Source organism: Alosa alosa, chromosome 1, assembly GCF_017589495.1.
Source record: "Alosa alosa isolate M-15738 ecotype Scorff River chromosome 1, AALO_Geno_1.1, whole genome shotgun sequence".
NCBI lineage: Eukaryota > Metazoa > Chordata > Actinopteri > Clupeiformes > Clupeidae > Alosa > Alosa alosa.
Window position 1 is genome coordinate 50,720,077 of NC_063189.1, and position 137,832 is coordinate 50,857,908.

The 137,832-nt window shown below is 41.1% G+C and overlaps 2 protein-coding genes across 4 annotated transcripts; both read right to left on the reverse strand.

The window, feature by feature from the left end:
- Nucleotides 1-3,002: 3,002 nt before the first annotated feature.
- Nucleotides 3,003-72,481, reverse strand: chd7 (chromodomain helicase DNA binding protein 7). Of its 3 annotated transcripts, none has more exons than XM_048246174.1 (38): nucleotides 72,232-72,481; nucleotides 54,883-56,887; nucleotides 48,160-48,524; nucleotides 40,117-40,255; nucleotides 37,815-37,940; nucleotides 37,615-37,680; nucleotides 36,617-36,669; nucleotides 35,485-35,599; nucleotides 35,014-35,097; nucleotides 34,685-34,822; nucleotides 34,407-34,528; nucleotides 34,027-34,270; nucleotides 32,849-33,025; nucleotides 32,586-32,729; nucleotides 31,301-31,589; nucleotides 30,893-31,103; nucleotides 29,925-30,120; nucleotides 29,543-29,710; nucleotides 28,701-28,880; nucleotides 28,499-28,609; nucleotides 25,113-25,318; nucleotides 20,447-20,646; nucleotides 20,111-20,270; nucleotides 17,725-17,814; nucleotides 17,172-17,275; nucleotides 14,676-14,805; nucleotides 13,193-13,250; nucleotides 13,045-13,102; nucleotides 12,598-12,931; nucleotides 12,129-12,337; nucleotides 11,230-12,027; nucleotides 9,723-9,883; nucleotides 9,399-9,626; nucleotides 8,688-9,095; nucleotides 6,601-6,798; nucleotides 5,423-5,563; nucleotides 5,233-5,337; nucleotides 3,003-5,135 (listed from the first exon to the last, which is right to left on the reverse strand). In XM_048246174.1, the coding sequence occupies exons 2-38, from the start codon at nucleotides 56,695-56,697 to the stop codon at nucleotides 4,047-4,049; spliced, it is 9,420 nt and encodes a 3,139-aa protein (XP_048102131.1). In that variant the 5' UTR covers nucleotides 56,698-56,887; nucleotides 72,232-72,481; the 3' UTR covers nucleotides 3,003-4,046. The 3 variants fall into 3 exon arrangements, with proteins under 3 accessions (XP_048102131.1, XP_048102142.1, XP_048102151.1); XM_048246185.1 differs by lacking the exon at nucleotides 72,232-72,481 and adding an exon at nucleotides 70,654-71,235; XM_048246194.1 differs by lacking the exon at nucleotides 72,232-72,481 and adding an exon at nucleotides 69,650-69,733.
- An 8,978-nt stretch (nucleotides 72,482-81,459) lies between these two features.
- rab2a (RAB2A, member RAS oncogene family) lies at nucleotides 81,460-106,729 on the reverse strand. Its single transcript, XM_048246361.1, has 8 exons — nucleotides 106,509-106,729; nucleotides 101,120-101,191; nucleotides 100,818-100,885; nucleotides 95,126-95,208; nucleotides 93,295-93,387; nucleotides 91,533-91,644; nucleotides 86,806-86,874; nucleotides 81,460-82,986 (listed from the first exon to the last, which is right to left on the reverse strand). Exons 1-8 carry the CDS (start codon nucleotides 106,552-106,554, stop codon nucleotides 82,891-82,893), a joined length of 639 nt encoding a protein of 212 aa, XP_048102318.1. The 5' UTR covers nucleotides 106,555-106,729; the 3' UTR covers nucleotides 81,460-82,890.
- Nucleotides 106,730-137,832: the final 31,103 nt, after the last annotated feature.

Here is a 137,832-nt window from a genome sequence, read left to right on the forward strand (position 1 = left end):
TTTTAGGTCTAAAATGCTTCGTGAATTACTTTTAGTGAAAAAAATTAGGAGTCCTAAAGTTAGGAGTGACACGCCCATTATTTTTTGGAGTTGCTCCTAAATTCACCAGTTAGGAGCTACTTTTAGCCTTAAAATTCTTTGTGAATACGGCCCCTGACACTTTTCTCCTTTACCTTGCCCTTCTTCCTCTCTACTCTTCCTCCGCCATAGTGTCTCTCGCAATGCATTTGTCCAAAACTGAGTGAACTGACCCAGGGCCCATTTATTTATCTATTAATATTTATTCTGATTGGTGTGTGAACAGTTATGACTCCACATGTTTCCATTTGTGTAATTATGTGCTAACTGGGTTCTTGGGGACTTCATTCCTCCTTGACTTGGGGTCCCTGATTCCTTTCTCTTCCCCTTTGCTGCAACTCTGCTGGTAACTAACTGACTATTCAAACTTCACAACTCAATTTGACCACATATTTTTTATTATATTACTACATTCATTCATTGTTTGCGAGTTGATTAGCCGATTAAGTTTATTTAGGATTTGGACAATGCAACAGGACAAGTTTTAAATAGGAAAACTACCGGAAATCTTAGTCACTTTTAAGCGTGATGCTATAGCGGGCGAGATGCTAATGGTCTAATCCGATTCAATGATCTATGCTAGGCTGGAGCTAAAAGAGGTAGGCCTACCGCCAGACTCAGAGAACGGCTGGATGAACTGGAGAAAGGTAAAATTTAATTGTTTAACTCAAGGGGAGGTGGAAAATGAGCATTTCAGAAAGGTCCCAAATGGTGGCGTATCCATTTAAGGTACACTTAACTGGACTAATTTAATCACATTTCCTAAAGTGCCAATTTACTTGCTCTTCAAAATGACCGCCAATAGTTAATCAATTTTCAGTTGTCAATATATGCAACTGTAAATGGCCGATCCTTATGAAACTTCATAGGTTCCTTCATAATGACAGAAGTGATGTTTGATACAAAACAAATTGGCCTCAAGGGGGCGCTATAATATGTACATTTAGGCTCATATTTCAGAAACGGTAGAGATTGCACAAAAAATATTTTTCCGCTTAATTTCCTATTAACTTCTGAATCACACACCAATCGTTTTTCCATTTCCAACCCAACATTTTCCTGCTATCTAAAAAAAAAATACCCTCAAAAGTGAAACTAATATCTCCAAGGTTGTTGATCATCTGAATCAATGTGGTGGCATCAGTTAATCTTAAGTGTCCCGCCGGCGGGACGGTTACCCCCCTCCTCCCCCAACATTCTAAATCAATTGTATTGCTATGTAGCATAGTAATGTTATACACCATTTCAAAGTTTTGACTCTTGGGAATCCAAAAATGACAACTTTTTCATGTACAATCTGTATAGTGCTTTACATTCTCAGATTAATCTTATGTCTCAATTAAATTTGATCCAAAATGCCCTTCTCCCTCTCCTCCACTTTTGGTGATACCAGAGAGGGTTAAAGCGGAGCTAGTAATCAAGGATCTTTGGTGATACCCTGACTTCTGGCTGCAGTGTAGCTGCAGCACAATAAGTAGATGCAACAAATTGGGTACTGGAATATTCACAAGAATCCATAGAAATTGAATCTTTATGTTGTATCATCCAATATTAGCTGTACAGATGTATAGTCTCTTATACACACTCATTTAACCAACAAAGTAAATGCAAAAATGGATACTTTTTTGTAATTATTACATATTTTGTGTAGTCAGTCTATATCAGAACACCTGACATACAATCTAAATAGTCCACAAGAAACCTCAGTGTTACCTTTCATTTGAGACCAGGATTATGCTTCTACACAAAAGGGTTCATGTGCAGTATGCATTTTGGATAACAAAAAGTCCTGTGGGGAGTTTCCATAGGGATTTTACAAAACGCATGGGCATACCTTGGCAAATAATGGTCTAAATCACTCATATTTTCATTCTATATTGATCTACTTTTGCACACAGCTTCACAAGACCTGGTGCTAGGGCTCAGTTGTGTTTCTAAGTGATATCAAGTGACCTAGAGGGCTGAAATGTGGTCAGTTCAGAGATGCTTGTAATCCGGCAGAAAGGAAAAACTATATTCTAGCCTCTGTAACTGTCAGTACATCTGTTATTTTGACTGTTTCCTACGAAAACTACAGGTTCTGAGCTTTCTATTAGAGGTCCATTATTTGATGGTTGGCCCCGAAAGAGGTGGGAACAATGCCCTTGTAAATAGGCACAGTCCAATTTCAGGCAAAAACTTGAAATTTGTTTGGAATGCATGTGGTTAAAGCCCCCAAAAGAATATAGATAGAATTTGATTATGCCAGAGCAATCTTGCCTCCAGAAGGGAAATTCATGACATGCCAATTCGCATCCGCAATTTGCAACTTGCCAAAGAGCAGTCAGGTAACTGCTGTTCAGTATAGAAAGGTAGTAGTGAGAACAGGCGCGCTCAACTTCCAGGCAAGGAAAAATTTCAAGTGAGAGTTATAAAGAAAGTGTCAAATTAAAGTGATAAAACTGGACTGTCAAGCTTTATCTCATTGCTTATTTTTTAAGACCATGTCCACACAGATGCCCTTCAGCCTAAGCAGTCATCAGTGTGTTTGGGCAGGGTCTAATAATAAGCAAATAAGCAACGAGAAAACGCTTGAGTGCAGTTTTATCACTTTAATTTGTCAGTATAGAAAAGTACCTGCTGGTCAGCATAGAAAGGTAACTGCTGATCAGTATATGAAAACGTCCTGCATATGGATCACATAAGACGACAGATATGGAGACCCTCTAGTTTGTATGTTATGTGAGTGCACACACACACAGAACTCAATAAAAATACCTTCCGCCTCCCGATTGGGTGTAAGGGCAACAAGGCACACCTCAGTGTTCATTATGAACTGATCATATTCATTTAGTAGAGCGGGATAAGGAACAAGAGTCATACTGTTAACACAAGAAGGCCTAGAATGCATGTCATTGTGAATCCACAAACACCACACACTCATGTTGGTTTCCTAGGCGAATATTGAGTCACTTTTATTAAAAGCATCATTACTACAGTTGGCAGCCATTTACAGATCATCAAACATGATGGTTTGAAAACAAAACAAAAAGGGAAAAAAACACAAAAGGAAAGGAAAATTACATTTACAACATTTATGTCTGTAAACTTCAAGGCTAGTTAGAATTGAGGTAATGCTGTTCAGCTTTGTGGCTAAAGTAACAAAAGTCCATTCAATAGATAAAGGTACCTGATTTCATTTCTGTTTAACACCAGTGCATCAACATGGACATAATGAGACAATTTGACTGCAGTAAAATTTTTGTTGATGTATTTCTCCACATCCCAATGATTTGAGTAAAATTGAACATTCAAAAGCTGCCTTCGTTATTGCTGTCTCCACAGGTTGAGAGGTCTCCTCACCCCCTGTTGGGATTGTCAGTGTGAGAGACTCAGAACAGTCAGAGTGTAGGCTATGATATGTGAGAACTTCATCCCGCTCCTCACAGCTCAACAGTACATCGAAAAAAAAGTTCCTTTTTTCCAGCAGCAGAGGTTGTTTAATGCCGTTTTTAATTGTATGCCACCGAATTTTCACAAGATACTACATATTGTTTCAATGTCAACAGTAGAGAAAAAAAAAACATAACATAAACAATGAAAAGAAAAAGCAGCATAGCACTATTTGAAAAATTACTTCCTATAATATTTCAGAGGAAATTTCTCTCATCTAGAAAGCACCACTGTGCTTAAAAACAGATAAACAAAAATAAACTAAAACAAAAACAGTCACCCTTTTGACATCCGCACAGCTCTACTTGTTTGCCTTTTCCCCTCGCTATGCTAATGGTTACAGAGACAGCTTATCCATTGTTAGCACCCCCCACCCCCCCACACCATTTCAGCACGCCATTCAACAGGAAAAAAAATGACCAAATTTGATAATTGTTTGGAGTTGGCATGTAAACAACTGGACTAAACAATTCATCAAAAAGAACTCTAGCACTGAATGGTCAATAAGCCCAGGGGTAACATCAGAAGGCCAGTTTCTAATCACTTTTATCCCCATCCTCTTCAGGAACATCATCGTCGTCGTCATCATCATCATCATCATCGTCATCATCATCGTCATCATCATCGTCATCCTCTTCTCCTCCTTCTAAGGAGTCCAGTTCCTCAGCTGGTCCAGCTATATCCTCATCTAGTGCTGATGACTCCGCAGTCTTGTTCTGACTCTCCTCTGAGTCACTGTTCTCAATGGTTGTGTCTGCAGTGGTTGCAGCAGCTGGCTTGTCTTGGTCTGGTTCGGGCCGCTTCGTGGATTCCCTGTTTTCACTTGTAGCTCCCAGTGCTCCATTCATAGCATTCTGCAAATCAGCCAGTGAGGTGGGGGAGAAGCCAGGCAGGCCCAGCCCTCCCAGGCCTGTTGGGAGGAACATGGAGGGATAAAAGAGGCCAGGGGCCATGGTGGAAAGCAGGAAGGGATTAAAAGCTAGTGCGTTGGTGGACATGCCCGCAGTAGCGGCAGCAGCTGCTGCAGCCAATGCTGCCTCTCCGTTAGGTTCAGTGGATTCCACCTCACTGGAAGCATTAGTCTTGTCTTTGTCCTTTTCTTCAGCCTCACCCTCTTTCTCTTCTACCTCTTCATTGGCATCATTCTTGGGCAGGGTTTTTGCATCCGTGTCTCCCTGTTCATTGGTGTTCACAGTGGAGTTGTTTCCATTAGAAGGAGATGCTGTGGCAGCAGCGGCAGCTCCGAACAGACTGCTCAGGCCAAACATATTAGGGAGGCCCCCCATACCAGGCAGCATGAGGGGCAGCATGGGTGAGGGTGAATGCTTGCCATCTCCAACCCCACTCAGTGCTGGAGGAAAGCCCATTAACCCTGCAGCCAGTTGAAGGCTCTGAAGGTTCTGCAGGCCCTGTAAGCTGGTGAGGTCCATACCCCCAAAGAGGCCATTCATCAGTAGAGGGTTCACACCGGTAGTGGAAGCTGCTGCTGCTGCTGCCTGAGCTGCTGCAGCTGCTGTTGCCTTGGCAATCTCTGATTTGGGTCTCCTGCCTCGACGGCGAACACCTTCTTCTCGAACGACAGGACCAGTCAGGAGGCGGTCAAACATGGACTCGGGGAGGAAGCCCTAAAAGGCGAGAGCAGAAAGATGAGCATATCTATGAGCAGACACAGAAAATCACAAGTGGAAGCAAAGAAACGAAAATGTTCTGTAAATTACTTACGGACTGCTTGACAATTTCAGTCCAGTCAGGAGCCACAGCAAACTCAGGGTTTTCCATGAGCCATCTGGGCAAGTCCTTCATAGGAGGTGCCATGGCTCCTCCCATCTTTAAAGACAAAAATAATTATTACAGGGATCTCACACAAACAATGTACACAAATACAAAGAAATAGAACAACATGCCAGCGTACCTTGCGTCCGTTTCGCTTGTTCACTACTGGTACCCTCTCTTCACCGGTTAGTGTATTTATGTCTATCTTGTTGGGGTTGCGGCAGCGATGCCTCTTTTGCTTAGGTTTAGGAAACTGTGACAGAAGCAGTTCTTCACTCTTCTTCATGGTACAAACAAGTGAAAATCAGAGAGAGAGAGAGAGAGAGAGAGAGAGAGAGAGAGAGAGAGAGAGAGAGAGAGAGAGAGAGAGAGAGAGAGAGAGAGAGAGAGAGAGAGAGCACGAGTGTCATTTTATAAAATAACATTAATAATTTGGAACACTAGAGGATTAGAATATTTGAAAACCTGTACAAACTGGACTGATTTGAACACTATATACATATACACATATAAATAGTATAATGATATTGATAAACAAAAATACTGGATTCCTGATATTCATGACGGCACACATTATGCAGATTAAAGTCTAGGTATACTATTTCTATTACAGCTCTACCTATTTCTTGCTGCTTCAGCTGTCAGCAGCTCTGGTTGAAGCCTGGAAATATTCTAAACATAGTAGGCCTAGCCTAGTTGGCTAACTTATCATAGTCTACTGGTTGGACTGTTCAGTTTCCCCACGTGTGTTTAAGTTTCAAGGTAATACTTTCTCCTTGGGACAGGCCCTTTTGAGTCTTAGAAAACATTGGTATTGAGATGATCAGTCAACTTGAATGCAAGAGGTTTGAGAGAGACAAATTTGCGTAGTGTGCTAATGATGCTAAGCAGATTTAATAACAATTTAGCAAACTTAGTTGTCTTCAATGTGTCCTTGCTTTCACGATTGTTTCACAAACATTTTATTACGGGGTACGGAGTACGGGGCAAGGAGAGGGGGTTTAGGGTACTTCTATAGGCCAGTGTTTGGTAAAGTTGCACGCATAGCTCTACAATGAAATCTACGAGAGCTATGAAATTATGATTTATTTATTTATTTTTGGACAACGCACTGTGTGATGCTTAGGCGGCCACCTAAGCTGCAAAGTGCTATGGGAAACACTGGAAGGGGTGTGTCGCGATTCTGCCTTCTCACACCACGACACAGGTTTGTGAATATGAGTGTCGCGATTTCGGTTTCGATATGCATATCGTTACAGCCCTACACAAGAAACATTAAGTCTTATTTCACAAGTGATGAGAGTAACTGCTGCTTACTGGTACATATCCAGGCATATCCATGGTGTAGGTGGGGTGTTGTCGTAGCCATTCCCTCAGGTCCTTGGTGCTGGGTCCGTCCTCTCCCTCCTCCCGCCCCCTTCCAGGGCCCTTGTTGCCAGCAGAAGGAATGTGTTTGGGGGCCCGTGCTGGAAAGCCACCACCCTCCTCCAATGCTTTGGTCCGCTCAGTATCATCCTGCGACAAAGACATCATAAATCAGTCCCTCCATTTTTCTTACCTTGATTCCCATTGTGGAATTTAACAAAAGTATACCTCATTTTTTCACAATTGTCTTTACTGCACATAAAATAAGCCTAGATTCTGAGTGGTGATTTCCTTCCACTTTCACTGGCCCCCTGAACATGGTTTAAGGTTATGCAGTTGGTCAGTCTCACTGCCACTGCTTCATGTACAATTCATTTGGTCAGGTAGATAGACTGCAGTGAAGGCTATTTACTTGACAATGACATTCATCCATCTCTAGGCAATGCATTCTCTTATTCTGGCTTTTATTTAATTGTGTAATTGCAAACAGTGTTCAAACATGACATTAAACTTAAGGCAGTGTGCTAGTGTTTATTCTACTGCTGTTCATCGTTAGGGCTCTCAATTTCATGAAAAAACCTGTTCAATATTCAAAACTGTAGACTAGTTTAAACACAATCGGTTTTTCATGACCATTTTTTTTGCTTATATATAGGCAACTAACTAAGTAATTGGAATACATCTGAAGAGGGCGTCAGAGACGTATGAGACAGCAATCTAAGAGGATTTAGGTTACTGGTGTTTTCATAAGTTTCATGCACATTGACAAGCAGGACTGCTACATTTATACAAAACAATTAGCAAAGAGAGGTGCTATGAAATGGGAACTCATGTTTGCACAGTTCTCATACCACTTTGTCCTTCTCAATGGTTTTATTTACAGCCCAAAAACTGAAGTGCTTCCTAACTAAACTCTTCAAGTTCTGGTGGTGTTGGTTACAGAGGTTACGCTAGACTTGTTTTTGGCCGGACAAAATGTTGGGTAATATTCCAGAATACCAGACATACAGAAAATCTGCTGGGCATATGATTTAAATAGCCATAATTGCCTACATATTTAAACATCACTAAATCAAAAAATATATATTTCCACTATGCAGTTTATTAAGCTTCGTCAGCACCAGTAGTTTAGAATTAGCTTTGCACAAGCAGTAGAGGAGGTCAGCCTACTTCCAGTATAAGTCACGCAAACTGTAGGCAGGGAGGTAGAGAAGTGGACATGTAACAGGTTTGATATAGAGATTGACTGCCTAAATTGAGATTATGGATACATATTTGACAAACATGAGTTAGTTACATTAAATTAGCCCAGGGCAGCCTAATCACAATTGTGTGCAGTAAACTCATAGGATTTGTCAGGAAAACAATTGAAAGCTGACTGGTGTAGTAGTGTGTTTAGTAGCCCTAAGGACAACTGGAAATGGAATATTATCCAAGATCGTTATGACTCGTCTTAACACTGCAAGTGGCCTAGCAGCCATCCAATGTAAATGCTATGAAATTAGGCTAGGCTACTAGCAGTGTATCCTTGTGGAATTATCATAACATACATACAGGTAAACAGAAAAAAGGGGGAAAAAAACCCAATTCGTTCAATTTTGGTTGTCAATCATAGAATTGTACACAGTTCAATAAAGAATCAAGAACAATATCTTTTATGTATATTATTTATGTTCAGGGTGTGGTTGATATTGAAAAGGTTTTTTTTTTTTTTTTTTTTTAAATACAGCTCAGCCCAGTGCCCACCCAAATATATAGGTTGCCCTGGGATTAGTCCCAATAAAATAGTTGAAGCCAAGTTTAACAAATTAGCAAACGCAACTGCAACTCCTGCTTACTTGCAGCATGATTTCATAGAATAAAAGCCTATTGCGCTGCTTGTGTAAACTTGGGGAGCCAACATAGTTCAAAAGGTAATTTTAAACAATAACTAAAATTCAAATAAGAGACAGATGACTAGACAGTTATGTTTAGCAGGACTTAAGCCTACAGCCTAAACATAAAGCCATATGCAAGATTGTATACATGGTTACACTTACAGCACTTTCTGCAGCCCTCTTGTTCCCCATGAATAGGAGCTCCAAGCCCTCCACATTTTTCCTGCGGCCCCTTCTGCGACGTGTGGGCAGTTCTATATCCAGTAGGGAGCCATTGGCCCGTGGCCGCCCCAGTGTGCCTGCCTGCAGCAGCTCCATCTGGGCCTTCAGGGCAGCAGAAGAGGAGGCGGCCAGGCCAGCAGAAAAGGTTGAGGAAGAGGAAGGGGCTGGTAGACCATGCAGAGCTTTAGTCAGGTCCATGGCATGGGCCTGGTCATCAGAGGCATGAGACTCCCGCAGCTGCGCCACCATCTCCATGAGATTACGCCGTTTGGCAGCACGCTCGGCCTCAATCTCCACCTTCCTGCGTCGCCGCCTCCGACGCGGGACTGATAGACTCAGGGCCTCGTCCTGCACAGAGGGAGTAGGCGCTTTAGAACCATCCTTCTGAAAGCCCCAAACAACTACATTATGAATACTTATTATGCAGGAATAAAAGTACCTAACAAGCAAAATATTTTGAACAATTTATTACAAAACTATGAAGTGGTTTATAAAAACACTGTAGTGTGATTTTTGTGTTAGTCTATCTCTGGTCTATGTAGAGGTCACACACACAGACAGTTTTAAAATATTAAGGCTAATGCATCAGAGAGATTGTGATGTGCAAAAGAATAGAATAAATATGATGAAGTGGAGATGATCAGTGACTACCTTGCTGACCGTTGGGGACTTGGTGAGGTCATCACTACCGTTGAAGCTTGTCTGCCCACTCATGGACAGATCTCCCAGGCTCCTCCTCTGTAGAGGGCTGTCCACCATCATAGAGCTGTAACCAGGTAACAGGCCTGGGAAATCAAAGAACTGCCTTCTGTTGGTGGGCCATTTACCCTTAATGACCGCTTCACAGATGTTGTCCATACGGTTGATCATAATCCGGTCCTACACAAGTGAAAATGCACACACAATGTTAAATGAATGACTGCAGGTTCCTGCACATTATGTTGAACACGTATGTGGCTGAAGCTGTTGGCTAACCTTAGGCCAGAAAGCAAAGGTAAGCGGGCGGTCAGAGAGCGTCTGAGCTGTTGACCCTTCCATATCATCAGCACAGAAGTCGTCTCGCGTCTCATCCCGAGCTGTGCTCAGGGATGCATTGCTTTCCTCATCAAAGTTCTTCCTGTCAGAAGTCACTCCAACTGAGTGACAAAAAGAAGATTCTCAAAATATTACACAGTTTATAGAACAACAAAATGAGTGAGCCCTTTCCATCCCTCAAATGAATGTGTTTCTTTGAGAGTAGGGCTGGGTGATATGGCTGAAAACCATCACCATAAAAGTGTTTCATATCAGTTGATATTTATAATTATTGATATTTTTTGACCTATTTGAAATAAGGCCTAACCTAACTTGCAAATCCTATCTTATCTGTTTGGTAACCATGGTAACTATGTTAAGAAAGTCATTACAGAACCTAAGTCAGTGTTATCCTAACTTCAGATAGGAAAGGTGTATTACAGACATGTCTCAAGTCAACAAAATCCTAATTTGAGGATGACCCATAACATGCCAGTCATCTCGATAGAACTCTGCTATCTGAATGTATCGCAATGGACACAATGCAGACAAAGATGGCGGCACCTGTGTTGGCGAGAGGAATAAGGTGAATAAAGTTTGCTAAAATGAAAAATAGTCCTTTTCAAGACCTACGTTACAGTTTGAACAAAGTTTCTACATTAAACGGTTAAAGCTGAATTAGACAGAAGAAGCAGAAGTGCATTTTCATGCACTGTAATAGGAAGTCCAGTGATAACAGTACAGTGCATTTTCATAATAATGCTAATGTTTGTATACTGTAATTTCCCCAACTATTAGCCAAGGTTTATTTTTAGCTATGAGGTTAATACACGGGGCAGTTAATATGGTTTTGTTTTTTTTAACTTGCATAAAACACTGTCCTGCAGTTTATACACAACGTGTAAATTACTGTATATAGTTGATCAAGATGAAATTACATTACTTTAATCATATTGCTTAGGTTGTGCTGAAGAAAAGGATAGAAGATAGTCAGTATTGCACATTCCTGAGACCTCTGTAAAGTCATTAAAAGATAATAATGCAAAAACTGCAAAAAAGGCTTAATCCATGTATGGGAAACTGGCCCTGTATGTCTAAAATATATTGATGCATTTCAAGCAGCAGTAAAGAATTGTGATCTACGTGAGGCAACTGTCTAAAAGGTAGTAAAAACCAGGCCAACACCAATAAGAGTACTGTCCACATTGATAATAAAAGTTTGTGTTGAATCGTCCTTCGCATAACAATACATCAAAATATATTTGGTGAGGACATAAAAATTAGCTGTCAATTAAAACAGTATTCAGAAAAACTGTTTTCAGAATCAGTATTATAATCATTTGTATGATTAGATTTCCATTTTGAAGTGGCTGCCAAAACAATCAGAAATACCTAGAAAGAGACCTCAAGTTTGAATTTACATGTGGATCTTCTATCTCTACACAGACATTCATTCACTGTAACGTACCTTCTGCCTGAGATGATTTCTCTGATTTGTCGTCATCAATTTTCTCCTCTTCCTCCTCCTCCGAGAGCTTTTCTGAGCCTTTCTCGGATGTGACCTCGCCCTCAGTCAGAGGTTCCTTTTCTGCAGCTGGGCTTTGCTCCTCTTTGGACTCAAGCAATTCTTCCACAGGCTGCTTGACAAGGGTCTTCTCCTCACCGTCCTTTTCAGGGGCACTCTTTTCATCCTCCTGTGCCTTCTCAACTGCCATTTCTTCAATTTCTTCCTCCTTCAGCTCCTTTATTTCTTCCTCCTCATTTTCTTCCTTCACTACTTCTTTAGGTGAGGCTGCACCTGATTTCACCTCCTCCTTAACTTCTTCTCGCTCAGAGTCACTCTTCTCTGCTTTACAGGAGGTTGCAATAGCCTCCGGCTGCTCCTTGTCCTTGACTGCTTCTACCTGCTCATCTTTAGGCAAGCTGGAGGGGGTATTCTGGATTGGTGGATTGAGAGAGGTTCCCGGTGGCTGGGAGAAACGTCGGTGAGCCTCCAAAAAGCTCAACTCCGGGTCATTCAGAATGTGGTAGTCTGTGCGGCTGACACCATGCTTGGAAGCTCCACGTAGCAGGTCCTTGTCATGGCGGCCAGGCTCCCACCAGGCAGGCAGCTCTGGGCTGGGCTGGCATAGGAGCAGTCTCTCCTCCAGCATGGAATGAGGTAGGACCTGCTCACGGATCCGTCGCAAAAGTTCAATGCGATAAAGTGTACGTGACGCACGCTCTTCAGTGATTGGGTCAATGATTAGGGTGGGATCAGCCAGGTCTGTGGGTAAAAAAGCCAAGAGGACACACAAGGAGTCATTTAAGCGTTCAAGACACATTAAGACATTTACAGCTGACAGATACACTTTACTTTTTGTCTACCTGTGTCAGTTTTGGCCTGCATGCGACATACACGCTTGCACATGGCCACAAAGGAGAAGTAGTATTTCTCCAGACTCTCATCAGTCTTCTTATCAAGGCGAGCAAAGGCACGGAACTGACTCCAGTCAAAGCACTGCTGAGCAACATCGTAGACTACACCAAACGTGGACACCACTCGGTAGAAGTCAGCTTCCTCACGACGAGTCCATCTACACAGTAGACAAAGAGAAGTTACAAAAAATAGGACAAATAATGGAAGGAGACAAAAGGGAATGATACAAATGCAACTAGGTTAGATGAGGGAAAACACAAGTATACAGAGATGTAAAGGTGTTTAATATTATCCCCGGACCACCCTTCAATGAATTGGCAAGTAAATAAATACAAATTAAAAACAACCACCAACATGATCAACAACAGGCAAAACAACAGAAATCAATGTGTATCATTACAATGCCAGGAGCCCTACCTCTGCCTTCTTTCCTTGAAGAACGCTCCAGCGTCACCCGTGAGGGCTGCCCCCTCTGGGATGAAGGGCGAGCCTTTAGTCATGAACGGCCCACCTTCTGCCAGAAAACTGCCCACCTCTGGCGCTGCATAGGCGCCGACCTCACTAGCCACAGCCAGAAGGTCCTCACGAAAACGGCGGCGGCGGCGGTCAGGCTTGGCAAGGGCTTCTTGTCGAAGCTGTTCCCTCTTGTGTGTGCGCTGGTATGCCGTGATGAGTCGGCGAAGACGAGCAGTCAGAGCTGAGGCTAGGGGCCAATACAGGTTCCCCGCCTTATAGCTGTCCCCTGCTTTAACTAAGGACAAAACACATACCCAGAATGAAAAGGGACATGTTGTTAATTACATCTACACATGGCATTTACAATAGCCTTTCCTATATTTAAAGGAGCAACATAGGATTTCACACCTTCACTTTCCACATCCATTGTCTCCTCTTTATCATCAAGAGGAGAGTTGGTAAAATCCTGAAAACAGAGAATAAGATCACAGAATGTAAATAACTTAATTTAAGGGAATTCTACAAATGTCTTTAAACAGAAGGCTTAAAAGCTTACATCCATATCATCTTTGAATGGCATTCTCACTGGCTTGTACTCAGGGTCTTCATCCTCCCTAATAAAATGGAGCAATCACCAACACAAAAAAAAAAAAAAAACACACAAACCAAACCAACATCAAACCAAGCGAAGGTTTCCACAGTAAGGCTGTGTATTGGCAAGAATCTGGCAATACAATACATATCACAATATATGGGTTATGATTCAATATATGGGGAGTGCCATGACTAAATTAGTCCTATGTCGCTAAAATGAAAAATAGATTTATTTCATATTCGAAAAATAGTTTCTATTCTTTCAAACAAGTGCTCATTTGTTTAGTTTCGTTCAGCCAATCTAGAGAAACAAGGGAAAGAAAAGAGCAAGCGGCGACAAGTGAAAAATGACCTTCTGAGAAAATCAGCTGTTTACACATTAACGCGTGGTAAAGTAGCCTACTGCATTCACCTCGCCTCTCCTGTCTGCAAAAACAATCTTATTATCCTCACATTTGGAGTGAATATCCACGACTAGGCCTAGTTCTTGAAGAGGTTATAGCTATAGCCTACTAGAAATGAGTCAAACCAAGGAAGATGGTAGCTTTGATTAGGAAATTAAAATGAGTGCCGTGGTTTGGTCCTACGTAGCCTACAGACAGACTTTGTGACAAAAGTTTCATCTAAGCATTTATTTTTTTGCATTAGAGGTTAAGGTATGTATTTGTGGTCAAAATAGAAAAATTATATTTTATGATTTTTTTGACCCTCTCTCCTTTCAAATTGTTCTCATGTTAGCGACACAGGACTCATTTAGTCATGGCACGCCCCATATTGCGATGCGATTTTCTTTTTTGCCTAATATTAGAAAAACTGATTGCCATTGAAGACACCATCATATGTATAAAATGTAAGTAAAAAGTCTGCTTTAGCCAAACAAGTACACTGTACAGTATGTTCTGCCCATGTCAATAACAAAATAAAGTGCTTGCATGTAAACTATTAATACAAATAAATAAATAAATAAATAAATAAATCTTATGTTTTTGAAAATCAATACAGTATTGTCAAATAAAATATTGCAGTATTCGTTTTTATCGATATTTTCTTACACCCCTATTCCACAGTGGTTAGAACACGTTTGTAATAGACACTGTTTTACAAATATGAACTGAACATATTGATAGCAATGGCATCAATTTGTATTAGCAGTGTACAGAAAGTCTGGATCAGCATTTACAAATCTGATTTAATAATAATAAAAAATAAAAAGAAATAAAAAAAAAAATCACTCAACTCAATATCCTATCTGTGCAGTCATGGATGAATATCAAATATCAAATGATGGTTGCAATTTACACACAAATCGCAACCATTTTATCCATCGTACAATTAATATAAATCCAAAGGGTGTAAGTAAGGGGTGTAATGTGATTAATTGGCTAAACACACTACCCTTAAAATGAGTCGCATTTCTATTGAGGTTTTGTGGGTTAAAAACGTACCCTTCTACTCCATCTGCCATCATGTCCGCTCCCCTCTGCTCAGCAGCAATAGCTTTGGCGTCAGGCATGCCAACATGCTCTAGAAAGCACAGACTGGGGTCGGCTCGCATCGAGTTATACTTCTCATAGCCTGGCAGAGACAATGCACAGCAACGGGAGTGAGAGCAGCAGAACAAGCACATTTCACAGGACTGTCTACCAGTGTTAAGATTGTTCATCAGGGTATCTGCATTTTTGATGTATAAATTTAATGATAGGCAGGTAAAGTGAAACAACCGCCAAACCTGAAGAAATGCTTGGAGTACACTTTATGTTGAAAATGTTTTGAAAAACGGACATAAATTATATTTTCATATTATTTGACTCCTTAATGTCAGAAATGTAAATTCAAATTAAGAGCGTACCTGAAAAAAATTGCCATTTACAGTAGGCCTTCATTAGCCTAACTCTGAAAATCTCAGCTTGAAAAATCCTGATCTTTGAAAAATCTTGTTGATATCAAGGACTGACACAGACCTCTCCCTCATAACATCAAATTAACACTTCAATGTTTCTTTCAAAGTACCCTATTGCCGTGATTTTGTTCATTTTAATTCACTTAACACCATATCAATACATAAAGATTGCTCTGAAAATGCAAATTACATAGGGTATGTTTAAGCAGGCTATATCAGCACTGCAGACTGTACACAATGTATGGTGGGGAAGTCTTGTGGAGGCATGGCCATCTCTAACATTCTAGGAATTTCTGTGACACATGCACTTGTTTTTCCTTCACCTCTCATTATGATTAGGCTATGGACTTAGTTGAAATAAAAACTTTTTGGCGCAGTTTGTTTGTTACAGTTTTATGGAAAACACTTAAGAGTAACATCGGGAGATACTGGCATTTGCAAAAGTATGCACTCTCTCAGCAGCCTACCCTTTAGTTGAGGTTATAAACAAGGAGACTACTATGAAAAGTTAAGTTAACTACCAGCATTAGTTTACATGGACAATGTAACTTCCTTTGGCAGCTTATAAACAACCAAACTAGCTTGCAAATACACACATAACGTTAACTTAATTCTTAATCGTTTTCCACATCCCTCCCTGTCGGTTAACCTTTGCAAAGGAGCCAGAGATACAGAATGAAGAGGGGGAACAAGAGGTAAACAGGGCTGGTGCGGACTTGTGACATTAGGCTACATTCTATCATTCGTGCTTGTATGTTTTTGTCAATGGATGAAACCAAGGGAAATTAATCCTGGGTTGTGATTGGTCGGAAACTTGACAGACTCAAAGCTCATCGGCCACCCAACTGTGCACCAGGTCAAAAGAGGGGAATAACGTACTAGCATAGGCCTACTTTCTATGTCAAAAAATGCAGCTAATATGCAAAATGCATACAGGTTGGCAAGTCGGAATATAAGCTACACAACAATCATTCTGCTCCAGATCAAATTTAATGCCTGCCCTTGTACAATTCCAGACAGTTTCAGGTCTTAAATATCAGAAATAAAAATATTAAGACTTTTTAAGGATCCACGGGAACCCTGTTCAAAAAGAAATCATGGAAAAATGAATTTCCAAATAATTGAAAATAAGTATGACTGTAAAAGAGAGCTTAATTGAACAAACACACATTTCAATCCAACATACAATGGTTCAAATATAATTATTAGCTTGTGTAGGGAAAAAAAACTGAAAGGGGGAATTTGGGGCAGGATACAGTGAGACTGGTAGACAGGGAAAGAGAAACGCCCGTTGAAACTATCCAAGCAGAACAGATTTGAGCCTGAGGATCCTGAGAGTGCACGGCGGGGGGAGAGGTTGAGCGGCAGCCTGGACCCACTTCTGTGATCAGAGCAGACCTCTACAACCTACCCTACCGTACCCGAAGTGTTCCTAAGTGTGATCTACCACCTTTTTCCTTCTCTACAGAGTTCAGCACTGAATTGGGATTATGAGAAAGATCCACACCACTGAATTTCATGTGATAGTCTGGGAATGCTTTGATTAAGTTTGCAGAAGCATGAAATTTAGTATTTTTTTCAAGTGTTAAGATCACTAGCATTGGAATGCATGTTGGCTTCAGGCTGTGAGTTCTGCCATCTTGACACAGCTGGTTACATGTGAAATCCTGCACAACTACTTGCCACCTTCCCCAGACTCAATGACTTGTATAGGCTTGACAACAATATTTTATAACCATGAGCATCCACAACATCTGTGCCTGAAACTACAAAGAATGTTTAACATATCTGTCAGTCTAGGAATTTACAATTCTTTCTCTGAGCTTTCTACTATGCCGTTGTGCAGGATTATGAATGCTTATGTGTGTGTTTATTTTCATTTAACAACACATTATAATAGTGCAATCTGTGCACCAGCATCTACACCTTAAAACAGCTCCACACCAACAATGTTGCCATCCTGGTCATTACCAGATGACCATCTTTGACAGCATGTGAACATAAGTCAGTGTGAAGAGGTGGGACTGAGTAGAACACTCACCATGCTTGAAGACACCAATAAGGAGGGATTTATCTGCCTCACTGTTCCACCAATCAGCGGGGACTTCAGCGTGGAAGGGCTGTGGGATCCAAATGTCCAGCTCACTGGAGGGCACAGAAATAATGATGAGAAACAACAGGAAAGAAGTCATTTCAAAAGGGCCTTCAGATGACTACAGGGCTGCTCATCAGATTAGGCTAGCAAGTTAATGTCTATCAGCAGACATCTGGGACGGAACTGCTGTCATTAGCACCAGGCAGCTCATCTTGTTTGTGCATGGCCGATCTTATTACAGGCTGTGAATGTGTGCGTACTGCCCGTTTACCCCCCAGATCCAACCCCACTACCAACACACACACACAGCCAACTTCTGTGAAGTCCTCCTTTGCATCAATATGGTGAGCACGTTTACATTATACATGCATGCACATCTGGGTGACCGGGGTGGGCGAGAACAAGATGGGGGATAACGCTGCATGGCGATGGTGCACACAACTGCATGTGAGGGGATGAGGTAGAGGAGACAGAAACAACACAAATGAGAAAAGCCAACCTGGAATCTGCTCCATCCAGGATGCGGTCCGCTTGGTCTCCAATGACTTCCTGTCGTAGATAGTACAGCATGCGCACCCGTAGCAGGACTCTGAAAAAGACAGGGAGATTTTTTTTTTGTAAAGAATAAAACATCCATAACAGAACAGAAAGAGGAGGCTGAAACAAAGGAACAGTGCAAAGGGAGGAGGAAGAGTTAAAAAAAGGAAAAACAAAAGAGTGAGTTAGTTGCATGGTGTGTGCCAGCAGCGGTAGCAGCAGCTCTTTGGCATGTGCCACAGCTCATCCATCATGCTGCCAGGTCTGATTAGCCACGCTGCGTTGCCACTCCCCCTCCCCCACCCCCAGCTCTTTCGCTCTCTCTCCCCCTCATGCCTGACAGATGGCGGCCCATAATCACCTCAGTGTGTGCCGCCTTTCACCCTCTTCCAACAGGTCTGCCTGGCACCTGGCCTGGCACATCGCCGCAGCCATTGCCTCGCTCAGGGAAGCTGCCCATAAAGTGTGCATGCGCATACACACACAAATCTTCAACAGCTACCTCTGACAACCTTTCCAGTTTCATTTCCTGTCTAAAGCATTTCTTCTACATGGATGTTGGACTCTGGTTAACAGGATGAGCCTACATAACACTTTCTCTCAGTCTCTCTCTCACAGGAGGAGCAACTTTGAGAAGTGGGTAAAACAGATGGTTGGCGAGATGAAAAAGAAACTTCATACTCATCAGCCTGTAATTTTTTTTTGCCATCACTCCATCAACCGCCCCCCTGGAAGAACATTAGAAACGGAGGAGGCAAGGGAAAGAGGCAGCTAGAAGGCTTCTTTCCTTTCCTAAAGCGGCTTCAGCCAATATGTCAACAACAATACTGGTAGCCAGAGCCACAGAAATTATTTATGACCTGAAACTCAAGAGGCCTCAGCAAAACAAAAGAGGCAAGAGTTGATCAGGCAACAGGCCAATAATGGCATACAGGTTTATCCCTCTTTTGAAAGACAGAACTATGAAGTCTTAAATAACCATTCAGTCTAGAATATTTTGGAGGACATAGCACAAAGCTGATTTGTTGAAGTTGAAACACTGTTGAAGTAGCCACAAAAAAAAAGAAAGTTACTTAAGCTTCATGAGCAAGTAAGTGTCCCAAGAACCCAATATAACAAATAATGGGGCTGGTTTGAATGCTTCATAGATTTTTATAAAAGCGTACACTTAACAGTGTTTCCCCCAGAATTGAATTCTATTTGTGGCGGTAGGTTTGCAGAATTAACTTGAATGCAACAGTTTTTAACAAATTAGCGCAGCGTGGTTATGATGCTAACCAGCTTTAAGCACAATTCAGTACAACCTGAAAAATCATTGTGTGGTGGTCAATGTTGATATTGTGGTGGGCCGCCACAAATAAGTCAATGTATGGGAAACACTGCTTAATATGTAACTAATTACATAACATACACATCAGTCAATGTTCTAAAATCCACAGAAATTAAGTAAAGGGCATTGAGGGCATCTAAAAAATATTATGTGTTGAACAGTGATTGTGATTTAGTTTTGCTAACAGAACAAAAACAAAAGCTGCCTATAAAGAACACTAATGGCAATATTAAAAATATCAACAAGCTATAAAACTACCAATTCTGAATTAACAAATGAGGATATTGTTTCTACTGTCACTCAACTATTTAAACTATACTTGTGAAAATATTTACTCTGTACAGCAAGCCTATATTTGGCAATATAACTGACAACCATAAATGAATCCCGTAGGCTACCTTCAACCAAATGTTGACTTTCTTAGGCTACAAACTGAATGTTTGGCCTCTAACAAAAATGATGAGTCATTTAAAAGGTCAAAAGTGCTGACAATGCACCACGATGTTCACCAAATATTAGCTCCACTATTTTTACATCGGATCTCAACCAGACGACCCACACTGCTCTACTTCTATTTGGCAAGTAACATTAGGCTAGTTAGAATGAGAGCTGTGTTCCTCTCATATCATAGGTGAAATCTACAACAATGTATTTTTCTTCCCCCCAATCACATTCATGCGCTGCACATCAGAGATCCGGCACTGTGCTGAATACTTAAAGCCCTGTGAACTGCCATTTCAAATGCTAACAATCCCATGCACCAGTGTAACAACTAAGGATGCTCAAAGAGACCAAACTGATATTCATGACAAAAACAACTAGTTGTCCAATGTCCTCAAATAAGTCAACAGATACTATTCACAACTTTCCGGCTGAACATTAGCAGATCCATTTTAAGTTACCAAGACCTTTCAAATCAGTGAGGATAACATTCAACATCTGCATTAAACATACGTATATGGAGAAGTAATTTATGTGTTGTGAACTAACCAATTCCTCCCATATGGCATGAGCTTACTTGTTGCAGTGGTGTTTGAGATGTCTCTTGTAGCTATCCTCCTGCAGCAGAACATCAGGGTTGCAGTCAGCTAGCCAATCTGCCTGAGGTGTGTGAGTCTGGGGGGCCTGACACTTGCCCTTTTTTCCTTTACGTCCTCGAGGCACAGGAGCAGACAGGCCTGAAAAGAGGAGCAGAATTATTCTACACCACCACCAGAAAACATACCTCTCAGCCAGAACATGTCTAAGACAATGCATGCATCATGTCAAAACATCCATGAATCTGTGTCCATAAATATGTTACGTCAAGCAGCTGGGTTACACAGAAGTCGGGTGCAGTAATAGGGAGTCTCACCAGAGTGATTTGAGAGTGTGCGGCTCTGGCCATCTTCAGTGGGTGTGATGAGGTCCCAGATGAAGCTCTTGATGTTCTCATCACCACGGTAGTGCAGCAGGCAATAGGCCAGCAGAGCACGGCAGATGGTTTCCACATCCCGCTCCCGCAGAGGACGCTTGAAGCGACCATGAGAGAGAATATCTCTCCAGCGGCCCCAGCTAATCAGCAAAGGTGAGAAGGTGAGGTGTGGAAAAAAAAGAGATGAAAGGATTAGAAAACATGGAGGGTGAAACACATCAGACAAGATATAAGGAGAGTAGAGAATGTAGTGTCATCTGCATTATTCAGCATTGAAAGTTGACTGAGTTTACTGCAGTTACTGTAAACTGAAGTTTTAGCTGGTTCTTCATTTGGCTAAACAAGTGGCAATTTAAGATAACAATTGCTGATTCTATAGTGAATCATCAATTCCAGAATGATATATATATATATATATATAAACAATATATTTTTATATATATATATATATATATATATATATATATATATATATATATATATATATATATATATATATATATATATATATAAAAAATATGATTGTTTGAAACTTAATTTAAATTTCAACTTTTAATTTAAGTTAAAATCATAACGTCAACCACCACTAACCAACTGTCCGACATCAATCGAAGTTAGCAGCAGCCTCCCAGACACAGGCACAGCTTGTACGCTTTTTCGTCAAGCGAAAAAGGCAGGCAGTGACCGCCTTCTCAAGGCACTCGCTAATATGAACTCATATGTTACCCCTGTAGCAAACAGGAATTTGTGCAGATTTGTTTTACCCTACTGGAAATATATTGTGTACCATGGACCACAGACAGCAGGAGAACTACAGATAGACTGGATATTTAGTTTACTTGGGAAAATGTGGTGTGAAAATGTAGTTGACTTGTGACCCGATTTATTGCTGGCTTAAAGGGGAACTTGGCAACTATTTCAACATAATAAACCCATTTAGAAATCATTTGGATGGTTAAATGACCTGTTCCGGTGGAACTGGTGACTTTTCCCGCTGCCCCTAGCGTCCCCAGGCGGAAAACCAACCTTCCAACATTGAGACTACCGTCCCGGAAAGAGAAGTGAGAAACAAGAAACTCGTTTTAAATAGTGTTTCTTACCTTGTAACATCCACATTGTTCTGCCGAATTTATGCTAACCGTTTCGCTAGCTTGTAAACAAATCTATGTGCTTTATTGTTACCTTTTTCCACAGTTTGAAGTAGCATAATGCACAATTTCTCCAGAGGGGGAAATATAGCTAATCCTGCCAAGTTTCCCTTTAATATGGATAATATAACTACCAAGCTAATGAACATGGAACAACTAGCCAGCTAATGAACATGGAACCAGAGTGTCTAATAAAGGGAGAACTGCCACTCTCGGAAAACTTGCGGTTTCTGAACTGGTTGCAGTTCCTCCTGTGGTTCCACATGAGGGTGCTCGTCCACGAGTGCAGAATGCATGGAGGTCTATGGAGCTGTACCCCTCAAAATCCACTTTTCTCGGGTTATACTTTTTTTTCAAGTAATTTGAATATTGTATTCGAAAGGGGAGGCAAAGAAAATCCACTTGGTTGAGCATTATATTTTAAAGTCACTTAATTGTTCCAAAAAGCCTTTCAAACGTGTCTGACGTCACAATGCTAGCGTGTTATGGGCAACAACGACCCAACCTGTACGAAATCAAAAGGACATAAGTACTCGTTTATTTAACTTTTGACTTATAACCCATGTTGAAGTTATACAAACTACAATCAAATCTGAGATGTCAACGACAATCAGGTGAACGAGACAAATTTAGCCATCTAGCTCCATTGACTCCCATTCATTCTGCACTCATGGCAATCGCCCCCAGTGGAACTCTGGTGGAACTGCAACCAAAATTCGGTACAATGGGACTTAATACGGAGTGGCCAGGCTCTCCGTAGACGGGCTCTGATGGAACAACTAGCCAGCTAATGAACATGGAACAACTCTGCTCCCTCTTGAATTCTGTTGAATAACATTCCAAATCAAGCATTGCTGTTTAGTTCAGCTAGTTAGATTGGGTAGAGAGGTGGTTATACTATGTATTGAAGTTCAAGCTAAAAATGAACTGCACACACTTGCCAGATTTATCTGTCAACACGTCCACTGGCTCGATATGAATTCGACCTAGAAAATTTCCTAGTTTTTGGGCTCAATTGGACATTACATTCACTCTAACACCTATAATTGAGCAACACCTATGCACGTATCTTGTTCATCGACTTCTAGGCCTTCAATACAATCAATCCTCTCATACCATTATCCAGGCTTCAAGGCATGAATATTAATACAACTCTCTGCCATTGGATACTGGTCTTTCTGAGCAACAGAAGTCAAGCAGTCAAGGTTAATAATACTACACCATGCCCTCTGACTCAACACTGGTGCTCCACAAAGCTGTGTGGTTTTCTCCATCTATACCAATGACTTGATAGCTCACCACCACTCGGTCAAAATGTTCAAATATGCAGATGACGCCACAATCATTGGCCTCATAAGTGATAATGATTAGTCTCAATACCGCAAAGAGGTCAACTGGGCTGTAGACTGGTGCGGCAACAACAATCTCAACGCCTTAAAGAGTAAGGAAATAGTTGTCGATTTGAGGAGGAGGCCTAACACCATTGCCCCAGTTATTATATGTGACAGTTATCGTATCAGTATCGGCCACAACAAACCAATAAATATCGGTTATCGTTATAGGCCCTAAAATTCCATCTCTAATTATTTCTTCATTGGATTGAGCTAAATCATGTAACAAAAATAGCACAAACATTGTTGTGTGGCAAGAAAAGTATCTATCCACCTATCTATCTCTGTGACTGGTTAAGCTTTCTAAAGAAGCTTTTTGATTTACAAAGTCCTTTTAGGCAAGTCCATCCACTCGGCGGCCATATTGCAACGCTTTTTGGGTACTCATCAGGCATCCTGTTCGGCAGAAATGTGCGTGCGCAAGGCTTCACGACACCAACCGTGCTCCAGCAGCGAGTTCACAACACATGATTGGCACGATGTCTGCACAACACAGCACATAATTGGCTCAATGTAGTCACATCACACCACATGATGTGTATACATTGAGCCAATGTCGACGTTTTGGCGAGGAAGGGGTGGAATATGTGTAGACAACGACGTTACAAACTAACCCCATGCATTTCTATGGAGGATTTTTTGAGTGCTGTGTCTCCTCATTAGAAAGTCTCTGGCTTAACCCTTCTGGTCAGACACAACCTGGGCAATACAATGTGTGTGACTTAACAAATGTGGTCCATTTGCCATTTTTAGAGCTTTACTACTGCTCAGAGCACTCAAATTAGAAATTATTATTTGGGCATAGAAGTTGGTTGCAATGTTCCACAATGTGCACCACTTTTCAGGTGCCACGTGTAATGCACATTTAGCATGATTTTCATATGTTTACATTCGATATTGGCTACATAATTTTTGTTCATGCAACCGCAAACTGCATTGTTAATGCAACTGCACATTTTATTTGGGGTTTTCAATACAGCCTACTTTTTGAACATTTCTGGCACATTTTAACAATATTGTCATGATACTGACAAACGTGATAATGTTGATGCCTATAATCTTGATATGAAATTGTCATACCATTTCATCTCTAATGGTAACATAAGAACAATGGGGATATTTCTGAAGTAGTCCAAGTCAATTCGACACCAGGCCAACCAGGAACTATGAATGACAATCAACAATGCATGAAGGTTAACATTTGATGGCTAGGGATGTTGGAAGTGGGGGACATTTGAAATCCTTTGCACCTACATAGTCATTAAAATTAAGGTTAGTGCATTTCAATTTATCTCCCATTTCTGATTGGACTAGAAAGCGAGAGGGGCAATAGGTACTTTTCCCCATAATGTGCAACATGAGCTGGGGAGGTTCCCCCTACCTTCAATACATATAGAAAAACAGTCTGAGCCCTGGGGGCTATATGAGGCCTGAGAGGAGCGTCTGTGGTTGGATGGGGGACTCTAAATCATAGGCCTTCTGATCTGATTCCATGCTTCTACATGCAGTTTTCTCTCCCTGAAACCATTCAATGAGACACTGTCCCTCAGACTCGACGGATCCAATTTGCCATTTAGCCTAAGGGCCTAGACAAGTCTGAAAAAAGAAAAAGAAAAACAAGGGCCTGGTCAGACATGGTGCGTGCAGCCAGCCATGATTAGTTTGGCGAGTGCAGAAGCCTGGCACTTAATTAAATGTGTGCATTGGATAGCTGCATGCCCAATGCTGCCCCAGGGAAAGGCAGTCAATGTGGGTCACAACGCTGGTGGGCAGCTAGGAAGACCAGGTCCCTTCATGATCCATGGTTAAATAAGAACAGGAAGACAGAACTGACACAACTCACTGTAACATTCAATAGAGTTGTAACTGGAATAAGTGGAGCAGGCTTACAGATGTTGTGAGAGTGAATTATGGAAATTATAGCAAAACTAGATAAGAAAATATACCCTTGGCATATATACAAAAATGGCACCTTAGTCTTTTGACACACATACCCATTCCCTTAGCAGAAATATTTCAGCAATCTGCATCTCATGAAGGTGAAGCTGATAAGGTAAGGCTGCTTACCCATAGACAAGCAGGTTCTTCTCCACTCTAAAACACTCGCTACGTGAATAGCCTTGAGCCCGGTCCTGTGGTCTTCTGGGTTTGGCCACTGGCTTGTCCTCAGAGTCACTCTCGAGCTCAGAGTACTCCATCAGCTCATCTTCTTTCATGGAACTGTAATGGCGAGTCTGCTTCCGCACTCGTGGTGTGTCAATCACCAAGTTGTTCTGCAGAAAGACAGCAATGCAGTTTTAACCTTTTTTCTGAAAATGCTAAAATGGAAAATATTAAGTGACCCAGTTTTGCTTCAATACATCAAGCCTCAAATTACTTGTGAATGATCAGTGAAAAACATCAGAAGCAGCACTTATTTGGAGTTACCATCAGTTTAAAAAAACAAACAAGCAAAAAACTTTTCCCAACTGGCTACCATTGTGGTGATTGCTTGCATAGCTACTCACAAGTAGGCAGAAACATCATGCATGCTAATATAAATTTCTGCTTACAGCAATGTAGCAGCATTTTGTTTATGTGGTGTACACACCGAATAGATCTTGCCTACGAAACGTACACCAAACTTAAGTTAACTTCTGTTGTGTCAGTCACCAAACAATGTTGTCATGCTACTGTTGCCAGAAAAAGGAGATTAGAAACGATTCAATAACACTTGTGGTATAGTAATGTCAGTGAATTTAATACAATTTTTAGTTACTTTAATTCGACAGGTTTTACTTGATAAAGCGCTGAAGTAAGCAGCATGAGACAAGAACCCATTCAACTTTGAAGGAGACTTTCACTTTTGTAACATCAAATCAATCTTTATTAATCAGGTTAATTGGTGAGTGAGAAATCTATCATTAGGCTACATCTATTTGTGTGTCCCATTAACATCGGCCTATAATAGCCCCAGCTGTGGCGCAACTGGCTGGGGCACCTGCGACCCGGATTTGATTCCGCCCCGTGGTCCTTTCTGGATCCCACCCCTGCTCTCTCTCCCATTCGCTTCCTGTCACTCTCCACTGTCCTATCATTAAAGGCATAAAGCCCTTATTATGTAATAAATATGTATTAGGGCCCGAGAACTGAATGGTGTAAAAGCCCTATTGTTTCTGTAAGGATATTATTATTGGGGGCCAAGCAGCGAAGCCCAATTGTGTTTCTACCATTTTTAATTGGGGGCCAAGAAGCGAAGCACGATTAGTGATACTACCTTTTCTTCTTCTTGGGGGCCAAGCAGTGAAGCTGCGAGGACCCATTAGTGATTCTACCTTTTCTTATTATTGGGGGCCAAGCAGCGAAGCCCCATTGTGTTTCTACGTTTTCTTATTGGGGTCAAGCAGCGAAGCTGTGTAGTATATAGGCACCCATTGTGTTTGTATGTTTTCTTATTATATCTTCTTCCGCCATGGCAGCCCATAGAACCGTCAATAATAATAGTAATAAGACCACATTTGGAGGACACTGAAGAAAGCAAAAATGCATTTTGCCTTGTAACTGTAGATGTGTTTGGAATTAAAACTTAAAACGCGCTTTGCCTTTTTTGAAGTGGCTCCCATGGGCGAAAACTCATGAAATTTGGCACATGCAACAGGTGTCCGATAAAGCGGTCATGGACAAAGGCTTGTCCCCGGGTGTGGCCTATGGACTCCATAGTGCCCCCTTATGTCACTTAGTCTCGTGACTGGCATATACTTTCAGTGAAGCACACCAAATTTGGTAGGTGCGTGTAACTCTCCAAGACAAACAACTTTTATTATGTACATTGCATTTGCCACATCCAACAGGAAGTCAGATATTTAGGATTTTGTGTCTTGTGCACATGAACAATTTTGACGTATTGTGGTTGGCATTTAGTTTCAGCTATGCACACCAAATTTGGTAGGTGTGTAACAGCCCAAGACGAACAATTTCATACTTTTATATGCACATTGCATTAACCCTCTAAGTCGCAAAATTGAAACAAAACAGCAACACTGATTAAAACAGACAATAGATCTCATTTGTACTCTCTACCACTAGATGACAGACATCCAGAGCTTCGATTCACGCCCAAATATGTCGGCCAAAGTGTAGTGGAAGTAGTAAATCACAAATAAAAAATACGAAGAATAAGTGCATTTGTTTGTATAGATGTGGAAGCGACTCCAGTGTTTCCCACAGAATTGTATTCTATTTGTGGTGGTAGGTGACGGTGTTATGATGCTAACGGATTTAATCATGATTTAGCCAGTCATCTCCTATGCCAACAACAATCCTTGCAGGATTTTTTATGTTTTCTTTAAACATGCATGCAGGTTTGTTGAGGGACAGAGACTGACAAAGGTGCACATAGCTCTACAATGAAAGGATTTCATTTAATTTAAGTAGTACAACATGGAAAATCATTGTGTGGTGGTCAGCGTTGATATTGTGGTGGGCCGCCACAAATAAGTTAATGTATGGGAAACACTGCGATTCTGTCTATAGTTTTTGTGCAAATTGAAGCAGAAATACACCAAATGGTGAATAAAACATTCACGTGACGAAGTCTTTGATCCATCATTCACCTATTCTGATTCTGAAGGAGAATATCTGCCTTTTGGAGATGACGATCGGTCGTCTTGACTGATCGTCACGTTGAGTCTGTGAATAGAGGTGCGTCTTTGCGTGTGTAACAGTGTCCACTAAGCATACAACATTTATTTTGACCCTTTATCCAACATACACTACTGGTGAAAAGTTAGAGGTCACTTTCAAATTTCGATTCCCCTCCATTATAGACACCAGTACCAGCTGAGATCAGTTGCACTTATCAGGGCAGCAGTTTTTAGATTACATTATGTGCTTACAAAAGGGTTCTCCAAGGTTTTCTCAGATTAGCCTTTTAAAATGATATCAGATTAGTAAACAGAATGTGCCTTTGGAACATTGGATGAATGGTTGCTGATAATGGGCAATGCAGATATTGCATTAAAGATCAGCCATTTCTTCCTACAACTGTAGAGAACCCTTTTGCAATTTTTTTTTTTTCATGTTTTATCTTGAGTTCAGGTAGAGATAAAACAAATTGATTAAAATGGAGAATAGTCTACAAAACTGAAATGGAGATTAACCCCATCACTCAACCTACTCCCATATAATAATAGAAACGTGGTTATTTATTACGGGACCAGTGGTGTCCGGCCTCGGATCTACTGCATTATTATTTTCAAGGCAGGGCTCAGAGCCAGTAATTCATGACATTTAGCAGAAACAACTTTATTTTCTCCTTTACCAGTCTAACAAGCCAAACATATCCATTCACTTCTTTACCAAAGCAGCAAAGCTGCTGAAGATTAACACTCAGTGCCAAACTACAATTCCCATGCGGCATTACCCCTCCTGCAGTGGGGCTCCTGTATTTAATTGTGTTTAAGCAGCAGACTTACCCTTCCATTAATAGCATCCAGGTCCAGCTCGGCTTTCTTTGCCCATTTCTGCCAGAAATCTGGATCCTCCAGAGAAATATCGGTCCTGTTTCCAGAGGACACAAAGCTGGCCTGGAGACAAATCAAAAACAGTCAAATTAGAAACGAAAGCATGATATCTGTGTGTGTATACCCTGTGTTTGTTTAATAGTCAGGGATGTACCTTGGCAAAAGTGGAACCTTTGCCCTCTGATTCGATGGTAATGGTCTGTGTGCGTCTCTGTAAAATTTGGTCAATGTCTTCTTCACAGAATTTGGAGCCTTCATCCTCTTCATCCATGAGTGCTCCGTATGCTCCCTTACGTAGGAGATCTTCAACTTCCTTCTTGGAAAGTTGTTGAACCTGAATTGTACAAGGTAGAACTTGTTCATTCTGAATCCGTGGCAGGATAACGTTTGCAGTGAGACATAGCAATGAGTAGAGGTGTCATGATTTTGATTTTAAGTCAAAATCGATTGAAATTACTAACTTAGAATCGAGATTGATATGTAATTTCGTGAAGGTAGAATCAACGATGTAGCCACACCCCCAATGTCACGTCCAGCATGTATGCCAAGACTCAAAACCACACACACGTGTTAAACAGCGACGTCAACACTACCTTAACTTTAGGCTGCAGCCAGTTGGAAAAAAAAATACATCACCCAACTAAAATCTAAGCCCCTCTCGCAACCCTGAAATCATCGGTGTGGAAGTATTTTGTTGTTCATTCACGTCAATTAACACTAACTGACTGAACTTACAAAGGGAAAAGATGATCTATTTACAGTCCAAAATTATTTTAATGCAACGGTTCCCAAAATTTTTTTCACAATTGGTGTCAAAATAAAAGCCCCAAAACAGAATAGGAAAAGGACAAAAAAAGTAATCATAAAGAATGCATTAATAGTAATATTAAAAAACATTGAAAATCGAATCGTGACTAGTATCGAAAATTAAATCGAATTGAGGATTTGGAGAATCATGACATCCCTAGCAATGAGATGATTTAAGTGTACTCATACCCCATTAGCAGCGTTCTCCCTGCCACTCATTGACTGTAACACAGCTTTGTCGAGTCCTAACTTCAAGCTGGCTTTATCAAACATCTCCCTCTCATAAGAATTCCTGGTGATGAGGCGATAGATTTTCACAGCCTTGCTCTGTCCTATTCTGTGGCATCTAGCTTGAGCCTAGAAGAGACAGACAGACAACAAAATTATCCAGGTACTTGGTTAGAACTCAAACGGAGTGATTTTTTTATTATTATTTATATATATATATATATATATATATATATATATATATATATATATATATATATATATATATATATATAGTTTTGTGATCTTTTGTGTATTGTAGAACATATTTAGACTCCTGCATTATTCCTGTGAAATTACTCACTTGAAGGTCATTCTGTGGGTTCCAGTCAGAGTCAAATATAATGCAGGTGTCTGCAGCAGTCAGGTTGATGCCCAGACCTCCAGCCCGGGTGCACAGCAGAAACACGAAGCGGTCCGAGTCAGGCCGGGAAAAGCGGTCAATAGCTGCCTGGCGAAGGTTTCCCCTCACTCTGCCATCAATCCGCTCATATGGGTACCTACACCATATTTATTAAGTTACAGTGGTCGAAATGAACCTTTTGGCTGGTAGATGAAAAATCAGCCCAAACTATACAGTCCTTTTCATAGCCTAATTATTTTGAAAGTGTTATTATACGGCTCTTCAGAATGCTACAGAATGTTCCATTCAAAGGAACGGGCATTCCCAATGTTTGGAGGTCCAATAATTTTGTAACCTCTGCAAAAATGACAATGGCAACTGGTTTTGATCTATGAATCAAATCTTCCATATCATTCCGTGTGCAGCATAGTTTGTTTGCGATCACAATGGAACGTCATTGAAAGTGAAAGTAAGCAAGTAATAGGCTACGTGCTATTTGTGTGGGTTTTCATTTTCTCTGCAAACAGTAACAAAATAACTTTTAGACTCGTGAAGTTTCCTTTTTTCGCTCTGGCAATTATAATGAGCGGGATAATAGCCTAGTATTGTTTGCTGGTCATTATCGGAAAAACAATCCTGGTAAATCATTGATCTTTGAAAGGAAGGGAGACAGGACACAGACGCGAAGCAGAGTTGATATGGCAAGCCAGTTTAACATGACAAACTGAAGTAGCCTATTGTCGGAGTTGATAAGCAGCCATATTACACACGCTAAAGTGGCGACTACCTGCCACAATTCAGCTGCCAATACAAAAATCTACTTGCTACTGGTACTTGGCGGGTGACAATTTCAAACCCTGTCACTTTAGTTAAAATGGATATCTATTGCATTCTGGTCTATTCAGTGATTACTGAGAAAAATACAATACCTTCTCTGGATGAGGTAGTCCTCTAAAATGTCCAGACAGCGCACCATCTGAGAGAAAATGAGCACACGGTGACCGCCGGCCTTCAGCTTGGGCAGCAGCTTGTCAATAAGCACCAGTTTGCCTGCTGCCTGGATCATAGCTTGGAGCTGGAAATCTGAGTGTTCAGTGGAGTGACTTTCTCTGAATTCTTCCAGTATCTTCTCTTCAGCACCTACATTTTTTTTAATCAAATGTGAAGTTATAAGGCAAACCTGCTTAATTAATTAATGCCTAATTTAAGCCCAATGAGTGGGATTTGTTTTGGTCAGTATATTTTGCCATCACAGTATAGACACTTTTAACAGTCACAAGAACACAACATATTTGTACAGCACTAAAATAATTTTTGATTGACTGAAGACAACATACCATTGACGAGGTAGGGATGGTTGCAGCATTTCCTCAGCTCCATCATTGTGTTCAGCAGGTTAGGTACACTGGATCCACCACCACCACCACCACCACCTCCTCCACCTCCACCTCCACCCTTTGACAAAAAGGTAAAGTTTTTCTCCAGGATAGCACGGTAGTACTTCTTCTGCACATTGGTAAGCTCCACCTCAATGATGGTCTCTTCCTTGGGAGCCAGGTTCTTCTCCACATCCTCCTTTAGACGCCGAAGCATCATGGGCTTCAGGATACCCTGCAGCTTCTGAACCTGTTTTGGGGTGAAGAGGAATGGGTAATCAAAGAAGTGAGAGGTCAGGAGTGAGATGGTGATTAAATGTAGGAATCAGATAGCCTGGACAGATGCTTTATCCAGCATGGGACAGGATATATACAATGACAGAGGAGGATGGCTTGCACCACTACATTACCTATGGCTGCGCTGATGCTGTCAATATTAAACATGGACTTTTCATGAGTATACAACTGCATTTAAAACCTCCAAAAAATATGTACTTGCTGTTCTTCAGAGAGGATTTCCTAAGAGCTTAAAAGCGCTATAAAGCGATGTTGGCCAACGTTACTTCTGTTGATGTTCAAACAAAACAGAAGTAGCTTGCTACTCCCTCTCCCAATTGAAACTCTCCTAAACGCGCATCTCTTCGGATATTGGCTGAAATGCTGTTTGTTATGTTTCATGGTGCATGGCTGCACAAGTTTGTTTTTGTTGCCGTTTGCAGAGCCTGGGCTGTCTACAGAGACCAAGTTTTTTTACAGCGTGTTCAGGGGACAGGCAGCTAGCGGATCATGAGGTGATGTTTGCTGTATGTGACAAAAAATGTTTTAGCCTAAAAAACATGTGACATCGCTTAGAGCACCTTGAATGTACAACTTACATTAGGAACTTGGAAATCAAAAGTGAACTAAGAGTGTCCAGATCTATTGTCAAGTCCTTTTAGGCAAGTCCCTCCACTCGGCGGCCATATTGTAATGTTTTTTGGGCACTTATCGGGCATCTATTTCGGCAGAAATGTGCGTGCGCAAGGCTTCACGACACCAACCTTGCTCCAGCAGCAAGATCACAACACATGATTGGCAATGTTTTTGAGTGCTGTGTCTCCATTATAAAGTCTCTGTTCTCAGTTGAGGCCCAATTACAGGTAGAGTAGGGCTGGCAGAATGCAGGTGGGGCATCAAAGCAGTCTACTGCTTCTAGTCTTCTTCCTCTATATTAGTCTGGCATGATTGATGCATTTTGAGTCAGTACCTGTTCCTCAGTTTTCAAATCGCCGAATTCCTGCATGAAGGTGGTCTCTGAAGGGAAGCGATCTGGCTCCAGAAAGTTGAGAAGACTGAAAAGCTCCTCTACAGTGTTTTGCAAAGGAGTCCCCGTCAGCAGAACTTTGTGTTCCTGAGCAGAGGAGAACAAGCCATAGGTTATTCCAAATTCAAACAGTTTATTTTATTTTTGCCTTTACTGGTTATTTAGGTTAGAGGGACATTTTTCTGAGAGGGGAAGGGCCTATTTACCATGTCCATCATCTTCAGGCCCTCAAGCAGTTTGCAGTTGCGGTTTTTGAGGCGATGGGCCTCATCAATGATGACACAGCGCCATGGCACACTGCGCAGCTCTGGGCAATCTGTCAGGATCATCTCAAACGTGGTGATGACGGCATGGAATTTGTAGGCTCCTTTTATCACCTTGCCCTGTAGGAATAAGGGTGAATAAGACAGACAATGCAAAATGTTTGACTAGCTATGCATCACAGTGGAACCAAATTCAAATGGAAATGTTCCACACACACACATACACATACACATATATATACATATATACACACACATATACATATATATATATATATATATATATATATATATATACACACACACACACACACACATATATATATATATATATATAAATATATATATATATATATATATATATATATATATATATATATACATATACACATATACACACATACACACATACACACATATATTATATATATATATATATATATATATATATATATATATATATATATAAATATATATATATATATATATATATATATATATATATATATATATATATATAAATATATATGAGATATATGTATATAGGGTGTGTTTTTCTTCCTTATAAAACTATTCGATACGTATCTAGATGCATAATCTCCGTGTGGTTTAACAGGTTGAACGTTAGCGCTTACCACCTGACTAGAACTGACACTTGAGTATATGGAAGTAGCACTACTGCACTAAATTGTCCTTATCGACGCTTTGGCTAAAAAGTGTCAGCCAAACGTAATTAAGGATACTGCAACACAACTTACACACGTGGGGAACCTAAACAGTCCAAGCAGTAGACTATGATAAAGCTAGCCAACTAGGCTAGGCCTACTATGTTTACAATATTTCCAGGCTTCAACCAGAGCAGCTGACAGCTGAAGCTATAATAATAGTACCTAGGCTTAGTAGGCTATAATATGTGCAGTCATGAATATCAAAAAGTCAGTATTTTCAAATTTTGTATCAGTTGTTTATGCATCATTTTAATATCATAATATTGTATATTCAGTGTTCATTCATTCATCTCTCTCTCTCTCTCTCTCTCTCTCACAAACTTATTACACAATATGACAACTTTATAACATTTTTTGGTTACATCTCCAGCTGAAGACAGCATTGGCATTCACCTGTGCATCTCTGTAGTTCATTTCATAGGTCTGGATGGTTCTTCGGCTGGCTTGGCTGCCATGGTAAACCACTACGTTCAACTCCGTCCACGTACGGAACTCCCTCTCCCAGTTTGGAATGGTTGACAGTGGCGCAATGACCAAATATGGCCCATGGATTCCCTTCAGGTAGATCTCATGGAGGAATGTGATGGACTGAATGGTTTTTCCAAGACCCATTTCATCAGCAAGAATACAATTCCGTCTATAATAAATAAATAAATAAATAAATAAATAAATAAATGCAAATGTGAAAGGAGGAGGGAGTCAGGACATCATAGCAGGACTAAGAGTCTAAATGAGAAAACTGCTGCTGGATGGCAAGCTAATTGCATACATACGTGTTGAACCAGTTGAAGAGTAGCCAGTTCACTCCCTCCAGCTGGTATTCCCTGAGTGTGTTGCTGTTTTTATATTCCCTGGAACTCTCGGATTTCTGCCAGTCGCTGGCAGGAGGTCGCTCCTGTTTCCAATAAAATAATTCCTGTTAGTGGTTTTCTGGGCGACCACAGGAACGTGGCTGGGTCTGTCCTTCCTCAGATTTCTCTTTTAAAAGGAGGAAATACAGTAGAGGAAAGAGGGTCACATAAACTGCCAGATCACTCCTCCTGCTTCTTACCACACGTTTGAGCTCTGGTTCCCTTGCCATCACTCGTTCGAACTCCTCAATCTTGCTCTGGTCAATGTCTGCCTTCAGTTCCCATGTGCTGTCCTCATAGGGAAGGGAGCACCATTTCACCAGGTATAGAATCACAGGCTGCAACAGAGAGACATTATGTTAAAGCACTGCTTGGCTCATCAAATGCATCAAACCTGGCACCAACAGTTTTACAACAAACATCAGTTTCTTGACTTATTGCACCAAAGAATGTTGGCAAATCAACAAACTATCAATTTACTTTAATAGTCATCATTCCCTCTGTACTGTGAAGTCAGGTTAGAGCTTACCTCTCCATTCTCATCAGTTGATTCAGACACATCTAAAACCCTGTCCACCTCAACATAATCTGGGTTAAAGGGTTCATCATCCATCTGCAATAGGTCAATTACAATTGATAAGGTGTCACATGGTCAATGAGGCCATATACAAGCCCATATACAAGACTATAATAGTGTACATAGTGCAATAGTGTACATTGTGTAATAGTATACAGTGTGTATTATAGTGTTCAAGAGCACAGAGTAGACAAGGGTTGTCTGTACATTTCATGTTAATACATGACCTGATTTTCCTAATACGTGTGAATGGCAATGGCCCAGTGTGGAAACATGCTTAATTTCCCCATCCCAATCTAATCAACCTAAACAACAGTTTCAAGCCTGACTTGTATGAGAAACCTATGATACCAATAACACATTTTTGATCAATTTGTAATTAGATACACTTAGATCCTTGACATGGATGACTATAGTGCTTACCTCAGTAAGAAAGTTACTGAGGGCCTGTTTGGCCTTGAACCTCTTAACTTTCTGGTGGATCCGTTTGTCTTTTTCAAGTTCCTCCACATCTGCCCAACGACAATGCAAATAAGAGCTGCAAGTACAGACAGATGAAGTAAGAGGGTGAGAATAAATTCACTGGAGTTGTTCTTACTTCTAAAAATGTTGTCTAAAGAGGTAAATTAACTAAAATTACAATGGCTCATACTTGTTGTGTTTTCAACGTGTCAAAAAAGACCTCACATAGGGAGATTTCAGACTTTCAAAGTCAACAGAGCACAGATGTACAATGACTTGGCTGATGCAGACCACCTACAGAAATGCTAAGAGATTCTTCAACCTCACCTTTTATGTGTTTCATGGTATCAAGCCAGCAAAATCAATCAATACCATAACCTATATTAGTGTATGAGTAATTTTTGTTTCATATAATAAAAAAAATAAATAAATAAATAAATAAATAAATAAATAAATAAATTGCTGAGTGCTGAAATTATCTTTTTCGTTAAGGATTACTGTTGATCTACCCGGACGGACTGGTCATAAATATTCAGTAAGAAAGTTCTATGACAAGCAGGAGGTTTTTGATTCAATGTTCAGTTTGCAGTCACAAACATATCAGGCACAGCTAAGCAATTAAGTTGATCTACTGCCACTCCTAGTTATCAGTCCATTTTCTAGCATGTAATTTAAGGATCCTACATTTTGTAGTTTGGTAAAACAAAGGGGTACTTTTGTTGTGATTTTGACCTCCCCAATCTTTAAGACTCACAAATGTCTATACTTTTCCAGATCTGGAAACAGTACTTCATAATTCCATACTTTTTCAGACCTTCCAAAACATATTGCCTTGTAAGCAGGCATGAAGAACATTGTGTGATGTTTCTCCTTTAGCATGAGCCAGACATATAAACTGCTGTTAGTCTTCAGGAATGAAACTACTAAATAATTAAAACTACCACAATGCAGAATATAGCCAATATAATTTGTGCTGAAGTTGGAAATTTGAAAATCTTATTACAAATTGAAATCTGTTATTCAATCATATCCTTCAATGTCTGAAAAGACGAATGAAATATATATTTAATTCCATATCAAGAAAGACACTTACAAACTCTTGAATTTAACATAAAACTCTTCCACTTCCACTTCTCCAGACTCCAACTGAAAATAGAAAAAAAAAAAAAGTAGTTAGTACCATAACATTACATCAGACATCAAGATGTTTAAGGAAGGATGGAAATTCATATCCAAGACTGTTAAATCAAAACTGTAGAACTTTGCATTCGGCCCTTCTCTTTCACTACTGTGTGTTGACAGCAGTGAAAGCACAGGCTGAGTCATGAATCACATCAGCTCCTGCACCACACACGGCCCCATTCACAAGCAAGTTGACCCGCCGCTGGCTTCCTGCCAAAACCACAGCACTAGAGCAGACGCCAAATCTACCATTTCCTCGGGCGGGAGCCCAGTCGCAGCTGTGCTACTGAGAGTGAGAGAGAAAGCGTGCTCGTGAATATTATTTTTGGCTGTTTTTGTGGTGTTCTGTTTTACAGCCCATTATCACAGCTCTCTCTCTTCACTCAGGCCAATTTCACCAAGGGCATCTGGTTTGGTTTGGTTTTCCCAATGTTTATCAATTTAGGACACCAAAAATCAATGGTGAGATTTGATTGCTGTCAAGTGAAATATGGTGTGAACTGAAGACTGTAATATCATTAGGCATAAGATTATCCTTTAGATTCATATTTACACAAAATCATTGTACATTAGCTCTTCACCTTGTGATAGGCAAATCACTGTTTCTTTGAAGGAGTGTTGACACAACTTCTGTGATACTGAGAAACACAGCTATGTAGGTATGCCTTTTACCTCATACAAATGGCTAAGTATGAAAATTAGTGTGATGCCCCTGATTACCAAATGATTGTCTTTTTAAGTGAAATGCAATGAATTTACCACACAGGAATCAGATACTTTTGTCCTTTATAATTGCTCTGTGGTAAATAAACTCAGCTGTTGAGCTGCAGAGAAAAAACAAAATCCCTATCTACCAGGTCCCAAAGAAGCATCGATTTTCCCACCCAAGGATCACTTGATTTTTTTCACCTCTTTCTTGACAGCACGCATCCCCATGATCTTCTCAACAACAGGCCCCTCTGTATCAGGCACCTCCTGAATAAAAAGAATACTCATTCATACATAATACAAAATATATTTCACACAAAATAACTGCATTAATGAACAGTACTAAGTGTCATAATACAAAGAAAAACAAAATAGCAAGACTAATGAGTTCAGCTGCTGACCTGCTGTTCAGAGGCATTGGAAGGGGATTTGGGACCAGTGGAGTGGTCATCGTCATCATCAGAAATCTTGAACTCAAGGTCCTCTGTATACCGTTTTCTCTTTACCTGACGACTGGACCGTCTCTTCTGCAAGCAAATTTCGTATTTCATTCTTGTGCCAGGTCAAGTCTCAATACCTCATAGCATGCAGCACAGTATTGCCTACAGGTACATCTATAACTGTTCCAGAGCTTGGACATTCCAGAGAAGGTTTGTGGAACTACATCATTGGAATAGATAAGGAAAGGCACTAATAAAGTAATAATATTAATAATAATAATAAAATAAAAAAAAACTATTAACTATGACCATTTACTCGTAAAAGGGAACCACAGAGGAGAGTGGTTGGTGACCATGCCTAGTTCTACTAATAGATTGATATGCAAGAAAAAAAAAATACATTTGCACAGAGGAGTGCAATACACATCATATACAATAACATCTTAATTGCTGTTTTAACCATGAGTGAGCTAACATTATTTGAACTACAGTCAGTCCATCCTTTCACTGCTTAAGTCAAATTATGTTTGGTGCTTCGGTCCCGTGTGTGGTCACTTTCAGAGTAATAGCGAAGTCCTTTTAGGCAAGTCCCTCCACTCGGCGGCCATATACCAACGTTTTATGGGCACTCATCGGGCACAGTCTTTGGGTCGAACTGCGCGTGCGCAAGGCTTCACGACACCAATCTTGCTCCAGCGGCGAGATCACAACACATGATTGGCACGATGTCTTCACAACACACAATATGATTGGCTCAATGTATTCACATATCGACGTTTTGCCGAGGAAGGGGTGGGATATGTGTAGACAACGGCCATATTGGCGTGACAAACTAGCCCCATGCATTTCTATGGAGTATTTTTTGAGTGTTGTGTCTCCACATTAGCAAAGTCTCTGGTAATAGTGACTAGTCTAGCTGCAGAGAACACCGGTTGGTTGGGAAGACAAAGATATTTAACAATGTTTGAAAAGAAAATTGGATTTAGACTGGATAAACATTTACAAAAATAGTACCTTATACATAGTTATACAACAGTTAAAATACATACTTGCACATTTCTATTACATGATTCCATTAATATTATTCAGAAGGAACAATTAATGCCATTAAAGGGACACTTCACAGATTAGCATTAAGCTTTCTATCAGAAGAAACCTGGTAGTATTTTCAAATGACCGTGCTTCCCTCCTTCATGTCCCCTTGAGATGAGCAATATCTGTATTTTTTTGTCTGGAAAACAAGTAGTCTTTTGCGTCATCGGAGGAGGTTTTGGGCAGAGGCTGGAGACTACATCTCTAGTTCTGCATGTTTTTAACGTTTTCTTTTACTGTCTATGGGGGTGTGACCTCACTCCCAGAATCCAGAAGTGGCTCCTGATGAAATATCCGCCTATGTATAATCTTTGCTTATGCCTAGGGTACTTCCTGGAGGAGCGGCTTGGTAGGGCAGCGAAGAGCAGTGAAAGGCAGGGAATTCTGGGAGTTGTTGGCTTTCCACCACATGAGCCAAAAATAAATATTTGGCTTTTTCTCAGTCAAGAAGGCACTGACTTTAATGATGACTCCACATTTCTACTACATAAATGGCCCAATTTAAAATACACATTCATCTTCCCAGCAGTGAAATGCTCCTTTAAGTAAAGGATAATGGCAACCCAGGTGTCCCAATATCTGGAATTAATGGATGAGGCGGAGGCAAAGAATTTCCTCCACCAAGTCCATTAATTCCGTACATCGGGACACCTCGAAGGCCATTATCCGCTTATCCTCCGGTTGCCACTCATATGTTGGCAATAGTTACTATACATACTATACATTCTATTGCACACAAAGGAAACATGCACTTCAGTTTAAAAAGAAGCTGACCTGTTCAGTTCATTGCACTACTTTTATGGTCACTGACTGTGATAACCGCACAGCATAGTTAACTTTGTATACAGTTCGGTTACCAGTTGATTCCATTGTTGAGAAACCTGCTTCCTACTGTAGTTCAACCAATTTTTACTATGGTTGTTATAGTTACCATTCAAAAGCGCTTTAATATGGAACGGTGGTTAAACAATTTTTTCCTAGAATTAATAGCCCTCTATCAGCCAATCAGAAAAGTTTATTTCTCTCCGGGGTTGAGACAATTAAGAGACATTAACAAAACCATGTTATTGACAATATCAAGAAAAAAGGGAGGGTAAACTACAATACCACAGTGTCAACAGATCCCTTTAGAGATTTTGGTATTTCAGCACCAGAGAGGAAAAACAGTTACCTGAACACCATCATCCTCCTCCTCTTCCTCTGGAGAGGGAGGTGGTGTCTTCTCAGTGTCTGAGTTGACAGATGGCTCCCTCTTCCGCTTGGCTTCCTTCTTGGTGCCCAAACCACTATCAGAGTCTGACTTCTTCGCGCTGAGAGAGAGAGAGAGAGAGAGAGAGAGAGAGAGAGAGAGAGAGAGAGAGAGAGAGAGAGAGAGAGAGAGAGAGAGAGAGAGAGAGAGAGAGAGAGAGAGAGAGAGAGAGAGAGAGAGAGAGAGAGAGAGAGAGAGAGAGAGAGAGAGAGAGAGAAACTTTCATTGTAATTATGTCAAAAAGCACAGTAATCACCATTTTCTACACAAAAACCAGGACTTGTCAATAATAACGGGAGTTGGATCACAAACAATGAACTAAAAAGCAAACTACATAATTGTAAACCGAGTACTAGATTAGTTTACCCTAGTAGAGTAGCTCACCTATTCCAGCTTCATAAAAAATAGTGAGGGGGGAATAGTAGACGTAGTATGCATGCATGTGTGTGTGTGTGTGTGTGTGTGTGTGTGTGTGTGTGTGTTTAATAAGGGACAGGCATGAAAGAACTACAGAAGTCAGGCCAGAACAGACTCCTCTTCCAGTGCAGTTTGGTTCCTGTTCTTATGCTGCCACAGCTTACACAATGCCCTGGAGGCTGTGGTGCTAGCTCGCTCTGGGGGCCCCCCTCGCCTTTCATTCGCACGCCAAGAGCAATCAAATCGCCCTGGTAACTGGCGCTCACGTGACCTGCACCTGTTCCTCTGGCTGGACGCCACTGGCTAAAGCCATCTGCTTGCTTCTGTCAGTTACTCTCTCTCTACCTCTTGTGCTCTAGCACTTCTACTCAAAGCACCTGCACTGCTTCAGTGTCTATGGGTTTCAGACTGTCAATCCTTCAGCAAAAGGAGCCAAAAAGAGTGAGAACGGGGAGAAAAAAAAAAAAACATACAAAGGACAGGGGAAAGGGAGAAGGGCTAGGGGGAGGAGAAGAGAGACCAGGGTTAGATGAGAGCTGATGGGCTGCTGGTGGGAGGAGGAAGAGGGGGAGGGAGGAGGATGACAGAGCTGTGCTCTCCCATGGCTGACCTTTCTGAAGCACAGAGGGCAGGGCTTTGGTTCAGAGACGACACACACACACACACACACCCACCCTTCTCAAAGGCCAAGCTTCTTTAGAGTAGCCTCTGCTGAAATACCACCCCTCCCCCATGTGTACGATGAAAGAGTAAGCAGGAGAGGGAGAAAATGGAGGGGGGTTTGGAGTGGCGCTGGGTAAAAGGAGAAAATGCTTTGGGTAGCTTATTCTTCCGCTCTCTCGCCCTGTGTTTGAGCAGAGAAGTACACAGGGCTGGGTGGGTGTAATTTGCGTTAGCAGGGCAGAGAGACCCGCTGCTCTAGCTCCATGAGACTCAGTGGCCGTGAGGGGGGGTTAATGGGACACCTGCCTTCATCAGCAAGATGACTCATCTTCCACTGGATCCCCCAACCCCCACTGAGTGTTCTCCCTTAGCCAAATAACAGATGCTTACACACATGCCTGTTTTCCCTCAACAGTACACTTGATGCTATGACGCACACACAAAAGGCCAAGCTTAAGATATGATACGATACGATATCATTGTCAGAGCTGAAATTCTTTTTTCATCACTGGGCAGCTCATTTAAGAAGGACAGACATACACGTAAGATGTATAAGACCAAAGGACTTATAAATTACATAAATTACATGAACATACACACAAAACAAAGAATAATTATAGCACTGAATTTAATGTAGCCGGTTTAACAATAGGATAGATTGATGTTGAGTTTTTAAGTCCGTTGCGATTGATAGAATGAACTCTAAAGCGTCCGTTTCAGAAGATAGAGTTTCTGCAGGTATCAGCAAATCTCATTTCATGCTTTTTCATGCCCTTTTTCATGCCACTTCATGCCCATGTCCAACTGCAGATACTCTCACAGCACGTTGCATTACTACCATCCGGTGTCGCGACTGTAAAAAACAGCCAATTAAAAGGTTCCGCCTGTCAACCATTGCGCTATACTTCCGATCAAAATATATATATATATATAATGTTTATATGATCAAAATAAATCATAAATTAAATCAAATAAATAAATCAAATTTACATAATTTTAAATGCCTCTGAACATCGAAGTTCATGCTTTTTCATTCCATTTCATGCCTGTATTTTCACAAAATCTATTTAAAGGGACACCAGGCAAGCCTGATGCTTTTTCTCTCTTTGTGTCTTCAGTCAAGGGTTTTCGCTGCTTCTTCGCCGGCTCAGCCATTATACACACGTTTGCAACAATCTCTAGCGTTTTGTTAGCCTGCCTCTGTGCTGTAAACTGATCCTGCTTCGGTCAGCGGGTAGGATACACCGAACTTGCAAGTGGGATTCTTCCTACAGGCAGTAGGGGCGGGCGAGAGCCTTCATTCGCCCCGTAATGAGTCATTTAACCATATACCGACTTACGAAGATGATTAATTAACACAAAAACGTTGCCTGGTGTCCCTTTAATTACTTTTCATGCATTTTAATGACCCGCAGAAACCCTGTGGTATTCTCTGTACAAAACATGTGAGGAGTCATGTTCCTGGACAGTCTGAGCATACGGTTATTGTGAGCTTCCTGAAAGGAGTGTGCTACACGTAGTCCTGTAGTCCAGTAGTATCTGAGAGAGAGACAGGGAAAAGGAGGGGAAGCATTTTGTTGACCACTTTGCATGAGTGGTCAACTTAAGAGTCTCCTGAGATATTACAATTTTCAACAGTACTGGGGCTATCTAGAGTTGAGGTTAAGGTGCAAATCCTTATTCATAGGGAAATGAAAACTCACTTTGTGTGAAGGCCTGTAAAACACAGTGAATGGGGTGGGGGTGGGGTAAATGTAAGCTTTACTGAGGCCCGATCCATGCATTTTTGCATTTTGACTGGTTTATCAAAAGGGTGTGGAACAACAAGTGTTATGGAGTAACTCTTGTTGTTCAACTCTCCTGTTGTTTAACCAACCACATGCTTTTGGCAAGTCAGAGCAATTTTAAAGGTGGACAAAAAATACTGTAGGAGGAGTTATGAGACATCTGCTAAAATACACAAAGCACATGCTGCCATGCACAATTTTGTGTGGGGTATGCTGGCTAGTGATTTTCTGCTTGTCAGAAAGTAAATAAGGTTTACACAAAATTAATATTTGTTTTCAAACAGATACAAAGCCATAGATACCAGACAGCCAAATCCATCTAATTGTAAATTGTGTGTGTGCTAAAGAGGGTGCCTATGTTAAACCCTGTAGCAAGTGACGAAGCTATAAACACAGTCAACGTGCTTAAGTCACTTATGCCCTTCTACCAGTTCCTATGGCCACTTGGCCAGTGTGAACGCAAATGAAAAACCAGTTTTGGGGGAGAGTAGTTAGTAGAACTGATTTAGAAGTGGACTATAACGAAGTTCCTGTAACTACTTGGTCTGAAACAGACCCATGTTACCTCAGCCAAAGAGGGAGGGAGCAGACAGGTGGAAAAAGAAGGGAGAAGGCCATGGCTTACACCAACCTCATCATTTCATATTTCTGTCATCTCTGTTCAATATTAGCCTGGAGATTCCAGACCCTGGTAATCTAGAAAGTTTAAGGGTCTGGCCACGAATAATGTAATGGCCCAACTCGAGGGGCGGCACCAAGCGTGCATTTGAAAATCTCACTGCACGCAATTGGATAACGACCTACTTTTACTGACTGATTCCAGACTTCGACGCAATTGGATAACACTACGACAGTCATCTGTTTAGCTCGCCTTTGGCCCGCCTATATCAGATACGCCGATGTGATTGGCTCCCCGCGATACAAGTGGCAAAAGTAAGGTGCATCATTACTCATTGCCAGAGTGTCTCAGAGACAATTTAAATTGTGCTCTTGCGAGAACTCTGGATTTTCCAGGGTAGTTAAATATAGGATTTATTGGGAAAGAATGAGATTTGATATGCCAACTGCACTCTGATTTTGGAAATGAACACCTGTCAGAACTACAGCTAAGAAATCTACTTAAAACAAACATCCAATCAAACAATATTCAGCAACTATGTCTACAAAATTGCTTTGTTTAGAAATGTGCTAGCATAACAAGGGGTGAGCCAGAGCACTAAAAATAATCAGTGAAGTTTTCTGTCTTTAATAATCATTAACAATTTGCCTGAAATTGTAGGCTATTGGAAGTAAAATTTTACTGTATTTTATCTGCATACCATTTCACACTTTCGCCTATCTCTTTTGACAGGCCTTCCATTTATATTGGTAAAAGATTGTTACATGCATGAGTTCAACCAACAGCCAATCACACCTCAAACACAGCATAACGACACAGCTGCATTCAGAAGTAGCAAAAAGTTGTCTTTCTCTATATGCTGCATAGCCGAAAGAATGCCTGCCCATGAACCTAACCCACCTCCTTTTGGAAATGTAAATGTAAATGTAAATCAGGTTTCTTGGCCAAGTATACTTGCATATACAAGGAATTTGGTCTCTGCATTTATCCCATCCGTGAATTAGTTAACACAGCGCACATCGTGAGGTGAAGCACACACTAATCCGGAGCAGTGAGCTGCCTTGCTACAGAGGCACTCGGGAGCAGTGAGGGGTTAGGTGCTTTGCTCAAGGGCACTTCAGCCATTCCTACTGGTCGGGGATCGAACCGGCAACCCTTCAGTTACAAGCGTGAAGCCCTAACCATTAGGCCACGACTGCCCGACTGGACGATTGTTATGCTGAACAGAAGAGAAAATTAGAAGGTGAGCAAAAAAAAGAGGTGAGCAACAGACAGGTAGTGGACTACAATACATGCTTGAGCTAGCCTCAAAACGTTGTGCGTCAAGAGGTTTTTGGAGATGTGGGGGCAATAAACCTATGCTGTGACTTGTGCATGTTTAATATCATAGTGATGTGACATGAGCCATTTTCTCGTAGTAAATTCTATGCTGTGGCCCGTGAGAAAAAGGTTTGGAAAACACTGCGCTAGAGAACACATGATGAACAAGAAAGGAATATACTATTAAACATAGCTCCAACTCAATGAAGCACAGAAACACATGACTGCGCACAATAGGTGCTCCATCTATTGCAGGGTTGGTCAAGAATCATTTCAGTAGCAACTGAGTGATCTTATGACCATCTTGACTCTGATGTACTATGAATATGGAGACTGGCAGGGCAGTTTAGTAAACTCTGAAGTGGCCCAGCTGGTGTTTCACTACATTCATAATGGTCTCTAGAATTCTTCTATAGGACCCCCGTTTAAACTGAGGTTATACACCATGTAAACACCCAAATACATTTTCCAAGAGAATTCACATGTTTATCCATCACACAAGGAGCAAATTTATAATTTTTATAAATAAAAATACAGTAAATATACTAGTAAATGCAGAAAATAAATATATCTTATATATTTATAATATATATAATATATATATAGAAAATATAATATAATATATATAATATATATATAAAAATATATATATTTTTTTTTTTTTTTTTTTTTTCATTCATTGCTTGCATCTTAAAATAGGTCTTTTTAATTTGGGGCAATGCTTTCACATGACTTTGTTGTTTAGCTGTCACACTTCTTCAGAGCAGAATTGAAGTGATCACCTACAAGAAAGCAATAGGGCTATCTGGGTCAAGAGCCTTGCTCATGGACACAATGGTGGTAGCTCCTGGGACTGAACTCACAAAATTCTGGAATTCAACTCAGAAGGCCACATCCCTAACCACTAGACCACAGTCACCTGATCACCACCTAACAACTACACCACCACCAATGCTTTCCTTGTTATAGATTCCTTTTACATACTATACAAGCATCTAAAGAATCCCTAGCCCATCAGAGTTTGTCTACCAGAGAGATGATGCTTGAGAGATGGTGTCAAAGCTCCTTTCAAACATATTCCTACGCCTCTCAAAATACCCTGTGATACTAATGCTAAGCACAGACCAAGCAGACTTCAAAACCACATGCTGTAAGTCGCCTTGTGTTGCCCTCCGAAAAAGCTGCACTGGAACACACCGCTAAGACTCAGACTAGGGCTGGGCGATAAAACGATAGCGATATGTATCGCAATAGACATGTAATCGATATCAATAAAAAAATACGTTTGATAGAACATTCGATAATTAAAAGCAACACACACCTCCGGCCTTACGTTGTCCATAAATAATTGGCTAAATATTTCTTGCATTGTAGCTATGTGCAACTCGACCAGAGTAGCCTAGGCGATAGAAGTAGGCCTACCTCAACACAGACTCTCAATGAGTCCTTGCCCCTTGCGCACTCTCTCCCTCTCAACAGACGCATCCCTCCTCAGCATGCACATGTAATCCAAACATTCACAATCGTGCAAGACGACTGCTAAATTGCTATTAAATCCGGTTAGCATCATTAGTACGCTGCACGAATTTGTCCAAAACTGTTGCATTCAAATTGACTGCTAAGTTTTAATCATCTCAATCCCGATGCAAATGGAAAAGTATTTTCCAAGACTCAAACGGGCCTGTCCCAAGGAGAAAAAGTATTCATTTGAAACTTAAACACACGTGGGGAAACTGAACAGTACCAGTAGACTATAATAAACTAGCAAATTAAGCTACTTTGTTTACAATATTTCCAGGCCTAAACCAGTGCTGCTTTTCATTCAGACGTATGTGCACATTTATTTATTTGAGCGTTTTTCATGATTGTGTTGTGTCTATTTCTTTTCCCTGTTTGCTTTGACTGATAACCGAGGTGATTAGAATCAGAGGAATTGGTTAATTTTGAAATAAAAGTGTTTAAATTTAACTTTTTTCCCCCCCTTCTGGTCCTTATCTGAAATAGATTAAAAAAAAAAAAAACAATAATTATCGATATCGACTGATAAGAAATAATTATATCATGATACAGTTTTCAGCCATATCGCCCAGCCCTAACTCAGACAACTACCACGTACATTCTGCACCTGTGCAATATTAGTGATATTACCATGGTTTCAATGTTTCCTCTACCTTGACCCGCCCCACTCTGTCTCTGGCAAAGGTTGAGTAAAAGTTCATGGTAAGCCAACCAATCATCCCTTATGCAGTTGTCCCGCCCCCTCCCCTACCTAAATAATAAAAAAAAAAAAACGTTATCTTTTTAAAAAGTTTAACCCCCCAAAAAAAAAAAAAAAAAAAAAAAAATTGCAATTAGATTTCCCAAAATTGTTCAGCCCTAGGCTACTGCAATACTGCAAGTTAACGTCACACACACATTGTTAGTCCATGCTTATGTTGAACACCACAATGCAGTTAAATTCAGCAACTAGTTTGCTGCCACTGTAGCAGTGACTTTACTTAGGCCATCCCAGTTTAAGAAGGCTAGGCTGGTGCCATGGTAGATGGTCTGTAGATGTGTACTCGTACTTTGAAAGTAACATAATTTGTAACTAATTAGGTTGTAATTAGGTCTTCCGCCCGATGGCCCGTTTTGTGAAAAATGGTACATCATGGTACATTTAAACCGATCCAGGGGTTTGCTTGGCGATACACTTGCATCTTTAATGTTCAAATCAATTACCAATACATATCAGGGAATTTTTACACCCCTAGTTTGGGAGGATTCTAGACTTAATAATATTTCTGTTACTCAAAAATTATGGCCAACATGTTTTGGTAAAACATCTACTATCCATTTTGCATACGCAACAGCAAATGGCTATTTAAAGATCTAGTTTGTGATTATGAAACGGCTCCTCTTTCGTGCGGCACCTGCAAAGGGTCAAGGTGGAAATGATCTTTATTGAGGTGGAATTTTGTTTTAGCTACTTTTATGTACCCTTGCAATACATCTGCATTTCCTTGCAATAGATTTGCTAACTATTGTATTGAGAGGGAATGCGATGTAAATTCCTGGAAGAGGACAATTATAAAAAATAAACTGCCAACAATTTATTCTGTATGTATATCCCTGTAAACAGGCCAATTACTACATTCACTTAAGGAAAGCTGGCAGTACCTTGGCTTCTTGGAGCTCTTGGCTTTAGGGGTGGATGTTGCCTTAGCCTTCTTCTCCTTGAGCTCTTTGGGTGTTTTGGGAGTCTTGGGCTCCTTCTCCTTTGGTTTCTTCTTACTCTTCTTCTGTGCAGGGTGGGTCTGGGTTGCATCCGGGCTCAACACAGCCTCAGGGTCTTTCTCCACACTGCCGGACTCCCCGTCCTCAGTCTCACTCACCTTGGCTTTCTTCTTCTTTTTCTTTTTTGGCTTCTGGTTGCTTTCCATCTGCTGCTGGTCACAGTTGGTTGGCTGAGGGCTTTGGCCACAGGCAGAGGTGGGAGGCCCGCTGGGTGTGGTCACCTCTACTGGAGGTTCTGATGGGGAATGCTACCAGGGAAACAGACAGAGCAACAAACATCAGAGGAAGGAGCAGACAAGTGCACAATAGTAATCCTACAATCCTAACATGCCTAATGCAGGTCTGTGCACCTACAGAGAAAAATACCAAGATCCAAGGACAAGCTCACATTACAGGCAATCAAGTGGTATGAAATCTCTCTCATACAAGCAAAACTACCACTCCAGTGTCCAAGATAACATTCCCCGGGAGATTTGTGCTGGCCCCTTGTTTACTGGCTTAGAAGAGTCACGTTTACAATTTACAATTAAAATTAGTCCACTTATATAGGTATAGGTTCTTCTGCATTTTGAGTAGTTCTGAGATATTGAGCTTCAAAGTTTTAGAATTTCACGGATATATTGATAAGTGGAACAATCCTCTTTAGATATAACATCCAAAAATGCATACAACTTCAAGAAACACCTCACCTTAAGTTCACACAGAATAAGAATATGTGAACTCAATATTGACAAAAATGTCAGATAGAACCTTATAATTCTAAGAGGACAAATTGTAAATGTATTACATTGTAATGAGCTCCCTGTATTGTAGTAGCCTCACATGCTCAGCTTCAACCAGTTAGCACCACAGGCGAGGTGAGCCGAGTCATGATGGAGACTGGCATAAAAACTGACACTGGCCCTACTAACTTACACTGAATTCTGGCTACTCATACTGTGCTCTTACACACTGCTCCTCAAAACTTCTTTGCCCCAGTCTCTGTACACCCGTCTCCCTTCAGGCCATCCTTAAAAATATTTTCGTTTGCCGTAACCCGACCGACCCCGTCAATTTAGAACAGACCCAAATATTTATTTTTTTCCCCCTTTTAGTCCGACCGACCGATTTTTTTGTTAACTCTAAACAACCAATACAAATAAAATACTATTTATTTTAGTAGGCCTAAGTATTGTTTGTGAATATAAATTGCCTACATACAAACATAGGCTCTCTTAATAAAACCCTGTGGCGTCATCTCTACACCATTGGTTTACGCATGTCACACTATGGCCTATACGCTTCGTTTCATTCACAAACATCTCGACAGCGCTTTTACTTGGCACGAAGTTCTGGAAAAACTGTGCCCAGATCTTTTCCCACCTCTTCTCCCCTCTAGTCTAAACGGTGACCGTGTTAAAGAATTGAAATTGGTTGTTGTGGTCTATTCAGCATCTCAAAATATGGGTACGCAACGTGGAGACTGCAGGTCCGCGGAGTCGTGGATTGAAATTAGGCTGCGCAGTTGATCAACATACCACGGACCGACAAAAAAAGAAAACAAACGTTTCTGCTATCGATGTCATTAAACATGGAGCCATACAATAAAGTGGTGGTATGAGCGTTCATTCAATGCAGGCGTCTGTGCGAGAGAAACTGAAACTAATCTATAACGTTGGTATAGCTCCGCTTCAACCTGTTGAATGCTATTTAATTTTTTAACGACACTTAGGCTAATAGAACAACGTTGATTTTTGGAACTTCCATAGAAACAGAGCAGAGACTGTATAATACACTGTAGCACTGAGTATTGTATAGTCAAATTTGAATATAACGTGGCCAAAAGCTATTGTAGCAGTTCTTCTTTCTATTTATGTTAAAGATCAACAGATCAATGATTTACGCCTATCTGCTCGCCAAAAAAGCTGCTTTTGTGTTTCCTGAATCCTTACATTCAGGCATTCAAATTAAACTTCATTAAAAAAAGTTATTTTTGTTCTCCATTTCCTACCAGTGTATGATGCTTGCATGAGGGAAACATCCCAAAACAATAGCACTCATAAAATTGTTGCTGTTTTGAGAAGTATTTCTTTTCTTATGTAAGCATCATGCAACCATGCAAAAGCAATGAAACTAATTATACCTTACATTAGTAAAGCAGTCCTCTGATGTGCATGTCACAAAACATTTAAGTGAAAGTGCATGTATAACAATATAGGCATACTAATGATTGTGATAATGACAATTTGGGGGGGGGGGGCGTGTAGATGAGCCCTATGACCCCAAAGTTTGCCATGACTGGGCCTCAGGTCAAAGAAGTTAGAGAAAGGCTGATCAATATAACCTGCATCAGATTGAGGTTTGCAATGATGCGCCTGAAGGCATGGGTTGAGGACCCAGTCAGTTACGTCACAATATGCACATTTGTTTAAATTCATACCTACATAATCACCATGACCAAAATTGTACTTTTTTTTTTACTTTGAATCTTGAAAAAAAAATAAAAAAATATTGACCTACCTACCGACCCATTTTTTTTTTTTTTTTTTTGGCTGTCACTGCAAACAAGAATATTTTTAAGGATGGCCCCAGGCCAATTCACACCAAGGAGTCACAAGACGAAACGGTTACAGAGACAAGTTGCAGTGTTTTGAATTAATTGTAGAGGGTTTCAAGCCTCAAGGATTTGGAGGGTAAGTATCAGCGAGTTAGCGTCCCAGCTGGCCGCCACATCTTTAAAAATGGCGTCCGACATGTGCTTACGTCTGGCTCCAATCTCACAAACAAGCCAATTAGGTGCCGCATTTCCGGTGGCCACAAATTAGGTCATCATTGTGGATTGGTGGTCGAGATGGCAATTTCCTGCTGGGAGGATCAACCAATCCACATGGGCAATACAAATTATGCACTAGTGATGCCCGGGCCAAGGTTTTTTTATATCCCGCGCACACCCGACCCATTTTGGAGATCCAATCCGCCCCGCCTGGCAATATTATATACATTTAACATCAACCCAAACACGACCCGCAAATTCCTAATTTTAACGATGCGTGGTTGCATCAATATCATGTAGCCAAAATTAATTTTAGCCTACTTTACTTCACAAGACATACATGTAGGATAACAAATAAATAAATCCAGTGCAGTCAATGTAGCCTTGTCTAAAACGTTATGGCCATGTTAAACTGAAACGGGACAAGTCTGAACTTCAAAGTAGCTCTCTCTCTCTCTCTACAAACACGCGCACTCAAACACATTAACATTTCTTACCTCAGCTCTATGCTGTAAACTTGCGCAAAGTAGCGTGCTAATATTACTCTTCTTGCTAACCATCAGATACTTTTTGATGGTGTAAAATGTCCTAAACGGTAGGCTACTGACTGCACCTTAGAAAAATGAATAAGACGACCGTGAGGATTTTGGCAGCACAATATGTACAGACTATAAACTAAACGCAATTGGCTTACAGGCCCCGTCTGTGGAGAGTGGCAATATGCGTGGAAATAACTCACGCAACAGCAGCAGGGACGTTGGTTAGGATCTAAATGTTATCTGTTTGGGTACATAGGTGTTTTATGAAATATATGCTAATTAAGGCCATCATCTGGATAATTAGTTTAAACAACTGTTTATTTATTTGTATTATATGAATAGGCTTTGTCCCCTCCAATGGGGTATTTTTGCATCCAATCAACTCTGGTGCGCATATGCATGAGAGACAGAGACGGAGAAGGCGAGAGGAACACAAGGGGGGAATTTCACTTTAGCCTACCGCACACGCACATGAATGTTAACCCAGAACGTTGCTAGCCTATCTATCAAATTTGACCCGACCCACCCTCGACTTTACCTGGAAATCTCACCCGAACCCGTGGGACTCGCAGGTCAACCCGGCGCTACACTATTATGCACATAGTTATCTACAAATTATTTCATCCATGTAGATTATCTGATGCTCCCAACAGGAAATTGCCAGCTTAACCACAAATCTGTATTAAAGACATACGTTGCACTTTACGTTGTCTCCATCTCTAAAAATGACCCCTGTGAAACACCATTTTGAAAATGTCTTCAAACTTTTTTGGCTGAAGTAGCTAGTAGCTAGAAAAGAGTGGGGGCAGTATGTCCCGTCTTTTTAGTTCTATATAATACCTCCATGGTTGCAAGCATGGTTTCTAAAGAAATCGCAGTTGCAAGGTTTTACAACACGGCATTTATGACATGTCACTCAGTAAATCCAACAGAAACCGTCATTTCAGAGTTTTGGTCAAAGGAGAGGCAGAGAAATAATTATTAACTCGGTTTTGAAGAACACCAGAGCAATATGCTCATTTGCAAAGTCACAAAAATAAACAAAACAAAAGAAAGATTTGACTGACTGTTGGTTAGCTAGATGGTTAACTTTGCTGGCTAACTAGCCAGCTAGCTGGTTCATCTGGCTGCATAGAATGGTGCAACAAAAGCATTGTTATGGAAACGTGTGCTGCAGCAAGTCGCCACTTTATAAAATGCTACAGCTTGTCACACTGTGAATCTCTGGTGTAAATAGGCCTTTAGTCTCCCCTTCCTTTTTATTTGACCATCCTTCTCGAGTTGGGCTGACTGGAAACCCACTGGCAGACGAATTGAGCATCCAGCTGCCCAGAATCCCAAGAGAAGATGGGCATGAGCCATTGACAGTAATAAATAAGAGTTGTAGTTTAAAGGGAATATTAAGGGGCACATTTATAGACATCAGCAAATTTACAGCTCTTTGAAGGCCAGTACATCTTTGATATCAATAGTCTACTCCCTCTCCAAACCCTGTCAATGACATTGAAGATGTGACATTTGAGAGCTGATTTTCAGAAAATCAGAATATGTTCGTCTGCATAGTTTCTCCTTTCTCTCTCTACCTAAAAGGCATGCACTTGATGAACAAGTAAAAAAAACTTGTGGTAAAATGCAAGTTTCCTGTAAACACATACCAAGAAACAGTGCAGCGTGCATGCCAAATAATGGCAAGGTCACACAAAAAAAGCTCAGAATGGTTGAGCCATCAGAGCAGCGAGCTGGTGGGATGCTTTAATGGATAAATGTCTCCCCTCTTGCCAAGCCTCCCAATAATCAATTGCATGAATGACAATAGGACCTACCACACATGCTCTCTGAATCACTAATTCGAGAGCAGCAGTGCAGAATACAATATGCTTAATATAAGGTTTCATCTCCATGTGACAAGGGGCAGAAAGGGGGATGGGAGACTGATGTGTTAATCTAGCAAGCAAAGGGTTCTATAACAGAGTTAAATACTCCATGGATGAAGCACCATCATTTTCTGAAGGACATTTACTTCAGTGTTTGATCAAATAAAATCACTGTTGTTCAAGAGGTGAATTTCCTTTACTGATGCAAATTCTAAGTATGAATCTGATCACAGACCTGCAGCTTTATCAATTACCTATACTAAGGTGAGACAAGGCCTACGGACACCTCTGTGTCTATCTATTGGTGCTCAGAAAGGATCTCAGAAAGATCCTTAGAAGAATCACTGGTAGGGAATTAAATGTAGATGATTCTACACAGGAACAAAACAGAAAGCACAGAGAAGTAATTTTGATAATCCCCTTGATTATTTGTTTCTGATATATTCATGATACAGACTAAGGTTATGGCAACAGTTTATCTAAAAGAAGCAGTGTGAGATTGTTGTCGACTACTTTGTGCTACAATATCTAGGCATTTGTTGCATAACTCTAAATAAATATCCTAACCATCATGTCAGCCTACTGGCTTTGAACTATAATAACATTAAGAACAATTTCAGATGAGGAGTTACTAGTGGAAGTAATGAGACACAGAGATGGTGAAAACAGAGGCCGAATACCTCTCTGTGCTTGACGTGCATGTAGGAATAAGAGCCACCATTGTGCTAGAATTGGTCAGCAGAGAAAGAGGCTTTCAGTACAAAACAACCTAATGGCATCAGAAGCACGTGACATGCATGCACACACACACTCCTATTGAGAGTGGCAGGCCCACCGACTCTACACTCCCCCACACCCAAACCATCTCCTCCCTACAGGACACATCCTCCTGTACACCATTAACTCACGCATGAGTCCTCTGAGACAGTCGAGGCAAACAGACAGACAGAGTAGGCATATGACAGAGCACGAGGGGGTAATGGGGAGACGGTAGAGGAAAATGGCAGTGTGAGAAGGAAGAGGGTGGAGAAAGAAGGGGAGGGTGAGAGGGAGGGGAGAAAGAACAGGCGGAAGAGGGGCAGACAGAGGAGCAGAGATATGCTTAGAGCAGGAAGGGAGTATTTCCCCTTCAGAGAGCGGGGGCAGGGAAGGGGGAGGGGGAGAAGATTAGCACTGTGGCGCCTGTATCTAAGGGAGGGCCAGGATATGCACTAAATAGGAAACAAACAGTTGTAAAAATCCCCACCACCACCACTCACACACACCTACACAATCACTCCAAACAACTCCACACACAGCCTGGGAAATGCTTAAATCTGTCCAACACAAACACTGAAATGTGATACCACAAGGGAGTCAAACATATAATTGATGTTCACAAGTTCGAGGATGTGGGTGGTGTTCATATCCATGTCTGTATTGAGCTTTCATGAGCACCCACCTGCATTAGAGGCACTTTCTGGCTGGGTGGAGTTGACTGGTGTGGTGGCGCCCAAGGCTGCTGTGAGGGAGGAGAGTTCTGATGGATGGCAGCCAGGTGTGTCTGCTGGGGTGGGGGCAGTGCAGCAGAAGGAGGGCACACCTGCTGCAGCTGCTGCTGCTGGAAAGGCATTGGAGGTGACTGCAGCTGTGAGCCCACTCTCTGGGGCTGCTGAGGATGCAGTCTCTGGTCTGGTGGCGCCTGTTGTGGAGGCAACTCATGGCTCGGGTTGGTGGTTCTGCCCTGGGCTCTGTGGTTGGGTGACAGAGGGTTGTACACCTGTGTGGAGAGCTGCTGCTGCTGGGGGTGGGGTATCTGCTGGACCCTCTGAGGAAGCGGCATGTTGCCTGCTGCACTCTGAGGGACACCAGGGTAACCACCTGCAGCAACCATGTCTGGACCCAGGCCTGTGCTGGAAGGGCGACTATGCTGAGGGGGAGGTGGTGTGCCAGCAGGAGTGCTCAAGTTCCTCATAGGTGACATTGAGGGGGGTGAACCATAGGATCCCTGAGGCAGATGCTGCTGCTTCTGCTGCGGCTGGAGCTTCTGCTGGGCTGCAGAGGAGTTCTGGCCCGGGTGCATAGGCTGAGCGTTCATTTGGTTCATCTGGTGGAGAGCAGGCTGCTGCTGCTGGTGCATTGGTCCCTGCTGGGGCCCGCCAGTAGGCGGGTATCTTGGCTGCTGGGGTGGTGGGCCACCCTGGCTAGGATAGCTGCTGCTGGTGTTAAGGCTCATGCTGGGACTCATCCCTGAAGGGTTGGCTAATCCCTGATTAAGGTTGCCGTATGGAGGGTAGGGAGGGTACTGTCCTGAGCTGGTTACAGTGTTTGGAGTCACAGGCTGGCTGTGCATGTTGTAGCCCAAGTTGGGGTGTGCTCTTCCAGGAATCACCTGTTGTTGCTGCTGAGGCTGCTGCTGCCTTGAAGGACTGGGTGGATATTGAGCATTATGAGCACTAGGAACAGCATCAGACCGGTGCCCAGTCTGGTTGGGTCGGTGGAGGAATTGCTGAGGGGCCTGTGGGTGCCTCGGAGGCTGCTGGGCTGGGTGCCTCATGGGGGGTGCCCCAGGGGGTCCACCAATATTGGAACTCTGTTGGAGGCCAACATGGCCCATGAAGTGACTGGGCTCCTGTGGCAAACTCTGTGGAAAATGGTTCATCCGGGGAGGAGTTTGCGTTTGTCCATGACCTGGAATTGTGTAGTCATTATGGCCCATGTAAGGGCTCATCTGATGACTCCCATGGCCTTGAGGGCCAGAGCCTCCATGTTGGGACTGGGTTGCTTGCTGTTGCGGCTGGAACGGAGGGCGGCCCTGTTCGGACACCTGCACTACTTGTGGCGGGGGGCCCCAAGTACCGCCACTCCCATCACTAAAAGCCTGGGCTCGGGCATCCGCCTGTGGGCCAGGATATCCATGGTGTCCAGGTGGTGCAGGTCCTGTAGAAGCAGAATGGTAGCGGGACTGAGGGGAGGACATGCCATTTACAGGGCCATTGGCTAGCATGCGACCACTCTGTGGCTGCTCATACTGGCTGAAATGATCATAGTGGTGGGTTGGAGGTGGTCCCAGCTTTGGCTGGCCAGGAACGGCCTGTGGAGGCATGTGAATGCTAGAGGAGAGCGGTCCATAAGCCTGATGATCATGACCCATGGCTGGGCCCATAGGGTTGGCTTGGGCCTGTGGTGGGTAACCACAATCCCCCAGACTCTCCAGTTCATCCGAGAACAGATTCCCATCATCCCCAAAAAGGCTCATCATACTAGGATCTGCCATGACGCCAGGTCCCCTAGCAGCACGGCTCAGGAGCCGAGCTTCAGAAGCGGGATGTGAGGGATGATATATGCTCACACAGAGGTGGGTGTCCTCAAAGCCGCTAATCCTCTAACCAATCTGCAACATGTCACTCCATATTTCCTTAATTCACTCAGCGAACACAGCGGAAGATAAAGTCAGGGCACGGGACCTGTAGAGAGAGAAAAAAAAAAAAAAAAAAAAATATTAGAATGGATAGATACAGGAGGTAGTAAGTACTGCTTAGCTTTCCCCTTTCTGGCCATATATTTGACATAACTATCATGTCTGTGCCCTGTACACTGCAATGTAAAGAACAAAGTGCCTACATGCATGCACAAAACAGTAGAGGCATAGCAAACAAGCCTGTGTCAAACTTTAATCCCCTCCCCCATCCCACAGTGCACTCTTCTTTTTTTAAGGTCAAACAAAAGGGTTACTCTCAACACACAAGAACCAAGCCTCAGCTCATTCATTCTTTACAGCTGGGATGTTGGTTGGTGAAAGAACAAAGGCTATTGGAACAGAGAGGAGGCCAGCAGAAGCGGTTCTAGTTAAACAGCAGCAGCTGCCAAACCAGCCTGGCAGATGTGGGAACACAAGAACACTGTCCACCTGCTGAAGTATTTGAGTATGTAGACCACAAGTGTAAATGTCTGTAAGAGTGGTAGAAAACGCAATTAAACAAATACAATAGGTGTGTTTGCTTTTTTGCGACAATGCGGATGTGTGTGTGGGATAGAGTTCAACCCCTCACCCTCCTGTCTGAGTACTGAATTTGTCGGCCAGGCGCCTCTAACCTGGCTGTCCCAAGAGGTGTAATCAGATGAACTGAGCCAGGGGAATTATGGAGACGTGAGATAAAGCAGGCCTGGGGGTTGGGCCTCAGACAGCCAACTCGCAAACCACGCCTCATCTACCTCCTGCGTGTTTAGAGGGGTTGGGGTGGGGTGTGTGTGTGTGTGGTGGTGGGGGGGGCAGACAGAGAGAGCGCATGTGGAGTGGAGAAGAGGGGGTGGGTGAGGAATGCGTCGCCTTAACTTACTTCAACACAGGCACCAACCCCCTCCTCCAACCTCCCCCTCTCATCTCACTGGGCCCTGGACATGGCTGTTTAAACCATCCACACACAAATCTCCCATTAAGCTACCTCAGCAGCCATTTTATACTGCTCAAGATGCATTTCAAAGATATAACAGATCTTTCTTACAAGGAATCAACTGAAATGATCTCTTGGCCACTTCATATCTCAAATGAAAATGAATTAACCAGAATTATTCACAAAATTGATTACCACAGACAAAGGAATCATCAAATTTGATAGTCATTCTAGAAAGAAAAGAAAAAAAAACAAATTTGAGTAACTGAATTACTACCTTAAGCATGGGATTTGGGTTAGGGGCTGAAAGAAGGTTTCAAATCTACCTGGCCCCTACAGTAATTTGACCAGTCCTCCCAGGTACATGTATAATGATCTGACCAAAAGTTAAAGTAAGTGAGAGAGAGAGAGAGAGAGAGAGAGAGAGAGAGAGAGAGAGAGAGAGAGAGAGAGAGCTAGTATAGGTGAGAGAAAGAAGACAGGAAGGAAAGAGTTCCCTCTAAGCTTTCTCCAGCAGAACAACCATAAATCAGAGAGGTCTGTCTCCCAGCTGTCTGCTTGCTCCTTCTGCAACCGCACACAGAGCAAGAGGAAGGTCATAGGAGGAGGGGAGCATTAGGCGGACGGCCATGCAACAGCCAAGCCAAAAGCCGCAAATTTGAATCCCTGTGATCAGATTTGGTGTAAGCGGCCAAGGCCTGACCGTTCACCTAATTCTCTCCAGAGTGACAGATGTGGCAAAGTGCCAAGCTAGTTGGTACCGCCCACAGGAGGGGAGGAGGCCTGAGATAGAAACAGGAAAGAGGAAAAGACAGTAGTGACAAGAGGGTGCGGGAGAAATGTGTAGGCTAGTAGTGGTGGGCATAGGAGGAGATTAGGGAGGACCGGGATGAAGATACTCAGTGATTCTTCACACAGTGACTTGCTTCATTTCAGAAAAGACAGTTAATTCACTGCACACTATGCACAACTGGCAAACCAGCACATCACAACCCACAGACTACAACACATCTAGGGCTACAACGGTTACTCGATAAATCGATTAGTTTTTGACTATCAAATTAATCGCCAACTATTTTGAATATCGATTAGTGTCGGTTTAGCTGGTGTGTGATATTTTTAAGGAAAATACCTGTAAAAAATAAAACTTGTTAAAATTGAATATTTTCAGCTTTACTTACTCCTCTGTATGACAGTTAACTGCATATCTTTGGTGTGTGGACAAAACAAGGCATTTGAAGACATAATTGTGGGCTTTGGAAAACATTTTAGCATTATCATTTTATCAGACAAACAACTTCTCAATTAATTAATTAAATAATAGTCAGATTAATCAACTGAAAATAATCGTTAGTTGCAGCCCTACACACATCACATCAGGTTTGATGAGGCCCCTGCTAATAGAATCAAAGTAGTAACAATCACAGATAAGACAAACCTGAAACCAAGCAGCACGATTACAAGGAGTAAAGTATTATATGATCTTTGCTAAAGAAAAAAGTAGCTGAATCAGGTATCAGGAAACATGGTACAACTGGGACCCACAACAAACTAATGTCCTCCATTTCACTCCAAAACAGACAGAAGGTAAGACTAAATGTGCTATAGGTCCAGACTCTCCCAGATTGGGAATTGTATGCTAAACTAGGATAAATAATCTCTAAATGTAGAATCCTGAGAAGGCACAAAGGGTATCATTAGCTAAGGACATCAGCAAGACAACGGAGGGGAGGGGAAAGGAATGAACACTGCAAGAAAGAACAGCATATGGTCAGAAGCTGTAGGCTTGACAGGTAACCATCAATTAACAGCAAACAGCTACAGTAGATGCCAGCTATCCTCCATCATTCCATACATTAGGAAACAGTTGGACTTGAAACTTAAATGATTCCGCCTTAAAGGCCTCCACACATAGACACTGACATGAGTGGAGCACACTCCACTTTCAACGTTTTATTACACTGCTTTTGATACAACGGCCCACACCAGCGTCGATCTCTTCTGCCGAGTTTGTATGAGACATCATGATAGAAGCCTTCTGCCGCTGTCTATTTGGCTCGGACTGCTCGAGCTGTATGCGCAAACTTGACGTAATTGCCTGGCTTGTAGCACTTTAGCGTTCCAGTTTGTCCTTGTGGGAAAGAACATGGATGCCACCAGGGCAGCAGCTGCCTCGGTAGTGCTGGGCGCTTGCCTAGAACACAAGAGCAAGCTTGTGGCTCATTTAAACAAGCTACGGGATGATTTACACTTGCATTCATATTTCATACTAGCCTAGAAATCTAGACGCGACCCTAGCGGCAGCAAATTACATTTGCTACCAGGGCTAGTCTAGCAACTCTCCATTGGCTTGTGAGCTCCAGAAATCGAAACTTAATCAGGCCAATGAAATCGTGTATAGAGTCGTTAGGTGGGCTTAACATAATGATTGATGGTAGAGTTGCAACGGTTTGGCTTGAATTCCCTGCCACTTGAAAACAAATAAGATGGATGTTGCTGTTGGCGAACAGTGTGACACGAGTTAAGCTTTTATTAAGTTGGCTAACGTTTGAACTAGCCAACTAGCTCGCTGGTGGGAAACGATGGGACTCATATAGCGCCGCTGTCCTATTGCATGCAGAGGGAATTTGAAATACAACTGATTATCCCGCCCCTCGGACTGAGTACTGCGAACGGTGAGTGCCGAGGCCCTACATTTTAATGTGGGTCTGGCTCGTCAGGCTATATTCATACTTCATCTCACTTACAATTTTAATTTCAACAAGTGCTGTCGCGTTTTTCTCGAGCCATGAGGGGCAGTCGGCGGCTAGCAGTAGCAAGCTTGTTATTGGATTAAAGCAGTAATTGTGTGTGTGCTTTTAAAGTGTGTAAAAGCATTTAAAATTAGCATTAAATCGACCAACAAAGTACAAAGAAAATATATCTCAACTTCAGTAATTATGGGCGTAGGCATCTTTGTTTTCAACTCGCACATTCAGCTTAGTGCACCCTCAGGAGCCCCGAGGTGGACAGTCGGAATTCCAAAAAGGGGGTGTGTCTCAGTGAAATAGCTGGGAGATTTACACTTTCCAACACGGGTGGAGAATTTCCGATAGAAATGGATTGACCCGATTCACTTGAGTAGACGTCTGTAGCTTGCAGACTACACTGTTTGTTTACGGTCTTCTTACCCATACCATCGTTCTGAAACCCAAAATGCTCCAAGCATGATAAAAGACAGCGATTCCCATTCAAAATGTTTCTCTGTCTCCCGAACTCTACTCTTTGAAGAGTCATGTTGGAGCGGTCAGCTTTATTATGTTTTGGTTTTTACTACTCTTCTCGAACTTCCATTTTTTTTCCCATTTGCATAGAGTTTTGATAGGCTGCAGGGAAATCCTGATAGACTCCAGGTAAATGCAGGCTACAATGTGCATTGCGCACCATGAAATCCCTTGTTAACTGACATGGGACATTAAAGAGACTAGTAATTATGACCGCCGCGCAGCGAAGCGGCGGTCATACAGGTTTAGTCAGATTTTTTTTTTTTTTTTTTTATGTCCAAATTTCCGTCAAGGATTCCGGGACACTGAAAGACCGGAGTACACGAAACTTGGTGGGCATGTAACCCCATATGGATAGCATGGAACCATCGTTTTTCGTTTTGATCTGTAGCCCCCCCGCTGGACTGCACTGGTCTGTGAATATCTTGAGAACCGTAAGGTTTAGGAGGACCATTTTTTTTTGTATGTTGATCTCAAGGGGCCATGTCAACCCATTCCATAACCACTCATTTCATGTATAGCGCCACCTAGTTAAACACAAAAGTAAAAATGAGGTGTTGTAATTGAAGGTATCTGTGACCTAACATAGTCAAGTGGAAGTGTAGGATCATTGTGACACCCTCTGAATGCACGCCAAGTTTCGTGGAATTCCGTTTATGGGGGGCCACACAATAAATTCATTTATGTTACTATACACCAACTGGCCTGTAGGTGGCCGGAGACAGTTTTCTGTGAATATCTCGAGAACCCTAGGGCTTAGGAGGTCCACCTTTTTTTTGTATGTTGGTCTTAAGGGGGCATGTCAACCCATCCCATTACCACTTATTTCATGTATAGCGCCACCTAGTTAAAAATTAAAAAGCAAAAAATTAGGTGTTTCCACCACAATATCTCTGGCTGACATGGTCAAAACTGCACGAAATTGAAAGTGTAGGATCATTATGACACCCTCCGAATGCATGCCAAGTTTTGTTCATGGGGGGCTTTACAATAAAATTATTTATGTGTACATTTAGTGACCGTACACCAACAAGAATTCCCGGGACACTGAAAGACCGGGGTACACGAAACTTGGTGGGCATGTAACCCCACATGGATAGCATGGAACCATCGCTTCGCTTTGATCTGTAGCCCCCCCGCTGTACTGGACCCCCTGAAAGGAGGGTAGGGCAGACACAGTTTTCTGTGAGTATCTTGAGAACCGTAGGGCCTAAGATGACCAATTTTTTCCGTATGTTTGCCTCCAGGGGTCATGTTAACCCATTCCATGTGCACACATGTGCAAACAGATACACACGCACACACATACATTCACAGTAATCATACGTATGACACATACTCACACAGTAGACATATGTACGCATGCATGCACATGCACAAACATATACGCAGGCAAACACACAAGCACGCACACACACACACATAAACATAAACGTGTACACGCACACATTTCAAGAATTTCTCAGAATTATGAACAGGCAAGATGGGGGTGGGGTTGTATAAAATGAATTTTACATGTGAAATCTATGAACTAATCATGTTTTGGTACTTGTTGTCTAGCAGATACCAGTGATTATTGAGTGTGGATAATGCAATTTAGTGAGACAGTGATGAATCATATAGGCCTTTCAGCGTGATTTATTTTTGTGGAAAAAATGTGCTGGACTGGGCGGCGGTCATATTTTGTACCGCTCTGCGGTACATCTAGTATTGACTAGCTGTCAGCCACCAAACGTAAAGATTTTTAATCCCCAGTCCCCACCCTAAGACAAAAGGGACAGTGACTACTTTTACATGGACATTTAATATTTTGATATCAACTTAATTAAGACACTGCTGTGTAAATAACATTTTCTGATTGCCTTAACCCAAATAAGGTCATAGTCCAAATAAGCAATAATCAACTTAAAAGTGCAGTCAGGGATTGTACACGATTTCAAGCCCATACATTTCTTTGTCCAATTCAGCAATCATCTCTTCATGACTTCTAGCTGCCCATTCCATAAGTACACTGTAAAAACAGTCTCTATAGGCAGCCCAGGCTCTGAAAACTGGAAACAAGGGGTGAGGTAACCTCTCTGGTGTGTTTCGTTTGTTTCGTTTTTTACACAAAAGCATCTGCCAATAAATGTTAGCAAACATAAACACAATGTCCATGTAAAAGTAGTTAGTGTATTTTTGTACTAAATTTCCATACACCAACCTCCACTCCCTTTGCAGAAGAAGTTTGGCCAATATGAGGTATCAATATTGCGATTTAATATGCGATTATTTTCTAAGCTCTTAATCTTCTGTATTATTCAACAAAGACCAGCAATACGTCATTGTATGACCAACACAATATTAGACAAATTAAACATATAAACTGTTCTTTCCTTGAGGCCAGGTATGATATTAGGTGATGCATGAATTGATATGAACGACATATTTTTATCTAACTACTTCAATCACAGTATATTTGTAAACATGCAATAATTATCATTATGTGCTAAGGGGGAGGTGGGGCTGCCCCTGTCAAATATATATGTGCTCCCTCAGATTTTAGTTGATGGGACACAGATTTAATTTAACCCCGTTTTAATAACTTTTTTACTATTTCATGTAGATATGGTCTTCTTTCATTGTGACATAAAATATTTAGGGATACACGATGATATCGCCCTGACATCGCTATCTGCCGATAAAAGCTTCATAACATAATTATCGGCATCGACCGATATGGACATTTCTGCCAATGTGCCTGGCCGATAAGGTGGTCTGTTAATTATGCGCACGAGAAGCAAATGTTTAAGTTGCTTTGAGCGCCATCAACATACTTCAACAGTGGCAGTATTTTCAAATTCTGGAAACAAATGACAAAATTGCTATTTGCAGGGCTTGTACCAGTGATGCGAAGAGGGGTAAAACGATACTTTTTTAAATGTTACCAATTTAATTACACATCTTAAGAGCCATCATCCTGAACTCTACAAAGCACTAAGCCAGAAAAAACGGCACCAGCTAAAACCGTGACATGACCATGGCGAAGCTTTTGTTTACAATGCAATCAGTTTCTAGTGTGTAACGTTAGAAAGCTAGAGTGGGTTTCAGGAAGTCCAGAATGAAGGTTAGCTGTAAAGTTACTAGCCGACGTGTTGTAGGTCTCATTCACTTTACTCTATAGACTGACAATTTAAGTTTACAGGGTTACAGCTGCATTTCTGTTCATTTGAGAACAATGTGTCGTATCGTCAACAACACAGTTCTTGGGGAACTGTCTTGTAGGCTACTGTTCAAGTATGACATTTACATGTTCATGTGAAAATTTTAGGCTACTTAATAAATGACAATGCGATCGGTTGAGGTGTTTACAAACAGAATAATGGCTCAATCGGATTAAAAATGCCTCAATATTCTACTACGTGTGAGTTAATGAATATATTTCAGGTTGGCTCAGTAAGATGAGGGTTGCATTCAGCTTATGGGCAGTTTAGTAGCGCTAACAAATGTGATGGCGAACGTCAACAAGTTCATTTTTTGATTCATTACTTATGGGCAGTTTACACGAAGCCGCCGGGTGAATTTTCTCTTACCGCTTTCATACCTTTAACCACACCGGCAAGAAAAAACCTCGCGTCTACTCACAGAGGTGTAACCGGCTAAATGTGCTGTAGTGCATATGACAGACCAGTCGATGGCGCCGCTGTACAGAAGATAATTTTGCGTGAATCGCGTAGAAGAAAATATTGTTGAAACAGTTTGTTAAGCCAAAGAATGTCTAATAAGGGCTCTGGTTAAGCAGTCGCATGAAATAAGGAGATTACAGACAATTCGGTTTTCAATTCAACTGTTAAACTAATAAAGTTCATTTTCAAGGTATGTGACTGCTATGTGAAATTTCAAATGCTTAGCCTACGCATTGCATTAGGTCGAGCCCCACTGGAGAAAACACTAACATGCAGTAAGCTAATGTTTAACTAAGTTAAGCTAACGTGTGCTTCTAATTTAGCCACTAAAGGCTGATAGGCTACATTGTGCACATAAATCATGACAGGGGAAAGAAAAACATTTTAATATGATAAATAAATGGTTTGGTTTGTTTTGAAAAGCAGCATGTCAGGTCGAGTGCCGTGGCCGAGTTGAGAGGTGGGGCTATGTAGTCATAAAGTTGCCGGCTTTGCACCTACAGGCGTCTACACGGCGAAAGTTAGCCGGCGGTGTCAAAAGTTCCCACTTCGGAAGCCGGTTTCAAAAGCTATTGGTTTCAGTCTCCTAAACTGCCGGCGTCGTGTACACGCAAGGCTTAACCGTTAACAAAACCTCACCGGTTTCACAAAAACCGGCGTCATGTAAACGGCACCTTAGCCAGCTGACTAGCGAAAAAATCCATAGGCTTTGCACTTACCAGCCCCTAGGCTAGTGTCCTGAAGCAGTGAGGGATGATAACTGCAGCATTTAACTTTATGGCTCACATAATTGTATTCTGACAAACAGAAAGCAAAACCTGCTTCCAAATTCAATATCAAAAAACACTGCAATTAGGTTAGTCAACCATAGCTATGAAGTTTAGTTAATTTTGACTACTGTATGAAACACGGTTGAGTAGCAGAGAAGAGTAGACACTCCTGGGAACACGTTTTTGTTTTATAATGGTAGTTCAGAGTAGGCTTAGGCCTTGGGAAGAGCATGAGACTACCATAGATTAAGTTAACGTACATCATAAAACTTCAGGGACTCATTTTATTTATTTTCCATTCATTCGTTTTTTTATTGAATGTTTAACTTTATTTGGAAAATTCAATTTTACTTAGCCTACTGTAAACTTTGTCCATTACATCTTGATCATTGATACATCTTACATCTCGATCCTACTGCTGTTCAGAACTCCTCTCTGGATTAAGATAACGTCCACTTTTAATTGACATAACCGTGGATGGAAATGCATGCAGATGCACAATTTCTTGTGCGATTGAGCTGAAAGGAAACTAGATGTCCATTTTGGATGTTTTCATCAGACAGAGGACACTGCTTAATACACTATTAACAGCGGAGAAAATATAGGTCTATCTGGAACTGATAAGTGACCGTGCAAACAATTAACAACATATAGACTATAAGTAATGTAAAGTTTGGGTGATGAAGAAATCTAAACAAACATTTCATCCTCCAGCGCAAATGTACTTAAACGACAAGTCCGACAGCCTATATTATTTTCTACGCAGGCACACTTTCTAATGAATTAAGCATGTTAAGAGTGCTGCAACAAAAAGCTGTTCTGCTGTCGGGTAATCTAACTATCAACAGCCAACGTTTTAACAAAATGTAAAGTTTCATTTCAGTGTTATTTTCACACCTCAAAATAATAAGACTGTAGCCTAGTCCAACCCCGAGTATAGCGGACAACTTGTATTCACTGATTTTATATCACACTTTGGAGTTTTTTTGGTCTTGTGCGCAGTCTATTGACTGTGAGACCAGCTGGGAAGAATACCCGCGCAGATGGCACTAATGTCCCCGGTATGCAAAGATACCTACCTGCCTAGTGGCCAGCCTCAGGAAACGTGTCTGATAAGCTCTCCATCAGTCAAGAGGATTTGTATGCAATGAGGAGGGATTGACTCTCATACAGGCGTCCACGTTCTGTGGTTTTCCCACACTGCAAACTTATATTTTTTTATTAACCATTTAACTGAGTCCTAATCGGTTAAAACTATTCCTACCAGTTATCAATTAAATGGTGACTTAAACATCCCTCATGGAAACCCAGCTAATGCCACAACAAAACAATATGCATCTTATTTGGAAGCATTTAAATGATCACGGAAGCATTACCATTATGAAGATCAACCTGAACGTTTAAGACCTACGGCATCATATTTTAACATATCGAACCCTTTTTCAAGGTTTAAAATTCATGTAAAAAGTGAAACCTTCTAGACTTAAGGCCCTACTGAAACCATGGAATTGTATTTGGCAGACAGTGCTCCAGAGGTAGGGATGTCACTGAGGAACATAGCACTAAAGCATTTAGTAACAGTATCAAACGGATGCACATGGATTTAGAAGTTAGCTGGACTTCCCTACTTAAAGGAAAAACTTGACCAAGACGGTAGTCCAAGTTGCAAGGTTGGTTTTCCGCCTGGGAACGCTAGGGGGAGCGGGGAGAGACACCATTTTTACCGGAACAGGTCTTTTAACCATCCAAATGATTTCTAAACGTGTTTATTAAGTTGAAATAGTTGCCAAGTTCTCCTTTTAAAAAAAACTGCTCAGCTGCAATTTTGAACATTATTTAGTCATTCCAACTAGACATATTTTTTCTTCACAATTTTGTCAACAATAAACTAGTGCTGGGCGGTATACCGGTTCACACCAAATACCGGTGTATATTTTCACTATGATATGAATTTAATATTTACAATGTTGCGCTTCTAAACACGCATGGTGCAACTGCGGGGCCTGGTGAGGGTAAACATTAGTGCTCTGGGGCCGGTCACACAAAACACCTTAAGTTTTTCCCCTTAAGGCTTAAATTTTTATTTAAGGGACACAGAATATCTTAAATGGTTTCCTTAGTTAAGGAAAAACGCTAAGGGATTTACTGCATTGAAAGGGATTTTCCGGCACAAAAATTCTATAGTTTTCACGGATCTTGTTCAACAGCTGTAACTAGCTAGCTAGTAGGCGATGCCGTTAGTTAACAATCCACCAAACAGAGTAAAGCTTAATGATCTTATCATTCATCTTACCTTTATAATATTCCCTGAGATAATTCAGGTAGCAAGTAAAGCATGTTATAGACATGAACTGAACAATACTTGCTGGCTAGTTAGAGATGATCCTGATTGTCATCAGGATAGGTCTATTTGACAGAGTAAGCATATTAGCAGAGATGTTCTATTTTCAATTGTCAAAAGTAGTCAAAGCCCATATTAATGCAAATTCTCTTCACTAAGTCAAACTTGTTTTATATTTCCTTTTTAGATTTACTTGAGGCAAAAGTATCATTTTTGCAAGTTGCACTACTCACTAAAAGTTCTGTAATTCCACTCTCAACCAGTAGAAAATGCTGTGAACACCTGATGCATAAAAAAAAGAAAAGACCTTCATATAACGTGAAAATGATCATACGCCCAGCACTACAATAAACCATTACCACCCCCAGCGATAAAACAAAAAAGCAGCAGAATCACACTATCGAAAAGCAGTGGAAACCAGTCTGCAGTCCCATCTGTGTGTGCAGCAAGCCACATTGGTTTTAGAAGGAAAACAAACCAATGTGGCAGTGCCAAAAGAGAAGCACATGGTGACAAAAGAAAAATGACCTGAGGGGAGAGGGAAAAGATGAAGGGTAAAATGAAGACAAACCAAGTCAGCAATACTGCCATCAACAACACTTCATGACCATTTCAATACACTTTACCAGTCACTGATTAACTAATCCCTCTGAATTTCCACAATGCACATTGAGCTCCTTACAGTGCAGAAAGGGCAAAGCACAAGGCCACCTGTGGTACTGGGCCTGATCTCTCAAAATGGAGGTGAACCATCACCAACAATCAGGCAAGGGAAGGCACTCAAAGACTGTCAAACACACATCACTAGTAGAACTCCTTTTACTACAAAGTACAACAGCCTCTAGAAAAAACGTTTCACACGAAGCCATGTCTGCAGCTGGCCATTATTTAGGCTATGATGCTCCTCACTGTAGATAAGGCTTTGGTGTGTTCATGCTGTAGAGTACATTACAGCACAAAGCCAGAATCAGTGAGACAGGATGTGAGGACATGGGGGAGAGGCGGGGGTGGCGCTGTCCGGTCACTCAGTATGTGTGGGGATCTGCTTGCTTTACGCATGGCTGCTCTGCTAATGGATGGGATTTCGCCCTCCCTAGTAGCACACTAAAATGTGCATCTGAAAATGTGTGTGTGTGTATGTGTGTGAGAGGGAGATGGTTGGTGAGATGCAGCTACACAGAATAACTGTGGCTACATTTTGAGTTTAACCGGCAAGAAACATCAACAACTTTCAAAGGCTCCCAAAGACCTGAGTCCATCAGAGTTGGTAAAGTAATCTGGACAGAGGGGATTCATTAAAAACTCACATCATGGAGTACCAGCACCTGACAGCGCTACCACAAACGAAAAGCAACTAAATAGCCTAGTTTATCAGTGGGATGACGATAACTCCTGTTCTTACTTATGTCTCATACAAGAATTGGTTGCTCTGACCATGCTCAGAGATCAGTAATTACAGAAAATACAGGTATGAACCCACTGTTTATCATTGTGTTTTGGGAGGGGAATGGTGATCACAAAAAAAGAACACAAATGAGGACAATGCAAAGACTAAATGTGGTAGGCTACTTTACTCATTTGAGAGTACTATTCCATAAGGGAGTGGGGGAGTGTGGTGACTAGCCCAGAAGGAGAAAAAAGAAAAGGAAAACAGTTTGCTTGTTCACCTGAGAAGAAATGTCCCTACTTTTCAACCTGACAGTCAAATTGTGCCTAAATCTAAAAGGAAGATCAGAAAATGGACAAGTGGGGTTCAAGTATTCCAAATGCACTGATGGGACAACAATCGGCAATACCTTTACAAATAGCACAGATTTGCCTCAAGCTCATACTGTGGTATTTCCATGCATGTTCCGTAGATGTGATCCATCGACTGCAAGGTGGACCTTTTGCCCAGTATATTTTTTTCCATTTTATGTTCTGAATGAAAAATTACTGGAGCTAAAAAATAAATACACAGACATTTGTTATAGTTTAAGATCAATTCTGTAAATAATTCATCTTTCAGTAATATCTCTTCTGCTTATTTGGGGCCTTTCAGAGGAAACATGCAGGCTGACTTAAGCCATTGGATCAGTAGGTACGTTTAATCAACAACTAAAATAGCCCGACACCGAAGCATAGTCAATTCAGACAACGCAAACTCGCCAAGGCCTAGCAATAACTCGTAGTATACTCCTCTGTCTATTAAGCTTGCATGCTTCATTTTAGAGGCAATACAAAACGCCCGCGCCTTTACTTCGCCTTCCAGTCATGGGAAACTATACAACAAGAAACATTTCATTCTCTTACTTAGACTTTGTGAAAGAGGGATATTGTTATTCCAAGAATACTGTCCATGGATTTCCAGGAATATTGTACTTCCCAAGGGAAAAGTAATTCAAACGTTAATTCAAGGTGTTTTAAGACAACAATCCAACAGATTTAACTAGAAACGAAAAAGTAAAGATCTTCGAAGCATTTCGCTGATACCCATTCGGTTAATGTCGTATGGCTACTGTCTGATGCCTAAACAAACGCAAATGGCAGGCGATCTAGAGGCGAAAAGCCACAATGCCTCCAAACATTTGCTCCGCCATACCGGCCCCGTATCTATTCATTGAGTGGCCCGACAGACATTAAAAGCTGCCATCTTAGGTTAAAGACTTCTATGTGAAGGGAGGGGGACTCGAAAGATAATACAACGCTACTGCAAACTATCAAAAACGTCACAAACCAGCGTTTACAAGCGTATTCTGCATTATCTGATCTGAAACTCGTATAAAACAAACTTATAAAAACACAGAAACACCAAACTTACCAATCATTTCGGAGTGAACTCGCAACTTCGCAGTGGCTAGCGAACGTTTGGTTAAGTTACCACATGATCAAAACAGGCCTATGTAAGGTACATCGCCATGAATTTAGATTCGCTTTCCATCTAATAATGGTATTCAGCAGGTGTTTTGCTCAGTTACCGTGTTGAAGTAGTTAACTATCAAACCACAAACTTCTCCGACTTTCCAGGTGCAATAACGTTATGGCTAAACAAACAAAACCATAAACTTTTACAAACGCGGAAATATAATGGGGGGAAATCGGCCAAAGTTATACCAATTTACCCCAACGAAGAATCCTTGATACAGTATACTTCCCGTTCCTTTTAAAAAGTGGTAATGCTAACATAAGTAGAAACGAGGGCCACATACGGAGGTTGACCAACAAGGCAGCTAGTTGTAAGACAATGCAGACGACGGTACCGTTCTGTTCCAGTGCCAGCACCAATGGGGGCACCTCCAACTAGCTAATTACCATTGCGCACGTTTTTGGTCGGAAGCGCACTTCTTTCAATCAGAGAAACAGCTGCGTTAAAGACTAATGTTGTACAGTAAAATTCGTTAGAAACCACTATTCTGGCTTCCTATAGCGCCCTAATTACTCTTTAGATAGTAATTCCAGACTTTTAATCGAAAATAAGTAGCTAGCTCAAATGATTGACCATCTGGCCTCAAGCAACCTTCCCCTATCTATATTGTCCTCCGGACGAGCTACTTTCCGTCCCAATGGAACCGACTCGGTCACTTTGCCCGGAAAAACACCCTCCTTTTAAATATATATATATATATATATATATATATATATATATATATATATTGTCATTATCGAATTCAACTTCTTTGCGCTCATGTGGAATTCGTGTTGTATTTTAATACGAACTGTAGATAAAGGTCGGGGATCTCCCTCTACTAACTCATTGAGCAAAGCCAATGACTCACCTCGACGTTATAACCACCTCGTGTTTCTACCAACACACAATTAGCTTGCTAACGTATTGCCACATCCAACAAAGCCTTAGTTCCAAACAAAGTTTCTTTTCCATTACAATGCTACATGAAAAGGCATTAGTATGCATTCGTTCCTGACCATGTGAATCGGTATAGCATATTTATAAGCCAATACTTTAACAAAACTAATAGGGACTCCTTTGCCCTGTACAATAGCACTGTCGCTAACTAGCTTAGCATGTGAGCAGACTATGCATATTAACTTCGACCATAAAAAAAATCATTGGTGTATATCGTAACTGTGCGGTGTTTGTAATTCTTACACCCATTTTACTTCGTTTAAAATGTGTGGTGAAACAAGAATAAACTGAGAAAATAATGAGCCTCAGACAAACAATGTTACCTTGACTTTTACTTAAAAGATCAATACCGTTAGCTATCTCACAACTATGTTGAAATGGAAAGATTGCGTTACGGTGCAAAACTAATAACGATAACTTTCACCTAGTTACATGACACATTAATAAGAAGTAATTATTAACGTTAACAAGTTCACCTAAACATGAACGTGTAGACACAGGCACAACGTTTACGTTAGCGATAAGGTTACTTACCCTTATGGGTCAGTTTAGGGGTTTTCGCAAATTAACTCCTTTAGTACATCCAAGAAAATCCTGGTGTGTGAACAGATCCCCGAAGTATAGTTCCCGTCGTGTACGCCGTCCTTTCCAACACAGACTGTTTCCTTTGTGTTAATTTCACCCAAATCGAGTTTAATCAGATCGATCTCGCGTCCTCTCCACTAGACACTCGCTCACCTTCCACAGGCAGGGGGCGCGTTCATGGCTTACTGGATAAACATGGGTGCGCGTGAATGACCCTGGACGGCTATGGCGCATGTGCGCGTGTTTTTATCATCATCATTATCATTATTATTGCTGTTGTTTTCGTCGGTTTGGTTGTTGTCTGTATGCTAACTGACATATAGATTCAACTATTGGCATAAGTGTAATGTTTGGTAAGGCCCCTTCTGCATACTTAACTTAAGCAGCAATCCAAGCCGTCATGAGAAACTATATTTAACGTTAGGCCTATCAATTAAATTAAATATTTGTTCTTCCAAAACCTACCTTAGGGCATTTGGCTATGAATGACTTCTAAACATCATTTGCCAGTCTAACGTCTGCACATTCGTGTGGTCTGGTTTAAACTTTCATTGGTAGTGTGATTTTCCCAACCTTTTCACCTACGAGAAACAATTTTCAAAACTTCCATAACCCGGATGTCCCTTAGCTCGAGCACTATTTGCTTATCACTCATTTAAAGGGACATACACTCTTTACCCTCAACTGCAATCAACACTATGGCACAATTTACCACTTTTTTGCTTGCTTTTTTCAGTCAACTAGCTTTAGTATCATCTTACAATTACTTTTGATGTGGTGTGTTTCAAACTGAACACGCCACAAAAATGAAAGATAACTGTCCATAGCATAACATTTGCGATTATAGGTAATGTTTAGGCCTATTGTCAAAAATAATTGACAATATAGGCCTAAACATTACATTGCATCATACATTTGCTGATTTGAGTTATTGGTTATGTTCGTAAATTCCTGGTATTATCTGAAAATGCATAAATTGACATCAGATCAGATAAATCATCATAAAAATTCTTGAGAATAATCCTTATAGGTCTATTGGCTTGGTGGCATGTAATTGGCTTGTTTGTGAAAATGTGGCCGGAAGTGAGGATGTTAGACACCAAGATAACTGCAGTCAATTAAGGATAGGCCTATTTTAGCCAGTCTAGCATCAGCTGAAGCATCTAGCATCAGCAATGAATTGAGGCAGTACTTCCCCACTCTCTCCAAGTCTATGGAGAGTAAAAGTGATTTGCAATTTCCTCTTGACACAAAGCAGTCTGTGGGCTGCATTCGGTGAAAACAAAACCACATGGTTATTTGTTAATTGAAGGTATCATACAACTATTATTTTTTCAGTATATTTTAGTTTTTTTTGCCTTTGTTTACATAGGACAGTGAAGACTGACAGAATGTAAGGGGAGAGAGAGAGATGGGAGGGAATCGGGAAATGATCGTAGGTCGTATTCAAACCGGGGTCCCCATGAGCTATTGGAATTGAGCATGGAATGAACGCTGTGGCCACTTACGTCACAGCGCCCTCTATAGATGTCATTCAACTATTCTGACGAGCTAAATAAAATAAATGGCAAAAGTGTTACAGCTTGAAACTGATGAGAGCTGAAGTTGAGTGAATGCCCCTAACCAACTCATGGAAATATGACCCAACCAAATGGCCAAATATCCTGTGACATTATTGTAATTCACATCAGTTGTCCATGTGTTTGTTTTCACCTAGTTGTCCCAAACCATAAGTGGATGTGATATCACTCATACCTCTCAGTGCAGTGGTTCCCAAAGTGTGTGTGAGTATTAAAAATATAACTATAAAAATTGGACTTGGTGTGCTCCAAGCATAGTGCCCATCCATCTCATTAGCTGAGGTTAACATTAAAATACAATTATTGAATAAATTCTAGTATGGTTGTCAAGCTGTTCTTTTGTGGTATTATGCTTGTGTTTCGATAGGCCTATTAGTGTGCATGCGCTGTTGCGTGCAACGTTTGTTTACTTGTACCACCTCCAGGGATAGTGGGGGTCGCAAGTCACTGGCATCGTTATTTTGGGGAACCCCTGCACTAAATGCTACTCCCAGAATGATTTAATAAACACATGCCACATCCACAAACAGCGATCATTGGGGTCAAAGCAGAAATTCATGTCCCTATGGACGGAACTTCACAAACGTTTGCATCCATCCAAAGATTAATAATTCAGCATGTCAAATTTCATGTATTTTGAACCCTTTTCACAAGAAAGACACTGATTTGTCCTGAGATAGTGAAATATATCAGTTGCAGAGCCTCAATAGATGGAAGTACACAGAATATGCATCTAAAGTATGTGGAAGCATGCAGCATGTTGTATTTCTTCAATTATCACAAGATATTGTTTTGGCTGCTGCCCCCTCATCCCATAATGGTATGTGGTACGTCTGGTAAATAAAATGTATTCTGTGAACACATGATCAAATATATTGACACTCTGTCAAACTTACATGTTCTGGACACACTGGTTAAAAAGTCAATGAAGTTAATGTGTAGCAGTGTTATGGGAACAGCTGCTGTGTGTGTGTGTGTGCGAGTCCACTACTCATCCGAGTCAAGTCCGAGTCACTATTGATCAAGTCGAGTCCAAGTCCAGCAGTAAAGTAAGCATAGCCTACATGTCGTTGCATTTTTTTCCCATTGCAGATGAAATCCTTAAAAGCAAAACGGACAATCTTCTGTCTCCAAGCAGGGGTGCCATCACTTCTGTGAAAGTAGTATTGCCAAATTTCTTGCCAAACCCAATGTGTTGTATTTATTATAATTATTATTTTTTTTATTTATTGTGCTTATATAGCGCCAAAACATTACACATGTATCATGGTGCTTTACAGAATGTAGGCAATCAGAGAAAAAGAAAAGAGGGAGAAAAGAAAAGGAAGAAAGAAAGAAGGAAGGAAGGAAGGCCCATGGGTAACAGGGGCGAGGAAAAACTCCCTAGAATTGGAAATACAAATAGAAAGAAACCTCGAGCAGATCCACGACTCAAGGGTCTGACCCATCTGCCTAGGGTCAATACGGATAGTAAGGTCTATAACAATGACAAATGCATATGACAGTCAGGTGTGGAGAGAAGGATATCGGAGAGAATACCATACCATAGCCATTCCATAGCCTATAGGCCTACTCATAATAAATGAGCAATCCACATCCCAATCACACAGGCCATTAAGTCACATTATGCTGTTACTGACTGCTGACAATTGTATAGGCAGTGTAGAAGTTCATACTTAACAAGAGCTAGATGGACGTTGGAGTAGGCCTATTTTGTAAGTGGTAGTGTGGATCATAAAAGGGCCTCCCCCAGGCATTTTATAAAAATTCTGGCTATTAAATAGCCTACACAATTTTAGCGCAGTTTGGGAGGGGCAGAAACAGAGCAGGGTCCGTCTTGGTAGCTTCTTTCTGACTCCCGTGACGTGAACACTGGCTACCTGCAACTGCACAATGTTATCACTTCACTGACACTATGGAGACATATTTCACGTCAACAATAGAGATGAAAACTAGCTTTCGGTTAACGGAGATCCAGATCATCTGCCTAATTTATTTCTTTGCGCAACAGGCCACATTCTACGTTCATTTCAGCGAGATGAGTGAAATAAATGTTTTTTTTTAAGCTGCCATCGCCATAGGCTATAATTTGCTACGATATTCACCTGTTAGAAATAGAACAAGTTGCTATTTCCTTTTTTTCGTGCAGTGGATTAGGCTATCAAATCGCTCGTTTGAACAGTAACAGTAATCCACTTCATTTGTGGTTTTAAATATAGTTGTTTCTGGCCTACCCACCCACGAGAGGTTCAGTTTGCCAGTTTCACTTGCGCAGACACGTAGGCCTACATTGAAACTAGGCAATTTAATGTTATGCTTCTATATTGTATGACACCAAAATTAAGAAGTAGGCTATGCTATATCTTGATCGGGAAAACTTTTAGTTTATTTTTCTTTCATCCGATTACTTGGAGGTTGGAATAGCCTGCTCCAAATTAACAGACAGAAGCACGGCAGGGCACGCCCCAAATGAAAATGAATAAATGGAACGCTTCTCGCGTCAGTCAGGAAAAACACTGTCCAAGTCACGGTGATCATCTATCCAGCAGCAGTGTGTGATGTTTAGCCTAGGCTGAGTGTAATCTTAGGTAATGTCATGTCATGTATGAGAACTAATATTGCCTGGCAATACTACATTGAAATAGCGTGTCTCCATGTCTCCAGGCATTTTGGTGTTAAAGTTAACGTTAGTTTGCTTTGCATGTGAACATGATGTGCCTTGCGATGTAGCCTATGACACGAAGCAGTAGCCTAACATTCCCTTGAACTAAAATTAGTAGCCTATTACATATAATTTAGATATTAAAATCATATAGCAAATTATAGCCTTATGACATATTACAAAAAAAGTCGAGTCCTCGACGAGTCATCGCGAATGCACGAGTCCGAGTCCAAGTTCGAGTCATTCAGTGCTCAAGTCCAAGTCAAGTCACGAGTCTCTAAATTTAGCTAATGACTCGGACTCGAGTTCGAGTCTCGGACTCGAGTACTACAACACTGGTGTGTTGTAAGTGTGGTAGAGTGGTACAGACAAAATGTTAGTGTCTGTTTACTGAAATATTACAGTATTATGAAACAGTTTTTGCTTTAGCCAAGTCACTTTTCTTAGTAACTGAAACAGACAAATAGAGATGGCTATCTAGCTAGGTTGTACATGTGTATATGTGCACATGTGTGTAAAAAGTGTGTGGGTCATTTTCAGAATGTGGTGTATTTGTGGTCATTTTCAGAATGTGATGCAGTATGCCATTGAAGTTGATGAAGTCTGCTCCAGCACATCTTGGCATTTCAGTACATTGAGGTGGTAAGTTGGCGTCCTTTTATTGGCACACTGCATTACTGAGCCTGGATCTCACTAATTAAAACACCAGGGGGGTATTTCATCAACCTCGCTAAAGGCATTTTCAATTTAATTTCACTTATAGAACGCCAAAACATTACATGTCCCATGGCGCTTTAAAAGAATGTTAGACAATCAGAGAAAAGAAAAGAAGGCCCATGGGTAACAGGGGCGGGGAAAAACTCCCTAGAATTGGAGATACAAATAGGAAGAAACCTTGGGCAGATCCACGACTCAAGGGCCTGACCCATCTGCCTAGGGTCAGTTACAGAACAGTGAGGTCTGTATACATGATAAATGCATAAGTTAGTCAGCTGTAGAGAATAGAACATGGTGTTTAAAGCCACGTGAGGTGTACTGCATGTTACAAGAGGTGGGATGGTTACATATCCGGTATGATAATGCATGAATCCTATTTAGTGTCAGAAAGTTCAAATAGTCCATTGTAGGAAATGGAATTGTCCAGGGGGATTAGGAGTTGACACAGGGCAAGTGGTGGGTTGCAAGGCTGTATGGGCCAGGAATCCGGGCAGGGGGACAGCAATAGGCGATGATAGGGCAGTTGTAGGGATGGGACTTCAGGTGAGATGAGTGAGATGAGGGTCAAACACACGGATGGCTGATGACTGGTGATGGTATACCTCACAAGTGAGGTAAGGTGGAAGAAAGAGAGAGGATACAAGTAAGTTTATTGTCATATGCATATAGTTGCTGGAAGTAAGAAATGCAGTGAAATTAAGTCTGGTGTCAGCCTATTTGTGCATTTATGGGGGGGGGGGGGGGGTAAAAAGTGCAGTAGAAGAGGGGTTTAGTAGATTAAGTGGCAAGGGCTGCATACGAAAGGTGGGGGAGAATTGGGATTGGGGGGCACCAACAAGGTAGCCTAGAAATCTAGACGCACCCTAGCGGCGGCAAATTAATTTGCTCAGCCTGTACGTCTAGTATCAAACCATAGGGATTTCTATTGGCTGACGCCGTGGACGTCATCCAATCACAGCGCTCTATTTTGTTAGAGAGTCTTAAGGCGGGCTTAACAGGATAACGACAGTCCTGCGACAGTGAACAACAAGGAAGGTGGCTATGGCGAACGAAGAGCGGTTGTTTGAATCGGCATTGGCGTTTTGCCGACCGGATATGGATATGGTCGTAGCGCTGGCCTATTGCATGCCACGCAGTTTGAAAGACAATTCTCTGCCCGCCCCTTGGATTAAGCGAGTTGAATGGTTTGATTCCAGACTATACATTTCAATGATAGGATGGCCCGCCAGGCTACCAACAAGGAGCACCCAAGAGCAACAGGGGCAAGGAAAAACTCCCTTACCAAGGAAGAAACCTTGGGCAGATCCACGGCTCAAGGGGCTAACCCAACTGCCAGGGGTCTTGGTGTGTGTGTTGGGGGGATGACAAGGAAGATGGGATAGTGTGCTGTGTATGTGGGGAGAGGGCAGTGTGCAATATGTGTGTTGGAGAAGCTTCCTCATGAGACAATGTGCTGTGTATTGGGGGGGGGTTGGGCAGTGTGCTGTAAGTATGTTGGGGATGTGTGTTGGAGAAGCTTCCTGATGAAATAATGTGCTGTGTATGTAGGGGAGAGGGGGGGGCAGTGTACTGCAACTATGGTGAAGGGACTTACTTACTATTGCAAGCAGAGCACTGTATGTATGATGTATGTGAGTGATGACAGTGAAGATGTGTGTGTGGGCGGGAGTGGAGTGGAGCAGTGACTGTGTGTGTGTAGTGTGTGTGTGGGTAGGTGGGGGCAGTATGCTGTAAGTATGTAGAGGATGTGTGTTGGATTAGAGAGTAGATTAGTAGAGTGGGTTAGTATTACTATAAATCAAAATGGTTAATATCAATAAGTATATCAATGGTAGTATGTAGTGTTACACCATAGTGAGAATAGGCAAGAGAGGGAAAGTTGAGAGAGAGAGAGGGAAGGGGGGAAAAGTCCATGACAGCACTATGCTATAGCAGCATAACTAAGGCATGGTGAAGGGTAGTCGACACCAGCGCAGGTATGGTCAGTGACCACCATCACACGCATTACTGGAGTGCCCGTCACAAGAGGACACAGCAGGGTGGTCCATTCCAAAAAACCCTGAGGTGGGTGAAGTTACACACTGCACCATACCTAACTATGGGATGCACTAAAGAGATGTGTTTTAAGTCTAGACTTAAAAATAGGGAGGGTGTCTGCTAATCGAATTGAGGGAGGGAGATTATTCCAGAGGAGGGGTGCGCGGTAGCAGAAAGCTCTGCCTCCTACTGTAGTTTCTGAGATTCTTGGGATTACAAGAAGTCCAGTATTCTGTGATCGTAGCGGTCTAGGTGGGTTATATGGGACTAGGAGATCTTTAATATATTCAGGTGCCCGACTATTTATGGCTTTGTATGTTAGAAGTAATATTTTGAAGTCAATGCGACTTTTAACAGGCCGCCAGTGTAGAGATGCTAAGATAGGGGAAATATGTTCATATTTTTTAGTCCTAGTGAGTGTGCGAGCAGCTGCATTTTGTATAAACTGTAAGCTCTTTAGACAGATATTATTTTAGCCAGCATATAGAGCATTGCAATAGTTTATCCTTGAGGTGACAAAAGCATGGATTAATTTCTCGGCATCTGGTAAGGATAAGGACTTCCTTATCTTTGAAATGTTCCTTAAATGGTAAAATTAAGTTTTGGTGATCTGTTTTATGTGATTATTTAGTGATTGGTCCTGGTCAATTATACCTCCTAGGTTTTTAACACTTGTGGATGAGGTCAGTGGAAGATCACTATATGTAGCCTGTAATGAGGATAGGATACCCCTCATCTTTTTAGGACCTAAAACCATGATTTCTGTTTTATCGGAGTTCAAAAGCAGTAAATTGTTTGTCATCCATGTCTATATGTCTCTTATACATGTGTCAAGGCTAACAGGGTTAATTCATCAGGTTTTATGGAGAGGTATTGTTGTGTATCATCTGCATAAGAATGTAAATTAATGCCATGTTTCCTAATTTCAGAGCCTAGGGGAAGCATATCAAGAGAAAATAACAGGGGCCCTAGTACTGAGCCTTGAGGCACTCCATATTTTACCATAGTCTGGGTAGATGGTTTATTGTGGACCTGTACAAATGGTCGGCGGTTAGAAAGGTATGATCTAAACCAAGTGAGTGCTGAGTCTTTAATGCCTATCAAATTTTCAAGCCTATGAAGTAGTATGTCCTGGTCTATGGTGTCAAAGGCAGCGCTGAGGTCCAGGAAGACCAATATTGATATATATCCATTATCAGCAGCAATGAGGAGGTCATTAAAAACTTTAACAAAGGCTGATTCAGTACTGTAGTGAGCTCTGAAGCCAGACTGATATAATTCTTGGATTTTGTTCATATGTAAGAAGGCACCAAATTGCTTTTTTTTCTATTATTTTTGACATCAAAGGGAGATTATATATAGGCCTATAGTTGGCCAGGTTGTTATAGACAAGGCTAGGTTTTTTGAGGGATTGCTTTAAGACTTTCAAGCTTAATCAAGCTGTTACAGAATAACCCATCAGTAGGAAAACGATGCCCAAAAGACAGTTCTGTCAACCTGTGTTATGTTCTCATCACCCTACACAGACTAGGCTATGGAGTGAACCTTTTTAAATTAAGAACGCAGGCTATAGCCTATCATTTTTAATAGCCTATACCAAAGTTTTTTGAAGTTATGCTATTTATTCTTTCACACATTTTGTGAGAGAGTGAAGAGTGAAGACAAACAAACTTGCAATTAATTTCGAAGCAGAAACATTGTTGTTTATATGCATGTTTTCACTATTCTCTCATTTATACAGCCTAGATTGGCATATCTCATTCTGTTACGGTATTTACAGAAATCCTGTAGTATTCCCTTATTTTACAACACATATCCTCTTTTCATCAACCTACTGTTTTGGTCTACTTTTTTCTACCCTCGTGCACGAGCAGAGATGAAACTGACCTCACATAAATAAACGTGGCCAAGGTGCAGCTAAATTGAGTTAATGGAAATGCTTCAGCCTCATGTCTACACTAGTTCAAGCCAGGCTATTTCTGTTAAGCGCCGCCTTCATTGTCCTGAACAAGGCAGCAAGCTTCTTAGCCAGCAATGCTTTTCATTCAAAAGACTAAACACATCCAGTCGATGCAACATCTCAATGAAAGCATTTTGGAAAGTTGGTTCCCTTCTTGGAAAAATACTAGTGTGGCAGACATTACACAAATGTATATTACATAATTATGCATACACAATATATTTGAATGGTTTAAGTTCAGAAGGTTTTATTATATTTCATTGTGATAGCAATTCATTTTGAGAACACAGCAAATAAAGTTTAGGGTCACAAAGTTACTCCAGGTTTGGCTTATACCCTTTCACAACAGACAAGATGTTCACCATATCTACTAACATGTCATACTGCCAAAGAAAACAATTCATTACACAACCACTCGTACACTTAATGTTGATCTGCACTGACGTTACACAGCAGACTTAACTGCAAAAAAAAAAAAAATCCTGATGAAAAAAGTATGCATACAAATATGCATTTGTGTATGTGGACTCCTATTAAGATATAAGTATAGGCATGAGTGCAAGTGTACTACATCGTCCTGAAGTAGGGTAAAATCTCTGTATGATATATATATACATGACTGTGGGTGGATACATGGTATGTTACGGTATGTTCAGTATATCTATCTAGTAACTGGAACATATCATATGAGTTACATGATTATGTGTTTTGCCATCCAAAAGTCTCTTTTTAAGGCAAACAGCAGATCTATCTGGAGAAGCTGATCCATCTGTGGAATTGTTATAACAAAACACAGGTAAACACAAATTTGGCATTAAATAGGTAAAGAATTATGAGTCAGAGTGTCTGTACATAAGTCAGAGAGCCAAGAGAGGGAAAAGGTTGTATGACAGGACCAACTAAAAAGACATCACTGTAAAATATTACCTCCAATGGTGGCCAAAGCAGGTGTTAAATGGCAGCAATACTGTTGTAATTTCAAGCTTGGTTCATAGAGTGTAGAATTTCAGCAAAAAATTCAATACAGAGGTCTAACTCAGTCAATATACACCAAAGCAAGAAACGATAACGATATATACAGAATGATAATGATAAATACAGAATTTTAAAACGGTCCTGTGTGGTTTCTTCTTGTTAAATATCACTTCGATAAAGGCTGATGAGCATTAGCTCTACTTTGCTTTGTTTCTGACTTCAGCAGTTTTAGAGAAGTCACTGGCTACAACCGAAATACTAGAGATGACTTTGTAGTGTTTAATGATTTTAAGTCAAGAGGGCACAAACAAAAATAAAATAAAAAAGAATTCACAACTGACAAGCATTACAAATAGGTATGTTTACATATATATGGATATTTACTCCAAAGCTCTCATCTCTCTGTGTGACTGGCAATAACCATTTCATATCTGCTGCAGCTTCAGTGGAGGCTTCAGAAGTTTTACAGAAAGATCTCGTTGGGACATGGGCTCTACCTTTTTTTCATTCATTTTTCCCCATTTGGTTGCCATCTAATATATTATTAGAATCCAGTCGTAGGGCTGGGCTGAGGGAGGTTAAGAAACTGTTAGTGAGCCCAACTAGTCCAGTACAAATGCAGGGAAGGGTGGGTTGGAGGTGATGGGGAGGAGGGGAGGTGTGCAGAGTAACAGTGCTCAGCAACAGCCCCCACCAGCTTGCTGTCCACCCTGGCTGCCTGGAAGTGAAGAATTGGTGGCAGCATGTTGGGGTCCAATCTTGATGCCATTTGCCTGTGAATGACCAGACATTCATTTATTCAAGGTTGTCTAGAGACATGTACGAAGAAAAAACCCAGTCTGACTAATCTAGATTTCCACTTAGTTTGGCAAAAAATGTAGAAATCAGATCCATGTTTCAATAACCACAAATCTTTCATATAGCAGGGAAACCCAGGTCTAAATTAAAGCTAATTTGTCAGTGTTGGAGACCCAAGAAATCCATGATTTATTCCACAGTGGCACAAGATGCCAAGGCACATGCACGAACACACACACACACACACACTTTTGGAAGATCTTTTCTTACACATCATCCTTGAGGTTTCTGGCCAAAGGTGCCTTCAAAATATCAAACAATGGGAACTGTTCACCGACATTTTCAAACAGTTTTTCGAACAGTCTGAACAATTTGTTTACTGAATAACGTTCACAAAATAAAAATAAAAACCTATTCCCCTGAAACATTTGTCACCGAACTTCAATGCACTGCACTTGTGCACTGCATGCCTTCATAGGACCAAAACCTCAAGCTACAACAGCCTCATCAATAATGCCCACTGACACGGTTACCTGCAAAGGTTTATGTACATTTGTGTTCAAATTTTTATATTCTATATTTAGGCTTCTTGTTGTAACTGTGCTGGTCTTGGCTTCCTTGTGTGTATTCTGTGCATCTTACGCAAAGCACCTGCTTTTGAAATATTTTGCTTTAGATGTTAAATCCGACAAGCAGTGAAAATAAGAGGAAAGATGGAATGAAACAATAACAAAAGGCAACAAAATTAATCACTGCCACTGATAAATAAAAATATAGAAAAGGTTAACACTTAAGTTCACGGATTAAAAAAATCTGAATTTATATGAGTGTTTTTAAAACTATGATGCTAAAGGACAACTCCAAAAATGTGACTGAACAATTTTCTTGCACATATAATACCTATAAAAAGTATTCACCCCGTTTGGATACTTCCCCTTTTACTGCTTTAATAAATGGAACCTTGATCAACTTAATTTGGCCTTTTTTAAACTATCATTTACAAAACCCCCTCTTTAATGTCAAAGTGAAAGCATATTTCTATAATTAATTAAAAAATAAAATATAATGCAAAATAAGCGATTGCATAAATATTTATCCCCCTCTTAATAAAAAGTAACTGACTTAAATCAACAGCAGTCCAGCCAATTAGTGCTAGTAGTCTCACAATTAGAGAAATGGAGATCATCTGAGTGCAGTGAATATTTATAGTATAGTAACAAAGACAAATGATTTATACTTTGGAGCTCATTTACAGTGTGCAGACCATCTCCCTCGAACTCTTAAAAGCTTCAGTAGCTGAAATGGGAAAAACTCTGCATAAAACAACTATTGCCCCGAGTTCTTCACCAGTTAAAGCTCTATGGGTGAGTGGTAAAGCTCTTATGAAATCTTGACTAAAGTACATGTGGGAGACTCCAAGGTGAAATGGCCAAAGGTTCTTCAGTCTGATGAGACAGATCATGCTGTGAACATGCTTCTCGACAGCAGGCCTGGAAGGCTTGTAAAGGTAAAGTTAAAATGAATTTAGCAAAATATATGGAAATCCCGTCTCTCTGTCAACTCCCTCTCTCTCTGGCAACTCTCCCTCTCTTGCCTTTTCTCTATATAGTATAACACTATATAGTACCATTGATATACTTATTAATCATCATGACTTATAATAATACTAACCCTCTCTATATCTCTTTCCCCCCTTACCACACTTGTGAGTCATCAGCCATCCTTGTGTTAGGCCCTCATTGCAGTTGTAGTTTTAGAATACTTCTTTTTCCAGCCAAAACAGCTTTGACCCACTGAGGCATGGACTAGACCTCTGCAGGTGTGCTGTGGTATCTGGCACCAAGACGTTAGCAGCAGATCCTTTAGTGTCCTGTAAGTTGCGATGTGGGGCCTCCATGGATCTGACTTGTTTATCCAGCTCATCCCACAGATGCTTGATTGAATTGAGATCTCTGGAATTGGAGGCCAAGTCAACACCCTTAACTTGTTCTGTTCGGTTCCTCAAACCATTATTGATCAATGTTTGCTTTGAGGCAGGGCATATTATCCTGCTCAAAGAGGTCACTGCTACCATGGAATACCATTTTCATGAAAGGGTGTACATGGTCTGTAACAATGCTGATAGGTGGTACGTGTCATAGTAACATCCACATGACCCCAGGACCTAAGGTTTCTCCGCAGAACATTGCCCAAAGCATCACACTGCCTCCACCGGCTTGCCTCTTTCCCATAGTGCATCCTGGTACCATGTGTTTTCCAGGTAAACAACGCAAACACACACACCTGGCCATCCACGTGATGTAAAAGAAAACATGATTTTTCAGACCAGGCACCATTCCTCCATTGTTCCGTGATCCAGTTCTGATGCTCATGTGTCCATTGTAGGTGCTTTCGGCAGTGGACAGGGCACCCTGACTGGGCTGCAGCTGCGCAGCCCCATATGCAACAAACTTATGTACTGTGCGTTTTGACACCTTTCTATTATATCAGAATGAACCTTTTCAGCAATCTAAGCTACAGTAGCTTGTCTGTTGGATTGGACCACATGGACCAGCCTTCGCTCCTCACGTGCACAAATAAGCCCTAGCCGCCCATGACCCTGTCGCTGGTTCACCACTTTTCCTTCCTTGGACCACTTTTGAGAGGTACCGACTTCTGCAGACCGGGAACACCACATAAAAGCTGCAGTTTTGGAGATGCTCTGACCCAGTCGTCTAGTCATGACAATCGGCCCTTGTCAAAGTTCAAGCTCAAATCCTTACGCTTGTCCATTTTTCCTGTTTCTAACACATGAACTTTGATACTAACACAGACCTACCAACCTTGAAGAAATGTTTTGAGCCGGAAAAAAAAAAAAAAAACACTTGAAAAGGCTGTAGCTCCTCAAAAAGTTAAAAGGACTACAAAAATGTCATCTGGTGCGAATGCCCCTACTTTTTACGTGGTCCATGCTGTATACATAGTGGGCAGCCATGGCCTACTGGTTAGGGCTTCGGGCTTGTAACTGAAGGGTTGCTGGTTCGATCCCCGACCCAGTAGGAAAAATGTGGGCGGGGGAAGTGGTTGAACACTGCTCTCCCATGCCCACATCCACGGCTGAAGTGCCCTTGAGCAAGGCATCTAACCACTCACTGCTCCCCGAGTGCCGCTGTAGCAGGCAGCTCACTGCTCCGGGTTAGTGTGTGCTTCACCTCATTGTGTGTTCACTGTGTAATGTGTATGTTTCACTAATTCACAGATTGGGATAAATGCAGAGACCAAATTTCCCTCATTGGATCAAAAGAGTATATATATACACACTTATACAGTGGGGAGAATAAGTATTTGAACCCATGCTAAAGTTGACTAAAAAGAGGAATATATATATATAATATATCCAGGATACTATAAATCCTGATAAAGTTCACTTGGCCTTTGGAATTAAAATAGCCCCACATCATCACATACCCTTCACCATACCTAGAGATTGGCATGGTGTGTTTTTCAGTTAGCCTATTAGCTGGTTTGATGCTCATCAATTAAAAAAAATCTGCCTGCCTATATTGGAAATTAACATAGGGGTCAAATACTTATTGCCCCTGTAATTTAAGGAAGAACATGTATTTATTTATGATACATTCTTCATTCACTAAGAAAATTGGTGTCCTTAAATTTTTTTTAAATTAAGGCATTAAGATCAATTGATTAAAAAATCAGATCATTTTATATTCCTCTTTTTAGTCAACTTTAGCATGGGTTCAAATACTTATTCTCCCCACTGTATATACATTCATGGGAGAAACATATAAATGTACCTCATTATTTATATCAAAGACCCCTTCCTGGATCTTCTCATAAATCTCCTTGGCTGTGTTGATGAAAGCCTGACAAGTAGAAAGGAACACACACACAAAAAAAGTTAATTACAGATTACCAATCACTAAACCCAGAGGATAATCTGACAATGTGCTGAGGTAAAATGTTACTGACACACTGATTCCTGGGCCCGTATTCACAAAGCATTTTATCTTACCACTAGGAGTACTCCTAAACGCTCTGAAACATATTACGTAGGCGTTTTCACTTAAAAGTTTTTCACAAAGCCTTATTCTTAGAGGTTTTTCACACTTTTGCTAGTGAACACAAGCTCACCTCAAGTCTTTCATTTAACACACTGTTGGCCGAAGAAAAAATAGCACAACGAGAGACCAATCCCTATGCTTTGTGTTTGTCATTCTCACTTGTCACTTTCTCTCACCCTCGCATGAAATAGATTTTCGGGAGATTCTAATTCACACGCTCAAGGGGGCTTTCCGGAAAAGTTGGATGTTTGCCACTTTTAGCGTAGTTTTAAGTAAAAAATCCTACCAGTGTACTTTGATGTGAAAATGCGTGGTTGCTACGCAAAATGATACCAGTTGGCAGGTCTGTATGGTCCCTTTCAGCCTTTTAAACAAACTCAGATCGATGACAGCATTTTTTGTGCATATGTGAACACACCAAAAGAACTCAGACCCCTCTAACGCGAACCGAACTGAGACCACCTCGGGAGGTAGTCTCGGCACGGTTCGCATTATCTGTGCATTGTGAACACAAATCATCCAGGTTCTCTTTCACATTTTGCATTGTAGGCTAGCCTATTTTGTCCTACCTGACTTGCCATTGCCAAAACAGAAGGCATGTCATTTTCTATATAGCCTAAAATAAACTATTATCATTTGGCTCATGGTTAAATTGGCTACAGCCAAACAAGTCTGTTCTAACGTTAACGTTAGGCTGAATATCTTTTGATCCAAGCTATTTGTAACTAACAATGTAGGAATCAGCGAACTTTGGATAGTATTGCTTACCATTTTACATGATCTGCTATGCTATTATCTCTTTGCCGAACTCTCATTACAAACATATATGAAAGACTGCGCAGCGCAGTTAACGGGCTGCTGTTCACTTGTCATTTTGGACGTGAGCTAAAGTTGGACATAGCAACAGTTACTAGGTGGGGCGGGCCTACCACTGAATGACTGACAGTTCAAGAGGATCTTTGCAATAACTTTAAATCAGAATTAATTTTGAAAATATATAATAATATTTAAATTTCAGAAAAAAATGAAACCAAATCACCACACCAATTATGGGATATGATAATTATTTCAACCTGATAATGAATGATGATGAAATACATAACTAACCCAGAGTAACTACAAAGCCCATAATCCAAAGCAGGTTTGACACCAGCAATGTAATAGTAATGTATAGTTTGGACGTGAAGAAAACTGAGACTACGTCTACACGAAACAGCCGGGTGAATTTTCTCTTACCGCTTTCACACCTGTAACGATACCGGTAAAGAAAAAAAACTCACGTGCACACACAGAGGTGAAAGCGGCTAAAAGTGCTGTAGTGATATGCCAGACCAGTCGATGGCGCCGGGCCGTGCAGAGGCTTCACGTTTAATTTGCGTGAATCGCGTAGAAGAAAACATTGTTGAAACAGTTTGTATAGGTTGTATCAGCGATTTCAGGCCCAAACATAAATGATCACATTCGTCTAATCTTTCCTAACGATCCGCTAGCTGTCTGCCCCATAAGCAGGCCGTCAAAAAAACGGGTCTCTGTAGGCAGCCTAGGCTCCGAGATCTGTACACAAAAACAATTGCTACCAACAAGGATTGGCATCCCACTAAAAGGCAAAATAAAGTGGTTCAACCAATAACCGACGAGATGCGCGTTTAGGAGAGTTTTAATTGCACGGGAGGGAGGGGGAGGGAGTAGCGAGCTAGCTCTCTGTTTTGTTTGAACATCAACAGAAGTGATGTATCCCCGCTATCGCTGATACAATCTTTAAGCAGTCACATGAAATAAGGACACTACAGACAATTCGGTTTTCAATTCAACTGTTAAACTATCCCTTCAAGGTATGTGACTGCTATGTGAAATTTTAAAGGCATTGCATTAGGTCTGAGCACCACTGGAGAAAACATTAACATGCAGTAAGTTTAACTTAGCCACAAAAGGCTGATAGGCTACATTGTGCACATAAATCATGAAAGGTGAAAGAAAAAACATTTTAATATGATAAACAAATGGTTTGGTATTTTGACAAGCAGCGTGTCAGGTCGAGTGCCATGGCTGAGTTGAGAGGTGGGGCTATGTTGTCATAAAATTGCCAGCTTTGCATCTACACGGCGAAAGTTAGCCGGCGGTTTAAAAAAAATCCCACTTCGGAAGCGGGTTACAAAAACTATCGGTTACAGTCTCCTAAACTGCCGGCGTCTTGTACATGCAAGACGTAACCGATAAAAAAAAGTCACCGGTTTAAAAAAAAAAAAAGCCGTCGTGTAGACGGCCCCTGAGGCTCCATCAGAGCTGAAGTGTACCAGAAAGAGATCCGAGTCCTCTTTCAAATGTGACAACAAAACACAATGTGAAAACAAAATCCTCTTGGTTCTCTTTCTGGTCCCCTTTTAGTGGACTGAGTTCGGTTCTTTTAATTTCAATTTCAATTTAATTTCACCAAAACATGGTGCTCCAAAACATTACACATGTCTCATGGTGCTTTACAGAGTGTTCAGAGACAATCAGAGAAAAGAAAAGGCGGCCCATGGGTAACAGGGGCGAGGAAAAACTCCCTAGAATTGGAGCTACATATAGGAAGAAACCTCAAGCAGATCCACGACTCAAGGGCCCGTCTGTATACATGATAAATGCATAAGTTTGTCAGATGTAGAGAATAGAACATGGTGTTTAAAGCCACCTGAGGCGTATGTTACAAGAGGTGGGATGGTTATGTATCCGGTACGATAATGCATGAAGCCTATTTAGTGTCAAATAGTCCAAAATTCAAATAGTCCAGTGTAGGAAATGGAATTGTCCAGGGGGATTAGGAGTTGTCATAGGGCAGGTGGTGGGTCGCTAGGCTGTACGGGCCAGGAATTCAGGTAGGGGGGGGGCAGTAATAGGCGATGATAGGGCAGTCGTAGGGATGGGACTTCAGGTGGGATGAGTGAGATGAGGGCCAAACATACGGATGGCTGATGACTGGCAATGGTACACCTCACAAGGAAAGGAAACGTTTCTTTGGAAAGAAACTATATGTGAAAATGCCCTCCCCAACTCCCAACCTAAGAGTGAGTCTTCGTTGCTATGGATGACCTCATTACTCATCCACGAGCTTGACTGAAGTGACCACCTTGATTGGCTGATGATTGTAACGCGGTAATGATTCCAAAAACCTCCCCTACGATGAGTGAGAGGTGACAGGTCTGAGAATGCGTGCGCTACACAAGTAGTGTGAAGGCCGGAAGATGATGAATAACTGAATAAATAGCCTTAATGAATAAAGAGTAAGACATAACAAATAACCTAGTAGCCTAATGAAACATATGAATTGACACAGTTTACATGTTGGCAATGGTTGTTGTTGGCGCCGTTATTGCACAATTGTTCCCTCGCGATTGAGAGCTCCTGTAGCCACATGTGCATTTAAAAACGTTGCGACGTGAAATGCTACAAAAAGCGGGTTGTAAATAGGTCTTAGTGAGTTAGGAGTCTGCTCGACTTCTAAGCCGTCACAGACTTAGTTGCTACTTTTAGGGCTAAAATGCTTCGTGAATTACACTTAGTGAAAGTAAGTCCAAGAGGAGTCCAAGAGTTACGAATGACAAAGCCATTATTTTTAGGAGTTTCTCCTAAATTCAACAGTTGGGAGTTAACTTTTAGCCTTAAAATTCTTTGTGAATACGGGCTCAGATCTATCAAACATCCACATCTCTCCATTGCACACACAAACACATGCGCACACACGCTGCACACACACACCGCACACACGCGGACGGACGGACGGACACACACACACACACACACACACAATCCCTTCAGTGAGAAGCAGAAAAGCAGCATTTATATTTATTCATTTTAGCAGACAATTTTATCCTTATCCTAGCGTCAATTATATTACAACCGCCATAGTCCCCGGAGTAAGTGCCTTGCTCAAGGGCACAACGGTAGAAGCCAGGTACTGAACCCACAACTTCAGGCTACTACATGCCATCCCAGCTCCTTAGCCACTACACTACCACCACCACCATTTGTGATCTCCTGAAGCAGGTCTGCTACCCTCTGCTGCTGGCCCTCCATCTTAGGTTATTATATTCTCTTTCCCATTCTACAATCTTCTTTCGTAACATGTGTGTGAGAAAGAAATATAAACAAAAACATGGAAATGATGTGAATATGCATAAGCATTATATTGAAACGTCAACACAAGGGTAGGAGTGGGTCAGGAGAATTCATATGACACTAATGAGACAAATTAATCATCGAAACCCTCTCTGGTGGGAGTAAAGAAGGGTGGGATCTACAAATGAACACACCCTCCCACTTCTCCGACCCTCTAAACCTTTGCTCCTCCAATTACAGCAGCATGTCTCTCTCAGGTTTCTAAGCTCATGCGCTAATTATATTCACACCATACACACACACACAGTACTTAAAATCATCCTGACCCTCTGATTCCCCCTATGGGGCCACACAGAGAAAATTACCTCTTCTACATTTGAAGCCGTTTTAGCAGAGGTCTCCATGAAGATGAGGCCATGCTCTCTGGCAAATGCTTCACCCTCCTCCTTCTTCACCTCTCTCCGGGACTCCAAGTCGCTGCAGAAAGGAAAAAGTCCAGTAATACAAACACTCCTCGCATAACAAACGAACACATTTCCACAATAATTGTCCACTGCCTGTATGCAATGGTTGAAAGTCAGTCTGGTTTAGTTACACATTTTTACTATACTTGATAAAAACTTCATTTTATGTCCTTGGACGACTGCTGATCATGTTTCTGGAATAACTGGTCTTCATGTTTCAGGTAAGGTGGCGAAAAACAGTTGTTCCTAATGTTAACTTTTCTTAATTTTCAGGCTCTTAGCCACACCGATTCAAAATCTTTTTTTAAAGCTGAAATTTATTCAGTTCCTTATCTCTCTCACTGTTGCTCACCAACATCTGCCATGTTAAATACAGTGCATGAAAATGCACTGTTCTGTTATCCGAAGTCGTCTTCTTCTTCTTCTTCTTATTCTTCCCACCAAATTTCTGCGTCTAATTCAGCTTCAACCGTTTAACGTAGAAACTTTGTTCAAACTTTGTAACGTAGGTCTTGAAAAGGACACTTGAGGAATGTATTTTTCACTTTTGTAAACTTTATGCTTTTTGAGATATTAACAAAAAACAAGCTTATTTTTCCACATAGACTTTACATTAGCACTATGACATCACAATGGACTAATTAACTTGATTTGCACCTGCATCAACTTCCAGCTGCTCAACTAGGACCCATTAAAGGGCCAGTTAAACTGATTGCACCTGTATCAACTGCGTTCTGCTTAACTAGGCCAACTCTCTGTGTCTCTCCATTCTACAAGGATATAAGGCACATTCCATCCAACTTTCTATCCATTCATCCTCTTCAAACCATTCACACATCCACCCATTAAACTATCCATCAACATCCATTAAACAATCTGCCTATCAACATCCATTACACTATCTACATTCAACTTTTAAACTATATACTTTGTCTCAGGCTTTAAGCATACAATCTGGCTCTCTTAAGACTACTATTTCCTCTGCCCACAACTGTTTTAAAATGCATGTCCTCACTACAATAATTCACTATTAAATAATTTAACTATTTAAACTACTCAACTATTTAACTGTTCAGCCATTTCAACTGTCAGTTGTTATCAACTATGACTCCTGCTAACTAAAAGTTTGTTTGGCATTTTATGTTAATATACAGTATGTTTATATTTTCATGCACTGGTAATTTCCTCATAATTACATTTTCTAGTTTTATGCTGCCCCCTAGTGGACACTAGGTATCTAGTGGCTCTCTTCTGTCATAATGAAGATGGAAAGTGCCACACAATGGTTTATTGGTCACAGTATGCCACTCATTTTAATTACTGAAGTTTTCTGGGTAAACTTTTACCATCAACGGACAATTGCCTTTATGCCAGATAATATATTTCCGATGGAGTGTCATCTGTGCTGTATCGGCATCTTCTGTTAAATTCTGCTCCTTTTGTGGTAACTCGAACACTGAGTTATCTTCACATGCTCATTCACTAGGTTTAACACCCAACTGGGTCCATGTAAACAGGTACGGTAAAACAACAGCCGCTGCAACACAGCTGATGCTCCACCGGAAATATGAGCTAGTTAAATAATCTTCCTGAAATATAGGGGATTAAAATGTTTGTATGTTCTCCTACTTTTGGCTTTTGTCTTTTTTCATTAACAGCTTACCTCTTGTTTCCAATAAGCATGATGACCATATTGGAGTTGGAATGTTGACGAGCATCTTCTAACCAGGTGGTCAAGTGGTTGAAAGTGTCCCTTCTGAAATTAAAAAATACAATCTTTAACAAAACCAAATTAAATGTTATCCTGCCTTTAACAAAGCGCTTTTGCAGCCTTCTACAGCAGTCCAGTTGTGTACAAAAGTCTCATCGGTAATAAATTTAGAATATGAGGCACTTACTATAAATGTTCTAGCATCAGAAGGTGATATCATATTGAATTTTTAAAAATATGCTTCTAAAAATACAAAATTATTTCATTTTGCAATACAATGAAGCCATGACAAGGCATTGCCAAGGTAGCAATTTCACTGGATCTAATCAATGACAAATATATTAAAGTAATTTTAACTTTTCTATGCCGTTCGTGTAGTTTTTTACACTGTAAGAATCACATACTACCAACATATATTCATACCAAAATGATCAAATTTGTGACTACAGAGTTTTATTTTAGCATGTCATTTCAATGTAAAAGAGACTGACATTTCTCTTCAGAGCCTTCGGTTAAAATCCTAAAATTCACGGACGTGTCTTGGCTTTACTTTTGAGGCAAAAAAGTCAGCCGCCAGCTTTTGATAAGATGCGAAATATCCACTGGGAATCTGTTTCTTTCTATTACACCTGAAAGGGAATCCATGTTATGTGGCTGCTGCCTAGCAGGTAAAACATGTTTAAACGGCTATAGCCTACATTTATTAGGCAGAAATAGAGAGAGCAAGGAGAGGGGGTTTTCTATACTGTATGGTAAAGTTGAACACAGTCTGCAATGAGGTTTGAAATTATGTTTTCTTTATTTATCTTTGGACAACTAGATAGATCCATACACACACAGATACATACATAGATAGATAACACACACACACACACACTTTATTGATCCCCAAGGGGAAATTCAAGAATTATGAATGCGGCCGCATAAGCTGCAAAGCACTGCGTGAAACACTAGAAAGGGTGTGTCGCGGTTCTGCTTTTTCACACCGCGACAGGTTTGTGGATATGAGTGTCGTGATTTTGGTTTCGAATCGCATATCTTTACAGCCCTCTAACATATTTCAACATAGTTTCAGGGCTACTACATCTACTGTTACAGCTCTGATTCTGAACATTCAATAACAACCATAAAACGGACTTTCATGCTGTTTTGTACATTTCTGCAATACTTTGGACAGAATAAAGTACTGTCTGTTACTTCATACTTTGGCTGACATGTTTTTAAGGTGCCCCCTCTGGTTCACTGACTACATTTCCATGCACACCATATTCCGATTAAGGTCCATTTTCTGGTTATGGCAATATTCAGAATAAGAGGTTTCCATGTGCCAGGTTCCATGTTAGAGACCAAAAGAATAAAATGTATTACTACTTGTGTTACATACACTGCCTTTACTTGGGAGGTTGGAATCTTAAAAGGAATCTTACATTGTCGGTCACAGTCTCTAAGTGCTTGTTCAAAATTACAATTAAAAACGGGGGACCTGCGGTGCAAGCGGCAGCACCCATACCAAATGAAAGTCCAAGTGCACAGGGGGACCCGATCCATTCCCATCTCCCGCTCGTTTCCTGTCATTCTAAACAGAGGCACAAGCCCCCAAAATATTCTTAAAATAAAAAATAAAAACGCATGGAACATTTTAATCAGCTAAAATCTGAATAGATATAAATCTAGATACAGCTGGAGTGTCCTGTTGGTTGGATTTCTATATAATTATGTTATTAAAACAAAGACAGAAAAGAGTAATAAGATGAGACAATAATCCTAAAGTGATCATCCTCACCTTGTGATGTCATATACTAGTAGGGCTCCAGCAGCTCCTCTGTAATAAGACCTGGTGATTGAGCGGAAAGATTCCTGGCCAGCCTGAAACACACAATGTCAGCAAACATCAGAACAGCACCAAACAAAATAAAGACTGCAGGCTGATGGCTACTTGCTGCTTATCTACCCATCTGTTCTCATTCACAGCATTTCTGTAGCTTCTGTGTCATTAAGGTAAGGCTTTCCCACACGTCCCCTTAACATAAAATAAGTCCAGTCCAATCATCACCAAACACAGAAGAGCCATTGTCTACCCAATCCCCTGTATGCCTGCACATCCATAGTCAACCACACTCCCATCTCCACAAAGTCCTGGCCTTGTACGATTCAACAGAGTCACTGTGGTGGCAGAAAATGGCCTCTCCCTCTGGTCCACAAAGCCCTCTAGCTGCCTGCAAACATGCCCAGAAGTAAGCATTTGAATTCAGTAACCCATTCCCCCCAGGCAGCTGTTAACATTAGCATTAATGGAGCCCATTGTGAATAAATGATGAATGACACTTCTCTGTCTACCATCTGACACAGTAAAAGGTTACAGGACAGCCAGAGATGCAGAATGCTCATCTTACATTACCAACCACACAATGGACTATTCCCATGTTTCAACAGCGTCCTTAGAGGGATACGCCACCATTTGGTGTATGAGAGTATATTTCCATGTCAAATCAGCCTAGAAAATTGCTACGTTTACTGTTAGTCTTATAACACTTTCTAACTTAAAAGACAAGTTTTAAATAGTAAAATCACTTTTAAGCGTGATGCTAGCGGGCGAGATGCTAATGGTCTAATCCGATTCAATGATCTATGCTAGGCTAGAGCTAAAAGTGGTCGCCAGACTCAGAGAACGGCTGGATGAACTGGAGAAAGGTAAAACTCAACAGTTTAACTCGAGGGAAGGTGGAAAATGAGTGTATTTCCCCAAATGGTGGCGTATCCCTTTAAAAACTGTAGCGAGAGGAGGTGCAGAAGACTAGTCTTTCAGCCACCTATGACATATTACTCAAACCAGTAGAGGAAAATAACAAACAAATAACAAACAATACACCGTTATATATATATATATATATATATATATAAAACTAAGTTCACTCTTTCACCATCTTCTAATTGCATAAAATAAAAAAAAAATGTATCAAAAGGATTTGAAAAGAAGCAATCAAGATGTGCCTGAAGTGTAGACTTTCATCTTTAATTAACCCTTCGGGGCCTGGGCTATAGTCAATGTAATGTTACTACCTTTGTCCCACAATATGTCCCAAAACGCAAATGTGCTTATGAATGAGCCAATGAAGTTCACATTCAAGGTTCCTACACATTTTTCACCTAAACATTGTCCAGACTCAAATCTCCAGTACCATTTCCCTAAACAAACTGAATCATTTCCAATAATCTGTAGTCTCTTTAATACATAAGATCCAGAGATGAATTCAGAAAAAGTTTGTCTAGTTACCAAGATGAATCATAAAAGCAGTGTTTGCTCTAGGTTGATTTTGGAGCGGCGGCCTGCCACGGCTAAATGAATGCAGCCACGGTATCAGAATTGGTGGAGACGCACAATGTATAGTCGCACACCGGTTGTCTTTTAAATGATTCTGCCGACGTAACCTGCCCCGGTGGCCGCCGCTCACATTGCAATGTTACAATAAGTAGCCTAGCCTACAACTAGTAAGAGGTTATCTGAACCCGTCCAGTTTCACTGCACATAGTGTTGATGTAGCCTAGTTTATTCTAAAAACATTAACTTTCTTCCGCAGGGTTTCCTCTTCATTTTGTAGCGGAGTCCACTGCTTCAGAATTAGGGCAGGCGCACAATATTGTCCGGGTGCATGGTAGGCTATAATTTCCCTCCACTGGCTGGTGCTCACATCATAGCAGTTAAACAATAATCAGCCATACTAATCAGAGGTACCTGTCTATTTTAATTCCATATATTGTTTTTATGAATGTTAGTGGCATGCGCTGGCTTTCAACAGCTTCCATTTACGGCGCCATAGGCTACTGCGGTGTGGTAGGTCTGTCAACAATATCGCAAAACCCACTGTTACAATTTCAAAGTCTTTCTATATAGCCTAAATAGCCTGGCTATTTTTTTTTCGCAACGATAGCGAAAGAATAACTTGAAGAGTGGAGGTCTCTCTGTGTCCATTTAGTGAATGATGAAATGGTGCGTAGGCCATTACCAAAAGCAAAACCGAAGCAAAAAGTAACACTGGTAGATAACAAAGGTAAATTGCATTTTAGCAATTTTGTAAATGTCGCGACGGCACACTTGGTGGAAAATGTTTTGTAGGCACTTGTGGTTAAAGGGAATCGTAGACTATATAATGACCAAAGAAAGTAAAGGAGATGATTTGTACCTCCGTTCACCAAATAAAGGCCGTGGTTGTGTTTCTACAATATGTTGGCACAAATCGTAATTTCTGTCAGAAACCACGTAGTCTAGACCAGGGATGGGCAATGATGATAGAGAGGGCCACAAAATGTTCTTGTCGCTGTCAGAGGGCCAAATGTGATCGCACACATCCACCACTGGGATATCAGGAATCAGGAGTATTAAAAATATATACAGTAGCTTATGTCTGCACGGCTTATTAAACCAACATGCATTCATTTAATATTTTCTATACTCAAATGCATTTTTAATATTGCTTCTATTCACCAATGAACTTGAAATAAACTAAAAAAAATATTACACATTCACAATAACCCTTTTCCCCCACTGCAATGGGTAATAGTGACTCTTGTAAAAAGGCTCTATTGTTAGTGTATCTTAACCAGGGTTCCCACTCTAAGTCAAATGTAAAATTCCATGACTTCCCTGACAAAAATCCTGAATTTCCATGACCAATCCGGAAATTAAAAAATGGCCATTGAAAAAAACAGGTAGGGGTAACTACAACCACTCACACAAGTAGTAATGAGAAAAAGCTACGGTCATAACTCAATAAACACCAATGCTGCATGTAAATACTGTATTAGGCCTAATGTACTGTATTTTGGCAAGACAATTTTAAACTCCAAACACCAAAATTCCCCGATATTCCATGACTTTGCCCCCCAAAGATATAATTCCCTGACCTTCCATGTCTGGAATAGACTTTATTAAAATGGTGATGGTATTTTTGAAATTCCATGACCCGTGGGAACCCTGCTTTACTTTGAGGTTGGCTACGACAGCGGCTCTAGCAGCTGCGATGTAACCTACTTTTAGCTATCTTCGTGCATGGTGTTGTAGTGTTGAATTAAGTTCACGGCTGATTTTGTTTCTAAGCATAGCCTACTAAGCAACTACTTAAGTTGACTTTGAATTCTGTGTTAAGATCAGCAGCAGGGGTGGACATGTTAAGTTTAATTTTGCTGGAGTGGGTCTTTAAAGCTGGAATAACAAGAAGCTTAGGGAAAATATAGTGCTTCACTTCGCAAGTACCGTAACGGTTGGTTTTAACAAATGATTCTGATGGTTATGGTCATGGGATTTGGCAGACGCTTTTGTCCAAAGCGACATACAAATACAAAAGAATATAATACTTCAATTTAACAGGGAACAATTTAAAAAGGTTGGTCAGACTATATTAAGGAGAATAGCAATAATAAACAACAATGTCAATTCAATCAATAGCCTAATGAAAATAAACAATGAAAATTAAGGAAACTAGCAACAATAAACAACAATGTCCATTCAATCAAATATAATAACAATAACATTGGTAAGACTACATTAAGGAGAATGCCGATAATGTTGTTTTAGTATGACATTCAATACTTTCTTCTTTCAAATGCATAATGCTTTATTTCTCATTGTTGTCATTGCATTTATTTATTAAGTTGCTTTAGACAAAAGTGCTTGCTTAACACATTAACTATGAAGCACATCACAGGACATCCAGGATGATTTTTCACATAGATCTGTTTCTCAAGGTCACCAAGTACCATTGGTAAAAAAGAGACAAAGATTTGTTCACCCCTTAATAATAAAAACCTTCATTTAATAACTGCATTTTGTGTTTACTTGTGTTATCTTTGTCTCATATTTACATTTGTTTGATGATCTGAAACATTCACTGTAGGTGTGACAAACTTGCAAAAAAAATAAGAAATCAGGATGGGGGCAAACACTTTTTCACACCACTGTATGTGAAAAATGGATTTCCTTTCAGAACTCTTTGTCCACTGCATTCAACAATCAATGTCTATATGGCATCACTATCAACAAAAAATGGATTACAGAACCCTGAGACTGAGAGTCTTTACTAACAAGACAGTGGAAAGTTTCTTCTCCTTATAACCACTAAGGAGAAACTTTGATTGATGTAATATGACAATTCAACTAATCTGTTCAACACAGTTGATTAACTCATTTGAAAGCGACACCACATCTCACTCTACTGGCCAGTAGATGGAACTGCAAACTAAAAACTATTAAAAATATATTTTAATGTGTGTAGGACTTACAAGTGGTGACCTTTTAGCCTGACCACCATTGCAAACAACATTTATTCAGTTTATTCTTTAAATTGTACCTGCCTATACTGCTGGGAAAGGCCACATATGGATTCCTTTACTACAAGACCAAAGAGTCTGAACATTGTTGAAACATTGTACAATTTAACTTCATTACCTGTTCAGCTCCAAACCTAGATTGAACCTCCAATTCAATTCAATTTAATTTATTAACTTAAAAGTTGAAGCAAATTGAGCAAACTGATAAACCACCCTGAAAGTAGCCACCATTTTCTCAGTTTGGATCTATACGAAAACGGTAGAAATTGCACCAAGACACTTCCACCAAATACAAAACATTCAAAGAAAACATTTAACGGCCTCCTCTACACTCCTCTAGCAGGTGATGGTCCACAGGGAATCAGCGGACCAAAAAAGCATGGCACCGCAAACCCATTCACCCAACAGATTCTACCCTATTAGCAACACCACCAAATGATGGAAAAACTCTGTTTATGGTTGAGTTAGAGACTCCAGTGGCCATATCCATCAATAGACTATTGACAGAAGACAGCCCATGTGATGTTTCATCTGATCATTTTCATGAAAATTAGATTATTTAAAAAATAAGAAATACTAAGGATGGCAAAAGAGGTACCTGAAGCAAGAAAAAAAATAATGGACATAGCGTATCTGCCAGAAGTATCCAATAAATGTTCAATTGAGCTATTATGATGTCATGTAGCATTATTCTTATTGTACTGAGACAGTAAGGGAACAATTTCTGACTGACATAAGTTGTGTGCCTGTAATTGAAATGAATTTCCTTGAATTTCCCCTTGGGGATCAATAAAGTATCTATCTATCTAATTTCATATATGGTGGTGGCTATAGATGATCTATCTATAGATGATGCTATAGTTAAGTTTTAGAATAGTTTTTGGCTTAAATATTGTATATTGACTGTAACTGTGTTTAGACTATAATGTGTTCTGCAATAAAGACCATAATTAATCAGAATCAGAGATCAGGCTGTAAGGAAACAACTAAACAAAGTAAGCCAAGAAAAATGTGATCGAGTGGAAAGACACAATAAGTATTGGACATAGGCTAAACTGTGCACCTTCTCAAGTTATTGAATGAAGAATCAAGAACTAACTTAAATTATCATGGTCATGAATTCTGAAGTACAGGAAAAAAAAGTTACTTACTGTGTCCCAGATCTGGAGCTTTATTTGTTTGCCATCTATAGTAATCATCCGTGCCCCAAATTCAACACCTATGGGAGACAACATACAGATTTATGTATACTCACATTAAAGGATGTATGTTCTTCTGAAGGACCATAGCTAAACCACTACCCTCTGAATTTTTACTTGGATACCCAACTTCAACCCGATCAGCATTAGTATCAAGCTTCATGAAGTCTTAAATCAGTCTATCCCAAGAGAGTACAATATGACTATGAATGAATACTTTAAATGAATGCATACTTAATTTCAAACTGATTTACCAATAGTAAGGTCGTGCACAGGCTGAAAACGCTTATCTGTGAACTGTAATAGCAGGCATGATTTCCCCACACCTGCAAAACAAACACAAGTAAGTCAAATTCATGTACAATACACAGGAACTTTGTGAGATTTCTTCTGCTTTAAGTAAAATTAAGTCAATTTTGAGATAAAATGTACACATCCCTACATCACTTGCAAAGAACTGTAGCCTATCCCTCCAGAATTTATATCTTAGCATGCGATTCAACAAAGCTATTTTATGGCATTTTCAGACTTAGGTTACTAAGGGGGCAGCCGTGGCCCACTGGTTGGCACTCTGGACTTGTAACCGGAGGGTTGCCGGTTCGAGCCCCGACCAGTGGGCCGCGGCTGAAGTGCCCTTGAGCAAGGCACCTAACCCCTTACTGCTCCGGGATTAGTGTGTGCTTCACCTCACTGTGTTCACTGTGTGCTGAGTGTGTTTCACTAATTCACCGATTGGGTTAAATGCAGAGACCAAATTTCCCTGACGGGATCAAAAAAGTATATATACTTATACTATTCACTTGCTTCTGTGTGCACAATGGACTAAATGGTCACAATGAGGCATATTGTTGCAGGTTTGACAAAGAGCATTAAACAAAAATAAATAAAAAAGGACTAAAATGTTTAGGGGTACACCATTTTTGTCGTCAAGCTAAGTTTGAGTGTTTTCATTTGTGTCATTTGATGATAATGAATACTGATATTTCTACCACAAAAATAAATAAGGCTATCTGGAGACAAATTTGCAAGACTATTTTGCAAGATGAAATTGAATGTGATTTCAATTAATCTGAGCCTCCAGCGTTTCCCACAGAATTTAATTCTATTTGTGGTGGTAGGATTGCAGAATTAACGTGAATGCAACAGTTTTTAGCAAATTAGCGCAGCGTGGTTATGATGCTAACCAAATTTAAGCACAATTTAGTACAACCTGGAAAATCATTGTGTGGTGGTCAATGTTGATATTGTGGTGGGCCGCCACAAATAAGTCAATGTATGGGAAACACTGGCCTCTCACAACATGACAATTTGGTATAGAAATATATAATATGTCCTATGATATTTCCAATTTTACTGCAGTCCTCTATCAAGGCCTGCCCTCTAGTAGGAATGTTAATGAATAATCGATGATCGATTATTTGTCATTAAGAAATTAGTCGACTGAATTTGAAACTAATGAATCGAGAGAGTTAGGCCTACTTATACAGTCAATGAGAGTTACCTCAAAGATAGCCTGTCTCCCCTGGATACAAATCCCACAGATTGGTGATCAACAAGATTCCCGATGTTTGCTAAATTGGCACAGCGCTATCTTTAAGTGTTGGCTAGATGTGAAGGCCTGTGAATACCCCTAAGTTCTGCAGCCTATGCAGTGTTGAATCTCTGCATTCACTTTACTCACAACTGGATGTGGCTGTCATTTATATGGTTGTTACAGTCTGCTCTGGGCATTTTCTTAGCATTTGTTGTGATGAAGCAAAACAAATGACAAGTAGAAGTTTTGTGAATTATCTGCTAGAGCAGCAACTGATCTAATGAGAATGCCATTGAGTGTTGGTGTGTGCTTTTATAGGTGACAGGTGATAGCATAGGAGCAATTAACCGCTGTTAGACCTTCTGAGAAGCATCAAAAAGCTCTCTACCCACCAAGAAATAACTGAATTGAGAAGGGGGAGCGGTTTCTTTTGGACATTGGTAAATGCTATTACGCAAATAAGTTTGAACTTATCAAAAGCAAAAAAGAGCCAACCACCCAAGGACTCCCTTGAGGCTCTCCTTAATGTAATGATGTAACCATATCACATATTTGTTTGTTTATTGTTTTTCCATTAATATATTTTAATATCTAATAAATATTGCATTTTAGAATAGAAGTCCCATGAGTTCCTCCTTTTTTGGATGAGTAATTTGTTAATGTAGGCTGAGTTAATAGACGTTCTTACAGCATTTCCATTGGAATTTGCAGCATTTTTAGGCACATCTCCCACCTCCTCATCCTCATGTCAGGGATGAGCGACCTGTATAGCCAGTGTCACCTACAATGTATCCACCTATCTCTCCACCCTCCAGTAGTGCACAGATGGCTGTTGTCAAAAATCCATCTTGTCAGTACCACTCGGTACCAGGGGTTTAGTGATAAATAAAAATAGGTGGGTAAACTCTGATTCTATGATCAAGGTTAGGTGTGCTGTGACAGGGAATTGAGAGTTTAAAAAAATACATTTAGGGCCTGTTTGATGATGGTTCAGTGGTATTAAATGTCTCAGTGAGAGTTGATGAGTGTACTGTTGTGAAGGTGGATAATGCAGTGTGATTTCGGAATTGTAAAACTTGCATTTAGTCCATAAACACAGTAATTTCAGAGGTGGATAAACTGTGTTTACTTAGGTTTAGCCTCCACTATATCCCTGGTACCATTGAAAACCTCTAACTTAAACCTCCTCCAGGGGTGGTTTAAATTAAACTGCTAGTCCATCTTTATCCTGGGTTTAAAATTACTGGTGCGACAGATTTGCATTTAATCTAGGTTTAAGTGGGAAATTAATGTGGGATTAACTGGGGTTTAAATTTAACCAGAGTTTAATTTAAACTAGGTTTAAGGTTGGTGCAACATAATTAGTCAGTAACCCATGATGTAACTTAATCCAGTTTAAAAGTTAAACCACGTTGGAGCAACCCAGCCTAAGTCTTGATTGCTTGCACCTGGCAGAGTTCTAAGCCACCTGGCAGCTGCATAATTATGAAGCTGGGCTGTCTGTGTCTGTGAAGGTGTGTGCATGTAACTATTGACCCGTATGTCCGATTTTCAAAAAATAAAAGGTACCATTGGAATCCTTGGATGAAGCCAAGTTCCATGCCCCTGATCAAACCCACTCTTGCAGTTCCTCGGAGATGCAACTCTAGTTAGTAATTATTACATTATTATTAGAAATTGAAATTAAACAAAAATGAAATGCCACAACACTACAATTAATTGAAAATTAAAGCTTAATCATAGGCCACATCTTACCTGTGAGCTAAACTATTACTATATAGAATGTATAAACTGTTTATCTTTCATGTCATTACACTGTATCATTGTGCATAAGGATATGTGGATGAAATTCAATAGTGGTGGGTGCGTCAGAGTAACTACACACACGGAGATGAAAAGGGTATGTATTGACTTATCTAACTCTGGGGAATACAGTGAACAAGCCAAAGTCTCAAAAGGTTGGCGTGTTCCTTTAATCCTGACATATTAATGCATCCTTTTAGATGTTTTGATCTAGTCTTCCCTTACTTGTCTAGGTAAGTGTGTGTGCGAGCACCTATGTTTTGTGATTGAACACAGATGTAAAAAGTCTGTCTGATTCCTTCACACTAAGCTCATATTTGTAATAAACTGAGACAGCAGGGCAGTATGACCAAACATTTTTGACACAGTCTTTCTAGACTCTCTAAGTTTGACAGCACATCATTTTTTTTGGCTGACAAAACGGACGACAGGTGTTTGAGCTTGACATCAAACTATACAGCCAAATACCAAAGCCCAGCACCAGAAAAGTCCACTACATCCAAATATGGCGTTACATTCAAACGTCAGGTGTGCAGGAACCCTCTGCCTGTAATTTAAATTTCACTGCTGGCTTTCATTCAAGATTATCCAGAGCAGATGTGACCAAATTTCTGTGGTAATTGTGATAACTGGCTTTACTGTGTCACGACAACAATGGCTCGCAAATAACACTATGAGAATAAATACGCAGGTGTAAAAAACAGCCATTCTAACATCGATGAAGGCAGAGGTCTGACGGAAGTAAGCAATAGTACACACCTCTATCCTGTTGTAGAAACCGAATTATTAATAACATCCTGTCTTGGTATAACGTTAATGATCACCGACCCAATGACCGAAATCGTGGAAAACACCACATGAAGTCATGAAATATGCTGAAAACGCTTAAGAAAACATTAATAAAAGATACAAACGATGAGGCCTACGACAGCCTGTCACGTTAGCTAGGCTACATATTGTCCTATTGTGTGACACTGATAAAAAATAAAAAAAAAAAAAAAGTTATTTTTACAACATCTACCAGTTACCCAAATTAATGTGGAGTACACCCTTTAGTCTGCGCACATGAAGCAACAAATATATTATGGTAAATATGATGGCATGCCCGAGGCCTGCAGGCTGACGTTAGCAATAATTCTAGCTGCCGTGAGCTAAGTGCATGTTACTTTTGGAGTTTAACGTTACATAATCATACACATCATCGGTTACATCGGAATTAACTTAATATTAAATAAAGCATTCGACAAACAGCCGCATACCAAGTCAACGTTAACGTTACTTTTGCAAATTCGCGAAAATTAAAGTGAAGATAGCTATGGCTCAGACTCACGTCTTACCTACAAACATCACATTTTAAGCAAGCCATTTCATAAACCGAGAAATTGAAATTAGAATGCATGAAGCCTAGAAGCTAAACCTTAGCGTTTGCGATGACACTGCAAAGTCAGTTATGGTTCGATGTCGAGATAAAGCATCGTAATTGAACATGTTAACGTTAGCTAACGTTACCGAGCTTAGCCAGGTTAGCTTTAACTGGCTAGAATCAACTAGAATGATTCTTTAGCATTTCAACATTGACAGAAGAAGCATGCATCCAGCACAGGGACTAAAGTCTATTATATGGCAAATAATGTGAACACACACTTCGAAAAACATAGTGCTATAATAGTGCACTATATAGTGGCAATTGATAAGTAACGTTAAACGTTAGTTGTCTTGAAAACTACCGAAAACGTCGTCACTTTGCAATGGCGATTTACGTTAGCGGTAGTGCTAGACCTAGGAGTAACTTGTCGGCAGAAGTTTCTAGCCAGCCCGATATCAATAGGTAACGTTAAAGTCAGATACTAACGTTTGCATCATGCTGTTGAAACTGTCAAACTAACGTTACGGTACCATGAGCTGTAAACACCACCCCCATGTTTAATTTTGAGTAACGTTAGCTAACGTTAGTCAGCGAAGACAATAGACGGGCACCGTAGGAAATTGTGGTTTAGCAGCTAACTGTTTTACAGAAGATATTTTATTTTGGTTGACTGTCACAGAGTTGCAGCTCCTATCTGTTGTTTCACAATAAAGACAACGTCAGTTCGCGAGGTTTGAGACTACCATCATTTCGTAAGTAACATTAGCGAACTAGCAAAAAACAACCAGACGGCCATCCCACCCCTCGCAACCTAGCTTATACCACGTCATTGACTCCAACACTGCGGAAATACAAGATAGCTATTGATAGCTAACTAGCAAGCTCGCTATGATAGCTTTCGATGTCGTTGTCTATAGATCAACATGCAGTGACTACTTACCTGTGTCTCCGATAATGATGTATTTGAAGAGGTATGCATAAGCCATTGTCGGTTGGTCCTGTCTAAATAGGCTTGATTTTTATTTTAAAAAACCCTTCTGTGCTATACTCGTTTGTTTCTACTATACCAACGCTTTTCTGCCCTCGACGATACTAGGAACAATAAACAACACTTCCAAGCCTCAGTCGCTAACGTCAGACGTTCCACCTAGATCCGCCACGCACGCAAAACACCCGTCCAATTCCACCGGAAGTTGTCAATACTTTTTTTTTTTTATTGATACAAATTCAACATACAAAAACTCGTAAGGACATAGAAGAACTAAGACTAATGGGGTTGCAAAAAAAAGACAGATACAAAAGTAGGTTGTGGAGCAATATCAAGAAGAAAAGAAAAACACATTAATAATTCATAACAGTGAAGGGGGTCACATTAATAGTTTGGACACATCTGTAGACACTTAGCCTATTCTTACCTTTTTTGGAGTGCAGATAAAAAACACTCCAAATTAATTTAGAAAACATAGCAAGGAGGGTTTCCTTTTCCTCCATTTACCACAGTGAATATGATATTTACCCATAAGAATCACAATGTTAATTAATTCAGAAAAGGAATTGTAGCTACACTCACATCCATCTGGGATCGCTTCCGTTGAGAGTGATTTCGGCACCAGATTGTATGGTAGAGCCAATCAGGACGCAGGGCGGGAGGTGTGAAGTAGCGTAGAAGCGACAGTGATGGTGCATTCATGGCACTTCTGAATGACAAGGACCGCCCCCTAGGCTACTTTGTTTTTCCCACAGCAAGTGATCATGTGCTTTGCCGTCGGAATGTGTGACAAACACGGATGCCACAACAAAGATTAAAACATACACTCACTAATCCTAAATAAACACCTGTATTTGCTAAAAATATAGTGTAAGACGCTTGTGAAAGAAAGATATGCAGCTTTCAAGTGACAAAACGGCAAATTCCCAAGTTCACATTAAAACTGTTGGACATGAAAGGCCACATGGACTACAAACGAACTACAACGTGACGACAAAAGTGATGACGAGCCCCTAGCTGGGCAACTCTGTTAGCAAAATCTAGCCCCAGTTTCCGACCTCTGACTCATCCATTACGTGACGTGAATGATGCGGAAGGATGATGTTTTCACTAGGAAAAAGGTTTTTCCGAAGCCCATGAACGCTAGGTGAGACTGTTCTCAGTGTCACGGGTTGGCTTCGATGTGAGTGGTTGAAGTAGCACGTCAATAGATGACGGACAAGTGGCTTATCCAATCATATGCAAGGATTTTTGATAAGGCCCAGCCTTCTGAAGCACCACTCCAATGGATCGATCCCTGATGGATGAGTGGAGCTAGGTGGAACGAAATTCATCTGGAGAGAGTCAGGTTAACAAAATACAGGGTTCAACCTCAAATTTAAATCTATTTTTAAGAGAGCGTAAATACAGAAACTGAGGGGTGAAAAATAATCTCATGGTGAATAAAACTGTTACATAACAACTAGATTTACCGCAGAGCGGTACAAAATATGACCGCCTTTGTCTAATTGTGTTCATTTCCTTCTTTGTTCCTTTTTTTGTGTTTGTAATCAAGTGTGTGCAGAGTGTGTGGTTGTTTTTGTGTATATGTGTGCTTCTGTGTGTGTTTATTGAGTGTGTGTGCCTGCATGTCAGTTAGTTTTTGTGTGTGTGTGTGTGTTTGTGTATGTAGGTGTGTTTGTATGGGTGCATGTGTGTGAGGGTGTGTGTGTATGTGTGTTTGTGTGTGTGTTTGTGCGTGTCGTGTGTGTGCATGTATGTGTGTGTGCATGTACAGTGTGGTATTCAACCACTTTACCAATAACCTCGCCCATCTGTTACAATAATGCAGGCAGAACTGGTTCCTTCCTTCTAAGTGATCGTCTGATCGACACCCATCAATCGCACTTGATTCCTGAATCTGCGCTCGTTTTCATTCTTTATGCGCTCACATAATTAAGGCAGCTGACACCATATTGTTGATACAACTTCAAAATTAAACAAGACTTAAGATTCCAATATAGCCACCATGTGTAAGAAAATAAGGCAATTATTCTATATTTTGGTTTATAGAAGTAACTACCTACATCATCAATAAATTCTTATTCTACCTTCTTTTCTTTCTGAGCAAACCTTAACTCTTACTATACACTGCTCAAAAAAATAAATAAAGGAAGATCTCAATGGGAAAAAACATAATGCTGGGTCATTCCACATCAGTTCAACCAGGGCCCACGCACTTAGGTCTCAAAAAATTCTGAAAAAAATTACCAGGTGTACCTATGTTACCCAGGAGACACACTGCACAATTACTCTTAAGTAAGATCAATACTTTCCAAGATACAGCCAGTTTTACAGGGGGAGGGGGGTGTCGATTTTGTTCGGCCTCTTTTTTTGTCAAAGTTCACAAGCCCACAGCGCAAGAACTAAACCATGTAGGAGTACTCAACATAGGCTCTTGATTTATTTTCCTTACTGAGATAAGTAGAAACACTCTCACAAAAAGCAATGAACAGAAAACAAATCCCTTCAGGGTCTGAACAGCAGACCTCACAAGTCTGAAAAATCATTTTGGTTATCATTTTCAGAGCACCCAAACACCTTGTGGGAATATACAAAGATTTTTTAAATATGTTTTTCTTTATTCTGCATGATCCCTTCTTTTTGAAAACAACAATTTGACTTGCCTTATACAAATCTTTCTTTTTTATTTTCCACCCTGAACATGGGCAAAATGCCCCATTGACATTAATATGTTTTATATAGTCACCACACTGCCACCTGTGGTTGTATAGAGTAAGTAACCTGTGGTAGCTCTATACAAAACATATTGATGTCAATGGTGCATTTTGCCCATATTCAGGGTGGAAAGTGAAAAACTGTTTTTTGGGAATGAAAATTATCAATCTACAGAGGACTGAATTCAAAGACCCCCGAAAATCAAAGTGAAAAAAATGATGCGGGGCAATTCCACGGAAAATGGACTTTTTGTCACATCCATAACGCCAGTGAAATGCCTTGGCATTTGTATGATGTGAATGATAACATTAATTTTTTGTGCATTTCTTCTCATGTAGATTCTTCAGCCAAAAATAACAAATGCTCAAATGTCATGTAATCATTCACATCATACCATACCATCACATTTTATTGGCGTTATGGATGTTACAAAAAACTTAATTTTCCATGGAATTGCCCTGCGGCAAACTAGTCCATTTAGCCAAAATTTCAGAGGATGGTGTCCTGGGGGATCTGACCATCACTGGCCCACCACCAATTCAGTCGTGTTTAATGATGTTTCTGGCATCATGTTCTCCACAACATCTTCAGACCCTTACACATCTGTCACATGCTCAGGGACATGTTCTCATCTGGGAAAAGCACAGGGCACCAGTGGCGAACCTTCCAATTTTGTATTCTATGGCAAATGCCAATTGAGCTGACCGGTGCTGGGCCGTGAGCACAGGTCCCTCCAGAGGGCATTGGGCCCTCAGGCCACATTCATGACATCTGTTTCTGACAGTGTGGTCAGAGACATTCACACCAGCAGCTGGAGGTCATTTGTAGGGCTCTGGCAGGGCTCCTACTGTTCCTTTTTGCACAAGGGAGCAGATACTGGTCCTGCTGCTGGGTTTAGGACCTTCACCCTGCCCAGCTCTCTTAGAACAACTGTCTCCTGGAATCTCCTCCATGCTGTTGAGACTGTGCTGGGAGACACAGCAATCCTTCTGGCAGTAGAATGTATTAGTAGAGTTGGACTGCCTGTGCAACTTTTGTATGTGCAGCCCATGGCAGCACTTTGTACGCTTTTTCTGATACATTAGATAATTTCCTCCTCCCCCTTTCTGTCTGCGCACATTCATGGTCAGGCATTAGGACCCAGCGGGAACGTGGTTAGGTTAATGAGGTCTCACTTAGGCCTTAAAATGTCATCTGTAAATCACCTGGCATGAGACGCCGAGCCTATTGTTTATCCGAGTGCACCTGTGTCGTTGGCAAGCGTGGCCTGCATACTGGATTGTTCGTGGGTTGTATTGGATGTGCGTTTAAGTCTTTATCTTCATACTGGATTGTTAAGTCAAGCAGCATCGCTGGTGGTGTGAGCCCAGCTGTAACGCCGTATATGCAACGAGACGAGTTTCGGGGTTAAGCGAATCAAACAAGGAGCGAGTCTATATTGCCACATGGTGGCTTGCGGTGTTGCTATGATAGAGGGGGGCACCACTGTTTTTCCCATGTCGATTTTATTACAGTGCATGAAAATGCACTGTACTGTTCTCCCTGGGCTTTTTCTTCTTCTTCTAACGCGTTTAATGCAGCTTCAACCGTTTAACGTAGAAACTTCGTTCAAACTGTGTTGCGTAGGTATTACTTGTGACATGGGTGCTTTGTATTTTTCATCTTTGTAACTTTTATACTTTTTAAACTATTAATTAAAAACTATTCAAATGTCCCCATAGACTTAACATTGGGCTGATGACATCACAATAGGCCCATTAAGCAATTAGAATCCTGGGCCAGGTGGCCAGTGGCCGGTTGCACAAAGCACCTTAAGTTTTTTCCCTTAGTGGAAATGAAGCAGTGAGAACTGTGACCACTTTTTTGTTGCTTTTTCATTTTTGAAGATACATGGATTTTCATTAAACCTGAAATTCAAGTAGTTTCACTGGAAAATGATATGTCAATAACGACTTTCGCCACTAGGGCGCGGCCATGTTTTAAAAATGCAGGCGCTACTGTACGTCATCAGAATGGTTAGTGTTTGTTCGTAGATGTTTTCCATTGGCGGACATTCACTTTATTTCAATATGCCTACGCAAATTCTGTTGATGTTTGTTTTTGTGTTTGTACAAGAAAATGGGCCGCTGTAATGTAGCCTGTAGGCCTATCAGAGACAGTACTTAAAATTAGATTTAAATTCAGTCGCAATAATGTGTTTGGATGTTCTCGCACAACTTGTGGATTACCGCAACCTGAAAATGCAGTTGCATCGTTGATGAATTGGTTAATAAACTCGGGGAGGCGAACTTCTCATGTGTGAGTAAGAGGTTTCTTTTTGTGATTGAGTAGTATCGATGATTGCATTTGTTTCGCTGAAGTAGTATTGGAAACTATTTGCAGAGACTTGCAAACCTGGTGAGAACCTGTTCTCGCTGGGTACGCTAGCCTACGTCTGACTTGTGTAGGCTACTCTGTAGTAGCCTAGGTCTGTGATTGTGACAGGCATGGTTTTGTGGGTAGACGTTGTTTATGGACTGTAGGCTAAGCGTCTGAGTTTTTATTTGTTTATGTAAGCTGACATAAAATAACATGCTGTTCACTTTAAGTAAATAAATGCACGGATGTGCCGCTTGTAGCAACCATAGATTTTAGGGTTCATGCTATGCTAGTTACAGTATGTGCTTGTTATGTTATGCTATGATAGTACTGTATCGCAGCTTCTATCATGATAATACATTGCAGAACAACTAAGTAAAGGTGTAAAAATTAGTGTAGTCTCAGGTTATCAGTGTAGTCCCCTAGCCTACTCCCTCCGCACAACCTATTAAGAGTGTGTTAGTTGGTTAACTGCTGTTTATTGGGCGTTCCAGTGTTTCAGCTCGGATGTCCCTTAGTGACCGCATTGTGACGTCTCGCTCTAATGATAGCATTTGGCACGAAAACAAAGATGGCGGCGCACAGCTGAAATGAATGCAACTTGTTTGTGCTTTATTCTGAATAGCGGGTCATATTTCTGACTTTATTTGTATTTATGGTATATTTAAATATTTAACTAGCGCTATAGACATCTGTTTTATTTGACTGCTTCATTTCCACTTATGAAACTTAAACTAAGGTATGTTCAGACCAAAGATTCTAGAGCGGAGCAAGATAGATCAGTTACGTCATAGGCATGAAGTACACTCTGAGCCTGACAGGGCGCCATTTTCATAAGCTCAGCGCAAAATTTCATATACAGTTCCAATTCTATGAGCCCACCTGAACAGCTGTTTTTAACATTGCCAGCTGTTTTTTTTTTCTTTCTCGGTAATGAACTGCAAGAACTGACAGTGTGAAAGGCCCGATTGATCTTTTTCCAAGTTTACACTGAAAAAGGAGAGGTAAATAGGCCTATTATTTAGACAGAAGTAGCTATTGCACTGGTAAATAGATCACATAAATTCCCATTGAGAGACTGTATAGCCTACTGATAAGCTAGCAGGCAAACTAACTTAGCTAACGTTATATTATCACCATTTTTCTTTTTTCTACCTGTAGGCTATAAGTTAACCCTTTGTTCACGGCCTGCTTAAACACAGCGCATAAGATAGTCTATCAATCACAATAAGGTCGAGATTTCACTCAAGCCTCTGATGTTCATAACTTAAATAAATGCAAATGGTAGGCCTAGGCTAAACACAACCGTGCTTGACACTATAATATCGTTTCCATGCAGTCAAAAACTCCCAAATTGTCCTGCTTGCCTATGTAAAATGCATATGACCACAGAAGTTCATTTTCAAAAATCATTAGCCTATTTACAGGCTGCAGCCAACTTAAAACACGTCCAGATGAATCTAACCGTTGAACTTAATGTGTGCAATTATATGTTAATTGAAAACAATTTGCTTGAGTTATAAAATAGCTGTAGTCCTATTATTTAGGCCTATTCATCTAGGCCTACTGTAAATCCTCAAATTATGGCAGGGGTCTTTTCTTTACTTATAGGCTGCGTAAGCACATGCCTTTATTTAATTAAGCATTATTTACTTTTTATTATAGGCTGCGCGATTGTGCATCTTAAGCCTCTCGCAAGCTCAAAAGAAGGCAGCACGCGACTGAGCTTGAGAGCGACGTGAGACCAGTGGTGTAAATATTAACTTTCAGTGTTTTACGATGTCTTTGTAAATTAGGCCTACGTTTAATTAAAAAGTGTTTCTTGCGTGCGTTCATTCTCTCATTCCCTCTCCAAAAGTGCATGAACCCAGCATCGGTGTGCGCGTCACATGAATCACAATTGAGACAATAAATTGACCATCTTGTAGCTACAACTGCAAAGCCTTATCATAGGCATGTTACATTCATGACATGAAAAATGGAACTTATAGAACGAAAATGACAAAATAGGCAGTCGGCTAAACGTTTTAAACTTGCGCAAAACTGATGAACCCAGCATGCGTCGCATAAATCAAAACACAAATTGAAGCAACACTGACCATTGGATCCAATCCTACCACAAAACCTTTCCATAGGCATTCAACGTTTATGACATAAGAAGTGGAATATGAACGCATTTCATCACACCTGACAGTTAAACGGGGTTAAACTTGGTACATGGACTCATGACCCGATCAGGTGAATGCCGAAGAAATTTTGTGACCTTTGACCTCTAGGGTCACTGCAATTAGCAAAAATGCATTTTGCCTTGTAACTTTTGACGTGCTAGACGTGAAACTTGCTTTGACAGCTTATGGCCATACGTCTGATTGCAGCATTGAGCTAACAGCATTTCGTTGCCACGGTTACTCCGGCCTATCTGCTTGGCCCCCTCATTGCTGCTTGCAGCTATATTTGGGGGCCAAGCAGTGAAGCTGCGCGGCAACCCATAGTGTTTGTACCTTTTCTTATTATTGGGGGCCAAGCAGCGAAGCTGCGAGGCAACCCAGAGTGATTCTATTTGTTCTTCTTATTGGAGGCCAAGCAGCGAAGCTGCGAGGCACCATGAGTGATTCTACCTTTTCTTATTGGGGGCCAAGCAATGAAGCTGCGAGGCAACCCATAGTGATTCTACGTATTCTTATTATTGGGGGCCAAGCAGCGAAGCTGCGAGGCAACCCATAGTGATTCTACATATTCTTATTGGGGGCCAAGCAGCGAAGCTGCGAAGCAACCCATAGTGATTCTACCTTTTCTTATTGGGGGCCAAGCAGCGAAGCTGCGAGGCAACCCATAGTGATTCTACGTATTCTTATTGGGGGCCAAGCAGCGAAGCTGCGCGGAAACCCATAGTGTTTGTACCTTTTCTTATTAGGGGCCAAGCAGCGAAGCTGCGAGGCAACCCACAGTGATTCTACCTTTTCTTATTGGGGGCCAAGCAGTGAAGCTGCGAAGGCACCCATTGTGTTTCTATGATTTATTATTATTACAGTGCATGAAAATGCACTGTACTGTTCTTCCTAGGCAACTTCAACAACTACTTCTTCCGCTTACCACTTTTTCCGTACGCAATTTCTCTTGAACAGTTTAACTTAGAAACTTCGTTCAAACTTTGTAATGTAGGCCTTCAAACGGACCAAGCTGCTATGTCTTTTCAACTTTTAAACTTTTATACTTTTTAAACTATTAAAGAAAAACTTTTTAAAAATCCCCATAGACTTAACATTGCCGATTGTGACATCATAATACGGCCGTTAAGCAATTAGAATCCTATGGCAGGTGTTCAGGCCACCTGCAGCCTCAGGCTTTAAGCATACAATCTGGGTCAATTAAGACTACACATCCTATTCCACTGTTTCCTCTGCCCAAAACTGTTTCAAAATAAAAGTCCTCACTACAATAATCCACTGTTAAACAATGTAACCCATTAAACTACTGAACTTTTTACATTCAACTTTTAAACGGTCTACTTTTAAACTATCATTAAACTATCTATCTATTAAACTAGCTGTCTATCAACAACTTTTAAACTATCTACATTCAACTTTTAAACTTTTAAACTATATACATTCACTAGCTGCCTATCAACAACTTTTAACTTGTCATCAACTGTCAACACTTTTCATCAACTATGACTCCTACCCACTGTAGCTAGTTAGCATGGTTAGCAAAGTTAGCATGTTAGATTGCTAACATTGTTAACATTTTAAAGAAACTGCTAAAAATGATTAGCTAGGTTAGCTAAGTCACATGAGTTAAGATGGTTAGCATGTTAGACGCTAGTTAGCATTTTTAACAAAACTGCTAAAATGATTAGCTAGGTTAGCTAAAGTAACATGGTTAAGATAGTTAGCATGATAGTTAAGCATAGTTAGCATAACTACTAAAATGATAAGCTTGGTTAACTAAGTCACATGGTTAACATAGTTAAGATGTTAAGATTGTTAAGATAGTTAGATGTTTAAAGAAAACTGCTAGAAAATGTTTAGCAAAACTGCTAGAAAATGTTAGTTAAGTTAGCTAAGTAGATGGTTAAAGATGTTAAGATTGCTAGACTACTATAAAACATTAGCTAAGTAAGATGGTTAGCAGAATTACAAATCTTAGCATAACTGCTAGCAAAAAACATTAGAGCCATTCCAACTTTCAGTTATTGTCAAATATCTACCTATACACAGCCATTAAACTATTTGAATATCAACATTCATTAAACTGCTAGAAAACGTTAGCTAAGTAAGATGGTTAAGAGGTTAAGATTACTAGACTACTATAAAACATTAGCTAAGTAAAGATGGTTTTTTCAGAATTACAAATCTTAGCATAACTGCTAGCAAACATTAGAGCCATTCCAATTTTCAGTTATCATCAAATATCTACCTATACACAGCCATTAAACTATTTGAATATCAACATTCATTCAACTTCCAGTCTGTCAACAACTTTTAAACTATCTACATTCAGCTTTTAAACAGTCTACTTTTAAACTATCAACTTTTATTAAGCTATGCAACCACCATGTCTATCCTAGCATCACCGTAGTAACCATCTCTGTATTATCTGTTTTAACTATACATGATATTTTACATCACAACTTTAGCATTTTCATGCACTGGTAATTCCTTGGAATTGCATTTCTAGTTATTATTTAACATCTTTCCTCCGCCATTGGAGTCTATGGCAGCCCAAAGAACCGTCTGGTAAAAAGTTTGGCACACTGATTGGGGACAGTCCCATGATTAATTTTACCAAGTTTCATGACGGCACCTCGAGGGCTCTAGCGCCACCAACAGGCCAAAGTTGGACGTGCGATCATGCACGTAACTTTTGACATGTTGACCCGATTTTGAAAAATGAGGTACCGTTGGAATCGTTGGACCAAGCCGAGTTCAACGCACCCTATGACGTCATTTTCCGCCATGATGGATTTTCCGCCATATTGGATTTAGTGAAAGTGAAACTAATTCTTCACAGGTCACAAATTTTGTCCGATCGACACCAAACTTCACAGATATCATCTACTGACCATGCCTCATTAATGCATTGCTTTTTGTCTTCGAACTAAAACGCCGCGTAACAGCCATCGAAATTTCGCGGCAAAGCCAAACAGGAAGTGAACTCATATCTCAGCAACCCATTCATCTATCATAACCAAATTAGTACATGGACTCAGGACCCAATCAGGGGGATGCTCAAGAAATCTGGTGACCTTTGACCTCTAGGGGGCGCTGTAATTTAGAAACAGGCCTTTTGGCCTGTAGCTGCTGTTGTGCTTAGAATTAAAATGCACTAGTGGTGTCTGGTAATCCAGTTGGAGGTCCTTATGCTGACCCAAGCCAACTTGTGATGTCATCGTAATTGATTCGGCCGCCATATTGGATTTAATCAAAAACACGTACAGGTTTTCGCAGGTCACAAATTTCAGCGGATCCTCATCAAAATAGGCAGAGACCATCTTCAGACCATGCCTTTGATATATGGTTTGCCATGTTTTGAACGAAGGGTTCATGAAGTATTCCACCAAGATGAATGGGTAGGGAGACCTAGGGACCTAGAATTTATGATTCAATTTAATTGTAGTATTTATTTGCCTCGCGAACCGTTCACCAAACGGCTAACATCGTTTACAGGCTGAGAAAAAGCTCTTTCATGTTATACTTGTATGTCTGTATGATGAGCAGGCTACTTCTCGAGTACTGTAGTTAAACTGAGAAGAATGGGTGAATCTGGAGGCACTTTCTTTCTTGCCATGCGCTGTCACTTTCTCCACTGCATAAAAGACTAATTTGCGCTGTGAATGCTAAGATTATTTTGTCAGGCCATAGGCTAATAAAATACGCAAACCAGAATATTGAAAGAAGGGGGCACAAAGGCCACAGTGGCCTGTAAACCTCTGATTTTCAATGGGGCATCACGGCCAACGCAATGGGCAAAGACGGCCATGGCCGTCGTGGCCGCCGTGAAATTCCTACCCTGATCGTAATTGATTCGAATGCCATATTGGATTTAATCAAAAACACGTACAAGTTTTCGCAGGTCACAAATTTCAGCGGATTCTCACCAAAATTGGCAGAGACCATCTTCAGACCATGCCTTATCAGTGCATTGCTTTTTGGAAAAATTGACAGTAGCATTCGGCTGTAACATCCAATCGAAACTTGCGGCGAAGCTGCCAAACAGGAAGTGGGGTCATATCTCAGCAACCCTTGCATGTGTCAAAGCCAAACTTGGTGCATGGACTCAGGACCCAATCAGGGGGACGCTCAAGAAATCTGGTGACCTTTGACCTCTAGGGGGCGCTGTAATAAAGAAACATGCTTTTTGGCCTGTAGCTGCTGTTGTGCTTAAAATTAAAATGCAATAGTGGTGTCTGGTAATACTGTTGGAGGTCCTTAGGGCCAACCTAGCCAACTCATGATGTCATCGATTCGATTCGGCCGCCAAGCTAGATTTAATCAAAAACATCAAAAAGTTTTCACAGGTCACAAATTTCATCTGATCTTCACCAACATTGGCACAGACCATCTTCAGACCATAACCTATGAATATCTTGCTCTCTTGAACAATTGACAAAAGCATTCGCCCGTAACCGCCAATCGAAATTGGTGGCGAAGCCGCCAAACAGGAAGTGAGCTCATATCTCAGCAACCCTGCCATGTATCATAACCAAACTTACTACGTATATTCATGACCCCATTAGGAGGTCGCTCAAAAACTTTGGTGACCTTTGACCTGTAGGGGGTGCTGCAATTAGCAATATTGCATTTTCATCTGTAGTTGCTGATGTGTTTTATCAATCTTTTATTTTTTGATGTGAAACTGATGACAACATGTTCCATCCAGTTCATTCTAATGCGCGTGCAGAAGGGCATGGTGGGACGGGTGGAACGGGCAGGGTGATTAGGTGGGGGTTGGCTGGCAGAGGCAAGGGGTAATACTCAGCCCCGTTTCAGCCCCCTACAAAGTCAGTTATGTTTTGATGTGACACTTGTTGAAAGTGCTGATCGCGGGTGTCTGCTGAGTTCTATCTTGTCGCCATGGCTACTACGGCCTATTCTGCTTGGCCCCCTCATTGCTGCTTGCAGCTATATTTATTACACAACTTTCTTCCGCCATGGGAGTCTATGGCAGCCCATAGAACCGTACAGTAAAAAGTTGTGAAATTTTGCACATTGATTCAGGACAGTATAAAAATGAATTTGAGCAAGTTTTATGCCTGAACCACAGACAGTCTAGCGCCACCAATGGGTCAAAGTTGACATTACATCCATGCAATGAACTTTTGAACCGTATGCCCGATTTTGAATATCGCAATATATTTGGAAGTCTTGGATGAGGCCGAACTCAACGCACCCCATGACGTCAATTTCCGCCATGTTGGATCTTCCGCCATATTGTATTTCATCAAAAACACTTAAAAGGCATCAAAGGTCACAAAGTTTGTCCGATTTTCACGAAATTTGACGCAGATGATCTTCAGACCATGACTCATAAATTCATTGCTTTTAGGAGCCATATTCAAAACCTGTCGAAGCCGCCAAACAGGAAGTGAAGTGATATCTCAGCAAGGCTTTTACCTATCAGCATTCCAAGATGGCGGCGCTGCACACGCAGACCCTCTCTGTCCCAATCAGGTCGGTGTTTTGTTCGCTTAAAAGTGTTTGTCTGAAAGTTTTATCAGAAATTCGTCTTGCCTTACGACGTCAGACTACAAGTACAGCAGGCAGTTTTAATTGACATCCAAAAAGCAAGTTTTTCAGTGTTCTGGACTTTGCAACAGAGACGCTAAAGGAACCTCGACTACTCCGCCTGCAACAACACCGACTCCGCCTGCTACTCCCCCCGAAAAGAAAGCCGCCGGAAGCGGTGCGGTAGGAAGCAAGAGAGGGGCAACGCGGAGGCGTCCGGGGCCAGGCTAGCGGCCAGCCCAACTCGCCCAGCCATACCATCCATTCTCCTGGCAAATGTACGATCACTGGACAACAAAATGGATCACATACGACTGCTGAGATCAACGAACCGACAGTAAGTAACTGCTGTGTGCTCGTCTTCACTGAGACTTGGTTAAATGACAACATTCCGGACTCTGCTGTACAATTGGAGCAGCTAGCATGCTATCGAGCGGACAGGGCCATTGTAAAGGGAGGTAAATCACACGAGGAGGAGGAATCTGTGTTTACATCCGTGATCGAATGGTGCCGGACACTGCAGTAGTATGCAAACACTGCTCACCACTGGCAGAGTTTATGATCATAAAGTGCCGTCCTTTTACCTGCCAAGGGAAATTACTGCGATTCTGCTAGTCGCAGTATACATCCTCCGCCTACCAACAACAACAACAGCGATAAGAACGCGGCTCTTAGTGAACTGTACCAGGCTGTCAGTGAACAACAGACGGCACACCCAGACGGTGTCACCATCTTCACTGGAGATTTTAACCATGCTGATCTTAAAACTGTACTTCCAAAGCTACACCAGCATGTTGATTTTCCAACAAGAGGAGATAACATCCTGGACCTGGTCTACACTCACACACAAAGGAGCATACAAAGCCACCCCTCCCCACATTGGACTTTCAGACCATATCACTGTTATGCTAATGCCCGCATATACAGACAAAGGGTAAAAAGCGAACAAACCGGGTTCGTAAGCAGGTAAAAGTGTGGCCTGAGGGAGCCTCCCATGCTCTTCAAGACTGCTTTGACACAACAGACTGGGAAATGTTTAAGCAGGCAGCCACTTACAACAACCAGACAGACATAGAGGAGTATACAGACACTGTAACCTCTTACATCACCAAGTGCATCGATGATGTGACCTACACAAAAACATCATCACTGGGCTAACTGGAAGCCATGGCTGACAGGGATGTCCTCAGGCTGCTGAGGGCCAGAGACAAAGCCTACAGAGCTGGGATGAAGCTGGCATCAGCGAGAGCCAACCTGTCCCGTGGGCATCAAGGAAGCAAAAAAAAGGAATACACTCACAAGATAACCACCCACTTCAAAGACAGCAGGAACGCACAAAGCCTATGGCAGGGCATTCAGGCCCTCACGGACTACAAGCCCGCCGCCACAGAGCTGTGAGAGCAACATCCCTCTGCTCAACAACCTGAACCGCTTCTTTGCTCGCTTTGAAGCACAAAACAGCACCTGCCCACAGAAGACCCATCCCCTCTACATGAGCAGCCCTGTGCCTCTCTGCCGACAGCGTGAAGAGGACACTTGCTGCTTATCAACACCCGTAAGGGGCAACAGGTCCAGACAACATCCCAGGTCGTGTGCTGAAGGACTGGACTGCGCAGGGAGCTTAAGGATGTCTTCACAGACATCTTTAACACTTCCCTGAAGCAAGCCATCGTCCCATCATGTTTCAAAGCTGCCACCATCATGCCTGTGCCAAGAAAACTGCTCCATCCTGCTTCAATGACTACCGCCTCTGTGGCACTGACACCCATCATCATGAAGTGCTTTGAGCGGCTTGTCATGTCACATATCAAATCCATACCCCCCCAACCTGGACCCCTTCCAGTTTGCATACCGAGCCAAACGGTCTACAGAGGATGCAATCTGCTCTGCACTCCACCCAGCCCCTCACCCACCTGGAAAAAGAGACTCATATGTGAGATTGCTGTTTATAGACTTCAGTTCTGCATTCAACACCATAATATCACAACAACTCATCTGCAAACTTGACAAACTGGGACTCAGTACCTACCTCTGCAACTGGCTACTGGACTTCCTCTGTCAGAGGCCTCAAGTAATGCGGTTGGCAACAATACCTCAAGCAGCATCACACTGAGCACAGGGGGCCCCAAGGCTGCGCGTGCTCAGTCCGCTGCTCTTCACCCTGCTGGACGATGACTGCACTGCAACCTACAGCAACAATCACATAGTGAAATTTGCTGACGACACAATCTCTGGTGGGTCTCATCACCAAGGGCTTAATGACTCAATACAGGTTGGAGGTCGACCATCTGACCACGTGGTGCAGGGACAACAACCTCCTGCTGAACGTCAGCAAGACCAAAGAGATTGTTGTTGACTTCGAGGAGAGGTCACACCCAACACCTGCCACTGACCATCGACGGGTGCTGTGGTGGAGAGAGCGAGCAGCACCAAATTCCTGGGGCACATCGGGTGAAGACCTCCTCTCCTGGACCACCAACACTGCATCACTGGCGAAGAGAGCTCAGCGCCGCCTGTACTTCCTAATGAAACTCAGGCGAGCAAGTGCTCCACCAGCCATCATGACCACATTCTACCAGGCACCATTGAGAGCATCCTCTCCAGCTGTATCGCTGTGTAAAGGCGGAAGCTGCACTGAATACAACAGGAAAAGCCCTGCAGCGATAGTGAACACAGCTGGAAGGATTATTGGTGCTTCACCTCCTGAAGGACATTTACACCACCCACCTCACCTCGCCAAAGCACCAAAAATTGTGAGTGATGCAAGTCACCCCGCCACAATCTGTTTGATCTACTGCCCTCTGGGAAGAGGGGGTACAGAAGCCTGCTCTCCCTGCAGACTACCAGACTCACCAACAGCTTCATACACCAAGCTGTAAGGATGCTGAACTCTCTCCCCCCTCCTCCCCCTCCACCCTCAGCTACATAACATCCTGGACATTGGACCCACAATGGCCGCCTGCACTACTCCACTTGCACACTGTACACTTTGCAACTTGTTGTTGTTGTCCTGAAAACACAACACTTCTGCTGCTCTTACATAACTTGCACCACTATGCCACTTTCTTTCTTACTTAGGTCAAACAGAACTACCCCAGCCTTTTATTGGCCTGACTTTGCACTAGTATTTTATTGACTGTCTATGCACAATTTCAACCAAATTTTGCTGCTCTTATTTTTTCATTATATGTGCCCTCTTATTTACTTATTTACTTACTTTTTTGTTTACTTGAATGTTATGTTTTGTCTGTAGACTTAAATTGGTAAAATATGTCTTGTCTTCACCGTGGGATAGTGAGAAATGTAATTTCGATCTCTTTGTATGTCTGGAACATGTGAAGAAATTGACAATAAAGCTGACTTTGACTTTGACTTTGACTTTGACTCAACACCAAACTCAGTACATGGTCTCAGGACCCAATTAGGAAGAAGCTCAATAAATTTGATGACCTTTGACCACTATGTGTGCTATTATCACATCGAAACAGGCTCATATTTCAGCAATGCTTTCACGTATTGAAACCAAACTTAGTATATGGACTTAGGACCTTATACTGAGGACACAAAATAAATTTGGTGACCTTCAACCACTAGGGCGGCGCTAGAGTACCACAAGATTTGGTCATATCTCAGCAATGCTTTGACGTATCAAAACCAAACTTGGTTCATGGACTTGTGACCACATCCTGAGGATGCACAATCAATTGACCACTAGGGGTGCTAAAACAGGAAGTGAAGTGATCTCAGCAAGGCTTTTGCGTATCAACACCAAACTCAGTACAGGGTCTCAGTACCCAATTAGGTGGAGGCTCAATAAATTTGATGACTTTTGACCTATAGGTGGCGCTATAATTAGCAAAATTAGGTTTTAGCCTGTAACGGGTCATGTGTTTGTATTTCACCAAAAACATTTAAAAGGCATCAAAGATCATAAAGTTTCTCCGCTTGCAGCTATATTTGGGGGCCAAGCAGCGAAGCTGCGAGGCAACCCATAGTGATTCTACGTATTCTTATTGGGGGCCAAGCAGCGAAGCTGCGAGGCAACCCATAGTGATTCTACGTATTCTTATTATTATTATTATAACGAAACGCTAATTTGCCATTGAACCACACAGTAAAAAGTGGGGATATTCGGCACATTGATTCGGTTCAGTCATATCTTTAATATATCAAAGTTTCAAGTCTGCACTTTGAGTGCTCTAGCGCCACCAACGTTTCAAAATTTTTATTACATCTATGCACTTAACGTTTGAACCGTACACCACATTTTGAACATTAAGGTATATTTGGAATCCTTGGATGAGACCGAACTCGACGCACCCCATGACATCAATTTCCGCCATGTTGGACCTTCCGGCATATTGTATTTCATCAAAAACACTTAAAAGGCATCAAATGTCATAAAGTTTGTCTGATTTTCACAAAACTTGACGCAGATGATCTTCAGACCATGACTCACAAATGCATTGCTTTTTGGGGGCCATATTCAAAACCTGTCGCCCGTCGTGACCAATCAAGTTTGGCGGCAAAGCCGCCAAACAGGAAGTGAAGTGATCTCAGCAAGGCTTTTGCGTATCAACACCAAACTCAGTACAGGGTCTCAGGACCCAATTAGGAGGAGGCTCAATAAATGTGATGACTTTTGACCTATACAGTGGGCAGTGCTTCGACTTGGCCAGCTTCACTCGAGGTCCGCGCGTGGGATCACGCGACTTTAATTTGTATTTTCCCAGTGTGACGCTGCAACAACCCAAACAACCGGTAGATGGCTCAAGTGAGCAGGGTGTCTCGTAAAAAGAAATGGAGCCTGGAAAACCCTACACAGACTTCACTACAAACTTTAGCAGACTGGTTTAGAAATAATTTAATAGCCAGAAATATGCCTGCCCTGCCCTAATAAAGAAATATTTGGTTAACTGCGAAAGTGAATCCGTTGAAGAAACGCATGGGACAAATTAAACATTCTGGTTTTCTCCGAGTGCAACGATGATAGACAGACATCATTTGGACAAAATATAGAGCATATTAACCTCCGTTGCTCAGCCAAATGCCTTCCTGTTACGTCCTGTTATAACGGAGTTACAGGCGATAAACGATTTTTGATGGTCACAAGTTTACTTCATTATAGCGGTTTATTTTTTTGATTATCAAAGAGTGTTTTTCATTTAAAGGTTTGACTTTGTGCTTATTCAGTAGAGCATTTAGTGCTCTTCCCAATCCCAGACGTTCACATTGCATGTTTGTTTGTAATGCTGGGAGATTTTCAAGACGAACTCTGCTGACATCAATGAGTTTACGGAAGTATCATTGAGTTACATCTATATGCTAACTGATTCCATCATCCCAACTGTAAAGATCCAAGCTTCCTAACCAGAAGCCATGGGTGGATAGAGAAGAGAACGAACGCATTAAAAGACACGCACCATGACTTATAACGCTGGGCTTATTTCAGGGGATATGACGGATTACAAAGCAGCATCTTATAGTTTACATAGAGCTATTAAAGATGCTAAGCGGCGCTATAGAGACAGAGTTGAAGCTGATTTCTTGGAGGGGTGATCCAGCACGAGTGTGGAAAGGACTCGAACCATCACTGGCTTTGAAAGAAAGTCCCTCCTATGATGAATGTGAGTAAAGCCCTCCCTGATGAACTTAATGCTTTTTATGCTCGCTTTGACATGAAAAACACAGACTATATTGGACTAGCTGCAGCATGTGAAGCAAATGAGGATGCACCTTTCTGTGTCTCTGAGGTCGATGTGAGCAATGCCTTTAGGAGGGTTAATTGTAGAAAAGCTACTGGACCGGATGGAATTTCTAACAGGGTTTTGAAATCCTGCGCTGCTCAGTTAGCTCCTGTGTTCACTTATATCTTTAACACATCATTGGCTCAAGAGACAGTTCCTACTTGCCTCAAGCAGTCTGTTATTGTTCCAGTACCGAAAAACAAAAGTCCATCATGTCTGAATGACTACCGCCCAGTAGCCCTGACAGAGCTTACAGAGCCAACAGGTCTACAGAGGATGCCATCTCAAACCTCATGCACACCACCTTAACTCACCTGGAGGAGGGGATTGGAATTATGTGAGGATGCTGTTCATTGACTTTAGTTCAGCATTCAACACGATAGTACCTCTCACCTTGGTCACAAAGATGAAGGCCTTAGGACTGAACACCACCCTGTGTCACTGGATATTTGACTTCCTCACCAACCGTTCACAAGTGGTTAGAGTGGGCGGTCTGACATCTGACTCATTAACCATCAGCACTGGTGCTCCCCAAGGCTGTGTTTTGAGTCCACTGCTGTACAACAATTTATTGTTTTTAACGATCTCTATGCTACTCACAAAAATGTAGGCATGGGGACATGATGAAGTAGGCTATCCAACTGTCTGTGTTAAATTATTGTGATTACGAGCCAGTGGTTTTCAAACATTATGCGTGACTCGGACATCTAACTAAATGCAACAGGCTCATTTCGTCCTCGCATTCGCAAAATGAGGACCAGTGTTTTGTCAAATTGCAAATAGCTATTCGTTTTAACGATTTTTTTATGATAGTATGAAGTGCTTTTTGTATAGGCTACTATCTTAATCTTGGAATATGGGAGGGAATGGCGCTGCTCTGCAGTCAGCCAAATATGAATGTAATTCTGCGGCATAAAGCAGATGTATTTGTTTATTGTACAGAAAAATAAAAATGACATGTCAAGCAGTCAATTGACTACATTGCAGCCAAGAAGTAGGGCAAATTAAGACACTGTTTTGATTTATGTGGTTATGCTACTCCCCCAACACTGACAATAACATAGACAGCAAATTAAGATATTTTTGTTTTGTGGAGCGGCACCGGTAGGCTATCAAAAGCAGATTTCGATTTTCGCTACCACCGTGTAGTCAAGCCTTAAGCCATACCCAAGTAGCCTTAATCGAGGTAATGTTTAATTACGATTTATCTTGTTATTGAATTCGTAGGCTGGGATTCCTCTCGGTAACAATTACGTTTAAAGGTAGCCTAGCCTCCTGCTTTTTCAGAAGGGGCGGCAGTCAGGCATTCAGAGCGATGTACAGTGGCAGAGCGACACACAGTGGCTGAAAGTGGTACTAAAGCTTCACGCAGCTTCACGCCTTGTAATGCGCGACTGAAGTGGCCATTTGAAAGCGATGCCCACTGTACACACATGACTGCAAAGCCAACAGTAGTCATGCCTCCATCATCAAGTTTGCAGATGACACAGTGATCTTGGGCCTGATTAGTAACAACAATGAACAGCTCTACTTGGATCAGGTTGATGAGGTGGCACAATGGTGTCAATCTAACAGCTTGACACTGAATATCAATAAAACCAAGGAAATGGTAGTGGATTACAGAAGGAAGCAGCAGAACTACAGTTACACCCCACTAATGATCAGCGGGCAACCTGTAGAGAGAGTCACAAGTTTTAAATACCTTGGTGTCCACATTACTTAAGACTTAACATGGACTGTTAACACTCAATGTGTTCTGAAGAAGTCCAGACAACGACTCTACTTCCTTCGTCAGCTAAGGAAATTCAACGTTTCTACATCCATCATGAAGGCCTTCTACACTTCAGCGGTTGAGAGTGTTCTAACTGGTAGCATCATCACCTGGTATGGGAACTCTACAGTTAGAGATTGTAGTACTCTGCAGAGAGTAGTCGCCTCAGCTGAACGACTATAAGAACTCAACTCCCTGCTCTACAAGATATCTATTCCAGAAGAGTACTCCTAAGAGCCCAAAAGATTCTGAAGGACTCTTCTCATCCTAACAATGGATTATTCCTACCGCTGAAATCAAGAAGATGCCTATGTAGTCACAAAGCCAGAACTGAGAGACTCAGGAGAAGTTTTTATCCCCAGGCCATCCGAACTCTGAACTCACACTATACTGACTTTGCACACATTCACTCCTCAGCACTCATGACCCCCACCCCCCCCCCACACACACACACACACACACCTACATGACTTTTAGCACTTTTACATCCCTCTCCCTATGCTACAGACCTTTTATTTATTTTCTTATTTCATCACACGTCAAAACACACACACACACACACACACATATCTGACTTTCTCCAACTTTTGCACGAAAAATCAACTTTAAATACAATAGAACAATATTTACAGTTATTTTTATAACTGAATTTATGAACATTCCAGGAAACATTCCAGACACAATGATGACCTCATAAGAGGGAGTCCAGCAAAGTTTGGTCAATTAAAACACATGGGATAAGGGATCATTCAGTAGGGTTTTTTTATACAGATGAGGCCAAAAACATGACTTCAATCCAGTATGTCATGCTAGAGTCTATTACCTGCCTGACTTAAAAATATCCTGATACCTTTTTTTCATTACTGGCAACCATTATTGATCTTAAAATGTGATGAAGAGGATATGGGTAAGTAGCAATGCTTGAAATGCCAGTTGTGTCACTTGCCATCACATATAGGCCATTATATAGCCTAAACTAAGTAGCCTGGCTAACGTCATACCCTCATCTCAAATGAGACGGGGTCTGGGAACTAGGCATTCATTTTTTCGTATTTGAAACGTGGTTTACGAATGCCCAGATCGGTTTATTGGGCGCTACGAATGTCTATTAAATGCGTCTGTACGTGGCTCATAACGGCTGCGGTGTGTTGTCATCGTCTTACTGCCCTCCCTCCGTTCTGTGATTGGTCCCCTAACTGAGGCGAAAATTTGCTCCATGGTATCCAGGCTGCCTAGCAGCGTGAATTAAATTGCGCGCGCAAGGCAGCATGGCAAAACCCAGGCTATGAACTAAGTAGAATCAGTAAGCAACTCAGCCAACCATGGGCATATGCTTTTCTTTAGAGACCTGACTATAAAACCATCAGTGTATATGAAGAGTTCAGATGCAAAACCCTCTAAATCCGTCTGACCACATTTCTTTTAAATGAGCATTTAAAATCTGGTTACTATAGGTTTTTGCATAGAAATTGATATTTCAGACCAGGAGGAGAGTGTTATTTAGTGGGTTTGGAAGTTAAATTATTTGACTAACGTATATTATGTGAGGAGAGCATTCACTCACCATCTTTATCTCATTTTTGACGTAGGTGGCATTTAGAGGCTTTTGCATCTGAACCCTTCATATGTACTACCACACATTTGCTCTTTATATATACACATCTGCTTATCAACTAATGTTAGCTATAGACAGACTATTACAAGTCGGTGATTAATTTGCTTACTGGCTCATGAACTGGCTTATGAACCACTGGTATGTCATAGAGAACATTTTTGGCCTTATCAGTGTAAAAGAAAATGCAGTTAAAACTCATTTGCTTACTGATTCTACTTAATTAATTTGCTTACTGGCTCATGCTTATGAACCACTGGTATGTCATAGAGAAGATTTTTGGCCTTATCAGTGTAAAAGAAAATGCAGTTAAAACCCATTCTCCCCTATGCTCAACTGAGGTCATCACTGTGTGTGGAAATAACTGTAAATATTGTTCTATTGTATTTAAAGTTGATTTTTCAAGAAAAATCACTACTATCTTGCTTCATGTCCCTTCATTTGTCAATGGTTTTTTTTAACCTGACATATACACTTTAAACTATCCACCTATTTAACTGTTCAGCCATTCCAACTATATTAAACCACCACCTACCTAGCAACCAACATAGCAACCACCTCAAGTACCCTAGCAACAACATAGCAACCATGTAAAATACCCTAGCAACAGCCTAGCAACCACTTCCACAGTTACAACCTAGCAACCAATATAGCAACCAATGAGTTTAACCTAGCAACCAGCATAGCAACCACCACAACTAACCTAGCAACAGCCTAGCAACCATGTCAAATACCCTAGCAACAGCCTAGCAACCACTTCCACAGTTACAACCCAGCAACCAGTGAGTTTAACCTAGCAACCAGCATAGCAACCACCTCAAGTACCCTAGCAACAACCTATCAACCACCTCCACAATGACAACCTAGCAACCAACATGATTACCCTAGCAACCAGCATAGCAACCACTTTATTTGGCATAGCAACGATCATATGTACCCTAGCAACATCTTTGTAACTATATCTGCATTATCTGATTTTACTCTGTATGATATTTTACATCATATGTTTTGCTTTTTCATGCGCTGGTAATTCCTTGGAATTGCATTTCTAGTTAAGTTTGTTTCTTATTGAGAACTCGTGATCTAATTGAGTAGCCTACTCGTGAAGGCCTAGTGTGTGCTGTCGCAAACTGAAGAGGCGTATTGGGTAAAGTGCAATATCTAATGGCGGCCTTACATTGTACGATTTTGGTCTGTTTTCACAGTCGGCGACTAAATTTCCAAAGTCGGACAGAAATCATGGGAGTTGTACTGGAATTGCGCGGCGCCCGCCAACTAGATCGTTAAGTGTAAGGTGCCAATCTTAGCGGTTTTAAGTTGTTGAGTCAGTCCTTATCTGTTTTGTTTTGCGACAATATCAAACAATGTTTGATATTATCGCAAGTCTTTCTAGTCGTGGCTCATGCAAATAGTGACATGAACTATAAAAACCAATAGTGACCTCTCTCCAACACCAAACAGGAAGGGGCAAAGTAGGCAACAGCTGTAGCCTATATGATTATTTGTTATTCTTATAATATTTGTCATTTCTTATACGTATTTAGTCGGCTCTTCCACGTGACAGAACAACTCTATGTCGGTTAGGGATGTCACGCATGAAACAATGCTGCAGAAAACACGAAAATACAACTTTGAGTTTAGTAGGCTATCATTTCAGTTCCTGTTTATCTATTACACGATGGGTAATAATTTAAAGGAATCTAGTTGCAGTCTTGTAAATAGTGACCCTGCAAGATCCCTAGTCATTGCAAAATCATAGTCTGTGACTTAAAACTCTACTACTTGTCTTTAGATGTGAGAGGGTCTGAGACTGTAGTCTTTCAAAAATCTTTTTCCAAAGTCTTGTTAAGGAGGGCTTTAGATGATCTCTAATGTCTGTCTAGTGATTTGTATTAGTTGCGCTAAGTTAACTAATGGCGGCCTTACATTGTATGATTTTGGTCTGTTTTCACAGTCGGCGACTAAATTTCCAAAGTCGGACAGAAATCATGGGAGTTGTACTGGAATCGGCGGCTCCGCCAACTAGATCGTTAAGTGTAAGGGGCCAATCTTAGCGGTTTTAAGTCAGTTGAGTCAGTCCTTTTTAGTTTTGTTTTGCCGCTAATATCAAACATTTTGATATTATCGCAAGTCTTTTCTAGTCGTGGCTCATGCAAATAGTGACATGAACAATAAAAACCAATAGTGACCTCTCTCCAACACCAAACAGGAAGGGGCAAAGTAGGCAACAGCTGTAGCCTATATGATTATTTGTTATTCTTATAATATTTGTCATTTCTTTATAATGTCGGCTCTTCCCACGTGACAGAACAACTCTATGTCGTTAGGGATGTCACGATGAAACAATGCTGCAGAAACACGAAAATATGAACTTTGAGTTTAGTAGGCTATCATTTCAGTTCCTGTTTATCTATTACACGATGGGTAATAATTTAAAGGAATCTAGTTGCAGTCTTGTAAATAGTGACCCTGCAAGATCCCTAGTCATTGCAAAATCATAGTCTGTGACTTAAAACTCTACTACTTGTCTTTAGATGTGAGAGGGTCTGAGACTGTAGTCTTTCAAAAATCTTTTCCAAAGTCTGTCAGTGTAAGGAGGGCTTTAGATGATCTCTAATGTCTGTCTAGTGATTTGTATTAGTTGCGTTAATATTCAACGGGTTTGTGCAATTATATCCATGTGCAATTATCAGTGGCTATGGGCTAAGTGCAATATCTTTCAGATGTTAGTACACAGGTTAACTAATGGCGGCCTTACATTGTATGATTTTGCTCTGTTTTCACAGTCTGCGACTAAATTTCCAAAGTCGGACAGAAATCATGGGAGTTGTACTCAGACCCGGGGGGCACGGGAACTTAAATTGATCACGGTAGTTTAAGCTTACACTTGACAAAACATTCTAATATGAAAATGTAAATGCAATTGTTGTAAAATGGTGCAGCTCCTTTAAGAGAGCCCCGTAAGCAGGGATGGAGAGAGAGAAAGCAGAGGGGGATGTGTGTTAGAACTGAGATGCGTGTGGAAAAAGTGCGCGTGCTGTTGAGACTGAGCTAGTCATATTCAAAATAATGCAAAAATAAATCCATGAGATAAAACCAAAATCCTGGATTGTTTGCTAACCACTTTCAGATAGTTCTAGGGAGTTCACCGGTTACGGATAACCTCAAGCCCTGGAGTGGTAAAGCTCCCTGTTCTCCGACTAGGGTCAGAAGAAAAAAACAGTAAAGGTTAACGCTTCTCAAAACAAACCCAGAAACTACTAGGCCTACTTCTACTAACTATGATGCGAGATATAGCCTACCTGGAAGCCTATAAGCTATATTTGTCATCGGATGACAGGGGTTAGTGCAGAAATGAAGTAGACTCTAGCCATCGTAACCTCCTCTCCATTTAGGTGATGGGCTTACCTAATGTTCCTGATTGATTCGGAATAATACAGATTTTACAAGTTTTATTTGCTACTTGCTAGATTGACAAACGTATAATATAGGCCATAATTTAATAAGTGTTCAAAATCAATCTATGGGTTTGTGGTTGGTTGGAGCAGCCAAGCTCGTCCAGGGCGGGCACAGATGACTTCCAGGACGGGCCCGGCCCCCCAAAGCCCCCCCATGCCGCCGGGACTGTACTGGAATTGCGGCGCACTCCCGTCAACTTGATCGTTTAGTGTAAGGTGCCAATCTTAGCGGTTTTAAGTCAGTTGGAGTCAGTCTTTTTCTAGTTTTGCCGTTACGACAACATCAAACAAGTCTTTCTAGTCGTGGCTCATGCAAATAGTGACGTGAGTCAACGACCAATAGGCTACACGAGCTATCACAAACTGCATTTCGTTGTCTCTGTACTTGTACTCTGCACAATGACATTAAAGTTGAATCTAATCTAATCTGTGGATAATCTTTGAGCTTGAAGATAATGAAGGTGACAGTCCTACAGTGAGTGCTCCGTCTTCACTCTGGATGTCACCGAGATCATAGAGTCTTCATCAAGGCCAAGTATGCCAAGCTCAAGGTTCTCAAGTCCATCATTAACCGCCTCCCACTCAGACCCTGGAGTCAGCTGTCGGCCAAGCAAGAAGGCAAAGAGCTGTAATGAAAATGACATCGAGCTGGAGAAGCTTGTGGTGCTGAAGGAGATGTCCAAAACAGTGCAGTCAACTTTCAACCTGAACCAGCAACCTGATGACCCAGAGTCCACCTTCGCCAAAAAAGCAATTATGACTATGTAACCAATGTGTAAATATATTTTCTTCTGTGGAGTTACTGTAACCACACAACACATCAGAGTCAGAGGGATTGCGATATAAAAATATATGATTTATTTTAAAGGTCACATTCACTGAGAAACCGTTTAATATTTGTTACTTTCGAAATACTATAGCTCACTCCAAGTTGCATATGCATGCTGCACGTGAAAATGATCTTCTACCCCATTGCCCGTGATTAGCCAATGAAAGAAAAAATACACGGAAAAACAAGCGAATCAGAAAAAAGCCCTTCCCAATGACGCTCGGGAAACTGACTATTCATGGCCTCCCCACCTTGGCTTGTGACCGCCTACAGGAAGACTGGAAGATTTTGCTGCTAGGGGATTGTCTCTCTGCAGCTAGTAGGAGCTAACAGCAAGTTGCCAACATGGCAGAAAAAAAATCGTGCCTGTTTTATTTCTGGCAATAACACATCAACTTGCATGTCTTGCCTTTAGAAACATGAGTTGAGGAAGAAATGGTTTGGATTTATCGTTGGAACACCACCACCAAGTAGTGCAACATTAGTTCTGTGTTCCAATCATTTCGACAACACTCACTGCCTTAGAAAGTGGTTTTGCATCGATGTTCTGAAAACCTGGTTCTGTACCGTCCATGACGATCGACCACCAGCTCACAGGCTGTAAGTACAAACAAACTTTTCCACCTAACGCCTGTTACAAAAATAGCATGTTCATATTCTTCCACGTTAGCATGCATGAAAAAGGGTACAAGCTAGGCTTAGGCTAGCCTATATTACAGGAAGCTACATCAGGCACGTAACTGAAGTGTTCTGTTCATGAATGTAAAATCAGAGAATGCCTAATAGGAAGGGCTCTGGTAAAATCCATTAGAGGAATGGTCTATTTTCCCTAACGTTAGCCTCTACAGGCCACTAACACGCCAGGTGTAGCTACTTCCATTGATTAGGCCTATTGGAAGCTAATTGTTGCAGTACATAACGCGAACGGAATGCTTCAGTTACGTGCCTGGTGTAGCTACACTCATAAGAAACTGTATGACCACACTACCCAGAGATTTAGCTTGTTGAACCTATAATCTTCTAACCTAAGCGTTAAACCACAAATAATAATATTAGCAACAATATTTTATGCTCAACTAAGTATGGGTATTGTTCTAGTCTAAACAGGGAAAATCAAAAACACAATACCCCTGCACTATTAGGCTAAGCTGCTATCACTGGAGCTCAGGTATATACACTTAAGTCTAATTTATGTCTTCTTGCCATTATTACATTGACATACAATGATGTTTTGTTTGATTACTTGCTGTTTACTTAGTGTTTTGTATGTCTTCCAGAGCACATCCTCATGTCAGGCTACACAGCTTTCTAGCCTACATTAGGTCATCAATGCTAGAAGCAAAGGTTTGTGATCTAACTTTTATTGTTGTGCTAGTTAGTTTCTAGAAGTCTTTTTCTAGTAGGCTAATACAGGTTCTTATGTGCTCGTCAATGTTTTGGAAAGTCGATTCATGGGTTTCTTCAGGTCACTTTCCACAGGTGTATAAAATCAAGCACCTCGATTATGAATGCAGACTGCATGATGCTTGATTAATACACCTGTGTAAATGGACCTGATGAAACCCATGAATTGCATAACAGATAGAATTGATATTACCGAATGTCTTCTTGTGGGTATGCTACTTAGTACATCATACACCTTACCACAGTCACTAAAATATTTTTGTTTCCATTGTGCCAGTACAGTTTTGTGAGATAGTGAATGTCCTGTGTACTATTAGTATCTTGTAACTTGACAGTAATACACATTTATTTACTTTAGGTACCCAAACAGAATACTTCATGAAAAGTATGAGTATTGATACAAGCACTTCAGATACACCATGGGCATGGGGGCCTGCTACCTCTACTGCCATCAAGCCTGTTCATCCAAGGCCAGCTAGAAGACCTCGGGTTGATCAAGAGGAGGAGGAGGATGAAAAGCCACATCTCCACAATAACACCTGATGGCTCCACCTATGGCCCAGCGCAATTAAAGAGCAATGTAATAAAATCATCACAGCCAACGAATGTGTTTTGTGTGTTGTCCCTTCGGATCCCCAGGACAATACAAGCCGAAACAACAACTCAGACCAACTCTTTTCCCTAAATAATCCCAGCACCATCTAACAAAGGATCTGCAGGCCAGATGTCTGCATCGTCTGGCAAAAAGAGGACATTGTTAATTCTGTGCATAGTTTGGATGTTCTTGTTTTGTGTTTGCATTATTTTAATAGACTGCAATATTACTATTTGTCAGTGTTTCACGGACCACCTAGCAAAAAAAACAGTAGACCTACTTCAACAGTATATTACACAATAGGCCTTCTTACTGAACCACCTTGCTTATTGTCTTTGCACCTTGCTTATGGTGTCAGAGGATTCATATGATTTAAACTGGCATTGGTTACATCAGTGTTGCAGAACTGTTTGGATTTACATACAAGTTGGTTCAATATTAAAAACAACTCATCTATTATATTTTACCACATCTACTTGTGGAACACTTGAGATAGCTTGTGGACCACACTTTGAGTACCACTGCTGTATGTAAATATAATAAAGTTGTTTATAGAAAATTGACCTGTTTTGTATATTTGTTTTAGAAGTTTCATCAGTTTTTGTCCCTTTTAAGCTAAAGGTTTATCTTACCTTTCATATCTTCTGTCTCACAGAGGGCCATAGTCGTCATAGTCGAATGTTTAGTGCATTTTGAAGGGAGTACATTATGCTAAGGCAGACTGGTTCTAATCCTGGGTACAGGGTCATACAGACAACAGGGGTACTGGTGTTGCCCATTTTTCTAACCACATGAGCAATCCCCTTACGAAAAAGTAGTATAGGAATCTTATAGTATTTGGGGCAAAATATTATAGTAATCTTATAGGAATAATTGGGACATACTTTAGAAGTACTACTAATAACTATAATATCCTGTAACCGCTATAGTTTTTCTATAGTAGTCTTATAGTACCTATAGTATGTCCAAATACTATAGTATTGGTATAAGATTACTGTAATATTTAGTCCCAAAATACTATAAGATTCCTATAGTAGGCTACTTTTTCTGTCATACGTGACAGAAAACAACTTGAGTAGGCTAACCTCTGCCAATGTCAGGCTATCATAGTTCTCATTACCGGAGAAGTCTTGCAGCACACATTCTCTGCTTCTGTAGGCATTCTGGTACAATTCCAGCAAAATTTAGCTAGGTAGGCGTGTTTGCATTTAGATCTATATATATTGGGCTATGACCAAGTGGTCTTTCAATGATAGTATCATGGAATTCAAACCATAACTATCTAGCTATTCCGATAGCATTAGCAGGCTAGGTCAGTGGCTGAACTGCATTTAGGGTGCTTACCTGTGTTGTGAAGTAAAATATCTACTAGGAAGATTGCAAAGACTTTTGACTGTGTAAAGAAATAGGTCTTTATTTTAAAACGTTTCCAACTGTTTATTACTTGAAAGCAAGATGACGGTTGTCACAAACGCTTACCTCTTTTTTAGGAGAAATTTTAAGCTGACAGGCAATTGTTACCATTCTATTAAACCAACGTTCACCAACAAACGATCAGGAAGCGGTTCTTCTTCCTACTCGAACACTAGGATCAAACACATGAAGTTGTATCTCCGAAGACATTTTGTGCAACAGTTTTGACGAGTTTTAGCCAGGTTTTAGCACTGTGAAGTTGAATATGGAGCATAGCACAGGCAGAATCGGATGAGGACACACTGGAGGAAGCGTCACAGTACTGTTAGCCAATCAGAGGTGAATTCATTAGCATGTCATTAATATTCATGACTAGAGGCTTAAATCCAGTCGCTCCTCCCCCCACCTTCCCCACCAAACTAGAACAGCATGAAACAGACGAGGACAGCATTTTTTCACCAAAACCGGCTCACAGGGCATTCATCAATACTACAGACCACTGCAACATTAATGAAAAAACCATGAGATGAGACCTTTAAACCAACGTTCACCGACAAACGATCAGGAAGCGGTTCTTCTTCCTACTCGAATACTAGGATCAAACACATGAAGTTGTATCTCCGAAGACATTTTGTGCAACAGTTTTGACTCGAGTTTTAGCCAGGTTTTAGCACTGTAAAGTTGAATATGGAGCATAGCACAGGCAGAATCGGATGAGGACGCACTGGAGGAAGCGTCACAGTACTGTTAGCCAATCAGAGGCGAAATCCAGTCGTTCCTCCCCGCCCACCTTCCCCACCAAACTAGAACAGCATGAAACAGACACAGGACAGCATTTTTTTCACCAAAACCGGCTCACAGGGCATTCATCAATACTACAGACCACTGCAAAATTAATGAAAAAACGATGAGATGAGACCTTTAATGCAGAGCAGCCAGGTAGAGTCTTGCGCAGTAAAGAGAAAACCAAACATGAAAATAATGGCATGCACATAATAAGAGCTTACTGGTCACCTTCATTGTAGATAACATGACCATATCTAACTCATCAGTAAGGCCAAAACAACTACAAATTGTGGCAAACCCTCGTTATAAAGTCAGGCTACAAGCTAACATTAGCTTATACTAAGGGCTTTTAGCTGTTGGTCGCCTCAATTGTGGATAACATGACAATATTTAATGGAGGTCTAGCGTCTAGACAACATTTTAACAATCATTACTTTCAGATATTATTGACTGGGATTGTCAAATATGACTCGATCGGCTGTGTGCTGCATTTGCAATTTGGAATGGAGAAAATGCTCACTCCAAGCCATAGACTGTATATATAGAACTGGACAGTGTGCCGTCTGTTAAAGGGGAACTTGGCAACTATTTCAACGCAATAAACCCGTTTAGAAATAATTTGGATGGTTAAACGACCTGTTCCGGTAAAAATGGTGACTTTCCCCGCTGCGCTTAGCGTCCCCAGGCGGAAAACCAACCTTGCAACATTGAGACTTACCGTCCCCGAAAGAGAAGTGAGAAACAAGAAACTCGCTTTTAAATCGTTTCTTACCTTTGTAACATCGTAACCAAACTTATGCTAACCGTTCGCTAGCTTGTAAACAAATCCATGTGCTTTTACCTTTTTCCACAGTTTGAAAT

Bases quoted from the DNA above. Each gene is read 5' to 3' on its own strand.
- chd7 (XM_048246174.1), bottom strand. From the start codon at position 56,697: ATGGCAGATCCTAGTATGATGAGCCTTTTTGGGGATGATGGGAATCTG. The intron at 12,338-12,597 runs GTAGGGCTCCTG...TCTACTGTGTAG, and splicing joins TTCAAGGAAAGAAGGCAGAG to ATGGACTCGTCGTGAGGAAG. The intron at 5,564-6,600 runs GTAAGCAGCAGT...TGTACCATGAAG, and splicing joins ATATGCCTGGATATGTACCA to AAGAGTGAAGAACTGCTTCT.
- rab2a (XM_048246361.1), bottom strand. From the start codon at position 106,554: ATGGCTTATGCATACCTCTTCAAATACATCATTATCGGAGACACAG. The intron at 95,209-100,817 runs GTAAGTAACTTT...TGTGTGTTTCAG, and splicing joins AGCTCCAGATCTGGGACACA to GCTGGCCAGGAATCTTTCCG. The intron at 82,987-86,805 runs GTACATTTATAT...GGTCATTCACAG, and splicing joins TCTTTGATATAAATAATGAG to GCAAATGGCATCAAGATTGG.